At 39.9% G+C, this 109,051-nt stretch overlaps 2 protein-coding genes across 14 annotated transcripts; one reads left to right on the top strand and one right to left on the bottom strand.

Moving 5' to 3' along the window:
* Positions 1-8,596: 8,596 nt before the first annotated feature.
* On the bottom strand, positions 8,597-76,024 carry LOC308702493 (uncharacterized protein). 8 transcript variants are annotated; one of them, XM_081385384.1, is made up of 12 exons: positions 40,790-40,892; positions 39,710-39,793; positions 39,541-39,617; positions 36,410-36,733; positions 34,593-34,715; positions 32,868-32,897; positions 30,208-30,519; positions 18,395-18,700; positions 14,552-14,860; positions 13,872-14,155; positions 12,748-13,062; positions 8,597-12,296 (listed from the first exon to the last, which is right to left on the bottom strand). In XM_081385384.1, exons 4-10 carry the CDS (start codon positions 36,687-36,689, stop codon positions 14,094-14,096), a joined length of 1,422 nt encoding a protein of 473 aa, XP_081241510.1. In that variant the 5' UTR covers positions 36,690-36,733; positions 39,541-39,617; positions 39,710-39,793; positions 40,790-40,892; the 3' UTR covers positions 8,597-12,296; positions 12,748-13,062; positions 13,872-14,093. The 8 variants fall into 8 exon arrangements, with proteins under 8 accessions (XP_081241510.1, XP_081241509.1, XP_081241507.1 ...); XM_081385383.1 differs by having other exon boundaries at positions 39,541-39,575; positions 40,805-40,851; XM_081385381.1 differs by lacking the exon at positions 40,790-40,892 and adding an exon at positions 40,216-40,432 and having other exon boundaries at positions 39,541-39,575.
* On the top strand, positions 64,144-84,320 carry LOC308702494 (uncharacterized protein). 6 transcript variants are annotated; one of them, XM_081385389.1, is made up of 6 exons: positions 64,144-64,360; positions 64,783-64,866; positions 64,959-65,035; positions 80,682-80,796; positions 80,965-81,297; positions 83,509-84,320. In XM_081385389.1, the coding sequence occupies exons 4-6, from the start codon at positions 80,751-80,753 to the stop codon at positions 83,715-83,717; spliced, it is 588 nt and encodes a 195-aa protein (XP_081241515.1). In that variant the 5' UTR covers positions 64,144-64,360; positions 64,783-64,866; positions 64,959-65,035; positions 80,682-80,750; the 3' UTR covers positions 83,718-84,320. The 6 variants fall into 6 exon arrangements, with proteins under 6 accessions (XP_081241515.1, XP_081241516.1, XP_081241514.1 ...); XM_081385390.1 differs by having other exon boundaries at positions 65,001-65,035; XM_081385388.1 differs by having other exon boundaries at positions 64,219-64,360; positions 64,941-65,035.
* Positions 84,321-109,051: the final 24,731 nt, after the last annotated feature.

Genomic DNA, 109,051 nt, shown 5'->3' on the forward strand with positions numbered 1-109,051 from the left:
AAACAGGCGAACTCATTTCTGCCCACAGATCTGACTGTAATGAGAGTAAATGGAAGTAAATCCATGGGAATTCCCATTGGAATTCATGACAATATGAGCATGACTGGGGTCTCTTATGCTCACCACACAGCAGACAGTGAAGCCTCTACTGCGAGAACAGCTTTAGGTGTGACTGTAGGTTTGCAAAGGGGAAACTTTCCATTGGAAATTAATCTGGGGGAATTAGCCCAGACCTGCTATTAATATTCAACGTGTTTAAACTTTATGATTGTAACTGGGGTTGTTTCTCCTGGTTTCTCAGCATATCACTTATATCAGAAACATTATCAGAGCAGTTAGATCTCAAGTGCATATACACTTCAGTCAATCCATTGACAAAATGTACAATTTGACCCTCCCATCGACTGTGACTTGCCTGCAAATGTTGAAGCTATAGTTTGATACTGTTTAGTTGTTTATGTTCTGCATTATAATTTAGATATGTAAGCTAAACTGCACACCTATTTATGTTATATAGGCCTATTTAAATTCTAAATACTTGAATGCAACTTGAATACACTTCCGCAGATGTGTGCTCCACAATCTCATCAGCAACCAGACCAGAAATCTCAACACCACTGAACTCTGTCAGCCATGTGCAGATAGGCTACAATGACACTATAGATAAAAAAAAATAAAAAAAAATAATAATAATTAAATGAAACACATTTCTGTTTTCTAACATTGCTCATTTTTTCTCTCATAAGACCACATCCACTGTTGTGGTTTTACTGAAGCTGTAATCCGATTGGCTCTCTCTGCTCTGGTGGGCGTGGCTACTGTTACTGTGCTGGTTTATGAATTCAGATCCAGAAGTCTTCATCAGAAGAAGAGAGAGCAGAAATAACCATCAAACTCTGATTAATCAGATACTCAGGAAGGTGTTCTTGAACGACTGCTTTGAGTAGATAGTAATTATAATTTATTAATAAATGGCATTTAAGTGATTATAAAATAATTTTTGCTCCATTACAAAAACTACTCTGTTAAAATAAAAATAAACATTTATTTTTCATTTAAATTGTTTTTGTATATTGCTTTTTTACAATACAAAGTTTTAAAGCAGCTTTACAAAAAAAATAGTGCTTTACAAACCTGTGATTAATCTGACAATCAATAAATACAATATTTTTTTGTATTATTGTAAGATAAGTCTTGATGCAGAAGTTGTGTAAAAGAATCAGTGGGAAAATGATCAGGATAACAAGATACAGCTGGCATTTTTAATGACGTGTGTATTGCACAACTTCACATTGAGCTGAGGGTGAACGGGCATTCTTGACTCGTATGCTGGAATATCTCATTCTTTCCTGAGAGGAAAAACAGCTGAACACAGTCACATCAATTATTGAATGAACTTTAACCAAGTTTATATTACGCAATGCTCTTACTCAGCTACACATTTTTTATGATCTGTGATTTTTGTTTCCAGAAAGTTGTGCTAAAAATCATTAAACAAATGTTCGTGATACCATTGTTAGAACATTATCCCATAACATTCTTATAAAGTTTTTAGTGGGAAGCTTCCCATTTGGCATTGGATGTGGACTCAAATGTTGCTCAGATTTCAAATTTTGGTTGAAAGTGAAAACAAAACCTTTATTTGACATCAAGCTCCAAAGTCATTAAATAACTCCAATAACAGCATTACCAGCTTCACTTATTATAAACCAGATTGACTTTATTTCTGTCATACGTCTACAAAACTTCTTATTGAATTTAAAAGAGGTTTAGATGTTGATGTTTTATTGAAAATAATAGTTTGGTTTCACCATTATGGTGTTCAGTGTTTGCTTTAGGTGGGCAGTTTAACTTCTCATTTTTATTAAAAAAATATTAATAAAAGACTTTTATTAATGTAAATGTTTTGCTTGTTGATGATAAAGATATTATCATGTAGTGATCTGATCAACTGATCTCATGTCTAATCTATGTTATTAGTAGCAATATGTGTTTTAAAAAAGAAAATTAATTTTAAAAACACATTGCACACAAATCATTTTGAACAGTTGAAGCTCTTAGACACTGCAGACGTCAAGAATAAGCGTATAAATCTCAACAACGGTAACATGCACCCTGCAGCAATGCATTCTGGGAGCCATAGATGAGTTTTGTATGATGCACCCAGAATGCATTGCAGCGCATGTCACCGTTGATTCTTGATTTTTCTTTTTCGTTATCTGTCTATAACAAAAACAAACATAATCCTTAGATTTTAGATACACTATGTGGGATTTTCTTTCATTAATTTCTCAGGAAGACTGTCTGATCTTTATTTACATCTGAATAATTTGTTGTTTATAATACAAGAAAAATTATCTCAGTTAGATCTGTTCAGTAACATGACCATCAGTGTTATATATGAGTTTAATCTCTGAGAAACTGTTTCTGCAGGAGTGTTTGGTGTTGAAACCGATGAAGTGAAGGAGATTCTGTCACTCGAAACCTTCATCCTGTAATTACCGTATTCATAGTAATAGATGAACATGTATTTTCAAACTGCGGCTGGCTTTACCGCAGTGTCTAACCGGCTAAAATCCATGAATCCAGTCAACATTTGATCTCACCATGAGCTCCCAGGATACTCATGATGTGTCCCACTTTGGTCCCAGTGAACAAAGTGTAAAAGCACTGTGCTCTCATTCTGTTCATTTAGTGCGAGTTCACTGTGATCTAAAATTTCTCTAATATTGGTCAATTATATCACAAAAATCCATGTAGAAGTTCATATTTTATTTGCATCAACAAAGTATTTCAAAAAATCTGTTTCATTGTTTATTTTGTATTCTTTTCAGCCTGGTGTTGGCATTTGACAAATATGTCTTTTTGATGGGTGCATTCAGATTCAGTTGTTGTTTTGCTGACTCCTTTTCGCTTCTTAACCTTTATTTCCTTTTCCCTTTTACAAGACTAGACATATCCTTGAACACAGAGCAATATAATGCACTGTGATGTCAGGCCGAATTGATTCCTGCATCTCACCTGAAGATGGTGCCCACTGCCTAATCATTCATTCATCCATCCATCCATCCATCCATTTTCCAAACTGCTGGTCTAATGTGGCTAACAGTGTAATATCATGCAGGCATAAATTAGCCTGGTTCTACCAGACTCTCGTACATTTCATTTGTACAGAGTCTGGCCTCTCTCCATTGACAAGCGTTCCTTGTAGGCGGGTTCTCTGTTGAAGTTTATAATGCAATATATAAACGCGGTGAGACACGGGAATCAATTCGGCCTGACATCATAGTGCATTATATTGCTTAAACCTTGGATCTGTCACTCTGGATCTGCCATAACCAATCGCTAACGTTTGGTCGTGACGTAACCCTATACTAGCATACGATCTCAACGTCATCGTTCTCAGCCACTCCCTCTGTTCGCTGATTGGACCGGTAAAAAAATGATCGGAGAAAACCAAAGAATACACCACAATCCCAGACGTAGTACTGAAGGGAAATAAAATTGAGCGGAAGTACGCAGGAGGGCGGAGCCAGGCTAGGCATAAATTGCTTTTCAATTGATTATTTAATTAAGGTTTATACACTGTAAAAAGTGAACAGTTGGATCAACTTAAAAAAATTACTTCAATTGGTAACACCTAAATAAATTAAGTTTTCTCAACTTAAATTATCACATTTTATCAACTTAAATTATCACGTTTTATCAACTTAATTTCACTAGGTTAATCACACTTATATTATTTGAGTTCATTCAATCCTATTATTTACATTAGTCCAACTTAATTTCACTGCATTCCAACTTAAATGTATTAATTTTTACTACAGTTGGATCAACTTAAAAAAAACACTTCAATTGGTAACACCTAAAATAATTATGTTTCCTCAACTTAAATAATTATCTTTTCTCAACTTAATTTCACTAGGTCAATCACACAAGACTCAAATTGCTTTAGAGATATTTATTACCATTAATTCATAAGTGTTTTACGGACACACTTACATGTACACACTTATGGATGTGCACATCCATAACTGACACACTTTACATCCATAACAATGTTTTTGCAAAGTTGTCTTTGCACTGCATATATTTATAAAGAGAAATATAAAAAGTGGTTATGCCCTTAAAGGATTAGTTCACCCCAAAATGAAAATTTCCTACTAATTTACTCACCCCAATGCCATCCAAGATATCCATGTCTTTCTTTCCTCAGTGGGAATGAAATTGTTTTTTTAGGAAAACATTTCTGGATTTTTCTTCTAACAACGGACTTTATTGGTTATAATCGTATTTAAGTCCAAATCAATGCAGTTTCAAAAGTCTTTGAAGTGTTTAAACGGGCTGTACGCGATCACAGCTGAAGAAGAGGTTGTTATCTAGCGAAACGATACGTCATGTAATTTTTTTTTTTAATAATTTATAGACTTTTTACCTTCAATAGTTCGGATTGAGCTGATCAACAAACGGACAGGGAACTACGTCATCACGTTGAAAGGTCACGCCTGCGCCGGCAATACTATTTGAACTACTATTCATATTCATCAGAATGTTATTCATATACTATTCATATTCACTGAATACTATTACTTTATATATATATAATAACAAACAATACTATTTGAACTATCCTCCTACGTACAGTCGCATTGTAAACAGTGGGGCGGTACTTCTGCCGGCGCGACCTTTCAACGTGATGACGTAGTTCCCTGTCCGTTTGTTGATCAGCTCAATCCGAACTATTGAAGGTAAAAAGTCTCTAAATTATAAAAAAAAAAAAATTAAATGACGTATCGTTTCGCTAAATAACAACCTCTTCTTCAGCTGTGATCGCGTACAGCCCGTTTAAACACTTCAAAGACTTTTGAAACTGCATTGATTTGGACTTAAATACGATGATAACCAATAAAGTCCGTTGTTAGAAGAAAAATACAGAAATGTTTTCCTCAAAAAAACAATTTCTCTCCCACTGAGGACAGAAAGACATGGATATCTTGGATGGCATTGGGTGAGTAAATTAGTAGGAAATTTTCATTTTGGGGTGAACTAATCCTTTAAATGAGCCACCTAAAAACAATTAAAGGGATAGTTCACTCAAAAATGGCTCAAGTTGTTCCAAACCTGTATGAGTTTCTTTCTTCTGCTGAACACACAAGATGATGTGTTGAAAAATGTTGGTAACCAGACAGTTGACCGTACCCATTGACTTCCAGCAGGAAAAAAAAAGACTGGAAGTCAATGGGTACGGTCAACTGTTTGGTTACCAACATTTTTCAACACATCATCTTGTGTGCTCAGCAGAAGAAAGAAACTCATACAGGTTTGGAACAACTTGAACCATTTTTGGGTGAACTATCCCTTTAATATATTCTTAAAATAGAACAATATAAGTGTATTTAGAAGTGCTTTAGAAAAGCTTACAGGTAATGCCCTAAACTGAGCCATGTTTTTATATATATATATATAAAAAATAAAAAAACCTTCAAACAGATCATGGAAAATGTTTTTAACAGAGTTATAGGTAATTACCCTTTGTAAAGGGAACCAATCAACTACAGATTCGAACAACTACAGATTCATACTAGACATATGACTGAACAAATGGATAGTCTCACAAACATAACACATGAAACATACAACTAAAACAGAGACATTCTTTCAAACACATATGCACATTCAAAAATTACTGAAAGTTCACTGTAGTCTCCTGAAAAGACTTTGGGTGACATCTTGTGCTGATCGAGCTGCAAGAGAACTTTAATACCTCAAATGTGAATCGAAGTGGTTTTGGATAAGCCAGATTGATGATGTACATCATCCCGAGAAGCAAGGCACAAGCTGATGTGAATGAAGGCAACTCATTTAGAACTTTAACACCCTCGATGACGACACCTATGTCAGCCGGTGGTTCGTGATGTTCTCCCCCCTCCTTCCGGATAACGTACACTGCCATGGTGAGCTTCTCCAGCTCACGCTCGCAATCATCTTGCTGGTTCTCCTAAAGTAGTGTACATAATTTTTTTTTTTTTTACATTTTTCGTTCAGAACTATAAAGCACAAATTTGTACTTTCTGAAAAATAAAATCAAAATAGAATATGCAGACTTTCAACTCACAAGGTACTCCTTGATGAGATCTTGAGGATTTTCCCCCAGGAAAACGATGAGGGCCTTCAGGTCACACTCTCTTTTCATGTAAATGTTTTCAGTCTGTGATAAAGCAATCGATAAAAAAAATTATTTTTCTTATTTTAAAAATTCAGAGTAATCTGTAATAGAGAATCAGATTTCGCCATGGTAGCAAAGGGCAAGAAAATATAAACAGTTACAAAACTATAAAAGTTTGTATTAAATGACTGGCCAAAGTGTGTGTGTGTGTGTGTATATATATATATATATATACTCACACCGTACAGGCCAAAAGTTTGGACACATTACTATTTTTTATGTTTTTTGAAAGTACCTTCTGCTCATCAAGCCTGCATTTATTTGATCAAAAATACAGAAAAAAAATGTAATATTGTGATAATTATTACAATTTAAAATAATTGGTTTTCAATTTATTATACTTTAAATTATTTATTTCGGTGATGCAAAGCTGAATTTTCAGGATCATTACTCCAGTCTTCAGTGTCACATGTGACATCCAGTCAATCACATGATCCTTTAGAAATCATTCTAATGTTCTGATTTATTAGTGTTGGAAACAGTTCTGCTGCCTAATATATTTGACGAATAAAAGGTTAAAAAGAACTGCATTTATTCAAATTTTTTAATATAAATCTTCTTTATTATCACTTTTTATCAATTTAACACATCCTTGCTGAATAAAATTATTGATTTATTTGAAAAAAAAGAAAAGAAAAAAATTACTGACCCCAAATTACTGACCAGTAGTGTATATTGTTGTTATAAAATATTTCTATCTTGAAAACATTTGCTTCTTTTTTTTTCTTTTCTTTTTCTTTTTTTTATTCAAAGTATCCTAAAAAAGTATCACAGGTTATGAAAAAAATATTAAGCAGCAGAACTGTTTCCAACTTTGATAATGAATCATCATATTAGAATGATTTCTAAAGGATCATGTGATTGACTGGATGTCACATGTGACACTGAAGACTGGAGTAATGATCCTGAAAATTCAGCTTTGCATCACTGAAATAAATGATATTTTTCTGAAAATCAAAAAAGGCACATTTGGAATGTCATAAGGGTGAGTTAATGCAAATTTTAGTTGGAAAATTCTTAATGAGAATAAAATGCAAGTCAATAACATTAGATGGAATTTACTCAAAACATATCCAACATTAGTAATTCATATTATCGATTATAGAATAAATTACTTAAATTAATAGAAATTACTTACCATGTAACGTTATAGCAAAGTGTCCTCCTTGTCAAATATTAAAAAAGCTTTCGGTTCTAAGGGGAGAAAAAATTTGTAAGTTAGTATTTAAGTGGTAGAAAATTGTTTGCTACAGGTCAAGTAATTAATTCGTTGTGAAAATACTATTTCTACAAAAAGAAATCATAATTATATACTAAAGAAAACCCTGATATTTTTTTCCTGGATGAAGCTAGCACAATGGGTGCGCCTCAGGCCCCGTTTACACGAGAACGCTCGCGGGTGAAAACGTAAAAATATTTTATCAGATGTGCCTTTCGTTTAGATGGCGACGGCGTTTTTGGGGCTTAAAAACGCAAAAAGTGAAACCACCCTCCAGAGTGGGAATCTTAAAAACGCTCCACCGTCGCGTTCCCGTCGGATAAAAACGCAAAAGTCTGCTAGACAGTGAAGGCACCGATCTGCTCACGGTGGCTCTCGTCGCGTACGCGTTTACTTCACACACTTTTTCGTCACCATATGCACGCAGATTGCCCCCATCCCCCATAACGCTCGTCTGAACACAGAATAAAAAGTGATAACGCAACACCATTTTGCGTTTTCTCTTCAGATCGTTTCCGTGTAAACATAGCCTCAATCAGCTCCCTAGTTCAGCAGCCAGGGCACTTATCAGGGAATCAGTCAATGGGCTGACTCCCTGATCAGTGCCCTGATTGCTAACTAGGGAGCTGATTGAGACGCACCCAATGACTTTCATCATCATCATCATATTTCTGGGCGAAAAAATGTATCGATGAATAAATCAAAGCCAACGTTTTCAAAGACAAATAAAAGAACAGACAAACATTACTTTAAAAGCATACTCAATATTTTACTGCTGGAAATCAAATTCGAGCATTTTATCCCACTCCCCGAGCACTTCCCGCCCAAAGCATTTCCAATATCTCGCGCAGCAAAGACGGTTAAGGAGGCATAAATTTAAAAAAATAATTGTATACACACACTCCCAAGATACAAACTGAACACGTTTTTATAAAACAAACGAGTAAATGCAACATATTGTATACATAGAGCATGTTCAGTAACGCTGACCTCGAGAATATCGCAAACGTACGTTCAAAAATTCGGGTAATTACGATTTCGTTAGTATTCATGTTCACAAACAACATTAATTAACTCATAAACTCATAAACAACTAAAACACGTCTAAAAGTTGCATTTTCGAGTATATTAATTACAATAAACTTCCAACCTACCTTTTTCATCCGAGTCCGGAGAGAAAAAGAAAATGGCGGTTGTCAGTTGAGCAACAGAAGTTGAAATCAGGCTCGTGCGTCATGACGTCAGAAAAAACGTCTGACGCGGAGATCCTTTTAAAGGGAAATTATACTTTGGGTGAAAGTGAGATATTTGAGTGTCTGTGAATTTCTATGCGCTCAAGTTGAATGAGTGTACAATAATCAATTACGATTAGGAAAGCAGAAATACTAAGTAAATAGACTCAAATAGTTCTAGTAATCCAACTTAGACCCATGTTCACTTTTTACAGTGTACATGCATTTCCATGACAGAGATCAATATACTGTATATCTTTTCATCTTAGAAAGAAAACAGAAGACAGAAAACTGTCGCTACGGCGATAGAGACGTTTGCCTCTGAATTAGAATTAAAGAAGACAGAAGTTGTGTAGAGCAATAATCTTCATTAACACACTCTTTTAACACAGATAATTAAAAGGACAGGATGGGTTTCTTCAGGTGAGTGAAATTCTTTATTGTCATTCATACACAAATTAATATCTTTATATTAAAGGGTTAGTTTACCCAAAAATAAAAATTCTGTCAGAAATTACTCACCCTCATGTTGTTCCAACCCCGTAAGACATTCGTTCATCTTCAGAACACAAATTAAGATATTTTTGATTAAATCTGAGAGTTGTCTCACTCCTCCATAGACTTCTAAGTGATTGAAACTTGCTGGCCCAGAAAATGTATTAAAGACATCGTTAATATAGTCCAAGTGACTCCAGTGGCTCAATCTTATGTTTATAAAGCGACGAGAATACTTTTTGTGCGCAAAAACAAAAGAAAAATAACGACTTTATTCCACTTTTCATTTCCTTCTCTCTGGGCCTCGGATCTTTTCACATAGTGTTTAAGCGTAGCGCGTCTGTGTTGTCACCACGTAGGCTCACTATTGGCCGACGCCGGTCATGTGTGATACGTGGTGACGTGCAACACAGATGTGGACTATATTAACGATGTCTTTAATACATTTTCTGGGCCAGCAAGTTTCAATCACTTAGAAGCCTATGGAGGAGTGATCAGCTCTCAGATTTAATCAAAAATATCTTAATTTGTGTTCCGAAGATGAACGAAGGTCTTACGGGGTTGGAACAACATGAGGGTGAGTAATTACTGACAGAATTTTCATTTTAGGGTGAACTAACCCTTTAACGTTTATTTAAATGACTTACAAATGAGAATAATACTAATTCACAATAGTGAATAATCAAAGGCACAACACATTTCTTTAAAGTACCTACAATAGTTGAGTAAGTGCAAACAAGCTTTTTTGTGTGCAATAAGGCGGTTTTATCATGCAATACAAAGGCACTTCAGATCACATTACAAATTGACATTCAGGTTTGATCACAAAAACATGAGCATAAATATGAACATGAGCATTAACCCAATACTGGTGTTAAAGGTATAATTCAAACAATAATTAAATTCTGTCATCATTTACAACATAACAGGCTGCTGTCACTTTAACCCTTAAAGCAACACTATGGAACTTTTCCTCTGTGGTCGCCCTACAGGTTGGAAGCGGAATTGTCCATTACCGCTGTCATAAATCTTTTCGCCGCCTGCAGCCTACTGTCGCACACACGCTCGCACCGGCTTTGGAATGAACCATGTCCACAGACAATGTAGAGTATGATGCATGATTTTATGAAAGTATGATGTATTGCGACATCAGAAACGAAGAAAAACAAAATAATGACTATTGTAACGCTTGCCGTAAAGCAAGTCAAATTTGTAGTTTTCTTTTGTCCCATTAGAACTACAGAAACGCGATCCGATCTGGCAATCTTACATAGTTATAGCAGATAAAGGACTGCAAAGCGGAGGCATAAGTATTTATAAAAGTATAAAATATTTTCACAAACTACATGACTATTATTTAAATTTAGAAACGGAACTCTTGGCTGCGCCAGTTATCTCCATTGGATGCAATTCCACTGGTTCACTGTGTAGCGACTCGTTTGAAAACATACATTTCATTGCCTCATTCGATGTGTAAAGCAGTTGTATAATTGTTTTTGATTTGTGTTATGCTGTGTCAAAGAGTGCAAAGTGAATGTCCAAATAAAGATGATAGCCTAACTGGTTTTGCAAAAGACCAAAATGTTTATTGGGTGAGTAGATGAAAGTTAAAACCAATCTGGGGACGGGGGTGAAACTAAGCATCAACAATTGTTCATATTTGGCTCAGAGAAACAAAACGCACGTGATTCTTTGACAAATTAATGCGGATCAAAACTTGATGACGCAATCACGTTTACTACGGAGCCTCTTCAACGAATCTCAGTTAGATTAGCAGTTCAAAAATTTTAAAACATTTAAGAACAATGGTTATTTAACGCCACATGTGGCTGTTTCTGTCTTTAAGGGTGTCAGATTAACTGTAAAATTTCCGGTCCAACTGTGCCTCATTTCAGTCCTCATAATTAGCAGTTGAATTAACAGTTTCTCAATTTTACTGCCTGTCATGATTTCTGTCTGTGTTCCACTGTCTTTTTCCATGTTTGGGCGTTCCCCGTCATGTTTAATGTTTAACTAGTCTCCTCAGGTGTTTTAGATTGGTCACGCCCCCTTGTTATATTGTTTAGCGTATTTTCCTGTGTATTTAAGCCCTGTGTCTTGTTCAGTCTTTATGAGTTCATGATGTTGTATGTTGGTTGTCCTGTTCCCTATTCTGTGTCTTACAAGTTGAGTTTATTTAATAAAAGATTTCTGCTGCACGTGGATCCTGTTTCCTCCTATGTTTCAACTGCTTTGCTACACTGCCACTTTGTTGAGTTACAGAGTTAAAGGACAAGTTTGGTATTTTACACTTAAAGCCCTGTTTACAGATCGTTTCTGATGAAATAGGTCCAAACTCACCGAGTGGACCTATTTTTCCAAACGTCTCACACCCGTACTTCTTCCGTTGAGAGCTTGAATAATAGACACTCCAGCCCAGTTGGTGGCGATAATGCACCTTTGCAAGCAAACCACTGGCATTTCATTGTTTGCGATCATAGACAGTTTGCGATCCGATTTCAGTTTCCGGCGCAGAGTAATACCGTACCTCAGCACATCCAATGCAAGTCAATGGAGTTGGACAAAAACTACGATAAAACCTGTTGGAAAGCATCTTTTGTGTGAGCATATCAGTGAACACCCCTGACCACTCAGTGAGTTTCACATCTTTGTAAACGAAAGTTTAATGCGTTTTAGGAAGGACTGTTCCAGTGCACCTATATAACCATTCTGTAGGTGTTTGGGAAAGCGAAAGAAACCTAAAATTCTCGGGACAGCAGCATGTGTCCAAATTTTAATCTTAACCTTTCTATTTCATCAGAAACGATCTGTAAACAGGGCTTTAAGTGTAAAATACCGAACGTGTCCTTTAACCAATAAGAGTACATACCTTACATCATATAGGAATACGATACATTGAATAAGTCCATATATGGTTAGTTTCTGGCTAGCTAACCACTAGTACATCTGCAGCCAAGAGGACCTTATGAAGAACAGATGTGTCCCCCAAGCACAAAAGTGAAATGCCTATGGCTAGTGTCTTCTGATCAAACTGGACTTGTGGCCTGCTGCATATTCACTCCAACAGGAACCTCTCCATTTATCTGTACAACTGATGAATTATTCAATCGTTTTCCTCTAGAATCTGAAATACAAAGACATTAAAAAAGGAAGATCTGTAGTCAGATGTCAAAACTAATGACAAGAATTTACCATAAAATGACAAAGGACCAAGTTTAGTCTTGTTTGAGCACTTGTTCTTTTCTAACAAATTAACACGATTTGTGAACTTAGTCTTCCGAACTTGAGTGAATAATGATCTACATCTCACACCAGGTAACACATGACTTTAATAGACTTGGAATTTAGCGCATATGGACTTCCTGGTCCTTTTTGGAGACTGACACTAAATGGACAAATCTACTTTCATTATTTGGAGAAAAGTAGAAAGAAGATAGTCCCACAGAAGAAATAAAGTTAAGTTTAGCACAACATAAGAGCAAGTAAACGATGACAAAATGTTTATTTTTCAAAGAAATGGCTGAAGTCACTTTAACTGATAAAAAAAGTCATATTGGAAGAGTTGATTTACTCACCACTGACAGTAACACTGAATTCACAGCAAATGTTCTTTCCGCATTTGCTGCAGATGATTAGATGATAAACTCCAGTGTCGCTGGTTCTGGTGTCTTTGATGGTGAGAGATCCAGTTTGATGGTGCAGCTCCAGTCTGCCTCTGAATCTCACATCAGCACCGTATGAAGTCTTACTGATGTCTCCATTCATTCCGGCTGAGAGAATTTTATCTTCAAATCTCCACTCCACTTTCTCATCACTTTCTACCTTAAAATCAGTGATTAAAACTAAACATTCTCCCGCCATCACTGACACTGTCTTGGGACCGGACTCACCTGGAGAACAAACAGAGTTACTTGTACAGACACAGATATTAAATTGTCAGGTTCAACTAATATATCACTTGATATGGCCTAAATTTACTGTATTTATTAAATATAGTATTATACAAATGAACAATATTAAATGAGATGTTATAAAGACATCCTGGTGTTTCCAAAATAATATTGGCGTAATTGGTTCCTGGACCCCAATTTGAAAACACATGTTCTGTACAATCCAAATTCAGAAAATGAACTTGATGTGTATATGCAAACTGCCGCTCGTTCACTGAAACTTTTTGCAAATGGAAATACGCGTGACGTTCTGACATTTACAGATAATGATACAACCGTAAAATGTAAGTTATGTGCTGAGGAAATATGTATGAAACATTAAACAGATGCACACATCTGTCAAAGCAACTGACGGGAAAAGGCGAAGACGTGTTAAAGTATTAGTTTGTCTGAAATGCTTGATATACAACATTCTTAGCTTGCCTTGTATCGTGTATTTTCATTCACTCCATGTCCTCCTGTATTTTTCTGATACCTTTTGTCTATAGAAATCCGTTAATTTACTACTGTAAAGTGACGTCTTTTGTGAATGATTTCTGTTCACTGTATGCAGACCTGATTAACTGATAATCAGATTCGTTGTAGATCGGTTCATTCAGTTGTTTTTGCAGAGCTTTTCATTTTTTTATTTAATTTGGTGCAAGGAGGGGACATACATTTAGCTAATTTATTTAGCAATTATGTATTGCAATAATAATAATACTAATAATACTAATAAAACTTTCTTAAAAGGAAATGGAAAGACTCACAACACTTGAAAACTCTGAAGTTCCTGTAAGATGTCCTCTTGCTGCTGATGATCTGTAGATTATAAGGTCCAGATGTGATGTTACTGATGGTCAGAGATCCAGTGTTCTTGTTCAGCCTCAGTTTGTCTCTGAATCTCTCGTCTGCATCAGCATATGTCGTCTCTCCGGTCTCTCCGGTCAGTTGAGCGATGAGATTGTCTTGATCTCCAAACATCCACAAGATCAGATCATCTCTCTGTACTTCAGTATCAGGGTCTTTCCCCTCATCCCTATTGTCTTCAACACTGTCACATTTGTGACAGCAGCACAAGAACAAGAGAAATATAGAGAAAAAGTTTCCATTATATAAGTTCCTGTACATGTGAACATCAGAGTTTGACAGTACTTCACAAAGATTAATCAGATAGGGATTTAAAATCAGCTAGAAAATTAACCTTGCATATTTACTTTGCTGCCTCAAAGACCATTAATCCAGATGAGAAGCTTTATTTACAGAATTCTGCTCTAAATAATAACTGAATGAAATACTCATGGAGGAAAGGCAGCAACAGAACTGTTTACTTGACAATGCAGTTCAGTGGGAGATTTTGAAACTTGAATCTTAGGGTGTGTGTTCACACTTGGCAGGGTTTGGTTCAAACTAACAAATCAAATTAAAAAGAAAGACTTGAGAGACTCACCTCTGACAGTAACATTGAATCTCATGATTTTGGTCAATTTCCTGCTGATGACCCTCAGAGTATAAACTCCTGCATGTTCAGTTGTGATGTTTCTGATGGTCAGTGATCCAGTGTTCTCTTCCAGCTGCAGTCTGTCTCTGAATCTCCCATCAGCAACGTCAAATGTGCAGATCTTTCCAATCCCTCCTTTGATTTCAGCAATGACAGAGTTTTCATCTCCAAACAGCCACAGCAACTCATCATTTCTCTGTATTGCAGCATTAGTCCTCAGAGTGACAGACTTTCCCTCCTTGGCTGACACTTTCTTCACTTTATATCATGGTAGCAAATAGAAACAAAGAAATTAGGAGATTATGCAATATATGAGTCAGTAAAGCTTCATTGAGGGTGTGTGTGTGTAGAACAAACTACAAAAAAATATATTTTTAACAAATACAAAGATATACACTGATGAGCCAAAACATAAATGACAAGTCACTGGTGAAGCAAATATCTTTGATCATCTCCTAACAAGACCACATATTAAGGTCTGGGTAGATTAGATGGTAAGCAAACAATGAATTATCATAATCAACGTGTTTATGCATGAGAAACGGGCAGCAATAAAGATCTGAGCGACTTTGACAAGGGCCTTATTGTTACGGCAAGGCAACTGGGTCAGAGTATTTCTGAAACGGGTGTGTGTTCTCACGGTCAGCAGTGTTGAGAATTTTCCAAGAGCGTCCAAGGAGGGACAAACTATAAACTGGTGACAGCTGGGCGTCAGGGGATCATACCATTTGAGCCTCTGGTGAATAAAGAGCAGCAGCCTGACTGCTATGGTCAAAGCAAACTTGAGAAAAATAAAGTATTAAGGCATGGTTTTAACTGCACTATAGTCCTAGTTTACCTTACATGTGCACTTTATAATTTTATTTTGTAATCGCCTCTTTTGATCCCTTAGAAAGGGCTGTTGAAGGACAGTGGCACATTGTGTGAGAAATTATTTGCCCCAAGTGAGAATGTTAGTGTGAAATTGAACACTACAGTATTTGCCAAAGTTGTTTTCAATAAAAAAACATTTGCACAAAGCAAGCCGATCCACTTTTCCATGTTGATAAGAGTTGAACAATGAGACAGAAAGAAATCAAGGGACATTTAGAATAGATATCAATGTGCGATTAATTGCGAGCTAACTACATTAATGCGATTAATCACGATTAAATATTTGAATCATTTGACAGCACTAGTTATTAGTTAGAACCAAGCGTACCGCACAAGCCCTGAAAAGTGAAGCCAAAACGTCTCGATCGCCCCGCGGTGACTGGTCCTAGTATAGGTCATAAACCTAGAATAAACCTAGTATAGGTCCATTTACGCTGGACAATAAACTTACCTTTGAGCAACATGTTATCAATATTCATAAACATTCCCAGCAGCAACTTCACATTCTCCGCAAGCTCCGTGCCCTCTGTGTCACCCCTAAACATCTCTTACTGTTATACACCATCATCATCCAACCCAACCTTCTTTACTGCTCACCCTGATACTATAATAAGCTATCCATCACCAATAGAAATAAACTCACCAAGGTCACCTATATTGCATCCAAAATTATTAGCCTGCCTATTACAGACCACGGCCACCAAAACAATAAAGCCATCACACGCATGGCCCGTCACTGGGTCAGAGACCCAGATCATCCCCTCCACAGCCACTTCTGCCTGCTGCCCTCAGGCCGCAGGTACAGGACTTAACAAATAAAGATAGACCACAATAAAGGTCTATCTATCTAAACCCCGCCTCCCCGTGTTATTCAACGGGACTTGAGACCAACTATTTAATTACACTTCAAATATCTTTTTTCCGAAGGTGGTTTCTGTCATTTACTGTAGTTTTTATCACGCTGATGTAAATTCAAGTGTTTGTTTTTAAAATAATTTTGTTTTTAGTTGATGCTATAAAAACGGTGGTGTGACGTCATGATTGACAGGTTTTCTGAACGAAGTAGTCACTGAAGCACCAAACAGACTTTTTTTTCGCGATCTTCGGAGGACAGAGGAGAATGGAGCTTTAAAATTTAATATCTACATTTCTATAATTAATTATTTCACACCGAGAGTGAGGGTGGGGCCTTGATTTTGCGGCTTTACTTCCTGCTCACCACTGCGCAGGTCTGGTCCCGAAATCGCTACTGCGCAGACTCAAACCCCACGATGTCAACGCCATATCGGGACACTGGCGGCTTCAGTTCTCACCAATGGAAGAGAGCGAAGGGGCGTCGTCCATATTTTTTTTACAGTCTATAGAACTGTTATACATAGAAAGTAGACAGTAATGAAAAGTTATTAGTGTTTGCGGTGTGGTTGATGTCCAGTGTTGTTAGCTGAGCAGAAATACACAATTATGTTTCTCCTGGTCCCCTCAAAGTCACATTGGATTTTCTCATCAGCGTAAAGATTAAGAGATCCATTTATCAGTTTTCCATGTTAGTATCTGGAGTAAATATATAGGCTATAATCTGTTTACACAACTTTCTTTTTAAATGGCGGGTACTAGTGTTTCGCGTGCATTCGGCTAATCAGTGTACACCAACGTCACTAGCTGCGTTTACATGGACACAATCGGAATGAAATCAATCCGACTGATGAATCCGAACAAGGTGTTTACATGAATGATAAATAAAGTAATCGGGTTGATGTGCGCGTTTATATGTCACAAGTTTTAAATCGGATCTGATGTTTTGACATGCGCACACTGCACGAATATACAGAGTTTCCCGCTTTTCGCGCATAAATATTCTCCTCTATTGGATCTTTATTTGTTTTAAACAGCAGACGTAATATGAATTCGTCTCTGGTCATAATTTAGAGCACATTAACCGTTTTGCCGTGCTGCTTATTGATCACGCAGTAAAAATGCCCCTCCCCGCGGCCAAAACCAGACGTCTGTGGATGAGAATCCAAAACAAGGACTGGTGGGACGTTGTCCTGCTTCACTTCACAGACGCGCGAGTGAAATGAGAATTTTAGAATGACGGGAAACTTATTAATATGACACTTTATTCAACAGGAAGAACAGCTCGTTCCGCGCGTCATACGTCATTACGCTAGTTAACGTCATTGCACATGCGCAGACCTTTCAGTTTCGGTTTTCAATCCGATCAAGTGTTTACATGTTCTCTCGATCGGATTACAAAAGGGATAAACCACCCCTTTCAATCCGATCGAAATTTCATTCGGATCGAGCTCAATCGGATCAATTAAGGTGTTTACATGAAGGTTTTTTAGTCCGATTGAGCCGTCAATCCGATTATAAGTGTCCATGTAAACGCAGCTACTGATAGGTCCAATTGTGCTGGTTTAGACGCTACTCTTTTGGTGGAACAAATTTAGCTCCTACTTCAGAGTTCCTAGAACTAAAATCGCTCCTATTTCCTGCGGTGCGAACACGCCAAAAACCGGGAACTTCCTCCAATAGTTCTAGGAACTATGAAAAGATTCCTCTGGTGCGAAAGCCCCTTATTATGACCCCTGTCCACCATCAAAAGCACTTACAATGGGCATTTGAAAGTCGGAACTGGACCTCATCAAACAGGTCAGAGTAGTTTTGGCAGCACATGGAGGGCCAGAATTTCAGGAAGATGATCATAATGTTTTGGCTCATTATTTATGATTAATGGGCCAGTAATTTCCTGTGCTGCATCAGTTCATCATTTTGTACACCATAACATTTAATAAACTGAGGAAAATACAAAAGGAATTACATTACAGTAACTCAGTGTGCACTTTAACTATTAAAATTCAGTTTTGTTAATTTCAATGAATCACACAAAGATAAAAAACTAAATAAACAACTACTCACATTTTATGGCAACTTTGAATGTCTTGTTTGTGGTTCCTCTTTGGCTGCTGATCTGTAGCTTGTAAAGTCCAGAGTGTTCAGTTCTCGTGCTCTCGATGGTCAGAGATCCAGTCCTCTTGTCCAGCTTCAGTCTGTCTCTGAATCTCCCACCAGGACCTTCATGCGTTTCTCTGGTCTTTCCAGTCTTTTTTTCAGCAATGAGATAGTTTTCATCTCCAAACATCCACATTATCAGATCGTCTTTCTGTATTTCAGTATCAGGGTATAAAGTGACCGGTTCTCCCTCCACCACTGATATACATGCAACTTAAAATTTGTGATACATAGAAAGAGAAAAATACACAGAAAATGTTTCTATTAGATCAAGTTTGCCAAGTGTAACCAGCTAGTTTATTTTAAGTCAAACATAGTACAGAAAAATATATGCTCGAAAACATTACCCCCCATTTTAATCTGTTTTAACATTTTAATCTGTATTCACATAAATCTCCGTAACTATTCTTGGTTAAAAAATAATAATTTGTGAGAAGTTCAAATGTGTGTATAAAAACAGGTGTTACGGATCAACTGGGGATCATGTTAACTGGGGAACGCGCACGTGCACGCAGATAGTTTTACCTGGATTTCCAGCAGATGTTAGACAGCTACAGATTCGTCGCAGCCTTTTTTCACGGATCCATGATTAAAAACGTATGTTTCACCAGTTGTATACACACGCAGTTCATTGGAACGAAACCGTAGCCAAGGCGACATCTATGTATACATCTATACCCGCCCGCGCCGTCAGGTCATTTGGACGTGTGCTGTGTTACAAGAGGTAAAAACGATATAAATACTGTTCATTTTCACACACAAACCGTTCGTTTCGTGTCTTAGGCCATCAATGTGTACTTACGATGGGGAATTGTTTAATTTGGACGATGGAGAATTGTTTTAATTTGGACTCTGTGCTTGTGTTTTGATACAGTGACCATCGACCTGCATTATATGACTGACAGACAAGAACGGTTTGACCTAAAAATATCAAAATTGAAACTACTGCGGAAAAAAAGACACCTACATCTTGGATGCCCTTGAGGTAAGCTAAAACATACCAAAATTTATTTTCAAAGTGAACTATCCCTTTAATGAAACGCAAACTTAATTTGGTAATTGAGAAGATTAACTCTAACAACTCAGGGAGATTGGCTTATTGTGGGGTCTCTATTCAGAGTAAAAAAAATAGCTTTTGTAAGCATTTATGCCCCCACGATTTTTGACTCGTCCTATTTTCCTTGGCTGACCAAAGAGTTGCTGAGTCTCTCAAACTACTTACGTATTATAGGATCAGATATGAATACGTTCTTTGACTGCAATTTAGATAGGTCTAGTCCATCCATTGCACGTGCACAAGCTTTATCCTCTGAGGCTTTAAAGAACTTTGTCAAGGATATAAACTTGGTTGATATTTGGAGGCTTCAGAACCCTACAGCCAGAGATTACACTTATTTCTCCCCTCATCATAAGATGTTCTCAAGAATAGATTACATTTTATCCATGCCAGACTTGATTCCAACAATAGATGGTTTTCTTACCTCATATTATTTCTGACCATTTCAGACAAAGCGGTTGTTTGGTCAGCAATCAAAGGCTTTCAGCGCCAAAATGCAATTGTTTTTTCATCCTATCTTAAACGGAGCAGAACGCAACAGATTACTCAAATGGAACAGGCTTGCTGTAAATTAGAGAGGGAGCTTAAGGACAATTATAGTAATCAGGTAGCAACAAAGCTTAGGTCTGTGAGGGCAGAACTAGATGATATGCTGAGGCAATGGGCTGAATTCATGATGCATATCACCAAACACAAATATTACACTGACAGTAGTAAACCAAGTCGTCTCCTTGCGTTAACATTAAAACAGCAAGAAAACCAATTTAACATTCCTTCTATAAATTGTCCAGTGAACGGATTGGTCACCAAAACAGCTGACATTAATAATTCATTTAAATCATTTTTTGAGAACCTCTACTCTTCAGAAGACCGATTCTCACGGGACTTATTTGATTCATTCTTTGACAGCCTGAATTTACCTGAGCTATCAGACGATGAATCTAAGGACCTGGATATCCCCATAACACTAGAGGAATTACACACAGCGGTTAAATTAACCAATAGGGGCGCTCACTGGGAATTGACAGGATACCTGTGGAGCTGTACCTGGAATTATGGAATATTATAGGACCTATTTGGCTATAATACTATTAATTCAGCTATAGAAAAGGGCTTCTTCCACAGGGATCTCAACACAGCACTTGTTTCAGTACTCTATAAACCAGGGAAGGACCCCCAGAATTGCTCAAGCTATCGCCCAATTTCTTTAATTAATGCAGATATAAAATTTTATTCCAAAGCTATTGCCATGCATCTTGATAGAGTTAGTGGGAAGTTAATAAATTCAGATCAGACTGGTTTCCTTTTATTTGTGGACTTTTATTTCTTGATGCAGAAAAGGCATTTGATCGCTTGGAATGGAGATATTTGTGGAATGTCCTGGAAAAATTCAAATTTGGCCCAAATTTTATTAAATGATACAAGTATTATATTCTAATCCCTCTGCAAGGGTTGTTACAGCTGGGCACCTTTCTGATCTTTTCAGTATATGTCGTGGTTCCAGACAGGGGTGCCCAGCATCTCCCGCCATTTTTAATTTGTCACTCGAACCATTAGCCCAATACATACGCCAAAGCACATTAAAATAGGGTCCACATTACACTCCGTTTCTCTGTACGCGGATGATACGCTTATTTACCTTTCGGATTTACAGCAATCCCTTCCGAATGTTCTAAAAATCATAGAACACGTTGGTACATTTTATGGCTACAAGCTCAACTACTCTAAATCAATTTTAATGTTGTTGAATACGGATTTGAAGAAATTGAATATCCAATCCCGTATGGCGCAAAAGGGAGGGGGGAGGGGAGGGGGGGGGGTTGTAGTTAAGGAATGTGTGGTGTATATTGCTTATGTTTAATGCAATTACTGGAAGTAATGTAACTGCACAAGTTATTGTTGTTATTGTATCTTGGCAAAATTGAAAATAATTAAAAAAGTGATTACAAAAAAAATGTGTACAAATAGTGAACGCAATTACTCATGAATAAAACCCCATGTTCCTTCGCAAGTACAGTAACTTGTAGTTACAGTATATCCTTCAACCGCTAGAGAGACACAAGTTACCCCTTAACTGTCACCCCCCTTTTTTCGCACAGACATGAAAATCATTATCCAAACTTAAATGGTTGTAATTCAAGAATGCTTTGGATTATAGACATAAGGTTGGTCTTGTTTTAAAGAATACATTTGCAAAGAAATAAATTATGCAATGAAATAAATTATGAAAGTGAAACAGAAAAAAAAGTTATATTAGTTTGAGTTTATGAAAATATACAATGTAAAATTATATATTATATATAAAATATAAATATATTACAAAAAATATTTTACTCTAAAACTGCAAGAAAATTAAAGCCAAAAATCTGAAGTTGTGTTTCAAATTTTAGGTTGATGTATAGAAAAATAAGCTTTCAAGAAAATGTTATTTGGGCGTAGTACCAAACTTTTTCACTAGATGGACAGCCAGTTTCCTTACTGCCATAAGGGCGTCTCCTTTTTTTATATGTTTTGAATGATCTGAACCATGTATTTCCATAATTTAATACAATTCATGAAGTATACATCCAAATTAGAAATAGTGTGGGTGTGACGATGCAGGGTTGAATCAACGGAGGAAGCAGGATCCAAAAGCAACAGATTTAATAAATAAACTTGAAACAAGACAGACTTAGATAAGGGAACAAGACACAGGAACAGAACAACCAAACTAAAACAACATCACAAATGACAAGAACCCACAAACACTGAACCAAGACACAGGGTATAAATACAGTGACTAACCAGCTAAACAAGATAACAAGGGGGGCGTGACTAAGAGAAAACACCTGGGGAAACTAATAAACTAGAAAAACTACAAGGACTACAAAACATGACACAGAACAGGAAATAACTAAAGTCCACACAAGACGAGGGAAACACAAGACAGGAATCATTACAGTGGGTGGTTTGACAGTATTTTATTTGATTTCAACCTCTAATAAACATAAAAAGATCACATATGTGTGTTATAGCTCGCTGCTGCTGTGTGCTGCATCACAAATCGATAATCCATAATATTTTATTATATATTCAAAACATTTTCAGACCTTTTTTTCTCATAAAATGTAATTGGTGTTATCTTTTGAACTCTTGGCATGAAAACAAACTGAGGTTTCTACCAATCTTTCATGATTTTTCATGTTTATTTGTATTTCAAAATAAAATCTAAACACGCCTAATGAATATGAAATATTCTTGTTGCAAATTGATAAATTAGTGCTCCTCTCAAATTTATAAAAAAAAAAAAAAACAGCCACCAAAATTTGAAAACTATAGATTCTAAGCTTTCAAATGATATACAGTTTGTCAATATTACTTTGTTTTTATTAAGAAATTATTGTTCTAAGTATATACAGTTAAGTGGTTAAAATTGCCAAAGCGCAGTGCCCTAAACACACACTAAACCCACATACAGGTGCAGGCCCGGATTGGGTAATCGGGAGAATCGGGAGAATTCCCGGTGGGCCGCTTCACTTTTGGGCCGGTCGAGGATTTTTTTGTTTGTTTGTTTCACATTTCAATGTCACGTTAGTAACATTACACGTTCCGCCCTCTGACACTGCAGCGCGCAGCCTCTGCATGGGTTGTACCATGTGAGGGAGTTCTCCCCTCCCCTACTATAGAGTTGGTTGGGTCCATAGCCCGTTCCAAAACGTTTTAGGTAGGCTACCGCGGCATCGCCGGCGGCGCTTACCGATAGCTGGGCCGGCCCTACCGTAACGGTACGCGTCAGGGAGGATGGATGGGAGGAAGAGGCCAGGAGGTATGGAAGCTTGTTTCCGCCACAGAATAAAACATTTTAAAAGATAATTGCGACTTTTTATCTCACAATTGCGAGTTTACATCCCAGAATACATCAGAATTGCGTGAAATAAAGTCTCAATTGCGTGTTATAAAGTCAGAATTGCGAGATAAAAAGTCCGAATTGCCTGAAATAAAGTTGCAATTGCGTAAAGTCAGCATTGCGAGATGGTCAGAATTGCGTGATATTAAGTCGCAATTGCGTGTTATAAAGTCAGAATTGCGAGATATAAAGTCAGAATTGCCTGAAATAAAGTTGCAATTGCGTGTTATAAAGTCAGCATTGCGAGATGGTCAAAATTGTGAGATATAAAGTCACAATTGCGTGTTATAAAGTCAGAATTGTGTGAATTAAAGTCGCAATTGCTTCTTATAGTCAGAAATTGCAAGATATAAAGTCAGAACTGCGTGAAAAAGTTGCAATTGCTTCTTTTAAAGTCAGAAATTCAGAATTGCGAGATATAGTCAGAATTGTGTGATATAAAGTCGCAATTGCTTCTTATAAAGTCTAAGTGAATTATTATTTAACCTTTACATTATTTGTTGAACTATGGTATTAATACCAACTACACAATAGTAACAGCTGAACTGTTGCTTCATTTATCCAAATTGGAAAAAGTGCTAATTTGGAATTCCACCATGGAAAAAGTGGGCCGGTCTTGGGCCTGAACTCCAGGGCTGAAAAGTGGCCCCACTCCGGCCCTGTACAGGTGTAGCCAATTACGCATCATGTTCTTGAACTCACATGACCAGAAATCATGAGATGCCAAGGAAAACATTCCACTTAGAGCCCTGCATTTCACCCCGAGCCCGACGGGTATGGAGCGAATTATGTGCCATAATTTAACAAACAAATCCAGCATTTTGCAAACAAACTCAATCTACTTCGCAAAGGAAAACTCGACTCGCAAACAAAAAGAAACCAATGTGCAAGCACAAAGGTCACAAATGCGTCCAGGCAGATTTTCTCACAAATACGTCCAGGCAGATTTTCTCACAAATGCGTGCAGGCAGATTTTCTCACAAATGTGTCGTGGCAGATTTTCTCACAAATGCGTCCAGGCAGATTTTCTCACAAATGCAGTTGAGCAACTTCCTCTTCTAAAACAGCAGATGGCGCTAAACTATAGGCTAATTTAGTGCTAGTCTCCCAGGAGAAGCACTGATTTGAAACTTGCCTTTGCCTACAGCTGAGGAAAATGACCGGTGAACGGGTGTGTTTCTGTCTTATTTGATCTATAATTAACCTTTTTGAGGTTTTCTCTTGCCAAACGTTTATTGCATATCTAGACAGAAATCCACATTGAGTTTGTTTGCAAAATGCTGGATTTGTTTGTTAAATTATGGCACATATTTTGCTCCATAGACGGGCCCCTACTTATTTACGCCCCTAGGACCGGGCTTCGTGCCAATTTTCACGTCATAGGTCATGATTAGCCTATCCTTCTTTTTATATTTTTAGACATTAAAGGGGGGGGGGGGTACAATGGTGTTTCATGTATTCAGAGTTGTTTACACTGTTAAAGAGATGGATTCTCATGCTTAACATGGGCAAAGTTTAAAAAAAATATTTTGGACGAATAATGGAGAATTTCTGTGCCGAAAATCTTACTTCCGGGTTGGTGCAAGTTTCGGCTGTTTTTTTCCGATCGTGGATCTAATGACGTAGATCAGAGTGGAACTCCTTATATGAGCATTTCTCTCGGAAAAGCTCGCCCGCGCACATCAACGCGCTTCAACACGAAATCATCGGCGCCCACGCTGCATAGGATTTGTTCAAGAATGTCTCCAAAAAAGTGTGTATTTGGATGTGAGGGAAAGCTTACCGTGTTCAGCTTTCCAAAGAACCCAGTGTTACAGGAACAGTGGATGCAGTTTGTTTTTCTGGGGCAGCAACGGAGTGTAGGAAGTGCGGTTGTGTGTTCTGGTCATTTCAGTGACGAATGTTTTATTAACAAGGCCTCGACGCTGGATTTGCAAATCGTTTGCTATTAAAACGTGGAGCGGTCCCAGTGATAAAAGACCCCAGTCATGTAAGTACAACTGGATTAGATTTCTGTCTTTTGCTGGAAATCAAGCACTACCGCTTGACTCTATAGCTCCGCCTCCAGGACCTCGGCTTTTCCCGGAGAGAATCGGAAAGCTGTTTTTTCTTTTAAAATTATAATAAAACTAAACACTTTTTGGAGATATTAAGGATGCACTACTACTCTATAGGTACTCAAGATTAACATGAGATTAGGTGAAACTGTGCATGTTATGTACCCTTTAATTAAAAAAATATGAGAAGTTGACGTCGACGATATAAAACAAACAGAAAGACATTCCATAACCTCATAACTTTGATAATCTTATAATTACACCAACATATGACAGTCTCACGCACGCACTCACGCTACACAGAAGGTTTCCCGTCAGCGCGACCCACTATTCACCTCATGTGCAAATAATGGAGAATATTAAGAGAAAAATCGCAGATGGCCAACTTAAAACGTTTAACTTAATTTAATTAAAACTTAATTGAACAGTTAATTTTCGTTTAACTGTTGGAAACTAGGCTAGGGGAGAACGGGGTAATGTGAGACATCGGGTAATGTGAGACACCCCCTGTATCTAGGCAATGGAACACAATTTTGGTCATTTGTACATTGTTTTCAAGCCCCTCTCATTTACCCTTGGCCATGAAGGAGAGGACCTCATGGTGCTGTAGTAAGCATGTTTTTTTTCACAAAAATATATTTTTTTGCATGTAAAAGTAAATTTTCTTGCTGTCAACTTAATCAACTGTTGTGCCAAAGCAAATTGATTCAGGTAGAAAAACTTATATCATACATGTTGATGAACTACCAACATATAAAACCATGTGATGATGCTAGCTGAAGATAAGCCTGAATTTCTAAGAGAGATCGTTTTTTTCTAAAATGTGGCGGTGGGGTAAAGTGAGACAAATGCTGTGGGGTAAAGTGAGACATGAGGCACAAGTTAAGTTTAGTCTTAAACATATGTTAACGTAATATTACATGACATGTTTTATTTTTAATGTCATAAACATTGTAGAAAAGACATCAAAAAGAGAAGGGGGAAGCAAAATCAGTAGCCTGGGGTGCAGTAGCTGAGGCAAAGAGGTGGAGCACCTTCTCCCTCTAACCTTGTCCTAATGGAGCATTTGTCCCCTTCTTGACAAAACCCCCAAAGTCCGTTTTAGGACCGAGGTCGCTCCGACAAGAGCTCCGCACTCTCCCTGGGAGCCACTAGGGAGTAAAGTCAGCATGGGAATCTCGTCCATCTGCAACCTCACGGACACTGTTCGTTTTTGTTTTCGGAGGAGGACCTTCCTTTTTCTCCAGGGGTGTCTCAAGCCCCTGGAGTCGCTTCGCCGTTTACCTAGACCGACCGTTCGACAAGCATACGTTTTACCTATGGATCAACCGAGAAGCCCCAGACGGTTCGGGATCAACCGAGAAGCCCCGGATGGTGAACCGCGATGCGCAGGCTCCCTACAAAAGGGTCTCGCTCCACTCGGGCCTGGGCTCGAGACGACACGGCCACTCATAGGAACCATCTGCGGGAAGCATCTGGATCGAGGCTGGGAAGGGTACTTTCAAAGTGGGAGGAGGCGCAGGGCGAAGTTCGGCTCTTAAGGCGTGCCAGAGGGGCCCCACCTAACCCCCCTCCCCCACCGCCTTTGCAGACATCCGTTTCAGACAGGCTATCTGAGTCTCCCGAGGTCTCGTATCGACGCGCAAATCAGGGAGGAGCAAGCTCCCACTCGAGCGGGCAGGGGCCGTCCCCAGGCACGTCCGAAGCTCCAATCGACCGGGCACCCCGACTTAACGGCCCGAAGGAGAGGGTGCGCTCCTCTGGGCCCCAGGCAACCCTGAGGTGCCTGTTTTACATTACCTTGTCCGATAAGAGTGTCATCTCCCTCCTCTACAACACCCCGAGCGTCCGTGTTTGGACCGTCGTTGCTTTAGCAGGAGCGCCAGCAGGTGTACAGATCTGACTTTGACCGGAGATGACCCACCATCCCTGGGGCTTGCCCGGGAGGTCTGTGAGCATATAAGATATTTTTGGACATTTTTACGAGGAGGAATATCCTCCAGTGTGTCTTTCACCCCTAGCTCACCCAGGACGGTGCACGTTCACCGGTATGCACGCCCTGGCACAGAGGGACTGGGTGTCCAAACCAGACCCTATTTACTGGAAGTCTCGCCCGCACAAAGTGCACTTTCTCTGGGCTGGGCCCGGCGGTTTCCCCACCCGATCTGACCACCACGGTTCTCTGATCCGTGTTCCTTGTCCAAGTGGAGCATTGTCCCTCTTCCACAAAGACCCAAAGGTCTGTTTTAGGACCGACTTTTCTCCAGACGGAGCTCCAGCGGTGGCGGACAAATCCGAATCTGGCCCAGGACAGGCCACCCTCCTTGGGCTGGGCAGGGCAGTTCTGAATGCATTGACCTTCCAAATGTGTCACAATATTTTGGACATAGTTCTTTTTTTTTTAGGAGGAATTTCCTCCAGAGGGGAACAAATGTAAAAAATGTCTCACTTTACCCCACTCTCCCCTACTGATGTTTTCGTTTGATTGGACTTTATTTTCGTTTAACTGTTGGAAACTGTAAAAAAAAAAGCATTTTTGAGGTAAGATAACCTGCATGTTTGTTTTTAATTTAATTTGTTTAGATTGTAGGCTATTGCTCATTTCGTTTGAAATGCATTTTATTTCCAGTAGGCTAGGCTACCAATCGTGAATGTCCAAAGGGGGATTAAAAGCTAATGACGAAATCTCATTAGCTTGTGGCGAGGGTGGTGTGGTTCCGCGAGACAAGCAAGTAAGTGGGTCAAGTGGAAATCACGAATACCTGTAGACCTATCTTGTTACAGTAATCGGTGTGGAGAGACCATATAAACCGACGGGGAGTGAGAGGGGAGAAGTGAGGACTGGGGACTCGTATGCAGCGTGACAGTTGCAAGGAAGCTGTTGACAGCGGGAAGAGTTTGCCTAAACCGGAGAGAAAGCTGCGATCAGCGGGCAGAGTTTACGTGAACCAGAGAGAGCTGTGGCAGCGGGACGAGTTTGAGTGAACTGTCAAATTGATATTTATATGCTGTAGTTGTGAGCTACGGTGAACGCGCAGTGGGCGCACCTTTTGTTTATTTTCTTCACTTAAAAAAAAGATCTATACGAGTCCCAGTCACGCCGACCCTGTCTTCTCCCTTCACACCCACACTGGTGCCGAATACTGTAACAAGATAGGTGTTCGTGATTTGCACTTGACCCACTTATGCTGGGTACACACCAAAAGATAATCGGGCTGATTTTTGGCCGATTTCCCCCCTTCCGACTATCCTGTCCCGATTATCTTGATGGTTCAGATTATTTTATTAGATTTTCCCTTGGTGTGAGGTGTGTTAAGAGTGTCTGAACCTGCTCAGAAGAATCGCGAATCGTAAATATTAAGCATGTTTAATATTTATGATCAGAAATCCTGATGTTTGGGGGGAACTCCGAGGACAAACGCGCTCACATTCTGGAGATTATCACGTGAAACGAAACAATATCCAATCAGAATGCGAGATGATGGAAGACACGGTCATACACACACACACACACACACACACACACACACACACACACACACACACACACACACACACACACACACACACAGGAAGCTGAGTGTTAGGGTTCAGTGATGAATTAAATAACTATAGAGGGATTAGCCTACATAACTTTTTTCTAAAGAGACAATAAATCCAATAAAGAATAAATAAAGACAATAAAAAATTAATATAATTCTGTAATAAAAGGTTATATATGGTGGGTATAATGTTTTGTTTTTTCACATGAATTTTCTGTGAAAATCCTTCCAAACACTATCATCGCAATTTCTTCCTCCATATCGTCCGCCATGCTTATTCTGAAGTCTCGCGAGATTTTGCGAGATTTCCTGTGCTCACAGTGGAGACACTGGTTGAAAATCTGTTTGTGTGTGGTGTCCTGTGTGTGCTGTCTTTGTCACATCATGGCACACCACACATTATAGGAGCAAACCGCTTAAATCTAGGATTTTTTGTCCTCATGTTTGTGGTCTATCACATTTTGAAAATCTTAAAAGATTAAAAAAAATCTTTTGGTGTGTACCCAGCATAACGTGCCTCGTCTCCCTTCTCTCTCTCCCGCTACAGACCTCGCTGAACCACACACCCCCCTCTCCACAGAGCTATTTAAATCTTTAAATGCCATTTTCTCAAAATGAGTTTTTGTCATTCTCCAGTACAAACATCTCAGCCTATGTACAACAAACTTTCCAGTTATACACTTAGCAGTATTCTGAAGATATTTTCAGAGGGATTTGTAATTAAGTCATTCCTGGCCTGATTTATGTGACATTTTAAAATCTATTTTTTTTTAAGGCTATGGACAATATTTTTTTATTTCATATGTAATGAAAGCATATATCCTGAAATCCCTCTGAATTTTTTTTTCAACTTGTGTGGAAACAAAATGAAAAAAGAATTGTGCACCTTGCTTTATCATATGTTCAGATCTATCTAGGCTACCAAAAATTAAATATGCAAAACCGCACATATTTAATGAGATAATGACTAATTTGCATAATTTAACATACAAATTATTTTAACTTTTAATAATTGTTTTTATATACTTGTGTAAGTAATCAACTGAGCAAGTTTCATGGTGATATCTATTATTTAAAAATGTTACCCTATTCACCTGTAGCGTCTCGCCTTAATCTGTGAAATAACTGCCAATAAAGACATGTGATCATTATTATACTGAAAACCTTGAGCTACTCACTTTTGACAGTCACAATGAATCTTTGATTTAAGGTTCCTCTGTTGCTGATGGTCTGTAGTTTATAGACTCCAATGTGTTCAGCTGTGATGTTTGTAATGGTCAGAGATCCAGTCGTCTTGTCCAGCTCCAGTCTGTCTCTGAATCTCCCATCAGCAACATATGTAGAGATTTCTCTGGTCTCTCCTTTGATTTCAGCTATGAGATTCTCTTGAGGTCCAAACATCCATTGTATCTGATCATCTTTTTGTATTTCAGCATCAGTATTCAGAGTGACAGACTCTCCCTCCTTTGCTGATATGGTCTTATCGTCATCTGTCACAACAGCACATAGAAACAGAGAAATAAGAAGAAATGTTTACAACTTGGGATTCTTGTCTTCTCTAAAATTTTGTTACTGCTTTAAAAGCTGTAATTCTCAGTATTCTATAATAAGTATAACTCATCTTTATTAAGTAGCATTGGTCCTATAACCAAAACTATATTTTGTATATATACTTAATTATATTTGATTTCTTAAACAATTCTTCCATTACCTGAATTACTGTCCAAAATTATTTAATCATTTTAAGTATTTGAGAGTAATGGGCTTTAAGTTCTCCAACATCCTAAACATAAATTATCACACTAAGATATTCATATTATTTTTCCAAGCATATTCTTGCCAATATGAAGAATGCGTTATTCTTGCGAATGCGAATTTTCTTTAGAACTTTGTTTCCAATCTCCTGTTATTTTAATGTCTATTCAAATTCCCCATGTTATTTTGATATTATGTAAACCTGTACCCTTAAATTCATCCTATCAGATGATCTACTCTATTCATTTTACTAACTTTAATCAAAGCACAAAAGACGGTGAATATCATCCAAAGTTTTTTACGTTCATTCCATCCTTTAAATAACTTCTTATTTGAATATATTTGTAAAATAGTTTTCTAGACGATACGTATTTTACCCCTACGCTCTCAAATGTCTCCATCTCATTGTATTCATACATTTGATAAAATCTTTTAAGAAATAAGAATCCCAGGAGTGCACTCATTTTAATAGTTTACTTGGCTGTTTAGGTATGATATCTTCCTCTTTCACATCAGTGGCTATAAACAGGGAAATTAGAAGATTTTAAGTGAGTTTAAAGATGAATGTTTGGTTCACCACAAGTGTTTTTAATAATAAAGAATTTACAGTAACATATTATGTGTTAACATTAGAATTCATTAATGTGAACTAACAATAAACAATACATGAAAACAATTTATGCATGTATATAGGCTATTGTTTAATGGTCATCATGTATACATTTTTTATATTAACTAATAGCAGTATTTTAAGGATATTTCCATCATACTGCTAATATTCCTTCATTAAGTGAATTTTGCCATAATTTACTTGACCTAATGTCATTCCAAACCTGTTTGAATTTCTTCTGTGGGACACAAAAGAAGATTAATAAAAATCTTTCCTTTGGAGTTCCAAAGAAAAAATAACAACAAACAGGATTAAAATGACATGAGGGCGAATCATTTTTATTTTGGGGTCAGCTATTCATTTAAAGGGGCAGTAAGGGATTTCTGAGAAATATCATTGATATTTGAAATCGACACCCAATCAAACACACCCTTCCCTTCAATGCTACCAAAATACTGTAACACAGGCAACGACTACAGCTTGAGCAAGTACGGTTTAATTAATCTGTTTTTCTCTTGGTTTATTTAAAATTTGCTAGGGGTTTTATTTATTTGTGGGGTTAATATGAAGGTGGGTGCCATTTATTTTGAATTTGACGTTTTTCTTCTGTTTATGTTAGTAAGGGAGTTCGCTTAATTTGTGTACTATTGTTTTATTTAGTTTTATTTTAACTATTTTGGTTGACAAGGAGTTAGACTGATTATTTTTGTTGCTTTGGCAATACCCCCTTCTGGATCTGATACCCCTCTTTTTCTTTTGCCGAATTTGTAAATAAAAGCTACTTTCTTTAATGAGATAATTATGTGGTTATTGTGAAACAATTCTGGGTCTGGATCTGGCAAAAATTCACTAAACTATTTGTTTGGGCGTTAAATTTAGTTTTCAACAGTATTCCTCAGAAATCGCTTGCTTAAAAAATGGCTTATTGCTTAAATATTGATAATTAATACTACTGATCAGATATGATGAGATAAACCAACTCACTTAGTATTAACCGGAAGTATCAAATCATAAAATAACACAAGTGCAGCGCCATCTTCATGGTTTCTGTGTTAAAGTCTGAAAGAATAAGCCAAATGAAGCCACACACAATGAACAGCCACAGCAGTTTAGGGTTTCATGTTAAACGTTTCTCAAACTTAGATTTAGTTCTGTGAGCTTCATAAGCAGTAGTACAAACATTACATGGATGTTAACATGCTCTGCCTCTAGAAACACAAACAGGCACAATCAAACAGTCTTAATGTAGGTGTGGTTAATTTTGCATTCTATAACAGAAATTCAGTAAATAGTAAATTAATATCATACAACTCAATATTTGGACAATCACGTTTCATTGATTATTGCACTAAACTAATCACAAACAGAACATGTGGTAAAAAGATGTAGAAATGCTGAATATGAAAACTACATTAGAACTCTACTGTCAGAAAATAATCAAATGTTTCTCGCTGTATCAGGTTTAATACTTACACGTTTCTGATATCTGTTTAGATAACACATCTTCTTGTCAGTCAGCACATAGAAACAGAGAAAATAGGAGATAATATTGAGCAGATGTCAATAACACTGGAGAACTGAGAAGATATGTTGTGATTTTTCATCTTATTTGTTCATCAACACAATTTTTGAACTCACTTGATAGCTTTATGTGCAGTTTAAGAGGTTATTTGCTTACAATATTCCACTTTGATGCAATGATTAATATTATTCTTCACACTCAATCTTTTGTTGTGATTCACTATAAAACATGTGACAACCAATGCAATTTACCATGAAAATTACTTATTTTCCTTTTTGACAGAAATGGTTTCTATCAACTATCGTTACTTTTTGGCAGTTTTTTTTTTTCTTGAACAATCCCTTTAAAGGGGTGGTTCAGGATTTTCAACATCGGCCCTCATTTTCAAGTGAGCCTGTTTGTCATTCATCAGTGGAGACAGTTTTCAAAAAAATTCATCCAGTCCTTACTTTTGGATAGTTCGCTGGTGCTAGGCTAGCGCGAGTCAACGGTAGATGTGTTAGCCTGCCATTAATAACGGTTTTACCCACTCCACAGTACACCAAAAGCAAATCAATTATAACGCCAGACTACCGATATAAATGTCTGTTGAGAGAATAATGTTAGAAATCAAACTACCCTTTCATCGCATTGCAATAGTTATACTTTGTTCCCTGTGTTTATTAGCACAGTCTACAGCAGCGGCGGAGTGATATTAAGTTACCAAGGCAACCAAGACTACTACTAGCTAGCTAGACGTCCCGACTGTAGTGCGCTTCTGTTCTGTGTTTACTTTTCGGCGCAGTACTAACCGGAGCAAAGTAAAATTCCGCCACTGCTGAGAAACTAGTTCCTGTAAATGTAATGCGATCATTGAGATGCAAGTGTAGTTTGAATTCTAACATTATTCTCTCAACAGACATTTACATCGATAGTCTGGCGTTATATAATTTATTTTCTTTTGGTGTACTGTGGAGTGGGTAAAACTGTTTTTAATGGCAGGCTCACGCATCTACCGTTGACTCACGCTAGCCTAGCACCAGCGAACTATCCAAAAGTAAGGACTGGATGAATTTTTTTGAAAACGGTCTCCACTGATGAATGACAAACAGGCTCACTTGAAAATGAGGTCCGATGTTGAAAATCCTGAACCACCCCTTTAAGTATGCATGAACAACTCAAACTAATGACCAGATAAGAGGTGATAGATTCACTGACTCACACGACATATATCAGTGTCATTTACACAACAACACTCTCAATATCATTTTCTTAGTTTTCAAATATGTTTGTGAGGCGCTAGGCAGTCCAGATCAAATCCAAAATAGCCAAAAAAGACAGCAGGATTATGATTTTAGGCCAACTTTTGCAATCAAAATCACAAGCAGAACTTGTGGTAAAAAATAAATAAAATGTAAAACATTTTCCAAAACAATTTTCCATATATATACTGTGTATATATATATATATATATATACACTGTATATATATATATATATATATATACTGTATATACTGTATATACATATATATATATATATATATATATATATATATATATATATATATATATATATGTATATATATATACATACATACATACATATATATACTGTATATATATATATATATATATATATATATATATATATATATATATATATATATATATGGAAAATTGTTATACTTATACTTACCCAATAAAGGTTTTAGAGAACAGATTATGCGGCGATAGTAAAAAACACCACCAGCTGCAGCAGCAAACACCAGCAGCAGAACAACAACTATTCCTGCTTTAGCACCTGAAGACAGACCTGGTTCTGTAATGATAAAGAGAGACCGTCAGAAACAAACACTCGAAATGTCAGCAGGACTATATAACCTGAGAGAAGATCTGGTAAGTAGATCTTTATGTTAATGATGGTTAATTAATTGCATGTAAACATTAAAATCAAATCAGTGATGGAGATTAAAGTTCATGTAGTCAGTATTTATCACAGATTTATATACAGGTGTCAGTAATTTAAGACCATTCAAGCTTGTGGCCCAAGCTCAGCTGTGATAATATTCAGAACACCATGAGAGTTCAAAAATTCTGTAACAATGTCAAACACATTTTATAATATTCGTTGGCTGCACTTGCAGTTTTATTCCGTTTCATCTGTGAAACAAAAACGTGAAAAAAATAATTCCTCCTTTTTCAAAGGGGTCATATAATGCCATTTTTGTACAAGCTAATATGATTCTTTAGGGTCTAAATTAAAAGTTTGTAATATACTTTAATTAAAAATTCTCATTAGTATTGTAAGAAAACACTAATTTCACCTGCTCAAAAACAGCTCTGTTTTCAGCATGCCATTTCAGTGCATGTGTCTTTAAATGATAATGAGCTTTGCTCACCCCGCCCCTCTGTTCTGTGCGTACACCGTTTCTAACACAATAACCACGCTTTGATCATTATAAACGTGGGATTATGAATTATATTGAGAACATCGTGCATAGAAAACATGCCGTAATGTAGCCTACCCGGAGTGTAAACCTTAGATGCATATCATCATGAATCGTGCAGCAAGGTTTGCAAATTTGCAATGATTAATATAAATATTAATTTAAATGTTAATAAAACATCACACTCACTTCTGGAGGTTCAGCAGGAACGTTGGTACCGATCCGTTTTTTCTCGTTTGTAAAGCCGTCTGGTGTGAAATGATTCACAAACAGGAAAGCTCAGAAGATCGTGGGGAATCCCCGTGAGGGAATCCCCGCGTCAATCCTTTGGGCATATATCCCTTCAAAAACAAAACTCAGCCACTGCTTCTTCAACGGCTCGGATTTAGGAACATCCAAATGACTGCTGTGTTCCTTATTACACCGAAGAACAATCGCAGACGCCATACCATTCTGCTCATAGACAGCGCTCCAGTGAGGGTATCAACAATGACGCGCGGACTATGATTGACAGCTCGCTTATGAGCGAGGGCGGGTCTGTGTTGAAACGCTGCAGCTGTCAATCACAATCGTGGGAGGGGCGTCCGACCGTGTGACGTCACAAAATGAAACTACACATTTCAGTACTACAATCAACTTGTAAAAGTGCATGTACCATTATATGACCCCTTTAACACTATGCAAGCTGCTGTGGCTATGATCATGGTGCATATATTTATTATAGTTATTGAGAAATAAATAAATAGTTTTAGTTTTATAAAAATTTAACTAAATAATATTTATGATTTTTTTTTATTCTAAAAACCTTCAATCAAATTTTTGATTGATGTGCAAGTCTGTAATTGTGTGTAAATTACTTGATCAAAGTGATTATTCAAATTATAAAATTCAATTATTTCAGGTAATTTGTTGGTTAAGCCCTGATCCTATTCATACTGCCATTTATTTTGGCATATGCATTAATTGTTTGTTTTAGATCTGTGAAAGGTATAGAGTATTTTACTGGTTCTGTAGAAATGCCTCTATTGAAAACAACTTATTCAAAAAATAATAAATGTGTCCTCACCAGAGACCGTAACACTGAATGTCATACGTAAGGTCCCAGAGTTATGGCTGATCTCTAGTTCATACAGTCCAGTGTCATTGATTCTCGTATTCTTGATGGTCAGAGATCGATTCTGATGATCCAGCTGCAGTCTGTCTTTGAATCTCTCAGTGAGATGGGGATATGAGATCTTATCTCCATTGAATTGAGCGATAGTGGAACCTTCAAACCTCCACAGTATATCATTAATTCCATGTATTTTAATAGGATCAGGGTTTAGAGTGACAGATTCTCCCTCCATCACTGACACTGTCTTCACTGCATCTGCATCAACACCAAACACTCCTGCAGAACAAACAGAAACATTTTCTCAGAGATTAAACTCATATAACACTGCTGCTGATATTAGTGAACAGATTTAACAGATCATTTAGTCTTGTCTTATAAACAATGAATTATTCAGCTGTAAACAGACAGTCTTCCTGACAAACTAATGAGAGAAAACACTCTTCATCTACAATCTACAGATGTGTTACATTTATTCATTCAGCTTTTACACAAAATTAAATAAAACCAATCAGTAAAAAAAGGTACTCCACAGCACAACTATTCATGCTGCATTGCATGCTGGGTACCTTCACATATGCACTGTAGAAATAAGAGTATGATATTGTATACAGTAATTTGTGTTACCCACAGTAAAACTAAGCTTTTTAAAGAACAATTGTGAAAATTATTTGTAAAAGTTATATATGATTACTTTGTGGTAATGCAATTAACATAATCGTGAAAACTAATGTATATCCTCTTGGGACCCAGGAATAGACTTTTGTCTACTGTAGTGGACTATATTTTTTAGCGAATTTCTCTCACATCATACATGTCACATGACACCAAATGTTTGGAGGTTTCACCCTGAAAACAACTTCTGCTTGGTCTTTAAAAATGCCTGACATTAATTTAGTGATCAAATCTAGCACTCTTATTGAAATATAACATATTGTAATTATAATTTAAATCTGACTACTTTTCTAATTGTTTTTAAACCAACATCTCAGGAAAACGTCTTGGGGTTTCAAATCAAAAAATGACTTTCTGTTACAGAACAGGGCATACGTGATTTCATACGTGTCCACTGTAGAGGACATCAGGACTTAAATCATGTTTATCAGGCATTTTGGGAGACACAAAAAGTAAATGTGGAAATAAATTATACCACTGAATATACCTATGAAATATTAGATATTATTATTAAAATGTTGCTAATTATTACACTTATTTTTTTCATTAAATGTTGCTCCAAGAACACATTAATGTGCAAATTAGATACAATGTATAGATGCTTTGCATTGAATGAGAATATTAATGTATGGCCATTTTACCCACATATTGCTTAAAGTAAAATGGTGTATCAATTAATTCCGTTAAATCTTTCATAACATATTGAGAATCATCTTTATACAAATTTTAGTTAAAATAAATCCTGAAACCAAAAAATTTATTGGTGATTGATAAAAAAAAAAAAAAAAAATCCCATTGTTTTTGCCTTTACATATAATTCCATGTCATTTTATTTTTAAAACAACGGAGTCCGCTACAGAGGACATACATAACGTATGAATAAAATGAAAACAAAATGAAACAAAAATGTTCTTTTTATTATTATTTTTGTTTTTTTACCATTTGTTTCTTGTGCTTTAAACAATGTGATGAGATGAAGAATAAATAAAAATTTCTGGGTCTCAATAGGGTATGACAGGTCAGAAATCCACAAAAGCTATGCATGATGGCTTGATTTGTTGTTGCCACCAGGGCTGGAACGAATACAAAACGAATGGGCCGCCGTTGTATGAGAGTAGTACCCTGGACCTTGTGTCAAAATGATTAATGACTTTGACCTTTGTGACAGGTTGAACTTCCTGTGACCTTTTATGATTGATGGGTTGTACTTCCCGAATGGGGTTATGGGATTAACCTATTGACCTCTCCCACGCATCGATCATGTTGTATGACAGGTGCTTAATCCCTTTTAAACCTAGTTAGTCCTAAATCATAGTTTTGAAGGATAGTTTTGACGGAACGGAAGGAAATAAAACAGATGTTGTTTTGCTGGAAGTTTTGCCGGATAGTTTTGACGGCTTCAAACAGCCGTTGTCATGTTATACGGATGTATGTGTGTGTGTGTGTTATGTAGGACATGTGTCAAAGGCGCTCCCTCCCACCCTTGCATTCCAGAGCATCGGGCACTGACATCTGAACATGTGCTGAAACAACTTCACATCCTTTTTAAAGTAAAATCTATACTGAAACCAATTCTTTCAGATGAATAAAAAAAATATAAAATAAAAAGTCTACTAAAACCAATTGTTTTAGTTTTAGAAAAAACTTACATAAACATTCCATTTATATAATATACATAATCTAAAGCAATTTAACTAAGGTTGAAAAACATTCTTTAAAAGCTTACTAAAACCAATAGTTTTAGTTTTAGATAAAAATTACATAAAACATTCTATCCTTTATATTCTATCCTTTATATCCTTTATATAATATAGAGGATACAAAACAAAGTTGAAAAAACATACCTGTAAAAGTGTATAATATAAAATAATTATTTTAGCTGAATAAAATTGTCTTACCTTATTTTAGAAAGTTGAAGTATACCATTGATGTCCACAAAAAATGCAATGTATGAATGGATTCAAAATGGTTTTACACAACTGAATTCACATAGTCATTCCTGAATGACCTCACACTCTCAAAACATAAGGAGCGCGCTTCTAATGTATGTGTTTCAAAAAGTAAAACACACGTGTGTGTGTGTGTGTGTGTGTGTGTGTGTGTGTGTGTGTCTATGCGCGCCCCCCTATTCCTGTGAGCTCTGACATCTGAAACACGGTGAAGTCTATATCAGACTAACAAGTTGAAAACATGCCTTTAAAAGTATAATATAAATATCTCATTGATCCAATTGTTTTAGCTGAATAAATAAATTCATCTTACATAAAAACATTCTGCTCTTTAAAAGTGTATAATATAAAATAAAATAATTTTACTGAGGTTGAAAAATATTCTGTTCTTTTTAAAATAATATAAAATAAAAAGCTTACTATAACCAATTATTTTAGCTGAATAAAATAAATTCATCTTACCTTATTTCAGAGAGAGAGAGTTGAAGAAGTGGCTCCTAACACATCATTGTCCATTGATGTCCACAAAAATAATTAAACTAAAGTTGAAAACATGCCTTTAAAAGTATATAAAATATAAATATCTTATTGATCCAATTGTTTTAGATAAAATAATATAAAATCATCTTACATGTTAGAGGTAAAGTATACCACGGATGTCCATAAAAATGCAATGTATGAAACGGAGTCGCAGGTCCCTCCTGCCTTCACATTCCTGAACAGTATATATAAACGGGGTCAGTTATTTCATATATGTCACATTCAGTTATTTCATATTCATATGTAAAACATTCTGTTCTTTTTAAAAGTATATAAATGTTAATAATATACAACAATATCTTACTAAAATAATTAAAGTTGAAAAAAGATTCTATCCTTTAAAAGTGTTTAAATGAAATCTTGCAAATTAAACTAAAGTTGAAAAACATACTTCTTTTAAAGCATTTAAAAAGCTTACTAAAACCAATTGTTTTAGTTTTAGATAAAAATTACATAAAACATTCTATCCTTTATATTCTATCATTTATATAATATAAATGATATAATCTAAAACAATTAAACTAAGGTTGAATCCTTTAAAAGTATATAATGAAATGCTTATACAATATATCTTACTAAAAATAAAAATCATCTTACATGTTAGAGAGAGTTAAAGTATGTCCTACCATGGATGTCCACAAAAATGCAATGTATGAATGGGTTCAAAATTGTTTTACACAACTGAATTCATCTAGTCATTCCTGAATGACCTCACACTGTCTCAAAACATAGCGCGTCTAATGTATGTGTGTCAAAAAGTAAAGGAGCCGTGCGCGTTTCTGTGTGTGCATGTGTTAAACATAAATCACAGAGTGGTTTTCTCTCACACCAGCGTCTCTGACTCAGAGGGTTGTATTCAGTGATGGGATGAGACATTTTGAATGCTGTGTTGGGGCTAAATTGATTTCAAAGTTTAAATGATACCTTTTTAAAAAATATTTGTTTCATAACATATAGATGTCCATACATCCTATGAATGAGATTGCAGTTGTAATAGAAAAGACTGTTTTTTTTCCTGACTCTGCTCCTTCGCATTCCTGAGCACGGTGAAAGTGATAATAATGTTTTAAATTTCACAAATATAAATATACAATAATATAAATATCTTACAAAAATATACTGAAATGCTTGTAAAAAGAATAAAATTCATCTTACATGTTTAGAAACTTACAACGCTTGAATTTACATGTTCAAGAAGGTCTTAAGAGACATAAATCACAGAGTGGTTCTCTCTCACACCAGCGTCTCTGACTCCTAGGGTTTATTCAGCGATCAGAATGAGACATTGTGTTAGGGCTAAATTTATTTCAAAGTTTAAATGATATCTTTATAAAATGTAAATGTAATGTATAAAAAAATTTATAAAAAAAAGTCTCTCAAACAGAGGCCCTCGCTCGTGTCTATGCTGCATTCTGACATCCCCTCCTTCCATTTCCAGAGGTAACAGTGACACTGTGAAGTGTATCTCACACTAACTAAAGTTAAAAAACATTCTGTTCTTTATAAGTATATAAAAAATATCTACTGAAACCAATTGTTTTAGTTTTAGATAAAAATTACATAAAACATTATATTCTTTATATTCTATCCTTTTATATAATTTATATAATATAAATTATATAATATAATATAATATAATATAATACAAAATAACAGAGTGGTTCTCTCTCTCTCATCTAAAAGCATAACCTTAAAAAGTTTGCATTAGATATTTTAAAATATTGATTAAATTAAATCTTTAAAGTTTCAATACATACTCATCTTCTATTTATCTTTTAGAAGACTTATATTATATAAATTATTTTTTGCTTAACGGTGACCTAAAGTATAATTGTTATTAAACAATGTCTGTTCAAAAACTGTACTTGGTCGTCTTAAATCTCATTTATATGAAAAAGATTCAACCCGCATTTTTTGTCCATGTGGGGGTTTCAACTTTTATGGTGGGGCTTTCCATAGCTAACCCGTACACCGAAACACGACCATCACAGAAAACGATACTCGGTTACTCACGTAACCTCGGTTCTCTCTAGAGAGGGAACGAGTATTGCGTAAGCTTGCTTACGCTGCGGGAAAGTCTTCTTTTCTCGAGATACTGAAGCCAAAAATTATCCTTAATTTCATTTTTTGTCAACGCAGTGCAGCTGCGGGCAGCTGAGCTAGAGCGGCATACTGCGCGCTCATTGGCTGCCGCGCGGCAACTGCTTAAGCCTACCAGTGAGCCTGGCGTGACGTCACGCCCAATGAGGGCGCGCGCGCCCTAGCGCGTCACAGCCCGCCAGAATGGGCGGCGTCAGAGCATATATAAGGAAGGCTCGTAGGCTATATTCTCTGTTTTCTGTCGAATGAAGCGACACGAGCTACAGGCTTCAAGCACGGCAGGGAACGCAATACTCGTTCCCTCTCTAGAGAGAACCGAGGTTACGTGAGTAACCGAGTATCGTTCTCTTACGAGAGGTTCTCTCGTATTGCGTAAGCTTGCTTACGCTGCGGGAACCCCTTGTCCACGCCGTGCGAGCCTAACAATCACATATGACTCTATGAAGAGCATAGAGGTGAAAAACAGGTGGCCAGCGGTGCGGGCCAACACATGTTCATAAGCACATCTAGGGAACGCAAGAGCGGCAAGGCCGGTCTATGTATACTGACCCTGAGCGTGCAGCTCAACAGACAAGCTAGTCAATAGTACAACCTGCGCATATGGGCAGGACATGAACACGACTAGACTGACAGAAGTTTTGCCTGCAGAGCGGGAACTTCCAGGTTATAAAACCTAACAAAAGTGGAGGGGGACGCCCAGCCCGCCGCCATACAAATGTCATGAATGGAAATCCCGCTGGACCATGCCCACGATGAGGCCATGCCTCTGGTGGAATGAGCCCGTATGCCCAACGGACATTGCAGGTCTTTTGACGCATATGCTGCCGCAATAGCGTCCACTATCCATCTGGATAGCGTCTGTTTCGAGGCGGCGCGACCCTTAGCGCGCCCTCCAAACGAAACGAAAAGCTGCTCTGAGAGCCTGAAGGCTGCAGAGCGCGTGACATAACACCTTAACGCCCTGACCGGGCAAAGGCGGTTGACACCCTCCTCACTGCCGGATGACGGCAGGGCCGATAGGGTAATGACTTGAGCCCTAAAGGGAGTACCTAACACTTTGGGGACATAGCCGTGCTTCGGTTTGAGAATGGCTAACGAGTCGTTAGGTCCAAACTCGAGGCACGACGCGCTGACAGACAGCGCATGCAAATCGCCCACTCGTTTGACTGAAGCCAGAGCTAGCAGAAAAACGGTTTTAAGCGTCAAGTATTTCAACTCCACAGAGTCCAAAGGCTCGAACGGATGCACTTTCAGGGACTCTAGGACCAGGGACAGGTCCCAAATAGGGACTGACGGGGGTCGGGGAGGGTTCATCCTCCTGGCCCCTCGCAGAAAACGGGTGATGAGTTCATCCCTGCCCAGTGAGCGACCGCGCGCCGAATCGGCGAACGCTGCTATGGCCGCGACGTAAACCTTGAGCGTGGAGGGGGACCTGCCCGCGTCCAACATCTCTTGGAGAAAGTTCAATACCTGTGGGACTCCACAGGACTGAGCATTAGAACCCATTTTCACACACCATTTGTTAAACACTGACCATTTAGACGCATAGAGCCGCCTCGTCGAGGGGGCTCTGGACTGCGTGATCGTGTTAATTACCCCTTCTGGCAGATCAACGAATATCCGTTGATTTCCCACGCATGCAGAGACCAGTGCTCTGGATGGGGATGCAGAATCGATCCTCGAGCTTGAGAGAGAAGATCTCTCCTCACCGGGATCGGCCATGGGGCTGTGTCTGTCAGCCTCATTAGCTCGGAAAACCATGGTTGGTTTTCCCAGCGCGGGGCTATGAGGAGCGCTGCGCAGTTCGTCTCCCTGATCCTCGCTAGCACTTGAGGCAGCATCGAGATCGGGGGGAACGCATACAGCGGAACGCTGGGCCATGTCTGGGCCAGCGCGTCCTCGTGTTTCGAGAAAAACCTCTGGCACTGAGCGTTCTCGCTTGCGGCGAAGAGGTCGATCTCCGCTTTGCCAAAGCGATGCCAAAGCGCTTGGACCGTCTGGCGGTGTAGAGACCATTCCCCTGGGGGAACGTTGTCCCTGGACAGTCTGTCCGGGCCGTCGTTGAAGCGACCGGGTACATGAGCTGCCCTTAGGGAGCGCAGCGGGCCCTGAGCCCAGGATAGGAGGCGCTCTGTGAGAGCGCGCAGGGCTCTGGATCTGATTCCGCCCTGGCGGTTCACGTAAGACACTACTGACATGTTGTCCGAGCGGACTAGCACATGGTGTCCCCGTAGGAGTGGTAGAAAGTGCTTCAGCGCTTTCTCGACCGCCAGCATCTCTAGACAGTTTATGTGAAGGCTTTTCTCCGTATTCGACCACCGGCCGCAAATCGGACTGCCCTCGTGAGTCGCTCCCCAACCCATGTTGGACGCATCTGTCGAGACCACTTTGCGGTGTGCGATGACCCCCATCGACACTCCCCGCTGAAACCATTCGGCCGCCAGCCAGGGCTGCAGGGCTGAAACGCAGCGCTGAGTCACTCTGACTGGTGCACGGCCCGAAATCCATGCTTTGCGGGACACTTCCGACTTTAGCCAGCACTGAAGCGGGCGCATTCGAAGTAAACCCAGCTGCAGGACCGCTGCGGCTGACGCCATATGGCCCAAAAGCCTCTGAAAGGTTTTTAGGGGAAAAACTTTTCCCACCTGAACGGAAGCGGCGAGGTGCCGAACACGGCGCGCGCGCTGTGTTGACAGTCTGGCCGTCATCGCCGCCGAATCCAGATCTATACCCAGGAAAGTGATAGACTGGCTGGGGGTTAGAGAGCTCTTGTCCCAGTTCACGGAAAGACCCAGGCTTTCCAAATGACCGAGAAGCGCTTTCTTGTGAGAAACTAGTTCCTCTGTTGACTGCGCTATAATGAGCCAATCGTCCAGATAGTTCAGAATTCGCATCCCTTTCGATCTCAGGGGTGCGAGGGCCGCGTCCATGCACTTCGTAAAAGTACGGGGTGCCAGGGACAAGCCGAACGGCAGGACGGTGTACTGATATGCCTGACCGTCGAAGGCGAATCTCAAGAATGGCCTGTGACGGGGAATAATCTGAATCTGAAAATACGCGTCTTTCAGATCGAGAGAGATGAACCAGTCCCCCGGGCGAATCTGCGCGAGGATTTGACCGGTCGTGAGCATTTTGAACGGTCGTTTCACGAGCGCTTTGTTCAAATATCTCAGATCTAGTATAGGTCTGAGCGCTCCGCCCTTCTTGGGTACGAGGAAATAGCGGCTGTATAAGCCTGCCTCGGCAGCCAGAGGGTGAACCCGTTCTATGGCACCTTTGTGCAGTAAATTCGCTATCTCTGTGTGAAGCAGATGGGCTGCATCTGCTTTCACTTGTGTCTCGACCCGGGCGCGAAAACGCGGGGGGCGGCGAGCGAATTGAAGCGAATAGCCCTTTATCACTGTGTTTAATACCCATTCCGACATTCCCGGAATAGCTTTCCATGCATTCGCACTCATAGCTAGGGGTCGGATAGCCTCCGGGTCCCGCCCGCCGCACAGCGCGGGACGGGGAGCCTGTGGCGGTATGTGCGCGAGTCGCGCAGTGACAGTGAGGGGAGACGGGGGCTCGCTGATAGCGGCAGCCGGCTGAATGACGCTGTGAGAGAGCGTTTTGAGCAACGGCTCGCGGCGCGGAAGCGGGGCGGGCTCGTGAGTGTGTACATGAGAGCGTGCGTGCTGTATAGCGGGCACAGGACTCTTTATTAACGCACAGCCGGCGGTGGAGCGCTTTCGTCCCCGAATGTGTGAGGCAGAGCGGGCACTGTGTAGGTGTGAGCACTGGGTTGTGGGCACGTGACCTACAGCTAACACTCGAGCGGCCGTAGCGCGCTTTATGTGAGTGCACTCTGTGGGGTACACAGGGGGGATTGTGCTTGTGTGTAGTGATGAGCACTGGGGTGTGGGCATGTTTACTACACTCATAGCACTGACGGCGTGAGCCGGATGACCAGATTTTACACTCTTTATTCGATTTATCTGGGTCGCCGTAAAAACGGCGTTTGTGTGCAGGCGAGAGAGTTGAGAAACTGGCTCGTTGGCTGCGGTGGACACTACTGCAGTAGCCTTTATCAAGGGGACTGGCAGAGGGATACAGGTTAGCTTCGACGGCGGTCCGGCCGCGGCGGGACTCAACCGTCTTTTCCTCCTTGCGAGTGCTAGGAGGATTTCGCAGGCTCGGTTTTCAGCGAAACTCTAGGCCGGGGACCCCGCGGGGGTGGCGGCCTGTGTTGGCTGGTGGAGCGGGACCTGGGTCGGCCGCGCTGACGCTGCTGCGATGCTGGAGGTCGGGAGAGGCGCCGCGTGGGGCTGCGTGCAGGAGGCTGAGTTTTAGAGCGGCCTGCAGCGGAGCTCGAGCGGCGGGGCAGGAAGAGGTTCATGGCCTGTGACGCCTTCTGAACTTCCGAGAAGCTGTCCACGAGGCCACTTACCGCGGGGCCGAAGAGGCCGGCGGGTGAGAGCGGGGCGTTGAGAAAAACGGACCGCTCTTGCTCTCCCATGTCGGCTAGCGTTAGCCAGAGGTGGCGCTCAATGACAGTCAGCGAAGCCATAGATCGTCCGATCGCTTGGGCTGCTGTTTTCGTCGTGCGAAGAGAGAGATCCGTCGCACTGCGCAGGTCGGTCAAAGCAGATTTATCAAGTTTTCCCTCGTCGAGCTGGCTGAGGAGGTCGGCTTGAAAAACTTGTAAAACCGCCATTGTGTGCAGGGCTGAGGCGGCTTGCCCAGCGGCGGAGAAAGCACGGCTGGCAAACGCCGAAGTAGTCCTGCAGGCCTTGGACGGGAGGGCAGTCTTTGAGCGCCATCTCGCGGATGGGGGGCAAAGATGCGCTGCAACCGCTGGTTCGACCGGTGGGATCCGGTCGTACCCTTTCTCCTTGGCTCCGTCTACGCGAGAGAGAGTAGATGAGGCCGGAGAACGGAGTCTGGCCGAAACTGGAGCGTCCCAGGATTTGGTAAGCTCCTCGTGAAGCTCCGGCAGAAAAGGCGCTGGCCTGGACACTGGAGCTCGTCGACTGGCGGGCAGGAAGCACCCGTCGAGTCTGTTGGGCGGAGTCACCGCTGGCGGGGACCATTCGAGGCCCAGGTGTTCGACTGCTGCCGTGAGGAGGCGGAGAAGCTCGGCGTCCACACTGGCGTGAGTCCTGCTGGACGCTCTGGTGGAGGAGGCGGAGCGGACAGAACCGGACCATTCCTCGCTGTCCGACGCCATTAGTGAGCACGTGTCCAGTAGCGCGTCATCATCCGCTTCATCCCCTGAGGCGACGGCATCGAGGGCGTGAGCCGTCGGCTGCGCGTCGGGAAGCGGGGGCGGAGAAGGAGAGAGCGAGGCTCGCGGGAGAGGCTCCGGCGAGGCCTTGGCTCGAGTCTCGGGCTCCGGTGGTCGCTGCGAGCGGCGTTTCTTCTTACGCGGCCCGAGGACAGTTGGAGCAGGTTCCGCGAAGAGGGCGAGTCGAGCCCGCAGGGTCGACATCGGCAGCTCTTCACAGAAAGCGCAGCCGCCCGTGGAAAGCGCGACGGCTGCGTGGTCCCGGCCCAGGCAGAGAGCGCAGAGAAGATGGCGGTCTCCGTCGCTGAGCGCGGAGCGGCATGAGCCGCACGTGGTGCGAGGCATTTGCAACAACGCCTCTGCTCTTTTAGAAAGTGCTGCGGAAGCAAGAACACACACAAAAGAGCTTGCAAAGGATATTCGCCGGATAGCTGAGCTGGCACGGCAGGCTGAAGGCGGCGAAGATCGTCCGGCTTCCTCAGGCTGACCTAAGCTGGCTCGTTAGCTGGGCCTTGAAGGACAACGGCGACGGCTTCCTCTCCGAGATCAGCGATGCGAGTGCTTCGCTGAAAAGACAGAAATCAGAGAATATAGCCTACGAGCCTTCCTTATATATGCTCTGACGCCGCCCATTCTGGCGGGCTGTGACGCGCTAGGGCGCGCGCGCCCTCATTGGGCGTGACGTCACGCCAGGCTCACTGGTAGGCTTAAGCAGTTGCCGCGCGGCAGCCAATGAGCGCGCAGTATGCCGCTCTAGCTCAGCTGCCCGCAGCTGCACTGCGTTGACAAAAAATGAAATTAAGGATAATTTTTGGCTTCAGTATCTCGAGAAAAGAAGACTTTCCCGCAGCGTAAGCAAGCTTACGCAATACGAGAGAACCTCTCGTAAGAGAACTACATTTTCAAAATGTAAACAAAGTTTTAGCTAAATAAAAACACCTTACATTTCCAGAGAGGCAAAGTAGTTCTTTATGCAATGATAAAAACGATTCAAAAAAGCAAATAGTTTAAGTTGTCATAAACAGAACAAAACAAAACAAAAAAATCCTTCAGTGATAAACTACAGTGTGAACTGAAGCTTCAGGATATAGGGCGACAGACCAGATGAGTCTCTCGGGGGACAATGTCGCAGTAAATCCAGTCTGGGTTTCAAAGCATACTACATCCAGAGTTTACACTAATTTCATTTAAAAGCATAACCTTAAAAGTTTAAATCAAATCTTTAAAATCATATCTTCTTAGAAGATTTATGTATTATTGTTACTAAGCAGCGTCTGTCCAAAAACTTTAGATTGTTGAAAAACTGTACTTGGGCGTGTTAGATCTTTTGTCCATACAACATGAAACAAAGTTTGTCACAATGTTTTGCTGCTGCGTTGTTTTTAAGAAATCCGAGGACTTTACATTGCTCTTATTTAGACAAAGTTGTATCATTTGGAAAATCAAAGTAAAAATGACACATCGTCTTAATTCAAAGTATAAGTATAAGACCGTGTAAGATCATTTTTACTTGTATCTTCCGAACTAGGGTGAAACCCTTTACTGAGAATATACCACGGACATCTACTAAAAATATATGTAGAAGTTTCAAACATTTGTTGATGGTGGCCGTATGAACAGACTTTGGGGAGAGCTATAGCAGCAAGCATGCCCTTTGACCTCCTCGATTTTGGAGGCTTTTTTGTTAAAGATTTCTCCCATCTACTCGTTTTTTTTTTTTTTTCAAATGCGCGTTGCAACTGCGGTAGCCGTTATGCGTCAATAATCTATGACAACGTGTCTTCCGATAGCGCTTCATCGAGTTTAATTGTACATGATCTACTGTTATGATGTACTTGTTACATGTTCTACCGTTCTATATAATGATTTACACAACCAAGCAATAGACCGTACCTTTGACTTACCCGTCGAGAAGAAAGTAGCTGTCTACTGCGTCCCTCTTTCCACCTGGGAAAAGCTATCCCGATATTTATTTACATTCCGATCAATTCAATTTTAGCTTTTTGGCTTTTTTGGGGATTTTTGCCCCGTGCAGTGCAGCCTTTCAAATGTGGCGGGGGCAGTATCAACGCCTCCCATATGGTCTAGCGGTTAGGATTCCTGCTTTTCATCCAGGCTGTCCAGGCTGCTACCCAATAGTCGAATAATCATCAATAATCATTTTTAGTAATTCATAGTCTTAGAGGCCTACACGAACTGCAGAAACAAGCAGTTTCTTGAAGATTCAGTACCGAATCATTTTCACAAATACAATTATATTGAATTCAGAAAATTTCACTATGGAATACTTTATCTATCATAATTTCAATTTAGTACGTCATCATTTCAACTTTTCATCTCATTATCATGACGCATAGTCATAATTTCAACTTTTTAAGTCATCATTTCGACTTTTTGTCAATTACGCCTTTTTAATGTAATACTTAAAACGGTTTTAAGTCATAATTTGGTGGCTGACTATAATAGAGTTGATGATGAAACGTGCTAGTGCTTTTTGTCCCTCTCTGCTCTTTTTCAAGATGGCGGAACGACACGGAAGCCTCCTTGGACTTACCCGCCCCATGTAAATAAAGATAAGAAATGATCTTTCTTAAAATCAGATTATTGGCAGAGATCATTTTACACCCATGAGGACATATTTATGAATAAAGACAATGATTTTAGCTAATAAAATACCATTTTTCAGCCGAGCGAATCTAGGCCTTCAGAAGTCAGGGGTCAACGGTTTAGGCCCGTTGGCGAAAACACTGCATGTGTAAGGTAGTTATCCAGATTTTCACCCAAAATCAAATACTGTATGACACTTTTCAAAGTTAGAATAACCTGTTGTGTTCTGACACAAGGCCATTAACCGGTTCTTTTTGTTTTATAAATGTACTTTGCTTATTTCTAAATATCAACCTGATAAATATGAATACGATTAAACAAGATCATTTTTAAGAAAAATACAACTAAACCATGATAATGTTTAGTTTAGATGTTGATGATTAAGTTTAAGGCGTAGTGCAACCAGATTTCTCTAACATCTCACTCACGACGAACAACGTCGTAAATAAACATTTTCAAACTGTAATTTTATTTTATTGATTATGGTGATTTAAAGTTCCCTTTCGTGGTGACTCCGAGTTACGTCGGATGACGACGATTGGGGTTTCGCTTAGAAAGCCTCTCACCTTTGAGTATATAAAATGAGCCAATGCCAATGAAATGCCATGGGTCTGCGGAATTTGCATAGCGTATCTCCGCCCACCGCAGGGGGTATATAAGGAAGTACGCTGCAATATGCAGATATGTTTTCGCTTCGGAGCCAAGTTCAGTACTTCACTCCACAAGCCTTTTGAGTGTCATCTCAAATCTCTTCGAGACGAGCGGCTCTTCAGTGTGTTTGTGTGACGGCGCTTTCCAGCGAGATCGCATTTCCTGCTGCTGATTTGTGCAGTAATCTGCCGACAGTGAGTGTGTTTCTCCCTGGGCGCTTCAGCACTCTGCTGAGCTTTTCCACTCTCTAAAAGAGCTGCACGCGGCACGTCTTTTTCAAGACGGTTCGCCCGTGTATTTTCTGGATGTGTGTGCGGTCATCTGAGTCATGTTTTCATTGCGGGAACATGACCATCGCGATGTTTATAGATCAAGACTCAATGATCTCCATGTGAGTAGAGTCCCCTCTGCCACACCCCAATTTATCTCTTCCTCGAGAAGGGATACTTTGGCTGGTGGCCAGGGTGATCTGAGGGTTTGGTGTGGCACAACAACCGACGAGTCAATTCCTCGGGCCACACCCCCCTCCACATCGCAGACCATGCACTCACAGCATCACAAGGCGGGCTTGATTCCTCTGGAAATGAAGTTTCGACTGCGTTGCCTCCCACGGGAGTGCCATCGTTGCCGGGACCGATCCAGATCTGTCAGCCATGCTTTCCCGGGCAGCTGAAAGCATCGGCTGGAGTGGCCCCGCCCTCCCCCCGAGCGCTGTAAGCTTCTCCCGGACGTGCATGACGCCTGCGCTGCGCGAGACTCCACGTGACTTTCGCGGCTCGCGGGTGTCCTCCGCCTTCGCTGCTTTCGATCGCACGGCGATCATGGTCTGTATGTTCCCTGTCACTATCGTGGCACGGTCATGCAGTACTGTGTGTCGCCTGCGCCTTCGATGCAGTGCTGTCCCGGGAGTTCTGTCGAACCGGCCGCAGTGGAACGCTAGTCCTTCCCTGGCCAACCCTGGCAGAACGCGGAAAATTTTAACCACGCCCCTATGCTGGGACGCTATGCCTCCCATGCCCGGCCTGGTTGTCACTGGCGCACAGCTGGCCGCGGGGCCTACGCAAGTATGCGTTTCCCCCAGTGAGCCCTCTTGCGCAGACCTTGCGCAAGATCAGGGAGGACGAGGAGCAGGTCATTTTGGTTGCCCCGTATTGGCACAACTGGACCTGGTTCTCCGAACTAGGACTCCTCGCGACAGCACCTCTCCGGCCAATTCCCCTGAGGAAGGACCTCCTTTCTCAGGGACGGGGCACCCTTTGGCACCCTCGCCCCGATCTTTGGAACCTCCACGTGTGGCTCCTGAACGGGACGAGGCAGGTTTGAGTACCCTACCACCAGCGGTGGTGGCTACTAGGGGTGGGCGATATGGCAAAAATATCATATCACGTTTTTTTTCAGGAAAATCACGATTAACGATTTTATCACGATTCTTTTTATGTTGGTTTTACTATTTTGTGACTGAGCATTACAGCCAAACTAATGTCCATATTTTAAAAACAAAGCCTTAGGTAAAAAAATAAAAAAATGGCAGACAGGGGCAAAGATAAAAATGTCATTATTTTCTTTGTTATTATATATTAAGATTAAAGATACACATTACATATACACAACTTAATATACAAATTAAATAGGCAAAATAGTGCTTTATGTTTTCAGCTACAGTAGGTGTATTTAACAGTAGCATTGAAGTAATTAAATGAACAAATATGAAAATAAAACAAAACAGACTTCACTGTATAAATTATACATTGATACGTATTAAAGCTACTATTAAAGTTATCAGTCAAGAGCAGTGAGTGATTTTCTCTTTGCATTCTTTTTTATTAACATTAAAGGGATAGTTCTCCTAAAAATTCAAATTATCATAATTTACTCTCTCAAGTTGTTTTAAACTCGAATAAGTTTCTTTCTTCTCTTGAAAATAAAATTTATTTGGAAGAATGTGGGTAACCAAACAGTTGATTGTACCCCGGTGACTACCATATATATTTTTCTCCTATGGAAGTCAATGGGGAGCAGCTACAGTTTGGATAGCCACATTCTTCAAAATATTAATATTAGAAAAATATTAGAAATATTAGAAGGAAATTAATACAGGTTTGGAACAACATTAGAGTGTGTAAATTATGATAGATTTTTAATTGAACTATCCTTTAAGGACAAGCGACAGCGTGTTTACTATACTGTCTCTTTAAGAGCTGCGCGCGACGCGTCTAATATACACGCATTTGACAAGCAGTTTTTCTCTCAATTTTCTCAAGTTTGCTTTCACTTTAGACATAACCAACTTTATGTAAACCTTGTGTGTATTTAACAGTATAAGCACAATAAGACTCGAAAGTTAACTTAACCAAGTTCCAGTATCCAGGCGCTGGTAGACAGGCTTTTAGTGCATGTGAGCTTCACATGTACGCGCTGAGAAACGCATACGTTAGAACAGCGCATCGGCACGCAAATTAAATGTTTAACCGACAAGGCATTAAAGCACATGCAAATTATGAACTTTTGTGAACTGCAGTCTCCTGTTCCGCTGCGTTATCGTTTTATGTGAATATACGTCACGTTGTTCAGTATGTTCGGGACAGAGGCGCCAGAACAGATATAATGCACGATTCTACGATATTTCTTCAAAAGCAGATCGTGGAGACATTTTAATCGTCCACGATCAAAAATCGTCATATCGCACACCCCTAGTGGCTACCATCACTTCCGCTAGAGCATCGTCCACGAGACATGCCTATGCGTTGAAGTGGAACCTCTTCGTCAACTGGTGTTCTTCTAAACATCAAGAACCCACGAATTGCCCCATCAGTGTCGTGCTTTCCTTCCTGCAAGAAGGGTTGGAGCGAAGGCTGTCTCCCTCCACCCTGAAAGTGTATGTTGCCGCCATTGCCGAACATCACGAAGCAGTTGATGGTAAGTCTCTGGGGAAGCACGACCTGATCGTCAGGTTCCTGAGGGGAGTGAGAATCCTCCTCGTCCTCCCCTCGTACCCTCTTGGGACCTCCAGCGGTTCTAACTGCCCTGCAGAGTGCTATATTTGAGCCTTTGCAATCAGCAGAGCTTAAGTTCCTGTCTATGAGGACAGCGCTCCTGGTTGCATTGGCCTCCATCAAGAGGGTAGGGGACCTGCAGGCATTTTCGGTTGACGAAGCGTGCCTGGAATTCGGGCCGGCTAACTCTCACGTGATCCTGAGACCCCGGCTTGGATACGTGCCCAAGGTTCCTACCACACCCTTTCGAGACCAGGTAGTGAACCTGCAAGTGCTGCCCTTGGAGGAGGCAAACCCAGCCTTGGCACTGCTCTGTCCAGTACGCGCCCTTCGTGCTTACGTAGACAGAACGCGGTGTTTCAGGACCTCAGACCAGCTCTTTGTCTGTTATGGTGGGAAGCTGAAGGGAAAGGCTCTCTCAAAGCAAAGGTTATCTCACTGGATAGTGGATACCATTGCTTTGGCATACCAGCAGCAAGGTCATCTATGCCCCCTTGGTGTGAAAGCCCACTCCACTCGTAGTGTGGCTTCCTCTTGGGCTCTAGCGCATGGCACCTTGCTAACAGACATTTGTAGAGCTGCAGGCTGGGCGACACCCAACACATTCGCGAGATTCTATAATCTCCGAGTAGAGCCAGTTTCTTCTCATGTACTCGCTTCAACCAGCCGGTACTAGATTCTGCTCAGGTGTCTTCGCTTGCTCGCCATTCCTCTCCACGGACGGGATACGTGCAATCATCTTCTCAGGTCAGTCTGATAAGCTCTGAGTTCCTCCAGCACTGGTTACGTCAACGCCTGAGTTATGCCAATCTGCCATAACACAGCTTTTGCGCTTGACTAGGTGCCTCCATGTGCATGGTCCCCCCTTTGGGCGACCCCCACATGTGTATTCCACTGTAAGTCTCTTTTGAGCGTGTGTCTTTCCCTTGGCAAGCCACCTTGCCACCCCTGGGGTTTAAATATTACACCTGCGGCTGGACACCTCAGTGATACCACATATGCATCCCTCTGGGTCATATGTGTCTCTCAAGTCCCCCCCTTAATGGTTGGGCATAATTGCATATTTCTCCTGAGATATGCTTCCCAATGTACCTTGGTATTCCTGTGTTAAGTAGGACTCCTTCGTTCGTGCTAGTCTCACAACAGGGAGCTCAGACTTACGCAGGGCACTGGATGACAGCCGAGGTGGCGTGATTAGACTGGAACCCCAATCGTCGTCATCCGACGTAACTCGGAGTCACCACGAAAGGGAACTTTAAATCACCATAATCAATAAAATAAAATTACAGTTTGAAAATGTTTATTTACGACGTTGTTCGTCGTGAGTGAGATGTTAGAGAAATCTGGTTGCACTACGCCTTAAACTTAATCATCAACATCTAAACTAAACATTATCATGGTTTAGTTGTATTTTTCTTAAAAATGATCTTGTTTAATCGTATTCATATTTATCAGGTTGATATTTAGAAATAAGCAAAGTACATTTATAAAACAAAAAGAACCGGTTAATGGCCTTGTGTCAGAACACAACAGGTTATTCTAACTTTGAAAAGTGTCATACAGTATTTGATTTTGGGTGAAAATCTGGATAACTACCTTACACATGCAGTGTTTTCGCCAACGGGCCTAAACCGTTGACCCCTGACTTCTGAAGGCCTAGATTCGCTCGGCTGAAAAATGGTATTTTATTAGCTAAAATCATTGTCTTTATTCATAAATATGTCCTCATGGGTGTAAAATGATCTCTGCCAATAATCTGATTTTAAGAAAGATCATTTCTTATCTTTATTTACATGGGGCGGGTAAGTCCAAGGAGGCTTCCGTGTCGTTCCGCCATCTTGAAAAAGAGCAGAGAGGGACAAAAAGCACTAGCACGTTTCATCATCAACTCTATTATAGTCAGCCACCAAATTATGACTTAAAACCGTTTTAAGTATTACATTAAAAAGGCGTAATTGACAAAAAGTCGAAATGATGACTTAAAAAGTTGAAATTATGACTATGCGTCATGATAATGAGATGAAAAGTTGAAATGATGACGTACTAAATTGAAATTATGATAGATAAAGTATTCCATAGTGAAATTTTCTGAATTCAATATAATTGTATTTGTGAAAATGATTCGGTACTGAATCTTCAAGAAACTGCTTGTTTCTGCAGTTCGTGTAGGCCTCTAAGACTATGAATTACTAAAAATGATTATTGATGATTATTCGACTATTGGGTAGCAGCCTGGACAGCCTGGATGAAAAGCAGGAATCCTAACCGCTAGACCATATGGGAGGCGTTGATACTGCCCCCGCCACATTTGAAAGGCTGCACTGCACGGGGCAAAAATCCCCAAAAAAGCCAAAAAGCTAAAATTGAATTGATCGGAATGTAAATAAATATCGGGATAGCTTTTCCCAGGTGGAAAGAGGGACGCAGTAGACAGCTACTTTCTTCTCGACGGGTAAGTCAAAGGTACGGTCTATTGCTTGGTTGTGTAAATCATTATATAGAACGGTAGAACATGTAACAAGTACATCATAACAGTAGATCATGTACAATTAAACTCGATGAAGCGCTATCGGAAGACACGTTGTCATAGATTATTGACGCATAACGGCTACCGCAGTTGCAACGCGCATTTGAAAAAAAAAAAAAAACGAGTAGATGGGAGAAATCTTTAACAAAAAAGCCTCCAAAATCGAGGAGGTCAAAGGGCATGCTTGCTGCTATAGCTCTCCCCAAAGTCTGTTCATACGGCCACCATCAACAAATGTTTGAAACTTCTACATATATTTTTAGTAGATGTCCGTGGTATATTCTCAGTAAAGGGTTTCACCCTAGTTCGGAAGATACAAGTAAAAATGATCTTACACGGTCTTATACTTATACTTTGAATTAAGACGATGTGTCATTTTTACTTTGATTTTCCAAATGATACAACTTTGTCTAAATAAGAGCAATGTAAAGTCCTCGGATTTCTTAAAAACAACGCAGCAGCAAAACATTGTGACAAACTTTGTTTCATGTTGTATGGACAAAAGATCTAACACGCCCAAGTACAGTTTTTCAACAATCTAAAGTTTTTGGACAGACGCTGCTTAGTAACAATAATACATAAATCTTCTAAGAAGATATGATTTTAAAGATTTGATTTAAACTTTTAAGGTTATGCTTTTAAATGAAATTAGTGTAAACTCTGGATGTAGTATGCTTTGAAACCCAGACTGGATTTACTGCGACATTGTCCCCCGAGAGACTCATCTGGTCTGTCGCCCTATATCCTGAAGCTTCAGTTCACACTGTAGTTTATCACTGAAGGATTTTTTTGTTTTGTTTTGTTCTGTTTATGACAACTTAAACTATTTGCTTTTTTGAATCGTTTTTATCATTGCATAAAGAACTACTTTGCCTCTCTGGAAATGTAAGGTGTTTTTATTTAGCTAAAACTTTGTTTACATTTTGAAAATGTAGTTCTCTTACGAGAGGTTCTCTCGTATTGCGTAAGCTTGCTTACGCTGCGGGAAAGTCTTCTTTTCTCGAGATACTGAAGCCAAAAATTATCCTTAATTTCATTTTTTGTCAACGCAGTGCAGCTGCGGGCAGCTGAGCTAGAGCGGCATACTGCGCGCTCATTGGCTGCCGCGCGGCAACTGCTTAAGCCTACCAGTGAGCCTGGCGTGACGTCACGCCCAATGAGGGCGCGCGCGCCCTAGCGCGTCACAGCCCGCCAGAATGGGCGGCGTCAGAGCATATATAAGGAAGGCTCGTAGGCTATATTCTCTGATTTCTGTCTTTTCAGCGAAGCACTCGCATCGCTGATCTCGGAGAGGAAGCCGTCGCCGTTGTCCTTCAAGGCCCAGCTAACGAGCCAGCTTAGGTCAGCCTGAGGAAGCCGGACGATCTTCGCCGCCTTCAGCCTGCCGTGCCAGCTCAGCTATCCGGCGAATATCCTTTGCAAGCTCTTTTGTGTGTGTTCTTGCTTCCGCAGCACTTTCTAAAAGAGCAGAGGCGTTGTTGCAAATGCCTCGCACCACGTGCGGCTCATGCCGCTCCGCGCTCAGCGACGGAGACCGCCATCTTCTCTGCGCTCTCTGCCTGGGCCGGGACCACGCAGCCGTCGCGCTTTCCACGGGCGGCTGCGCTTTCTGTGAAGAGCTGCCGATGTCGACCCTGCGGGCTCGACTCGCCCTCTTCGCGGAACCTGCTCCAACTGTCCTCGGGCCGCGTAAGAAGAAACGCCGCTCGCAGCGACCACCGGAGCCCGAGACTCGAGCCAAGGCCTCGCCGGAGCCTCTCCCGCGAGCCTCGCTCTCTCCTTCTCCGCCCCCGCTTCCCGACGCGCAGCCGACGGCTCACGCCCTCGATGCCGTCGCCTCAGGGGATGAAGCGGATGATGACGCGCTACTGGACACGTGCTCACTAATGGCGTCGGACAGCGAGGAATGGTCCGGTTCTGTCCGCTCCGCCTCCTCCACCAGAGCGTCCAGCAGGACTCACGCCAGTGTGGACGCCGAGCTTCTCCGCCTCCTCACGGCAGCAGTCGAACACCTGGGCCTCGAATGGTCCCCGCCAGCGGTGACTCCGCCCAACAGACTCGACGGGTGCTTCCTGCCCGCCAGTCGACGAGCTCCAGTGTCCAGGCCAGCGCCTTTTCTGCCGGAGCTTCACGAGGAGCTTACCAAATCCTGGGACGCTCCAGTTTCGGCCAGACTCCGTTCTCCGGCCTCATCTACTCTCTCTCGCGTAGACGGAGCCAAGGAGAAAGGGTACGACCGGATCCCACCGGTCGAACCAGCGGTTGCAGCGCATCTTTGCCCCCCATCCGCGAGATGGCGCTCAAAGACTGCCCTCCCGTCCAAGGCCTGCAGGACTACTTCGGCGTTTGCCAGCCGTGCTTTCTCCGCCGCTGGGCAAGCCGCCTCAGCCCTGCACACAATGGCGGTTTTACAAGTTTTTCAAGCCGACCTCCTCAGCCAGCTCGACGAGGGAAAACTTGATAAATCTGCTTTGACCGACCTGCGCAGTGCGACGGATCTCTCTCTTCGCACGACGAAAACAGCAGCCCAAGCGATCGGACGATCTATGGCTTCGCTGACTGTCATTGAGCGCCACCTCTGGCTAACGCTAGCCGACATGGGAGAGCAAGAGCGGTCCGTTTTTCTCAACGCCCCGCTCTCACCCGCCGGCCTCTTCGGCCCCGCGGTAAGTGGCCTCGTGGACAGCTTCTCGGAAGTTCAGAAGGCGTCACAGGCCATGAACCTCTTCCTGCCCCGCCGCTCGAGCTCCGCTGCAGGCCGCTCTAAAACTCAGCCTCCTGCACGCAGCCCCACGCGGCGCCTCTCCCGACCTCCAGCATCGCAGCAGCGTCAGCGCGGCCGACCCAGGTCCCGCTCCACCAGCCAACACAGGCCGCCACCCCCGCGGGGTCCCCGGCCTAGAGTTTCGCTGAAAACCGAGCCTGCGAAATCCTCCTAGCACTCGCAAGGAGGAAAAGACGGTTGAGTCCCGCCGCGGCCGGACCGCCGTCGAAGCTAACCTGTATCCCTCTGCCAGTCCCCTTGATAAAGGCTACTGCAGTAGTGTCCACCGCAGCCAACGAGCCAGTTTCTCAACTCTCTCGCCTGCACACAAACGCCGTTTTTACGGCGACCCAGATAAATCGAATAAAGAGTGTAAAATCTGGTCATCCGGCTCACGCCGTCAGTGCTATGAGTGTAGTAAACATGCCCACACCCCAGTGCTCATCACTACACACAAGCACAATCCCCCCTGTGTACCCCACAGAGTGCACTCACATAAAGCGCGCTACGGCCGCTCGAGTGTTAGCTGTAGGTCACGTGCCCACAACCCAGTGCTCACACCTACACAGTGCCCGCTCTGCCTCACACATTCGGGGACGAAAGCGCTCCACCGCCGGCTGTGCGTTAATAAAGAGTCCTGTGCCCGCTATACAGCACGCACGCTCTCATGTACACACTCACGAGCCCGCCCCGCTTCCGCGCCGCGAGCCGTTGCTCAAAACGCTCTCTCACAGCGTCATTCAGCCGGCTGCCGCTATCAGCGAGCCCCCGTCTCCCCTCACTGTCACTGCGCGACTCGCGCACATACCGCCACAGGCTCCCCGTCCCGCGCTGTGCGGCGGGCGGGACCCGGAGGCTATCCGACCCCTAGCTATGAGTGCGAATGCATGGAAAGCTATTCCGGGAATGTCGGAATGGGTATTAAACACAGTGATAAAGGGCTATTCGCTTCAATTCGCTCGCCGCCCCCCGCGTTTTCGCGCCCGGGTCGAGACACAAGTGAAAGCAGATGCAGCCCATCTGCTTCACACAGAGATAGCGAATTTACTGCACAAAGGTGCCATAGAACGGGTTCACCCTCTGGCTGCCGAGGCAGGCTTATACAGCCGCTATTTCCTCGTACCCAAGAAGGGCGGAGCGCTCAGACCTATACTAGATCTGAGATATTTGAACAAAGCGCTCGTGAAACGACCGTTCAAAATGCTCACGACCGGTCAAATCCTCGCGCAGATTCGCCCGGGGGACTGGTTCATCTCTCTCGATCTGAAAGACGCGTATTTTCAGATTCAGATTATTCCCCGTCACAGGCCATTCTTGAGATTCGCCTTCGACGGTCAGGCATATCAGTACACCGTCCTGCCGTTCGGCTTGTCCCTGGCACCCCGTACTTTTACGAAGTGCATGGACGCGGCCCTCGCACCCCTGAGATCGAAAGGGATGCGAATTCTGAACTATCTGGACGATTGGCTCATTATAGCGCAGTCAACAGAGGAACTAGTTTCTCACAAGAAAGCGCTTCTCGGTCATTTGGAAAGCCTGGGTCTTTCCGTGAACTGGGACAAGAGCTCTCTAACCCCCAGCCAGTCTATCACTTTCCTGGGTATAGATCTGGATTCGGCGGCGATGACGGCCAGACTGTCAACACAGCGCGCGCGCCGTGTTCGGCACCTCGCCGCTTCCGTTCAGGTGGGAAAAGTTTTTCCCCTAAAAACCTTTCAGAGGCTTTTGGGCCATATGGCGTCAGCCGCAGCGGTCCTGCAGCTGGGTTTACTTCGAATGCGCCCGCTTCAGTGCTGGCTAAAGTCGGAAGTGTCCCGCAAAGCATGGATTTCGGGCCGTGCACCAGTCAGAGTGACTCAGCGCTGCGTTTCAGCCCTGCAGCCCTGGCTGGCGGCCGAATGGTTTCAGCGGGGAGTGTCGATGGGGGTCATCGCACACCGCAAAGTGGTCTCGACAGATGCGTCCAACATGGGTTGGGGAGCGACTCACGAGGGCAGTCCGATTTGCGGCCGGTGGTCGAATACGGAGAAAAGCCTTCACATAAACTGTCTAGAGATGCTGGCGGTCGAGAAAGCGCTGAAGCACTTTCTACCACTCCTACGGGGACACCATGTGCTAGTCCGCTCGGACAACATGTCAGTAGTGTCTTACGTGAACCGCCAGGGCGGAATCAGATCCAGAGCCCTGCGCGCTCTCACAGAGCGCCTCCTATCCTGGGCTCAGGGCCCGCTGCGCTCCCTAAGGGCAGCTCATGTACCCGGTCGCTTCAACGACGGCCCGGACAGACTGTCCAGGGACAACGTTCCCCCAGGGGAATGGTCTCTACACCGCCAGACGGTCCAAGCGCTTTGGCATCGCTTTGGCAAAGCGGAGATCGACCTCTTCGCCGCAAGCGAGAACGCTCAGTGCCAGAGGTTTTTCTCGAAACACGAGGACGCGCTGGCCCAGACATGGCCCAGCGTTCCGCTGTATGCGTTCCCCCCGATCTCGATGCTGCCTCAAGTGCTAGCGAGGATCAGGGAGACGAACTGCGCAGCGCTCCTCATAGCCCCGCGCTGGGAAAACCAACCATGGTTTTCCGAGCTAATGAGGCTGACAGACACAGCCCCATGGCCGATCCCGGTGAGGAGAGATCTTCTCTCTCAAGCTCGAGGATCGATTCTGCATCCCCATCCAGAGCACTGGTCTCTGCATGCGTGGGAAATCAACGGATATTCGTTGATCTGCCAGAAGGGGTAATTAACACGATCACGCAGTCCAGAGCCCCCTCGACGAGGCGGCTCTATGCGTCTAAATGGTCAGTGTTTAACAAATGGTGTGTGAAAATGGGTTCTAATGCTCAGTCCTGTGGAGTCCCACAGGTATTGAACTTTCTCCAAGAGATGTTGGACGCGGGCAGGTCCCCCTCCACGCTCAAGGTTTACGTCGCGGCCATAGCAGCGTTCGCCGATTCGGCGCGCGGTCGCTCACTGGGCAGGGATGAACTCATCACCCGTTTTCTGCGAGGGGCCAGGAGGATGAACCCTCCCCGACCCCCGTCAGTCCCTATTTGGGACCTGTCCCTGGTCCTAGAGTCCCTGAAAGTGCATCCGTTCGAGCCTTTGGACTCTGTGGAGTTGAAATACTTGACGCTTAAAACCGTTTTTCTGCTAGCTCTGGCTTCAGTCAAACGAGTGGGCGATTTGCATGCGCTGTCTGTCAGCGCGTCGTGCCTCGAGTTTGGACCTAACGACTCGTTAGCCATTCTCAAACCGAAGCACGGCTATGTCCCCAAAGTGTTAGGTACTCCCTTTAGGGCTCAAGTCATTACCCTATCGGCCCTGCCGTCATCCGGCAGTGAGGAGGGTGTCAACCGCCTTTGCCCGGTCAGGGCGTTAAGGTGTTATGTCACGCGCTCTGCAGCCTTCAGGCTCTCAGAGCAGCTTTTCGTTTCGTTTGGAGGGCGCGCTAAGGGTCGCGCCGCCTCGAAACAGACGCTATCCAGATGGATAGTGGACGCTATTGCGGCAGCATATGCGTCAAAAGACCTGCAATGTCCGTTGGGCATACGGGCTCATTCCACCAGAGGCATGGCCTCATCGTGGGCATGGTCCAGCGGGATTTCCATTCATGACATTTGTATGGCGGCGGGCTGGGCGTCCCCCTCCACTTTTGTTAGGTTTTATAACCTGGAAGTTCCCGCTCTGCAGGCAAAACTTCTGTCAGTCTAGTCGTGTTCATGTCCTGCCCATATGCGCAGGTTGTACTATTGACTAGCTTGTCTGTTGAGCTGCACGCTCAGGGTCAGTATACATAGACCGGCCTTGCCGCTCTTGCGTTCCCTAGATGTGCTTATGAACATGTGTTGGCCCGCACCGCTGGCCACCTGTTTTTCACCTCTATGCTCTTCATAGAGTCATATGTGATTGTTAGGCTCGCACGGCGTGGACAAGGGGTTCCCGCAGCGTAAGCAAGCTTACGCAATACGAGAGAACCTCTCGTAAGAGAACGATACTCGGTTACTCACGTAACCTCGGTTCTCTCTAGAGAGGGAACGAGTATTGCGTTCCCTGCCGTGCTTGAAGCCTGTAGCTCGTGTCGCTTCATTCGACAGAAAACAGAGAATATAGCCTACGAGCCTTCCTTATATATGCTCTGACGCCGCCCATTCTGGCGGGCTGTGACGCGCTAGGGCGCGCGCGCCCTCATTGGGCGTGACGTCACGCCAGGCTCACTGGTAGGCTTAAGCAGTTGCCGCGCGGCAGCCAATGAGCGCGCAGTATGCCGCTCTAGCTCAGCTGCCCGCAGCTGCACTGCGTTGACAAAAAATGAAATTAAGGATAATTTTTGGCTTCAGTATCTCGAGAAAAGAAGACTTTCCCGCAGCGTAAGCAAGCTTACGCAATACTCGTTCCCTCTCTAGAGAGAACCGAGGTTACGTGAGTAACCGAGTATCGTTTTCTGTGATGGTCGTGTTTCGGTGTACGGGTTAGCTATGGAAAGCCCCACCATAAAAGTTGAAACCCCCACATGGACAAAAAATGCGGGTTGAATCTTTTTCATATAAATGAGATTTAAGACGACCAAGTACAGTTTTTGAACAGACATTGTTTAATAACAATTATACTTTAGGTCACCGTTAAGCAAAAAATAATTTATATAATATAAGTCTTCTAAAAGATAAATAGAAGATGAGTATGTATTGAAACTTTAAAGATTTAATTTAATCAATATTTTAAAATATCTAATGCAAACTTTTTAAGGTTATGCTTTTAGATGAGAGAGAGAGAACCACTCTGTTATTTTGTATTATATTATATTATATTATATTATATAATTTATATTATATAAATTATATAAAAGGATAGAATATAAAGAATATAATGTTTTATGTAATTTTTATCTAAAACTAAAACAATTGGTTTCAGTAGATATTTTTTATATACTTATAAAGAACAGAATGTTTTTTAACTTTAGTTAGTGTGAGATACACTTCACAGTGTCACTGTTACCTCTGGAAATGGAAGGAGGGGATGTCAGAATGCAGCATAGACACGAGCGAGGGCCTCTGTTTGAGAGACTTTTTTTTATAAATTTTTTTATACATTACATTTACATTTTATAAAGATATCATTTAAACTTTGAAATAAATTTAGCCCTAACACAATGTCTCATTCTGATCGCTGAATAAACCCTAGGAGTCAGAGACGCTGGTGTGAGAGAGAACCACTCTGTGATTTATGTCTCTTAAGACCTTCTTGAACATGTAAATTCAAGCGTTGTAAGTTTCTAAACATGTAAGATGAATTTTATTCTTTTTACAAGCATTTCAGTATATTTTTGTAAGATATTTATATTATTGTATATTTATATTTGTGAAATTTAAAACATTATTATCACTTTCACCGTGCTCAGGAATGCGAAGGAGCAGAGTCAGGAAAAAAAACAGTCTTTTCTATTACAACTGCAATCTCATTCATAGGATGTATGGACATCTATATGTTATGAAACAAATATTTTTTAAAAAGGTATCATTTAAACTTTGAAATCAATTTAGCCCCAACACAGCATTCAAAATGTCTCATCCCATCACTGAATACAACCCTCTGAGTCAGAGACGCTGGTGTGAGAGAAAACCACTCTGTGATTTATGTTTAACACATGCACACACAGAAACGCGCACGGCTCCTTTACTTTTTGACACACATACATTAGACGCGCTATGTTTTGAGACAGTGTGAGGTCATTCAGGAATGACTAGATGAATTCAGTTGTGTAAAACAATTTTGAACCCATTCATACATTGCATTTTTGTGGACATCCATGGTAGGACATACTTTAACTCTCTCTAACATGTAAGATGATTTTTATTTTTAGTAAGATATATTGTATAAGCATTTCATTATATACTTTTAAAGGATTCAACCTTAGTTTAATTGTTTTAGATTATATCATTTATATTATATAAATGATAGAATATAAAGGATAGAATGTTTTATGTAATTTTTATCTAAAACTAAAACAATTGGTTTTAGTAAGCTTTTTAAATGCTTTAAAAGAAGTATGTTTTTCAACTTTAGTTTAATTTGCAAGATTTCATTTAAACACTTTTAAAGGATAGAATCTTTTTTCAACTTTAATTATTTTAGTAAGATATTGTTGTATATTATTAACATTTATATACTTTTAAAAAGAACAGAATGTTTTACATATGAATATGAAATAACTGAATGTGACATATATGAAATAACTGACCCCGTTTATATATACTGTTCAGGAATGTGAAGGCAGGAGGGACCTGCGACTCCGTTTCATACATTGCATTTTTATGGACATCCGTGGTATACTTTACCTCTAACATGTAAGATGATTTTATATTATTTTATCTAAAACAATTGGATCAATAAGATATTTATATTTTATATACTTTTAAAGGCATGTTTTCAACTTTAGTTTAATTATTTTTGTGGACATCAATGGACAATGATGTGTTAGGAGCCACTTCTTCAACTCTCTCTCTCTGAAATAAGGTAAGATGAATTTATTTTATTCAGCTAAAATAATTGGTTATAGTAAGCTTTTTATTTTATATTATTTTAAAAAGAACAGAATATTTTTCAACCTCAGTAAAATTATTTTATTTTATATTATACACTTTTAAAGAGCAGAATGTTTTTATGTAAGATGAATTTATTTATTCAGCTAAAACAATTGGATCAATGAGATATTTATATTATACTTTTAAAGGCATGTTTTCAACTTGTTAGTCTGATATAGACTTCACCGTGTTTCAGATGTCAGAGCTCACAGGAATAGGGGGGCGCGCATAGACACACACACACACACACACACACACACACACACACACACACGTGTGTTTTACTTTTTGAAACACATACATTAGAAGCGCGCTCCTTATGTTTTGAGAGTGTGAGGTCATTCAGGAATGACTATGTGAATTCAGTTGTGTAAAACCATTTTGAATCCATTCATACATTGCATTTTTTGTGGACATCAATGGTATACTTCAACTTTCTAAAATAAGGTAAGACAATTTTATTCAGCTAAAATAATTATTTTATATTATACACTTTTACAGGTATGTTTTTTCAACTTTGTTTTGTATCCTCTATATTATATAAAGGATATAAAGGATAGAATATAAAGGATAGAATGTTTTATGTAATTTTTATCTAAAACTAAAACTATTGGTTTTAGTAAGCTTTTAAAGAATGTTTTTCAACCTTAGTTAAATTGCTTTAGATTATGTATATTATATAAATGGAATGTTTATGTAAGTTTTTTCTAAAACTAAAACAATTGGTTTTAGTAGACTTTTTATTTTATATTTTTTTTATTCATCTGAAAGAATTGGTTTCAGTATAGATTTTACTTTAAAAAGGATGTGAAGTTGTTTCAGCACATGTTCAGATGTCAGTGCCCGATGCTCTGGAATGCAAGGGTGGGAGGGAGCGCCTTTGACACATGTCCTACATAACACACACACACACATACATCCGTATAACATGACACCATATAACCCTTCTTCACACACATATATGACACAAAGCTTGTTGTCTGTCACACACACACACACACACACACACACACACACACACACACACACACACACACACACACACACACACACACACACACACACACACATCCGTATAACATGACACCGGCTGTTTGAAGCCGTCAAAACTATCCGGCAAAACTTTCAGCAAAACAACATCTGTTTTATTTCCTTCCGTCAAAACTATCCTTCAAAACTATGATTTAGGACTAACTAGGTTTAAAAGGGATTAAGCACCTGTCATACAACATGATCGATGCGTGGGAGAGGTCAATAGGTTAATCCCATAACCCAATTCGGGAAGTACAACCCATCAATCATAAAAGGTCACAGGAAGTTCAACCTGTCACAAAGGTCAAAGGTCAAAGTCATTAATCATTTTGACACAAGGTCCAGGGTATATACTACTTATGAGTTTTATGGGCCGTTAAGAAATTATGAGATGTATCGGTCTAAAAAGCACGTCGACCCACCTGGCATTTGCCCGGTATGCCAGATTACCAGCAGGGGTTCAGCGAAAAAATTGGCAGCAGAAAGTAGCAGCTGTTGACAGCCGGAAGCCCTGCCATATTAGGAGGCATAGATACACTAGATGTCGCCTGGTATACGGCAGTTCATTGGAACAAATGCGTCAATAGAGCCGCCATCTTGGAACAGGGGAGCCCCTCCTCTTAATGCATCAGCGTCAATGTAGACAAAGGTATAACGGAAATAAAATCACCAGAAATCGTCATGAATGCGATTTTCTAGTTTTTATGGTTCGTTCCAACGGTCAGACATGCATTTATCATTGAGTCCAGAGGAAATTTAAGGTTTTGATATAATTACTTATTTTTCAAAATATAATGCATTTGCTAGTAGGCCTAGGTTTATTAGTCACATTTTTCCACTTGAGTAAACTTAGAATAAACTATCACTATATATATATATATATATATATATATATATATATATATATATATATATATATATATATATATATATATTAGCAAAACTTGGCCACTAAATATTTAAAATTCTATTATTTTAATGATCACAGTTAAAATTTTAATTTTATTAAATTGAACAAGCGCAACATTCAGCATTCAATCAAATATTTTAAAATATGTTTTATTAATAATAATGTTATTTCAACATAATATCTAGTTTTTTCGACATATGTGTGCGTGCAACAAGCAAAAACGTGCAATGTAAGTGACCGCGCGGGCGCCTCCATGATTATATTAACAGGCAATTTGTTGATGAAAAGAATTAATTAAAATTAAGATACAATTTATACAAAATGAAATTCACTTTAAAGAAAGGCTTTCTTTAAATTCAAGTGTCCTTCCACACCTCCATCCCCAGTTTGCAAGGAAGAAACAAGCCCTTGAGCCCACTGTATCCGTGTGCAAAACTGACACATAAGATTTATGGAATTCCATGTAGGCTATAATAATCATGGATGTACTGTTTGAAGATTGACAGGGAGAGGATAAGCATACTATTAGGACTGTACTTACAGGTTACAAGCGTCACACTGTTTTTTCCATTAAAAGTATAGCCTACAATCGGTAAAAAATCAAATGTTAGGAACAATACAGCACAACACAGCCAAAAGTGGGTAGCCTATTGAGGATCAACTCCTGCATATTGTACATTCTAAACACAAGGGTTATTTCAAATAATATCTGAGTACAGCACATTCACAGATCATTTTCTGTGCGAGAATCACAGTTCATTTTCTTCCTCCAAGCAGAGAAATGTACACTTAACTTATAAAAAAAACAATTTGACTACTACCATCCACAGAGTAAATGTAATCCCATGCTGTCTGGTTTAGATTTCGTTCGTGTGAACATCCATATGCAGCACAAAAGTCCGGCATCATCCATGAATTCGTAGTACAGGCGGAGATAGCAGCGTTAGCTACTTCCTATGACAAGACCCCTGTTCCAAGATGGAGGCGGTTTTGACACATTGGTGCTGCGTTCCAGTCCACTTTTAGACACGCACTTGCGAACTTCCCTAAACACTTCCCCTCGGGGGAATCCCCGCCGCCATTTTGAAGTGCGTTCCACTTCGTGAAGTGGACGAGGGAAGTTTATATCGACAGACCCTCGTTCCCTCGATTTTGACCGAGGGAGCGAGTCTACTTCATATGTACACTTCAGGTATCTATATGTCCCACAATGCAGTTCGATTGTGACGTCACCACAAATCTCGTCTAATCACCACCACAACAAACAACTCTATGATATATTAATTATAGATTTTTTTCATTTAAAACAACCCACACACACCTATATACATTTGGATGCTACATTAAACAAATTCGTAGAGGGAAAAAAATGTAAATAATAAATCAACTCTTTAGCTGATTCCAAGTGATCAAGGGCTTAGGGCGTTCCAGTTCAGCCCATTGCAGTTTCCGCCAGTAGTGGGCACTCGTGCATCGTAAGCAATGACGTACATCCGAGTGAACGAGATGGAGGGAAGTTAGCAAGTGAAGGGCATGACAATTTTGGACTGGAACGCAGCATTAGAACCGTAGGCAACATCTTAGTGTATGGCTGTGTCCAAATTCAGGTGCTGCGTTCCAGTCCACTTTTAGACACGCACTTGCGAACTTCCCTAAGCACTTCCCCTCGGGGGAATCCCTGCCGCCATTTTGAAGTGCGTTCCACTTCGTGAAGTGGACGAGGGAAGTTTATATGGACAGACCCTCGTTCCCTCGATTTTGACCGAGGGAGCGAGTCTGCTTCAAATGTACACTTCAGGCACCTATATGTCCCACAATGCAACACGATTGTGACGTCACCGCATATCTCGTCTAATCACCACCACACAAACAACTCTATGATATATTAATTATAATTTTTTTTTTAATTTAAAACAACCCAAACACACCTATAAACATTTGGATGCTGCATTAAACAAATTCTTAAAGGGAAAAAATGTAAATAATAAATCAACTCCACAGCTGATTCCAAGTGATCAAGGGCTTAGGACGTTCCAGTTCAGCCCATTGCAGTTTCCGCCAGTAGTGGGCACTCGCAATAACGTACATCCGAGTGAACGAGACGAAGGGAAGTTAGCAAGTGAAGGGCATGACAATTTTGGACTGGAACGCAGCCAGGGTCTACATCCTTCGGAGTACTCATTTGAAGGATGTTACGTCACAGCGCCGCAACGAAGGCTGTCCAAATTCGTAGGATCCAAGCGTGCCGCACAAGCCCTGAAAAGTGAAGCCAAAACGTCTCGATCGCCCCCCGGTGACTGGTCCTAGTATAGGTCATAAGACCCGCCTCCCCAATGTTATTCAACGGGACGTGAGACCAACTAAACAATTAAATTACACTTCAAATATATTTTTTTCCAAAGGTGGTTTCTTTCATTTGCTGTCGTTTTTATCACGCTGGTGTAAGTTCAAGTGTCTGTTTCAAAAATAAGTTAGTTTTTAGTTAGTTACGTGATGCGGTGGTGTAACGTCATGATTGACAGCTGTGATTGACAGGTTCTCGAGCAAAGTAGTCACTGAAGCACCAACGGACATTTTTTTCGGGATCTTCAGGAGACTAAGGATATTGTATTTACTTTATTTTAACAAGCCTCTTGTCGTACTGCAATATTTTTTTTAAAAAGTGTGCAGAATCCACTCTCCCTGAGTGCATTCTGCGAGAGTGAGGGCGGAGCGTTGATCTCGCGGCTTTACTTCCTGCTCACTACTGCGCAGGACTGGTCCCGAGATCGCTACTGCGCAGACTCAAGTTCCAATATGTCAGCGCCATATCGGGACTCTGGCGGCTTCAGTTCTCATCAATGGAAGAGAGCGAAGGGGCGTCGTCCATCTTTTTTTACAGTCTATGGTAGGATCCTTCAAATGCAGCCCACAAATACGTCCTCATTTTCCCCGAATTGGAAGGATGAGTGTGGTGGATCCTTTCCCGTCCTACCTATCCCATAATTCTTTTCGGCAGAGCGTAATGGCGGACAAAGCGAGCGGTTGCGGAGTGGGAGAGGAGTATGCTTTTCGATGTAAGTTTTTTAAAAACTGGCTTTTCAAAAATATTTTTTCAGTGGTTGAAATTTTTATTTTTATTTTTTTTTTAATAAGGAATGGCCAAAGCTCAGGCTTGTCATGTATTTGGCTTTTCATTCTTGGATAAGAATTGTGAACACCCCCATACTGAGATCTAATTTAATCTTCACATTAAATTAAATAAAGTTTTCTTATTGTGGGAAAAGCATATTCTGTCATTGACCCGATTTTAGCAATAACAAAGATAACTGATGGATCCTTTATGGTAATACATATGATATGGTACAACTACAGTGCAATGCAAATAGTAAATATAAGATAAAGTGAGAGGTAGGCTAATAGTAAATAGTTTAGTCAATAAAATAAACAAACAGTATACAGCAAATAAAATAGTAATGAAAAGTATAATTATATAATATCATAAGTACTAATATAATAATAATAATATATTGATAATAGCATATAGTTTATGTATAATACTATAATAATAGCAATAGAATATGAAATATCAATTACAGAATATAGACAATAAAAAATAATAAGTTAAATAGTTACTATGAATAGTAAAATAATTTAACAGCATAACTATAATAGATTGATAATCGCAAGTGGTATATTATTATAATAACAATAATAAATAACGTAAATTTATACATTTTAACATATTATTACATAGGCTATATAAAATAAAATGACGCAACCCTGTCTCTTTTTGTTAAATTTCAGTTTTTAAAAGGTATAAGAAGCTATACAAGTCAAGAAATAAAGTAAACGATTCAGTCAAACATACAGCAGGCTACACCGTTAAAGTTAAATAAGCCTAAATATATAAAGTTATGAAACTTCACTTTGCCCTCAGCCACAACAATCTGCAAAGGAACAAATTATAGATTAATGAAACCAAAGATCGCCTGTTAGATAAACACAAGACGAATTATTCTCACTAGACTGACAGCGGCGAACGTCTAGAAGCTCTAGCCGAGGCAAGGCTGGGGTACATGAGCGCTGAGCGCCCGGTGATCCCTGGATCTCACAACTCCGAAACCGTCAGATAACATTTTTAAAATGGTGCTCTCTTTATAAATAAACCACAGATTTGAGCTTTAAAGGAGACATATCATGCTTTTAAATTGTTCCTTTTTACATATAAATCATACATTTGTGGTCTATAAAGCGGAACTGCAATGCTTGGGTCTGAATTCCTCATTATTATAGCTCCACAGGCCCCTTTTCTACCCCTTTTCTGATGTGCGTCTGAGAGCAACTCGTTTTGGTGCGGTCTCTTTAAATACAGTTGAGACACTTCATACCCCGCCCCCTCTCCAGTTTGCAGAGGTGACACTCGGTTCAACTCCACCCCGTTCGGCCATTTTTGTAGTTTAATAGCAGAGATACGATTATCTAGCGGCACAGAAACTTTTTATTCTCACATTATTAACAAAATGTCAACAACGGAAGACTTGTCCAGCCAGCCTTACATGTTCGAGCCAGAGTCAGAGCCGGAGCGAGATGAAAATGAAGACGACGAACCTGCAGAACAACGTCTTCATATGGATGTATCGCAATGGTGTGTACTGTATTTACACATGAAACTTTGGTCTTCCGACCTTTTACCACCGTGTCGATTTATTTTGATTAATATGTGCGAGGGAGAGAGAGCAAGACAGCGTCTAGTTTGGAGACGGTGTCTTGTTTACACTTTCGCCTGGCTCTGAAGAGAGAGAGTAAGCGCGCGCGCGACCGGGTCTCCCTCTCTCTGCTCGTTCTTTCAGTTAAACATGCGCCGTCACATGCGCGGCAGTTCATCTACATTAGACGGTGTAATGAAGCGTGTGGGTTACTACATCCAACAACCGAACATTTTAACTTACTCTCTCGTAACTTCTGCATCCTTTAGCTTGGACTACAAAATTGCAGCGAGAAATAGAAATGGCGGATTGCTCGAAGTGTTGGGCCGGAAGTCAGTGTCCTTATTTGGCAGTTCCGCTGCAAATACTGTGACGTAATAGTTAAAAAAACGTCATAGATAACAGAAAAATCGGAACATGTTGAAAAATATGACCAAAACATAAAGATATCAACGAAGCACCTGAAGAGAATAATTTCATATTTTCTGTACTTCAAAACACTCCAAATATACAACAAAATGCATTTAAGGGCTAAAAAAGTGCATTTGGCATGATATGTCCCCCTTTAACAACTACATTGTCGACTGAAAAACTCTTAAAACTATATTTCCTGACACAGTAACAGTAGTATTTTTAAATTTCGCGGCCTTTCTCCACTGAAAATATGTTAAAGAAGGGTAGGCTGTCCATATTCACAAACACCGACTTCCGGGCTTTGCGGTCGTCGGAGGACCCCTCCTCCTTCAACCGGGTAGGAAGGAGGATGCAGACCCACTGAATTTGGACACAGCCTATATATCTATGATTAGGAGGGACCTGCCATTTCGTGGCAGCCAATCAGTATCGTCCAACACAGTAGCAACAGAGAATGTCTCATAGGAAGAGAATTGGCACTCTCTGCTTACTTCCGGTTTCTGGACTGGCTGCAGTAACACGTCTCTGTCCATGCGGGGGCGCTCGCAGGCGAGTGCAGAATGAATGGAGGTCTATGGCGAAAAACCCTCAACATCCACTTTTCTCAGGATATAATTTTTTGTCTAGTAATTTGAATGTTGTATTCGAAAGGAGATGCAAAGAAATTACACATTGCTTGGTGTTAGATTTTTTAGAGTCACTTATTTGGTTTAAAAAGTCTTTCAAAATGTCAATGACGTCAGAATGCTGACGTCATTAGCAGAATGCTAGCGTGTTATGGGCAACAACAACTCAACCTGTAAGAAATCGAAAAGAAATACGTACTCGTTCATTCAACTTTCGCCCTATAACCCATGTTGAACTTGCAAAACCTACAGTAAAATCTGAGATTTCTCAACGGGAATCGGGTGAAAGACACATTTAGCCGTCTAGCCCCATAGAATCCCATTCAGTCTGCACTCGCCCGCGATCACCTCCAGTGGAATTCTAATGGAACTGCAACCAAGATCGATACAATGGGGCTAATAGGAAGTGCCAAGGCTCTCCGTAGACGGGCTCTGGTAGCAACCTCACATGTAACTGGAAGTCAAGAGACAGCAACCAATGTTCAATGGTGGTGCCAGCATACCATACTAGAAACATTGTAAATAATGTTAAACCACGCTAGAACATTTTTTAAACTGTTTAAAACTTTCTGGATAGGCTTTTTCAAGCCAACTTAAAGTTTTTCTACGAACTTTACCATCTAGTTCAGGACCGTTGTCGATCATTCTGATTTCAGAACAACAAATTCAAAGCCTAAGTTACAGCTGCTTCATTAAACAAAGACAAAGGCAAAATATGATTTTAAATATAGCCTAATTGATGAGACAAATTTCTTTTTCTTCTTCTTTTAGACAATATTTTCATTATTTAGGCTAAGTTTAAGTGTTGCATATTTAATATGTATAAAGAATATATATTTAATAAATACAATATGATTACATAGGCATTTCTTTCTGCATAGATTTAATTATTTAACAAACATGTATACTCATTAATAAATTATATTTACATGCATGTACAAATTCATAATTTGTATAGTGTAGCTTAATGTGTTTTTTTTTTCATTACTTGATTTATATTTGATAAACCTTTTTTAATCAAATAATATGAAATAATTACTACGTATTTTATTTAAATAAGTACTAAATTTTATATTCATATTCGAACTTATTTGCCTGGCTAAAAGCGGCATCCACCTCCGACTTCCGATTAGCCTACTAGCGGCAGCTGATGTTTTTTTTTATTTTTTATTATTAAATGAAAATAATTATAAACATACAAGGCATTAAACAGTTAAGCATATTCTCATATACTACAGTAAAGATTGAGCAAAATCATAAAACATATCTAAGATACAGCAACAAAACAAGCAGTAAAAGAAAAACAACAAAAAACAACAACAACAAATGAACAAAACTTAAATGTTTCAAGTAAAGAAAATAATTTAAGGGCTTTCTTTTCCTCCACAAGTTTATGAGATTTACTTAGAAGATTCAGCTCATTCCTCCAATGAAGCGGCAGCTGATGTATTTGACAGGTGGCAGATATTTCCTGCTGCCAGCTGCCGATTTTTTGGAGAGCCCCCTCTTCAGATTACCAGTAGGCTAAGTGTCCCGTTTTGGCCGGGAAAGTCCCGTATTTTACCCTTCTTTCCCGCCGTCCTACCGTATTAGTATTTTCCCGTAAATCTCCCGTATTTTAACCTGCGTTATTAAAAAAAAATACCCCGGGCCCAGGCGGAGTATAAAAAAAAAAAAAAAAAAAAAACATTCCCAATGCTCTTTCATAGCCTCGCTTTAACTGCCATGCAGTAGCCGTAGTTGTCGCGAGGTTATGTGTGAGTTCAGATGATAAGTGACAACGCGAAAAAATAAATAAATAAAATAAATAAAAACAGAGACGGATGACAGAGACGGAAGGCACTCCTGACAAAAAAACCAGGAGTGTAACTCATGTAAGTTAAATACCGCGAATGCAAAGTCTGCAACAAATTTGTACAATAAAAGAGTAAAGAAAAGTTATGTGAAATGAAAAGAAAAACTGTAAAAGAAAAGCAATATGAAATGAAAAGAATGTGTGGAATGAAAATAAAATGTAGCCTAAATGTAAAGACAAGCAATGTTAAATGAACAGAAAATACGCAAATACGCCTTTAAATAGGCTAACTCTTCATATTGTGTTTTCATTTAGGCTATAGTGAATGTTCACTGCATGTCAAGTAGTGATTTTAGCTTTCTTGTATAGGCTACACCTGTCTTAAAATGTTAGGGATACTGGAGCTTGGTTGGGGTGGTGGGACTGCTCCGGTGGGCGCCGGAAAATTTCCCTTATTTTCAAATCCAAAACTTGACAGGTATGCAGACTTATAGTCCTTTATAAATCTGCCATTGAAACATTCAAAATACTTCTGCTGTGTCAAAGTAAAAACTGAAATTAACAAGTCACACTTACCGCACAGTAATAAAAACAAAACGGGATTTAAAGTGCTCTTCATAGTTCATACTGTTGTAGATTCCATATCCAAAATCTGATTTCGATGGCAATGAATAAACAATCCTCGTTGTGTTATCACCCACCAGACTGACAGCGACGACTGTTTACTAACCCCTCTAAACCGAGAGATTTTAAAACGTTGTGATTTTAATGTGACGTTCTAATGAATCAATTTATGATTTGCAAAGAAAGAAAAACCGCACGTTATTATTCGCAGATAGTGATGTTAGTGACACTGAAGCTTCGATGCGCGTGTAGCCTATTGGTTTATAGAGTGAAGTGATCGATGATGACTCACTTTCTCTTTCGCTTTGGGTGTCAGAAGGCTCGAACTCCAGATCGTATAACGAGTCTTTGCTGCCTCAGTCTGGATTATGAGTTTGTGAGGAGAGTGCTGTACTTTGAAAGTTAATCAATATATTTGCCTACATTTAAATAAGCAAAATTTATTTTTCGATACAAAGGCTATTATTTTTTGTTGTTGTGTGTTTTTGTTTTTGTAAAATCTTTGCACTTTTGGGTTATTTTAGGTAATTTGGTGTTGGTATTTGGGTTTAGGGAAGCAATAATAAGCGTTTAGAAATAAACAACTTCAATAAACAAGAGAGTGAGAAAAAAATATCTAATTTTAAACCAATTAGGCTACTTTAATTCCTCATATTGCTTTAATATATTTCATAATAGGACTATATTATTTTATCTTGATCTGCATGCACTTTCAAAAGGCTTTCCATATTTAATGATTCAACACCCAACTTTCTTACTTCCTTCATATTTTATACATTTTATTAAAACATGTTCAGTTGTTTCTGCCTGATCACAATAATTACATTTACCCGTTTTGTTTTCCTATTATGAACAAAGAATGATTTAGTGTAGTGTGCCCTATTCGAATGCAAGAAATAATTGTATCTTCTTTTATATTCCTAAACACTTCTTCCATTTCGTACTTGTTTCTGTATACTATATGTCTACCCTTGTTATCACTGTTCCATACTTTTTGTGAATTCTTTAATTTTACCTTTAACCTCTTTTTTGCTCAAAGTCACTTGAATATTTATCTCGTTATGTTTTACAGCTTGTTTATAGTTTATCAACCACTTATTTAGCCTCCACTCATATATGAGCAGGAACCCACAAGAACACTATTAAGTTTACACTACTTATTCTTAACAAACTTGCAAGAATCTCAAACACAATCTCATGAAAGTGCGTATCTATACCACAAATTTAATTTCTCGTGCCATTTATACACAAAAAATGTTGTTGTTTTTTGCGTGCATATGCTACGCACTGTAAACGCACTGCAGATCAGGGGTGTTGCGTGCGTATTAGCCTACACGCCATGAAGTGTGTATCATAATAACGCGAATATTGCGTATCATATACACGCAAAAACTTTGTCTTGCCTTGATGATTTATTTCCACTTACGAGGCTATAGTGATTGCTGCATAAGAATCAGAACATATTACTACTAATCTTGGTTTTACATCCACTGGAGTGCTACTATCTTGGCAATTAATTCTGCTGCAAACACAATACATGATCAGTTATTCTTTTCTTAATACTTTTCAGGGGCCGTATTCACAAAGAATTTTAAGGCTAAAAGTAGCTCCTAACTGGCGAATTTAGGAGCAACTCCTAAAAATAATGGGCGTGTCACTCCTAACTTTAGGACTCCTAATTTTTTTCACTAAGAGTAATTCACGAAGCATTTTAGCCCTAAAAGTAGCACCTAAGTCTGGGACAGCTTAAAAGAAGTCGAGAGGACTCCTAACTCACTAAGACCTATTCACAAACCGCTTTTTGTGGCATTTCACGTTGCGATGTTTTGAAATGCGTAGGCGGCGGCTACAGGAGCTTCCAATCGCGAGGGAACAATTCTGCATTAGGCATAACTAGGGATGCAATAACGCCACCAACAACAACCAAAACTAGGCTACTCATTGCATGTAAACTAATTGTAACGTTTCATTGTGAATCAAATTAAAATGTTCTTCTCTTTGCAAACGTAGGCAGAGGCATATAGTGACAGATTAATTCAATAATGTTGCAAAGATATTGCATCAATCCATGTTTCATTAGGCTACTAGGCTATTTGTTTTACCTTACTCTTTACCCATTTAGGCTATTTATTCAGTTATTCATCATCTTCCGTCCTTCGCACTACTTGTGTAGCGCACGCATTCTCAGACATGTCACCTGTCACTCATCATAGGGGAGGTGTTTGGAATCATTCCCGCGTTACAATCATCAGCCAATCAAGGTGGTCACTTCAGTCAAGCTCGTGCATGAGTAATGACGTCATCCGTAGCAACGAAGACTCACTCTTAGTTTAGGAGTTGTCATTTTTCTTTACTAAGAGTAGGTCTGAAAGGCGTTGTGAATAACTTTTAAGAGAAAACTCCTAGCTAAAATCTTTTAGTGCGATTTAGGAGTACTCCTAGTGGTAAGATAAAATTCTTTGTGAATACGGCCCCTGAAATTTAGTAATATATACAGCAGCATGCTGTTCTTCCAGAGAGCCATCAGTATATGCAACCATGACGAATAATCTGATCTAAATACTGCTGTGCAATAATGTTCTTTGGGGCATCTCTCTCATTCTTGATTTTCATTTGAATTTCATTTGAAAAAGTCAATTATTGGCATTGGAAATATCCATGGTGGTGTACTGGAAGGGCTAATATCACAGTCTGCAATACCATTGTGCTTCCCTGTGAACAAGCTTCCCCAAGCTTTTATATTTTTGTTTCCATCTTCCGTGCATTCTTTTATCACTCCCTTTATGTATAACAAATGTCAGCCTAGGTTCCACCCACCGAGATATTTGACACTGAAACTTGCTCCAGATCCACCCAGGAGTTTTCTTCTTCTTTGTAACGGCGGATCACAAAGTTATACCGCCCTCTGCTGTTTCTTCTTCCTCTTCTTCTTCTTCTTCTGTTGTTTATATGGCGGTTGGCAAACCAACTGTAAGATGCATTTTCTGCAACCTACTGAAATGAGTATGGAGCACAACTTAGTTGAACACACACACACGAACACACACGAACGAACACACAAACAAACACACACACAAACAAACACACACACAAACAAACACACACACACACACACACACACACACACACACACACACACACGGAACTAACTTTAACCGTTCTCTATTATTTGCTGTACATTCCAGCAATGTATCAACATTTATCACAATTACCAATCAATCAATCAATCAATCAATCAATCAATCAATCAAAGTCATACAGACTCAGTCCAAATTTACCAGTATCATGTTTCCCTATTTTATAATATAATATATTATAAACTTTGATTTAGTGTTGTATAATCTTGTCATTACCAACAGTTGTCAACAGTTCTTCTTTCCACCCCCATATTTCTGTGTATAGGCCTAATACTGATGCCTTCCTCATATTTCATAGTGCCATATCCTCTGCCGCCTCTTTTTCACTTCAGTTCCCATCAACCCCTTCATTTCCTGTTTACTCATCTTTGATGTTAACCTCAAGATCCTTAACAACGTCTTCGCCAGTGTATCATTCGCCTTTACTACGACATGAACTGGAAGGGCTGGAAGCCACAAACAACTCACCCTTACACCTAAGTGTTTTATGCCATATCATTTCTGTAATGTTTCACATAAAATATCTTGTCTTGCTGAGGATGTTCCACTTGCTAAACTTTCCAGAGCTGATTGTGATTCTGTACATCTGCTGTTTGCGCAGACCAAAGACTTAAATTTCTCTGTTTTTCAAAGGTATTACAGAATATAAAAACATAGGTAATTAAATGATGTTTTCTTAACAAAGTTCGGGAGGAGCAGGTTCAGATAATTAACCAAATTATGCACAGCTGGAGATTAATCAGTAATCAACTCAATGACAGAATATAAATTCACAGCAGACCTATCTCTGTTCATTGAAAGTTTGTCAGCATCTCTCCTCCACCCCATCTCCTCACTTCCACTTCCATCTACACTTACCAACTGGGGGGAGTACTCTGGGTTCGGGCCTAACTCCGAGCTCGGAGCCCTCCCCCCGGACAGCACGCCAAATACGCATAAACTTATTGTACTAATTATATGTAGATGTGAACTCGTGAAATAAAAAAAATAAAAAAATAAAGAGAAGGAACAGTGTTTGCATTTGATTTGTTCTCTTTTTAATGGGACTGAATCCAAAATAAGGTAATTTTTGTTGATGTTTAAGACAAAAGGGAACAAAACATGGGATAAGATTCTGCCCAAGTGTGCAGTGACTGCGATTAATTAAAGGGATTTTCACCCAAAAATGAAATTCTGTCTAGATTTATTCACCCTCATGTCGTTCCAGCCCTGTTTTTGCGTAGAGTGTCAATGGAGGGACACAAAGCTCTCAGATTTCTTCAAAAATATCTTCATTTGTGTTCCAAAGATGAACGAAAGTCATACGGATTTGGTGCGACATTAGGGGGTGAAAAAGTTTTGACAGAATTTTCATTTTTAGGTGAAATGAAAGCTTTAGCATAAAGTTCTTAATTGTTACGTCACTTCACCTCTTCGTCTATCCAATCACATTCTAATACTCGTGGTAGCCTATAAAAGATCGGTACTTACTCATGTCTGAGTTCGCAGATGATGGCGCTCCAATTCACCGCCATCCTTCCCACCACCTCCAAATCGAATCCTTCCCTCCATCCTCCCCACCACCACCACCAGGATGGTCCCTCCCATACCTCACAGGGGGTCGGCTGCGCCCCTGCCTTGGTCTTCAGGCAGGATATGCAGAGTCCGGACCTTCAGATTGCGAGCTACGGACGGGGCCTACGCCAAAAAACTTTATTGCTTGCTGGGTTGTAAAAAAAATTGATTATTGTCACAGTGTTTATTCTCCCGAGTCTTTCTGGTAGAACTATATTTATCTTTCATGAAAATTTTTTGCATCCACACTATAGATTTGATGAAGCTGGTTTGTGTGTATGAGATGAGATGTGAAGTGTGTATAACTTGCACAAGAGAATGTGGGTACGTAACACTTTATTTTACATTGTCATTGTTACACGTATTTACCATGATAACAGTAATAAGTATGCATTTACATGCAAATACCCCTCAACCAAATACTAATCCTACTCGAACCCTATAGTACATACCTTGTTAATTAATATTACTCAGTACTTAAATATATAATTACTCCATAACAACGACACTTTATAATAAAGTATAACCCGAATGTTCCAGGTCTGAGGTCAAATTTGCTAGGTCCACATCACATCATACTAATATACTAATACACATACACATATAAATAAGCCCATAGCATAAAGGGGCAGTCAAACCAATCTTAAAATATCTCATGGGAGGAACAAGAGTCTGCAGTATCTAAGACTTCATTTCTATATAAGTCCATGTGAGAAGGTGTACAGACTCTGAAAGGAGAAGCAGAGGTATTTATTCACACTGAGCACTTCAACTCAGACTGACATCTCTCATCTTTAGCTCTTCTGACGGTAGAATTGAAGTCTTTCGTTATTTGAAACGGTTCTGACGTTCAAACTGCTGAAGAAAATGATTCACCCGATTTTCCTCCATTTGTGCCTGTGGTGTTTAGTTGGTAAGTTATACTTGTTTTATGATGCACAGTGTACTATTCAAATCAGTCAGAATGGATTTTGTATTTGCTGTTAATGTCATAAATTATGATGACTGTAAATCAATCAATCTGATTCACAACAATATATATCAAATTAATTTGAAGCAATTATTTCTGTTTGTTCGGCAGGTGTGTTTGGCGTTGCAGATGAAGTGAAGTCAGTGTCAGGGATGGAGGGAGAATGTGTCACCATACAGCCTAATGTTTCTAAAATACAGAAAGATGATCAGATAAGATGGAATTTTGGACATAAAGACATTCTCATTGCTCAAATCAATAGACAGGACAATAAACCGATATTTTATAATGATAGTGCTGATGGGAGATTCAGAGGCAGACTGGAACTGGATCAGACTGGATCTCTGACCATCACAAACATCAGAACCACAGACTCTGGACTTTATCAAGTCAAAACCACAAGATCAGAGACGCCGCTCAACATATTCAATCTTATTGTCTGTGGTGAGTATACCAGCTGGATTATTCGATATATAGGATATACTCAGACAGCAACATAGTGTCGGCTCACGGCCAAGATCCGGCCCACATCTGGTACTCTCAACGCGTTTGAGTCCACAAGTACCAGATGTGGGCCGGATCTGGGCAGACACTATTTTTCTGTCTATTAACCTTTTAACATTTAAAACAAGGTCATAATTAGTCTGATAATGAAATAAGTGGTTTTGTGATGACAGAATCATTTGTGCAAATTTTTTAGATAATTTTACAACATTTCTTTCTTTAAGAATTTGATTCAAATTAAATTCAAAGAAACGTAATCTGCTCTTTGCGTCGTACAACTGAACAATGCTCAGGCAGCAACACAGTTTTGGCCCAGATCCGGCCCACATCTGGTACTCGTTGAATTCACATGCAGATGTAGGTCGGATACTATGTTGCTGCCTGGGTAAATAAAGCTATCTGAATCAAACTCACTAGGACTAGCCCAGTCTGTTGTAGGGGATTATACATTAGACCCAGGGAAGTGAAGTGCAATTGAAGACATTTTTTTTTTACTGAAGATAGTTTGTAGTTTCATCATGCAGAAGTCAGCTTCAAGACTCACAAGGAGTTTGTAGGTCGCTCTCCGTACATTCACATTTCTACAACAATTATACCTTACACCTACATCGTTACTTTAGCTTGAAGGATTCTGATTGGCTAAGAACTAGATAAACATAGAAATTGTCCACACATGGATTGATATATACAATGCATATCCACACTGATTATCAGGCTGACCCTGAGTTAGATATATGTTTTAACACATGTTGGGTGCCTTTCTCAAAAACATGGAGAGAGCACATGCATTAAACTGACATGTAATTCTATAACTACACAAATCTCATAAGCTTTAAGAATCTCTGGTGATGAAGGGTTTTGAGCGTATTGTAAGGAGGAGTTTACTTTGCATGACTCAGAGCATGATTGACCCATTACAATTCACATATTTACCAAGTAAGGGGGTTGAGGATGCCACAGCAACACTGCTGGACTTTATTACTGGACATTTGGAGGGCAAGAAGTTTGTGTTTTGTTGATTTTTCATCAGCGTTTAATTGTATGCAGCCCCATATTCTTGCTAACAGACTATTGCAATTTCCTGATATTGACATTGGTATAATATGCTGGCTGGTTGACTTTCTAACTAGGTCACAGAGGACCCGGGTAAATAACACTTTATCTGAGGTCCTAATGTGTTCAACAGGGTCACCTCAAGGGTGTTGACACCACTCTTATTTGTGCTTTACACCAATGACTGTCAGAGTATGTTTGAATCGAGGCATATCATTAAGTATGCTGATGATTCTGTGATAATTAGTCTTCTGCAAGATCATGAGGAGGGCCATGGACCAGTTTTTGGACAATTTTTTCTTATGGTGCAAGGACTTATATCTCCACCTCAATGTCTCTAAGACCAAAGCATGTTGATAGATCCCTTCTGAAAGCTTTTTATTCATCCTTTGTTGAGTCAATTTGAACTTTTACTATGATCTGTTGGTTCGGCAATTTGAGTGTAACTAACAAAAACAGATTGGGAAAAACTGTAAGCATATGTCGGAAAGTAATTGGTACTGATCTTAACAGCATTGAGCATATGTACGAGGCCAGAGCTACACAGAGGGCAATGGCCATTTTGGCTAACATCACTCACCCACTACACAATGAGTTTTGCCTCCTACCATCAGGAAGGAGGTATACCTATCGAAAACGTGCCAGGTCCAACAGATATCTGAGATCATTTGTACCATTAGCTGTTGAGTTTCTCAACAAACTATAGGTACATGTGTATTTATGTTTTTTTTATCCATTTATTTTTTTAAGGTTTAATGTGTTTTTGTGTGGATGTGTATGTGTTGGCTATTTGTTGTGAACAAAATTGCCCTTAGGGGACATTAAAGATACTTCAATCAATCAATTCAATCAAGCTTAAAGAAGTCATTCAAATTGTTTAGAAGGAAAAAATATTGATTAATACCTTGATTATATTCACTTATTAGATATACATTGAAGCAGCAGTGGATGTCAGAATCCAGCCCTTATCTGTAAAGAGGACTTGTCTGATTATGTCAAAGAGGCCCTCACAGGGAATTCTCTAGTAGACAGGATCTCTTGTTTTGGTCATGAATCATAATTATGTTTTCTAATGTTGCTCTTTTCTTCTCTCTTAAGAAAGTCGCTGTTGTGGTTTCACCGAAGCTGTGATCCGATTGGCTCTCTCATCTCTGGTGGGCGTGGCTTCGGTGGTCGTTCTGATTTATGAATTCAGAACCAGAAATCTTCCACGGCTGAAGATTGTGAAGAACGCAGCAACAAACACTGATCAACCAGATGAGGATTACCGTGAATGTCTGGTACCATTATATGACAAGAACTCCTAACTATTATTTCAAAGATTCTTTATTTTTTCCAAAAGCAAACTGAATTTTTCATGCTGTTTGTTTCACACTCTTAAATCATAACCGTAACTGCATTAATTTCACTTCTACTGATTGCAGGTGCTTATATGTCGTGTCTCAGCAAGCAGGTTAATTCCACGTTTAGCTTAATGTTAACTATCAATTAAAGGGACAGTTCACCCAAAAATAAAATGTCTTTCATTAATTACTCACCCTCCTGTCGTTCCAAGAAAGGAAGTAAAGACATTGTTAAAATAGTGACTCCATTGGTTGAACGTTAATGATATGTAGCGACCCCAAAAAATAACGACTTTATTCAACGACCTCTTCTCTTCTGTGTCATTCTCCTACACTGTTGACGTAGTGTAAACCGTGCAGCGCTTCCAGGTTCTACGTAAGAAGGCCAGCTCACTATTGGCCAGTGTCTTCACTGACATCTCTAATCTCTCTCTTGCTGTGATATTTTAATGTAATAAATCTTAAAAATTGACAAACAAGATATTCAAAAATGTATTTGCAGTTTTTGATCATGCTGTTTTTTAACTTTATGCCTGTTTTTTTACCATATCAAATAAACATATAATCTTTAAATTATTTGGCCTCATTTTTAACCTGGAAAAAAGAAACTTGTTTGCAAACACAACACCATCATTCAGCTGTGATCTTTAGTCTGTTAGTCTCAATAATTTCAAGATCAAATATACCCATGAACAGTTTTCCATTATAAAATTTCTGCATGACTAGTGAACTCTAATAAAAAAAGTGATAAAAAAAAAACACTTTAGCATGCGGTGTATTCAGGTTGCTTTCACACCCAATAATAACAGATCTATACACAATTCACTGGAAATTAAAAAATATTATTGTTATTATTTTATTAAAACAAAATCACTTCATATTGCTTCTGGATTACATTTACTAATTTAGCAGACACTTTTATCGAGAATATACAAGAGACACTACCAGGTTATTCACAAGAAAACGGCAGCATACCTTAAATACATCATGGACGTGGGTGTTGCCATTAAAAACGCTGTTCTGAGAAGTTTCGGAATAAAACACGGAGTGTGAAATGAGAAGACGAGAAAAATACCCGAGCAGCGCTGTCACACAAATAAATGTGTGAACCTTAGTCAGATCTTCAGTTTATATTTTAACCTGCGCTTAGGTTGATCTTTATCTCTCATCATGATTATTTTAGTGCATATTTGCATTCAGGGCTGTTGAACCCAATGAGTTTCCTGACACATAGGCCTACTCGTTTTCAGATGTTTGCCCTGATCAAGTCTCTTATTGTGTAAGAAGTTGCCCTTGGTGGGGATAGAACGGGGTCTCTGGTGCTCTAAGTGTGAGTGGTTACTCACTGAGCTAAATCCCCATTATGCCGAGTTCAGACTGCACGATTTTCAAAAGAGTCGGGTCACTGTTCTTTTCACACTGCATGACTATGCAGGGTAAGATTAAGTTGCTGGTGTGTTCACACTGCACGATGCATCGGCGACAGGAGGTTTCACACTGCATGATTTTCAGGAGGAAGACACAGTTGCCAACTCTCGCGAGACAAATAAGCAACTGGAGCTTCAAAAACAAGCCCAAAATAAGCCCAATATTATTAGATATACTAATATATATCTAATATAGTATATTATAGTATACATTCTTATACAAGTAGGCTATAGTATACATTCTTATACATTCTTGTATAAGTAATTCATAGGCTTACAATATAGCCTATATATATATATATATATATATATATATATATATATATATATATATATATATATATATATATATATATATATATATATATATATATATATATATATACACACACACATTCTTAATAGAATATTATTAGATAATTTAGTTTCAGCATTATCATTTATTTATTTCCAATATATCCGTTTTACAGTCACTTTACTCTGATCACCAACCACTTGACCTATTCACTTGTTTATCCTTTTCCCAGTCTTTGTTGTGTTTTTTTGCCATACTTGGACCACTTCGTTGGAGGCATTGTTTGTAGAAATTGAAATATGTGTATTTACATCATAGCTTGGATTACAGCGTCGCGCGCGCCTGCACGTTGAAAGGGATTTTTCTACAATTAGGGGGATAAGGGGGCGGATTCGGCGGAATGTTTTGACGAATTAAGCCGGCCGCACACCGGACGCGCAGCTCAGCGCCGCGCAGCGCCACGTCTAGGACAACTGTCACCTGAAAATCCGTTAGCATCAGCAATTTTCTGATTTCTGTAAATAAATATAAAACTAAATGTATATTGCAGCACGGGGTTAAGTCCGTATATACATTAACTACGATTTGAGACACATAAATATAAATTTAATATAAAACTATGAAAATGGCGCTGTGTGGCGCGGCAGGGTTTTGAACACGGTCCTGGTGTGTGTACTCTCATAGAGAATAATGTGTTCGAATTTAAAAGACGTGGCGCTGCGCTGCGCGGCGCTGAGCTGCGCGTCCGGTGTGCGACCGGCTTTAGGCTACACCACAGCACTTATGATTGCACTGATTGGTTAGCTGTGAGCAGACAGTGTCAATCAATGTATTGGAGATTGAGAAAACGGCAACCGTGATGTAAAGAAAATGAATTATCAGATTTTCCTAACAAGCAACCATATTTTTTTAATAAGCCCAAAAAAACGCAACCCGCAACCCGTGCTGTTTTAACGCGACTTACTAAAAAAAAAAAGCCCAAAGTCGCGTATTATAAGCGGACTTGGCAACTATGGAGGAAGAATCGCCGACAACTCCTGTCTGGCCCGCAAACTACGTTTCGCAACCAAACACACGCGAGAAGTGATAAGGAAATAACGTAAAATCCCGCGTGCGTAAGACCGCAGCTCTCGCGCGAGACTGAAATTGTTATTAAAAATGATAGCCTGCAAGAAGCTTTAGCGATCCAAATTGTCTGTGCACTGATTTGCAGCGAAAAGGAGAAAAAGAAAAACATTATGCGTGAGGAAATGGCTGGGAAGACAAGGGGAGCAAGGACTGTGTGTTCTGCAAAGAGAGTTTGGGGTAAATAAATAATGTTGCAATGTGTTGCTGTTGCTGCTGGTCAAGCAAATGTTTGTGCTTTGTTTCTGTTTGATATAATTGTAAATATATCTATTAAAATACTGATATTGTGGTCTATAACTCCTCCACGAACTCCCCGCTGCTCTGTATCTTGCTCTCTCATTGGCTGTCGGTCATCGCCGATGTAGTTTTCAGTCAGAACACTTTCACACAGCAGGATTTTGAATCGCCGACAGGTCCAGATATTTAGCATGCCAAATATCTCACGGGCGTCGGCGACTCGTCGGTGATTCTCTCAGATCGCGTCTTTGCTCATTCACACTGCGTGATTGTCACTCGCGTGAACGAGCACCGATTTGCCTGTGATTTCGGGCATTTGTCGGCGATTTCTCAAAACCTGTCGGCGAGCCAAAATCGGGGCTAAAATCATGCAGTCTGAACTCGGCATTAGTTAAACCCAATTGCAGAATATCAAAAGAGCCAGGAGACTTGAGTCTTCAAAAATAAAAGTAAACTTTACTTGAGAAACAAAAGATACAAAATACAAATAAACTAGGAGAGCCGAGCTTCCATTAAAGGGTAACTAAACCCCTGGGCTGCGTTCCAGTCCAAAATTGTCATGCCCTTCACTTGCTAACTTCCCTTCGTCTCGTTCACTCGGATGTACGTCATTGCGAGTGCCCACTACTGGCGGAAACTGCAATGGGCTGAACTGGAACGTCCTAAGCCCTTGATCACTTGGAATCAGCTGTGGAGTTGATTTATTATTTACATTTTTTTTTCCTTTAAGAATTTGTTTAATGCAGCATCCAAATGTTTATGTGTGTTTGGGTTGTTTTAAACAAAAAATATATATAATTAATATATCATAGAGTTGTCTGTTGTGGTGGTGATTAGATGAGATATGTGGTGACGTCACAATCGTACTGCATTGTGGGACATATAGGTGCCTGAAGTGTACATTTGAAGCAGACTCGCTCCCTCGGTCAAAATCGAGGGAACGAGGGTCTGTCCATATAAACTTCCCTCGTCCACTTCACGAAGTGGAACGCACTTCAAAATGGCGGCAGGGATTCCCCTGAGGGGAAGTGCTTAGGGAAGTTCGCAAGTGCGTGTCTAAAAGTGGACTGGAACGCAGCACTGGTCAGAGCCTGACTCCACCCACTGGCAATATTTGAAAAATGCTAAAAAAGTGGGCAGACCCCAGCTGAGATACAGGGGACGAACCGTGAGCGGAGCGGGGGGGGGGGAGGGGGCGTGCACCTAAAACCTGCTGTCAGACTCTCTAAAATGGAGAGTTTGCTCACAGGGTCGCAAGACGACGTAAATATGCATCTGATGAGTTTTATCGAGTTGATGTCAATAGCGCGCGCTTTCTATATGCATATTCATGTTTTGCCGCTGCTATGTGAAAAAATCCAGCAAAATGCGTCGACGCGTTTGTCGACCCCAGAGGATTAACTTTAGCGGTTTAGCCTAACCATAAATTGTGATTAAAATATATATGATCACTCACATCAAGACGTGGTGGAGTCCATGCAGGATCTGCATGGTCATGGTCCGCTGCGGTGGTGGAGTCCATGCAGGATCGAGGAGCAGCGTTTGGCACTGCGTCGCTGTTCAGCGCGAGCTGTGTGGAGAAGCCCATTTCCACCTCTATTGCGTTGGAAAAGCAATTCCGCGTAAAATGCAGGTTTTACACTCACGGTCTTCCAGGCCGAGTGCATGCAAACACTGGTGCCTAATTTCCAAGTCTGCTGGAAAGCTATGCAGTCCAGCAGTGCTGTTGCACCCAGCAACACTATCCCATAGACTGTACTACACCTACCACTGTACTAAATCTACGCTAGCTCATCCAAGGGCGTGGTAGCTCGTACCAAGGGAGGGCGTGGTGAGCTGGAACCTGCCTACGTCACGCAGTACCGCTTACGTCACGCAGTACCGCAACATCCAATAGGAAAATTCGACTGCAGTAGCCACCGTTCAACCTGAAGAGGGCAGCACTCAGACGTTTTTACACCATATATTGTAGAATTAAAAGTATTTATACCCGAATGTCAAAAAAGTTACTCGAATCAATGAACAGCACTAATAAAGCCCCATTCTTACAGATCATTAACTAAAAAAAGTTGGTTTAGGGTTTAGTTACCCTTTAAACAGAGAAAACAAAAACAGACACGAGGGTCCAAAATATACAACAAGAGATACACTTAACTCGAAGACAGGCAGCAGGATACACTGGATGAATGGCTCAAGACTGAACACAGTGACAGGGAACAAACAGACTTATAAAGGGTCAAACACAGGTGTGGGAAATCAGGATTGATGAGAAGGATTTAATACATGGTTAGGGGTAATGGCGCCTCCTTCAGGAGCGGAGAGTCTAGTGTCAATTATAGTCAAGCGCCATCCACAGTTCTGGAGGGAGCATGATATGGAGAGCTCAGGTAGAGCGACCCCTACTGGCCAGGATGAAAATGCGCTCTGGAGACAAGACCATTACATATTGTCCTTCAGCTGTTAAAGTCATTGTTTGATTTAGTTCATGGTTTTCTGCAACATCAGCTGCAATAGTCACTGAATCACTACAGCAAACACTTTTCAGCAAGAGATGAGTTTAATATGACAATCTGAATGCTCTACACAAACATTTTTTGTGCAAATATGTAATCAACTAAGAGCAGACTGAGATAATTTTTTTGTAGTTTATAGATCAGGCTACTATTTCACATATATCATATGAGGAGACAAATGAATCCTGAATTAATGTGATTCTTTTCTGATTTGCTATTTTAAATATGATATAACTTGCCTTTTGTGCTGTGTATGTGTTTATTGTGAATGTTACTGTGTGATTAATTTAGACAAAAGGTAAAAAAATATATACTTATTAGACGCCTGAGAAATAAACAGTAATTTGTTGGCTCACAAAGTCTGGAGGAAAGGAGAGCAGTCGTTTATACATAGATTACATGCTAAACGTGGATAATCTAAAAGTAATCAAATTTGATCTTATAGCGCAGAGCAATGATGGATCTCCGAGTGAAAGAGGGGCAGACTATCCCGAGATTCCCGACCCAATTGGCTCATCAGAACTCCAGGAGGGGGATTGCGGCCCGGGGGAAGGTAGAGATACCGAAAGCCCAAATTCCGGCTCTCAATTTTTGCAGAAATTGTTTGATTGACGGAAGGGGCCGCACCTTTATCTGTGAAACCCCTGGTGGACAATTGATTGGGGCCTGTCTACATGAGATAACGAATGGCAAATTAATGCGAGTTAAATTTGGATGCTATTTGGTTATAATAAAAGACAGTACAGAAATCTGGCCTTATGGAACCCCTATACAGGGAAAAGTTATTGAAAGTAAACTAATGAAACTAAAAAATAAAAGGCCTTGGGTGGAGCACTATATGAACATTTTTCAAATGAATGTCTCTACTGAAATATATGCTAAATTGGCAAAATATGACAAAAAGAAAGGGGGTTACATGATTTATTTGACTTTGGAGATAAAATAATAAAGTTGCATAAAGGGGCGTGTTGGGTGAAATATGCAATTGATTCTGTTATTATAAATGCCTCGTATAGACAGGCTTATGTTTTTATAAGAATATGGAAAGGAGGTTTTTTTATAAGAAATCTCCATGTATCGGACAACAATGAAAAGAGGTTTTTTATAAGAAACCCATGAATCTGGTTAATTAGAAAAGACACAGACTTGTTTTTATAAACATGTTTATTAAGAAATTGTCATTAAGAAAGACACCACAAGTTGTTGTTAAACCGTTTTATTAAGAAAGTGTTATATAATATAAGACACTTGTAATAATCATTGTAACCATATATTGAGAAAATGGTTTATGAAGAAAAAATACCACACTGAATCTTGTAAGCATTTATTAAGCATATGGCAGAGAAATTGAAAATGTATTAGAAAAAGCTTTGCCAAAGAAAGAAGAAAAATGCAAGCATTACCATCTATGTGTGGCGGACGAGATAAAGAATGCATCGAAGGAAAGGTCACAAAGAAGGAGGACAAAGAGGTAAAGGCTTTAATGACCAAGTCCTAGGGGGTTTCCAGGAGGGGATTACCAATGAACAAATTTAGGGAGTTTCCAGGAGGGGATTTCTGAAGATGGGCTTTAAAAGGACTGGAGAGATAATGTCCAGGCAGACGCGGATTCAACGGGACCACCTGTCCGCCTCTCCGGTGTTATTAGTCTCTTGCCATGGGCCTCCTGCAGTCAAAGTTTGTAAACTGCTTGTTTTTGATTTGATTCGATTTGATTTTATATATTAGTATTTTGTATGTGAACTAATTAACCTAAATTTAATAAAACTACTTATTTTTGATATAAAAAGAACCAGCCTGCCATAGTCTCTGTTTTATGAAAAATGAGCTGAACTAACCACGGAGAAGTCTTCTGACTAAATTGTAAATATGGAAATTTAAATACTTATTGCTTAGAACGGATTCGACTTACTTTACCTAACCTGAGAAAAATCTAAATAAGGTAGAAGGTGTCTTTAATTAAGAACCACGTAGGGGGTTAGATTAAGCACCATAAAACAAAACATACAGATTGGATTAGCAGTTAAAACATTTAAGAACAATAGTTATTTGACACCACATGTGGCTGTTTCTTTCTATCTTTAAGGTTGTCAGATTAACTGTAAAATTTGCGGCCCAACTGTGCCTCATTTCAGTCCTCATAATTAGCAGCTGAATTAACGTTGACCCAGCGCTGAGGGAGAAACTTTCTCAATTTTGTCATGATTCCTGTCTGTGTTCCCCTGTCTTTTTCCATGTTTGATAGTTCCCCGTCATGTTTAATGTTTAACTAGTCTCCTCAGGTGTTTTAGATTGGCCACGCCCCCTTGTTATATTGTTTAGCTTATTTTCCTGTGTATTTAAGCCCTGTGTCTTGTTCAGTCTTTTTGAGTTCATGATGTTGCATGTTGGTTGTCCTGTTCCCTAGTCTGTGACTGTCAAGTTGAGTTTATTTAATAAAAGATTTCTGCTGCACGTGGATCCTGTTTCCTCCTATGTTTCAACCGCATCGCTACACTGCCACTTTGTCTAAATATACATATTAAGAATATGATGGGAGTTACAGAGTTAACCAATAAGAGTACCTACCTTCCATCATGTAGGAATACGACACATTGAATAACAAGTCCAAATATGGTCAGCTACTAGTACATTAGAGGACCTTAGTCTCGTCTTCAACGAACCCAAAAGGGCCCACGTCACTCCTCTGTTCATCTCCCTGCATTTATTTACCTCTCACTGCTCGCATCAAGTTCAAGGCATTGAGGCTTGCTTAGATCTATCACAGGCTCAGCTCCCTCCTACTTCGAGTCGCTCCTACGAATCTACATCCCTACCAGAAGCCTACGATCGGTCAACGAGCGACGACTCGTGGTTCCATCACAGAGAGCCACAAAATCACTTTCCAGAACATTCTCATTCACAGTTCCATGCTGGTGGAACGCTCTCCCCACCCTCATCCGGAATGCAGAATCCCTGACAACATTCAAAAGACAGCTAAGACTCAGCTCTTCCGTGAGCACTTAACCTCATAAAAAAAAACAAAAAAAAAAAAAAAAAAAAAAAAAAACCTTTTTTCCTTTTCCTCTAAATCCTCGCTTATCAGCCTTATGCTACTCTGATCAATACATGAACTTCGTATTCTGAGCACTTCTTGCTTTGTTTTTGCCTCTTCATGAAGACTCGCTTAATGTAGTCCTAATTTGTAAGTTGCTTTGGGCAAAAGCGTCTGCTAAATGACTAAATGTAAATGTAGTCTGTATTATAATAGGGAAAAATAGGAGGCCATTACCCATCTTAACCTTGAGGTCCACTTAATGAAGAACAGATGTGTCCCCCAAGCACAAAAGTGAAATGCCTATGCTAGTGTCTTCTGATCAAACTGGACTCGTGGCCTGCTGCATATTCACTCCAACAGGAACCTCTCCATTTATCTGTACAATTGCTGAATTATTCAATCGATTTCCTCTAGAATCATAAACATTACTAAACTGAAGTTGTGGGAATGCCTACTTGTGGTCTTGTTCCGTCATGTTCCGGGCGTGACGAAAGGTAGGGGCGAGGAGAAAGCTATCATTGGTCGCAAAAGCTGTCTGTCCGGGTGTGTGTTAGGGGTTAGTGTCTGTGGAAAAGTTGTTGGCAGTGTGAACGCAGCTTTAGACGAGCTTTAATCGAATTTAATTATTCTGTACTGTTTTCCAGCTCCTCTTCCCAGACACTTTACACGATGTCCTTCATCATCAAAGCAGAATTGTTCACTGCTGTGTTCAGTGTTGAATGCGAGTCATGTGACTCTCTCCTGGTACAAAGGAAACAGTTTATTGTCCAGTCTCTCTCTACCTTTGGAGGTGGAATATCAGGATAAAAACACCTACAGCTGTGTGCAGACTCAACATCTTAACAAAAGTGAGTGTTCAGAAAGGCCTACGTCATCTGTGATATTAGTCAATAGCCAATATATTAGGTGCGTTCATCCCATGTCTGTCACGAACACACACGGGAAACAAGAAGATCCAATAGCAATAGGTTTAATTAGGGTAATCCAAAAGCGTAGTCTCCAGTCAATATCAAACAAGCAGTCCAAAACAATAAACCAAACAAGACAGACTCAGAAACAGACCTCAGAAGTGTTTTGACATACAACAAGGACTCCGTAACAAACACTAAACAGGCAGGGTATTTATACACAGGGAAATGACAATGATAATGGGAAACAGGCTGAGTGCAATGATCAGTGATAAGGGACAGCTGAGGGCAATGAAAAGACAAGGATCATGGGGAATGTAGTTAAAGAGTGTGCTGGACACCGTGAGGAAGGAGGACATCTAGTGGTGACCCAAGGAACATAAACCAGACACTGTGACATAACCCCCCCTCTACGGAGCGGCTACCAGACGCTCCAAGACACAACAAAAAACAAAACCCAACAAAAGTCCAGGAGGAAGGTGCAACGGTGGAGGATCAGGGGGAGGGATGGAGGGCCAGGACCATGGAGGGGAACATAAACAGGGGGTGATGACTTAGCCGGGGGCCAGGGCAAAGCAGACGACCCTTCGGGCGGCCAGGGCGGAGACTTTCCCTCGGGCGGCCAGGGCGGGGACTTTCCCTCGGGCGGCCAGGGCGGAGACTCTCCCTCGGGCGGCCAGGGCGGAGACTCTCCCTCGGGCGGCCAGGGCGGAGACTCTCCCTCGGGCGGCCACGGCGGTGAAGACCCCTCGGGCGGCCAGGGCGGAGACTCTCCCTCGGGCGGCCACGGCGGTGAAGACCCCTCGGGCCGCCACGGCGGAGACTTTCCCTCGGGCGGCCAGGGCGGTGAAGACCCCTCGCGCGGCCACGGCGGTGAAGACCCCTCGGGCGGCCACGGCGCAGGCACTGGAACTGGCACCCCCGGAACTGGCACTGGAACTGGCACCACCGGAACTGGCACTGGAACTGGCACCACTGGAACTGGCACCACCGGAACTGGCACCACCGGAACTGGCACTGAAACTGGCACCACCGGAACTGGCACTGGAACTGGCACCACCGGCTCAGGAACAGACACTGGCTCCGGCTCAGGAACAGACACTGGCTCCGGCTCAGGAACAGACACTGGCTCCGGCTCAGGAACAGACACTGGCTCCGGCTCAGGAACAGACACTGGCTCCGGCTCAGGAACAGACACTGGCTCCGGCTCAGGAACAGACACTGGCTCCGGCTCAGGAACAGACACTGGCTCCGGCTCAGGAACAGACACTGGCTCCGGCTCAGGAACAGACACTGGCTCCGGCTCAGGAACAGACACAGGCACAGACACCACCGGCTCAGGTTCAGGAACAGACACAGGCTTGACGGCGGCCATCTTGTCAGGGAACACAGGCTCGGCAGACGTCACGTGAACACTTTCGGCGGCGGCCATCTTGTCTGAAGACACCGGTTCGGCAGACGTGACGTGGACACTCTCGGCGGTTGCCATCTTGTCTGAAGACACAGGCTCGGCAGGCGTGATGTGAACAGGCTCAGCGGCGGCCATCTTGTCCGAAGACACAGGCTCGGCAGACGTGACGTGAATAGTTTCTGGCTGGGCAGACGGGACGTGAATACACCTGGGAAACTCTAGGATCTTGAATAGCGTCGAAAAATAATCCAAGAGTTTTTCAGCCGCTATGGCAACAGCGGACTGCTCGGGCACGGCCTCCTGGATGACAGTGGGCTGTTCGGGGCACGGCCTCCGGGACGACAGCGGGCTGTTCGGGGACAACCACCGGAATTGGGACCACCGGAACTGGGACCACCGGAACTGGGACCACCGGCACTGGGACCACCGGCACTGGGACCACCGGCACTGGGACCACCGGCACTGGGACCATCAGCCTTGGGACCTCTGGAACTGGGACCACCGGAACTGGATCCACCGGAACAGTCACGGAGGGAGTCCCTCTTCTCCTCCTCCGTTTCGGGACCACCGGAACTGGGACCACCGGAACTGGGCTGGAAACCACCAACCCAGGGTCGAAGAGGGGCCAGAGTGGAGAGTGGTGTTGGTCTCTCTCACGTCCACCTCCTCTACTGCGGCCTCCACGGGTCCCTCGAAAAATGACCAATCGGGTCCCCTCATAACCTTGCCCCCTCTCCCGCTCGGTGGCTGGGAAAGAGGCACTTGTAAACATATTGCTGGATAAAAAGTTGACAGAGTCCTTCTGTCACGAACACACACGGGGAACAAGAAGATCCAATAGCAATAGGTTTAATTAGGGTAATCCAAAAGCGTAGTCTCCAGGCAGGGGTCAATATCAAACAAGCAGTCCAAAACAATAAACCGAACAAGACAGACTCAGAAACAGACCTCAGAAGTGTTTTGACATACAACAAGGACTCCGTAACAAACACTAAACAGGCAGGGTATTTATACACAGGGAAATGACAATGATAATGGGAAACAGGCTGAGTGCAATGATCAGTGATAAGGGACAGCTGAGGGCAATGAAAAGACAAGGATCATGGGGAATGTAGTTAAAGAGTGTGCTGGACACCGTGAGGAAGGAGGACATCTAGTGGTGACCCAAGGAACATAAACCAGACACTGTGACAATGTCGTAATTACAAGATTACGACTTATACAAAGTGTTTACGTGCTCCTAGAACTAGACCCTATTACAACTTTTAAACTGGGAAGGGCTTTTTGAGGGCTCAGATTTGTTTCACCTGACTGCTGCAGATTTTTTATTTATTTATGAATACGAATAACATAAACTAAATGGTCCATTCCCTTGTTCCATTTAGATTTATACAAAATGTTTAACTAAGCTCTATTTTGTTTGTAATTATGTAAATCTTGAAAAAAGGCTTACTTTTTCAGTGTGTAAAGATCATGGATTTAGGAGTTTATAAAATTGCTCATTATTTCTTCTCTCATAAGGCTGTCTCTGTTGTGGTGTTACTGAAAGCGTGATCCGATTGGTCCACTCTGCTCTGGCGGGCGTGGCCACGGTGGTCATTCTGGTTTATGAATTCAGATCCAGATGTCTTCGACAGAGGAGGAGTGTGCAGACGTCGCCATCAAACACTGTATCTGATTAATCAGGTTTTTATGAACAGATGAAACCAATATATCACAATGTATAAAAGTAAATATCATTTAAGAGACTGAAAGTAAACTCTACTTAATAAATGCTCTATTAAAAAAGTGAAAAGTTTTAAATTTTTTAATTCAGCTGTGTTATAGCACTTTTCACAATACAAAAATAATTCTAAAACAGACTTTTTTGGAATGTGTGGCAGCCATCATTTTTTTTTTTATATATTTACAAAATAGAATTGAAACCATTGAAATCTATTCTTTGTACTTTTGTCAGTTAAGTAAATTCGAAAGAAAATGAACAATTCACAGATTCTTGATTTTATTGTATTTTACAAGATGTCCAAACTTTTCTAGATTTTATTGCAGCTTCATACTCTCGTTTATTTTCAGGGCAAGTTTGTAATCTCAAACAATTCTAATATTATCAGAAGGCCAATACATCACATCTTAACAAGTGGATTATTACTACATGCAAATTATTGCTTAATCTTACAGAATAAATTGGAAGTTTGTGCATCAGTGTCAGTGACCGAATGCTACTATAGAAGCTTGGATGTGACGACTTCATCTTAAAGAGTTGTAATGCTAGATATATCTGTTTTTCATAGTCCTTTATGCCTCTTTTTGTCCAATATAATATAAACATGCATTATTATATTCTTTGGCCTCATTCTTGACCTCTAGGGGGAAAAAAGTGGTTCCACTCAATTCAAATCAATTCCCTATTGATTTGATTCTGCATCTTTATTCAGTTGATCTTGAAGCATGAATCCATTTATGGTTTTTCATTGTCAAGTTTTCTGCATGAATAGAATCTACTATAAAAACTTTTTTTCAGTATATGGTGTCTTTATGTAGGCCTAGCTTTCGCATGTGCACCAAAGAAGACTAATATAACCGCTGAGAATGAGAATAGCATATCTATGAACAAAATCTTACTGACAATAACATCCACTTCTTTTCATTGGGTAACACAAAATAACTCTATATTTCTATTAGATTCTACATTTACTACAGACAGTTTTACCCCGAAAAATAATTTAATATTCTAGACAATACCAGGCCATTCAAAGGAAAAGCTATTAGATGAAAATAAAACGTCTTTTAAAAGGTTTAAAAATGTTTTCAGGAAAAACACAACGTTCTGAGAAGTTGCTGAACACTATATGAGTGTGAAATAACAGGATGAAAAAAGAACTGAGCGCGCTCACAAAAATAATGTGTGAACATCTCAGTTCTTCATATATTCCACTCTGCTCTTAGTTTGTCTTTACCTCTCATTACGATTATTTTAGCACATTGTTGCATTCATGGCGGTTGAACCAACCGGAGTTTCCTGACACATATTGATCCACAGATTTTTGGCCTGATCAAGTATCTCCATTGACCTTCAGCTGTTAAAATCAGCTTAAATTTAGTTGTTTGGTTCTTTCTTCTTCCAAATTCTCACAAACCATAACGAAACTCCACAGAACAACTAAACCACCAACATCAGCTACATCAGTAACTGAAAAAGCAAGAAACTGTCAACTCTTTTCTCTGTGTGTGTGCCAGTTTCTCTCATCTCATGAAAGGCTGCCATTGTTCCAATTACAGACTGACAAAAATTGAGGGCGGAAGATTGCGTCCGAGAACGAGAAACAACGAGGTTCATTCAAAAGCCATTCAAAAACAAAGGCTTGTTTTTCCACACAAATGCCACCGAAGCAACAAAGTTATGATTTCTCTCTGTGGTTTGAGCATTGCACCACGTCCAGGCACTTTCTGTCATCAACTGAAATGCATCACAATGTTTGGCGTGTGTCAGTAGGCTAAAATGGTTTTATCACAGCATTTGCTTGCAGTGTAATTGTGTCGCCTAGTCAATGGTAGAGTTCCTGCTTGACTGTATATCATGCAAGGCATCATGTGATCTCCACTGACTGTACATTTGCAAAACAGTAGCTTTTGCAAAAAATTTATTTTATCACATCACCAAATGCTGTTGGCTGTCTGAAATCTCTCCCTATATCTATAAATATGGCACTATTTGAGGGGACAGCCATTTGTGGTGTTGTCTGAAACATATTGGATATCAAGTGCACTCATTCAATCCCAATTGCACCGCAATAACGAGTGTGTTCAACCGATGTACACTCAATGTTTAGAGAATTATACTCATGATACACTGTGAGGTCAGGCCGAATGAATTCCCGCGTCTCGCCAGAAAATGGCGCCCGCGTCTGAATCCTCCCATTTCTAAACCGCTGGTCCAATGTGGCTACACCGTAATATCATGGTGGCATAAATTACTTTTTATTTAATTATTAAATTGTTTAATTAAGGTTTACACATGTTAGTTTCCATGGCATAGTTCAAGATAAATCTTTTCATCTTACTACTGGATATGCCAGTTTGCTAGTTTCAAATGATTATTAAAAAGCAAGTACTATAGTTTATAGTACAAAAGCGGCAGCCCTTCCGACGCTAGGTGTCTGCATTTACTCACTCTTTTTCATTCACTCCTTCAAGTGGACTATTAGTGGAGAAATGTAGGGAATAGTGGATGAGTGTATACACAGCCCACTGTAAAATCCAACAGTGGTTCTTACTAAAACTTTTTTAGTTAACTTTACTTAATGTCTTAACTTAATTGTAAAAATCTAGTAATCTGTACTATTCACATACTATGTTTTATTTACTCAGAAAACCCAAGTTAAGATTAATTGATTGGTTTGAGTGTGGTTTTTGAGGCAGGGAAATTCTTAATGGACCTTTCACTCATTTCCTCCACTTCTGCAGTTATTTGTCTTTGTTTTGCATTCACTCATTTCCCAAAGTAATCTTGAATGTTGGATTGTCAATACAACTGAAAAATTTGTAAGAACATAACATAAGTTGACTTCATAAATTGATTTTGATTTTCCTAAAATACTTTTAGTCACCATTATGGCGATTAGTGATCCCTTTGGTTGGGCACTTGGAACTATATTTTCTTTATTATGATTATCTTTCTGTTGACGCAGTGATGCAACAATAAATCAGTTGTTTAGTGTCAAAGAAAGAGAAGTAATACCACACACACACACACACACACGCACACACACACACACATATATATATATATCTATATATATATATATATATGTGTGTGTGAGAGAAAATATGAATGGTGTATAATGTAACTCGTGTCAATTAGTGATCTTTTATAATTTTGTTGCTACTGTTTATGCCTAAACACCTTCTGAAACAGTTAATGGGGTTTATATAATAATCCCTCTATATTTGTGAAAATCTTGTAATTGATCATGCTTGACTCACACAGACTTCATCATTCAGCATGCAAAACACAACCATGGTGACAAATACATTTCATTTAAAGTAAATTATCAAGTACTCTCTACAGTAATTTTTTTAGTTACTGGAACTCTTGTGTAAGTGAACTATACTAACTAAGCATTTGTCAGTACCACATACTATTACTATTTCACTTTACTTGCTTTTTTTAGAGCAATCGGTTTCCTGATATTTTCCTAGTAATGTGAACTCTAATGAGAAGTTAACACAACTAATGATTTTGATTCAAGAGTGCTTGAGTTTACTTGATTAACAACATTAATACACTACTTTACTTGGAAATTGTAAGGCAATCGGTTTCCTCACCTTTTCTAAGTAAAGTCAACGTATTACATTTTACAGTGATATATATATATATATATATATATATATATATATATATATATATATATATATATATATATATATATATATATATATATATATATATATATATATATATATATATATATATATATATATATATATATATATATATATATATATATATATATTGTGTTCTATTGTTATATAACAATGTTTCCATTTACTCTCTGAACGTTTTTAGACACATCTGTATTGTCAGTAAAACAAAAAACAAAAAAAAACATTCTCACTGAAAATGTAATAAGTTGACTTTACTTAGAAAAGGTGAGGAAACCGATACACACACACAACAGAAATACAAACAAGTGTAAAATATTTTCACAAACTAAAAAAACACCAGCAGCAGATTAACAACAATTCCTGCTATGTCACCTGAGTGTGTCTGATCTATAACACACTATAAACATCAGCACTATATAACCTGAGTGAAGATCTGATACTGTAATGATAAAGACAGACATTAGTGTGAGTGTGTCTGATCTATAACACACACTATAAACATCAGCACTATATAACCTGAGTGTAGATCTGATACTGTAATGATAAAGACAGACATTAGTGTGAGTGTGTCTGATCTATAACACACACTATAAACATCAGCACTATATACAGTAACCTGAGTGAAGATCTGATACTGTAATGATAAAGACAGACATTAGTGTGAGTGTGTCTGATCTATGGGAAAGGAGTTTTGTGCTTTGAAAGTTACAGTATGACATCATTATATAACGAATTTTATTTTAAAATGAAAGACACAGACAGAGATTAAACATATTAAATCCTGTTACTAGAGGAAAACAATCTATATTTGTATATAGATTGTTTTCCTGTTACTAGAGGAAAACAATCTATATTTGTATATATATGTATGTTTGTATAAAAAATCAGCATCACACTCATGTGGTTGTGAATATCGGTCATGTGATCACCTGCGGCCCAATCACAGCCGTGATGATATTCAGAACAACAGCACGACTGTGATATTGTGAATCTAAAACTCTGCTATATTATTGGATATGGTGTCTCTAATATAGTTTGTTGCACTTTGAATCTAAATAAAAGACAACTTAAAATATCTAATTATTCAAATAAAAAACATTCAACAATACATTTTTCCTACAGAGGCAGTTACAACTTTGTTTTTGTTTAATTTCACAGCAATTACTGCTAGTTATAGGCCGATAAAAAATAAACCATTCTCATAATCTTTTGATAGACTCCCCTTTTCAAGATGCCAATAACATTAAGGTTGTTTGATTATTTAGCTGTAGTTGTGGTGTTACTGAAGGTACTGTAGCCTATATAGTGTATGATTTAAAGCAACACCAAGGTTTTCCTCTTCCGTCCCCCTACAGGTTGGAAGCGGAATTGTCCATTAGCGCTGTCGTAAATCATTTAGCCTACTGTCGCACGCACACTCGCTGTTTATCTAGTATAGCGCCGGCTTTGGAATGAACGATGTCCACAGACAGGTAAAGTATGATGCATGATTATATGAAAGTATGATGTAGTATTGCAATATCAGAAACGAAGAAAAACTAGACTATTGTAACGTTTGACGTAAAGCAAGTCAAATTTGTAGTTGTCTTATGTCTCATTCGAACTACAGTAACGCGATCCGATCTGGCAAACTTGCACAGTGTGTTTATATCAGATATAGGGCTGCAAAGCGGAGGCATAAGTGCCTTTCACTCTGTTACGACTTGATGAACCACTGAAACGATTTTGGAAACATTATTTTAAGGTAAACATTTTTCCTTAGTTTTGCTTTAGAAGGTCATCTTTTTTGAGAATCTTTGAACCCAAGGTTTATTCCAAAGACCAAAGTAAATGTATATCTGAAAATTCAAGCAACAAAAATATCATCTTAAAATTATCATAACATCATAAAACATTAGGTAAAAAGTCAAACAGAAAGTTTTAAAGGTGCCATATGTAACAATTGAGGTAAAAATATCCCAAAAATGAGCTACACACATCAAAAGAATGAGAAGAAATAAGGGCGATGATGTCATTAAAAAAATGTCAAGTTATAGTGCTGCAGAGATATCAACCTTAATTAGCATTAGCATTACTAGCCACGGCCCGACAGGTGTCGTAATACCAGTTTCGGCCATGGGAGGCGGTATACGGGCAACATAACCACCAGCCAAACATGCAATACACGAATAACTCGCACGGCTTGTGGGCGTACTTGAACCTGATGTGGAAAGTACAGCCCACTACTACATTTCAGTTCAGGGAAGAGAGCGGAAGGATGGCTGAAGCCCTTGGCAAGAGACCCCTACCACCACCCGCTGCAGGGAAAAAAACGCGCTCTGAAGCACAAATAAAATCTCAAAAAGCTATCCGCCACACTGGCGGGTGAACGATCATACCAAAATATGACATTTTAAGCGCGCACGCGCTCTTCTGCCTCTAAGAACTAGCAGAGAGAGAGAGCGAGCCCCGGCCGCGCGCGCGCGCACTCACTCACTATATTCAGAGCGGTCAAGTTTCCCCGTACTTTTTGACAAGCGTCCTTGACAGGGCGGCCAGAGCTTCTTTGCAGCTCAAGTCGGCGGCGGTGTATACAGTTTTAGTAACGCTCTATCTGTTGACGGCGCTGAGGAAAAAGCTCCCGCCACTGGAAGAAGCTGTCGCCGCCCATTTGTGTCCTCCTGCGCACCCATCAAAGCCGTGCAGAACGTCTTCAGCACTCACGGATCGCGCATACTCCGCCGCTGGCCAGGCTGCTTCTGCTTTACACACCCTGGACGCACGAAACGTAACGGAAAACATTGCAAGGTGTAATGAGACCGAATGTTTTTTGGTGACTAATGATAACTTAGCTAGAAGTGGTATTGCTAATGAAAATCAAACTTGATATATGCTGCTAAATTAGCTTCAGGCGGGCAGCGTAACACTCTAAATAGATGTTGTCCCTATTTTAACTTGTATATGTGCAGCTAAGAAGGTAGGGGCGGAGCATAGACCAATTCACTTTCTGGAGGTATACTGCCCCCATCTGGTATGGAATGTGGAGTATGACTTGATTTTTTTTTGCCAGACATGACATATGGCACCTTTAAAGAATGAAGAGAAATCGTACACTTCACTTACCACACATTACTAGCAAAGACAAAGCGTTCTTGAAAATGCTATTCATAATGTTGCAGATTCCAGCCTGGTTCATAAAAAGAGTTTGCCTATAGCAGTAAAAGTTTTTACGTACTCTTTTAAAACCTTTTCACAAAGCTGCTGAGACCAAATTTTACTAAGGACCAGAGAAAAGAACAGAGTGTCATGAGTGCCTGTTTTATTCTCAAACCAGAGCTGGAAACGTCTCAAGAAATGGGCGTTTAAAAATGTGACCTTTAAAGCGAAAGTCCTACCTCACACTCTAAATATGGAATAATGAATAACCTAATATGAGCGGAGTAAAAATTAGATTCTTCTTGCAGCCAATTCTCACAGCTAGATATTTTTTAAAGGGGAGACATCTGAATAGGCTATTTATGCAGGATTAATTAGCCATTTTATTGAACAAAGATAAATAGTTTTTACTGTTTTATCTTCTAAGTCTGAACACCCTTGTGAAAAAAAAGTGCACTTAAGTGTACTTTTATAAAGTGTACTTATTACATAAATAATATACTTTAAATATATACACTTAAGTGTGAATTAAATGCCATCTTTTCGGCGCACTTAATGCACATTAAGTGTAATTAATTTCAAATATATAATATATTAAGTTGAAATAAAATGTAATAAGTTGCCATTAAGAGTGATTTTTTGGAACAACTTAATTGGTACTTTATTACAACTTTATATATACTTTCATAATTGCTTCTAGTGCTTTTAAAATATACTTAAAGTGCACTACAAAATGTAATGACACGCAATTAATGTGATTTAAAATATACTTTAATGTCAGTTAACAATACACTTAAGTGTGAATTAAATGCAATGTTTTCGACACACTGAATGCACATTAAGTGCAATTAATTTATAATATATCACATATTAAGTTGAAATAAAATGTAATAAGTTGCCATTAAGAGCGATTTTTTTGGAACAACTTAATTGGTACTTTATTACAACTTTATATCTACTTTCATAATTGCTTCTAATATCTTCAAAATAAAGTTAAAGTGCACTACACAATATAATGACATGCAATTAATGTGATTTAAAATATACTTTAATGTCAGTTAACAATACACTTAAGTGTGAATTAAATGCAATGTTACAATCAACAAAACTAAATGTAAAACCCTCCAAATTTACTGACAAAATAATCTCTAAAAGAAGTACATAAAAACCTTTCTGTTGATGCACAAGAAAACCCCAAGAAACAATGCATAAACACAAACAGTTTTGGAAAGAGACCTTTGGGTAATGCTTTACAAAAATATATTAGTTACCTACTTCAGTTAACATGAACTAAGAATGAATAATACTTTAAGCATTTATTAGTCTAAGTAAGATAATATTAGTCTTGGTTAGATCATGTTGGCTAAAAAATAAACTAATATTATCAAATGAGACCTAATTAAAAGTTACCAAACCTTGTTATTTAGCTCTTAAAGGGATGTTCAGCAGAAGAAAGAAATTCAAATTTCAATCCAATTTTTTAAGTTGTTGGAAAGTGCTGTTTGTGTCAATGTCCCAGATGCTCTCCAGAGTATATGTGAATGGAAATGTTTCAAAGATGCAGGAAAGTCAGAAAAAATGCCTTGAGGAAAAAAACAAAAAAACATTAAATTTGTTTATAATACAGATCCAGTCCATTATTATATTTGGCTCAATTGAATGAAAGAGATAGATATACAGTTGCGCTTCAAAGTTGATATACACCTTGCAGTATCTGCAAAATGTTAACAATTTTATCAGTAATAGGGATCACAAAAATGTATACGTTTTATCTTTATTTAGTACTACCCTGATGAAGCAGTTTATTCTGCAAGGTGTATGTAAACTTTTGACTGTTAACTGTTGATAAATTGTGTGATGTGATTGATTACCTCAGTCATCAGGGCCACATCGTAGTAGAAAGCTGGGCAAGGTTCCTTCTATTTCCCACAAACACCAGGATTCCACTGACTACGCCATCTTTACTGACTCTTGGCTTAAAGTGATTAAAAATAGAGAACCTTTTTATTGCTACTTTACAGGGAATTAAGCATAACTTTATCAATTACACAAATATAGATATATGACCCGTGCAAACCCAGGACCAATGCAAATTAAGAAAGGTATTCTTACATTTTAAGCTTGCCCCACATAGCTATCTTCATGAAGGATGTTCCTGTTCTTGTATTTACCACGGTTGACACAGGAATGCTGCAAGCCTTCTTCCTTTGGTTTGTTACCTATAAAATATATGATGATTATAGGGCAGGTGTAAATGCACAGGTGGGAATTTATTACTTGCACATGCAAAAGATTCAAAGCATTTAAAAGCTATAGGGATAACGTTAGTTAGTGACTTGAAAGTAGTGTTTTAGCTTGATCAGGATGTGCTGTCATGATAAATCTTGTAACATCACCTCATCAATACAGGTCTGTGATTCCACACCGCTTGCACTGTATCTCCAATAACAAATATGAACTGATCCTGCAAAATGAATGTTTAAATCCAGATAAACACAAAAATATTACATATTCCAAAACAAATAGTAATTGAACAACTCTTTAAATACAAAATGAAATTGAACACATTACAAGCATTTTTTCTAGATGGGTAATATATTAAATATTTATGGTGGTTATAAGATTGATTATTTGTATTAAATGTAGGCTATATAAACGTCTTTGAGTGTTACAATATTGGATCAGCATTCATGTTTAGTAGCTTGTTTAAAATAATTTAAAAAGTCGTTTTAGTTTTTTTTTTTTTAAATCAGCAACCAAATTCCTCGAACACGACCACACACGCCTTCCTCACATTACAATGTAAGACATTATTAGAATGCAATCATATATAAATTATTGAAAACATGATTAATTAACCTCCCGAGTCTATTGAGTTTAATATCTGTGATTAAAATGCACTCACCAACTGACATGTTACGGTGAAAAAAAAAAAATAACTAAAGAAAGCATCAATATATACTTACTTGACTGATTATTTGCAGCATAACGTCTCATCTGCAAACAAACATCCAAACGATGTGCTCCTTTTGTTCTCTTGTTTGGCTAGCTTCAGTATCATCACGCATCGCAAACGGATCGCAAAACATAGCGCTTTTTTCAAACTCTAGTGAAGTAGAGCGTCATAATGACGTAGTATTTCTCGCGCATGCGCATTAAACAACATATTCATATATCATGCATGGTTAAATGTTATTTCAGCTTTTCTGTTTAAGTTGTTCTAACTCATTGTGTTGTTAAACTCTGTAAGTTCACAAAACTTTACTCATTAACCTAACTAAAATTAAATCTTTTTTTTCAATGTAGTCTAGTGTGATTAAAAATAAATGTATTTTAACTGAATTGAAATGCAAATTCATTTTGTTTACATTTGTTTAACTTTTGCTCGCAATTAATACAATTTTAAATGTGTGTTTAATTGACTTAGAACAGCATAATGATATTGAAAGTATTATGTTCACAGATGTAAAGTAGCTACAACACATTACTATTAGACTCCTCTCATATATTACATTTTATTTTCAAATATTATGTAGAAAGCTGACACTAGTTGAGTTCATAGAGCAAGGGCTGGTGATAAAAATGTCAACAATAAGTTGTACTGGATTATACTGTATAAGCAGATGTATTGGAAAAATACATTTCAACTGCATAATGCACACAGTATATATTATAGACAAAACACATTTAAAATACATTAACAAATTAATTTTGGACAACACACTTGAGTTGGAATTAAAATCAATTATTTTCCATGTTTTCCATTAAAACTGTTATTTTATATATTAGTCAATACATCAAAAATGAATTCCCTTTAATAACTTATAACTTTAACTTTAATACATTTAAAAAACTATAAATCATAATTATTTAAATGTATGTTTAAGTAAAACTTAGCAGACATTACAAAGTGCATTTTTTAAAACATGCACTTAAGTGTTTATAAATATTGTCATGAAAGTGTTCTTTCTTTAAGTAACATTTAATTAGACATTATTAAAAAGTGCATTTGTAAAAAGTGCACTTAAGTGTGTTTATAAAAATTATGATGAAAGTGTACTTTCTTTAGGTTAAGCTAAATTAGACATTATTACAAAGTGCATTTTTAAAAAGTGTATTTAAGTGTGTTAAGAAATATTGTGATGAAAGTGTACTTACTTTAAATTAGACTTAATTAGATATTATTACAAAGTGCATTTGTAAAAATTGTACTTAAGTGTGTTTATAAATATTGTGATGAAAGTGTACTTACTTTAAATTAAACTTAATTAGATATTATTACAAAGTGCATTTGTAAAAAGTGAACTTAAGTGTGTTTATAAATATTGTGATGAAAGTGTACTTACTTTAAGTTAAACTTAATTAGATATTATTACAAAGTGCATTCGTAAAAAGTGCACTTAAGTGTGTTTATAAATATTATGATAAAAGTGTACTTTCTTTAAGTAAAACTTAATTAGACATTATTACAAAGTGCATTTTTAAAAAGTGTATTTAAGTGTGTTAAGAAATATTGTGATGAAAGTGTACTTACTTTAAATTAGACTTAATTAGATATTATTACAAAGTGCATTTGTAAAAATTGTACTTAAGTGTGTTTATAAATATTGTGATGAAAGTGTACTTTCTTTAAGTTAAGCTTAATTAGACATTATTACAAAGTGCATTTTTTAAAATGCACTTAAGTGTGTTTATAAATGTTGTGATGAAAGTGTACTTTAAGTTAAACTTAATTAGATATTATTACAAAGTGCATTTGTAAAAAGTGCACTTAAGTGTGTTAATAAATATTGTCATTAAAGTGTATTCCCTTTAAGTACACTTAAGTGGTCTTTAATTTTAATTTTATTATATTATCTGCAAGTGCACTTTTCAAAAAGTATACTTTGATTATTTTAAGCACACAAAAAGTACGCTTTCAATACAATTAAGCACACTTCTTTTTCACAAGGGCATATTCAGTCAGATGGTTGTTTAAATTGCATACAAACCAAGAGATTTCACATGACCAGATTTTTCCTTTTTTGCCTTTACAAGAACACAACTAGAAATGTGGCACAAGTAGCGAAGCAAATCATCCTTCACTGGGGTGCACCATCTAAAACTGAATCTGATCATGCAAGTTAATTTACAAGTGGGGTGTGAAATGCTAAACATCAAATACCACAGTCTTTACAGATCATAGAGATCTGCACTAATCCAACGCATGAACGACAACATAAAATAGCAGCTAAGCGGACAAGAACAAAACAGGCGAACTCATTTCTGCCCACAGATCTGACTGTAATGAGAGTAAATGGAAGTAAATCCATGGGAATTCCCATTGGAATTCATGACAATATGAGTGATAAAAAAGAATGACTGGGGGTGTCTTATGCTCACGACACAGCAGACAGTGAAGGCTCTACTACGAGAACAGCTTTAGGTGTGACAATAGGGTTGCAAAGGGGAAACTTTCCATTGGAAATTAATCTGGGGGAATAGCTTGTTTTCATATGACGTCACGTCACTGCATTGCCATGGCGCGAAATGCAGATGGAGGGCAGGAAGTGATTTGTTACATTTAGGAAGCCCTATTCACCTTATTCCGGAAGTAGCACTGGGTGGCGCCATCCGCGTAATCTCACTTCCTGGTTTAGCTACTTAGCGCTTTGTTTGCCCTGGTCCAATCTGTTATCTGCCTTGATATAAGTAGATAGACTATAATATTATAGCCAAATGCGTTTGCCTATGTTTATTAACAACTGCTGCAACGTACTAAAGTACATTTCACTTGAAGCTTTTGAAACAATGCCACAATCAAATTATTTAATAGCTGTGTC

Source organism: Scardinius erythrophthalmus (assembly GCF_964197995.2).
Source record: "Scardinius erythrophthalmus genome assembly, chromosome: 14".
NCBI lineage: Eukaryota > Metazoa > Chordata > Actinopteri > Cypriniformes > Leuciscidae > Scardinius > Scardinius erythrophthalmus.

Coding starts and splice junctions, on each gene's coding strand:
- LOC308702494 (XM_081385389.1), top strand. CDS start 80,751: ATGATTCACCCGATTTTCCTCCATTTGTGCCTGTGGTGTTTAGTTG. Junction 80,797..80,964: donor GTGCCTGTGGTGTTTAGTTG/GTAAGTTATACT, acceptor TTTGTTCGGCAG/GTGTGTTTGGCGTTGCAGAT. Junction 81,298..83,508: donor ATTCAATCTTATTGTCTGTG/GTGAGTATACCA, acceptor TTCTCTCTTAAG/AAAGTCGCTGTTGTGGTTTC.
- LOC308702493 (XM_081385378.1), bottom strand. CDS start 75,187: ATGAAGAGCACTTTAAATCCCGTTTTGTTTTTATTACTGTGCG. Junction 18,701..30,207: donor ATTCATTGTGACTGTCAAAA/GTGAGTAGCTCA, acceptor ACAAATTTTAAG/TTGCATGTATATCAGTGGTG. Junction 14,861..18,394: donor ATTCAAAGTTGCCATAAAAT/GTGAGTAGTTGT, acceptor CATGATATAAAG/TGAAGAAAGTGTCAGCCAAG.